The 144,179-nt window shown below is 35.6% G+C and overlaps 6 protein-coding genes and 1 long non-coding RNA gene across 7 annotated transcripts in view; 2 read left to right on the forward strand and 5 right to left on the reverse strand.

Moving 5' to 3' along the window:
* The first annotated feature begins 2,792 nt into the window (after window positions 1-2,792).
* lifra (LIF receptor subunit alpha a) lies at window positions 2,793-34,437 on the forward strand. The gene is made up of 18 exons (XM_073841021.1): window positions 2,793-2,928; window positions 14,580-14,715; window positions 15,324-15,466; window positions 17,797-17,950; window positions 18,460-18,732; window positions 19,956-20,086; window positions 20,618-20,747; window positions 20,865-21,010; window positions 22,062-22,215; window positions 22,498-22,562; window positions 22,663-22,882; window positions 23,274-23,456; window positions 25,713-25,814; window positions 27,325-27,474; window positions 27,607-27,744; window positions 27,919-28,015; window positions 29,386-29,452; window positions 29,531-34,437. Exons 2-18 carry the CDS (start codon window positions 14,649-14,651, stop codon window positions 30,116-30,118), a joined length of 2,808 nt encoding a protein of 935 aa, XP_073697122.1. The 5' UTR covers window positions 2,793-2,928; window positions 14,580-14,648; the 3' UTR covers window positions 30,119-34,437.
* Window positions 34,438-37,344: 2,907 nt separating this feature from the next.
* spef2 (sperm flagellar 2) lies at window positions 37,345-65,399 on the forward strand. Its single transcript, XM_073840683.1, has 36 exons — window positions 37,345-37,402; window positions 37,550-37,652; window positions 38,554-38,806; window positions 38,973-39,143; window positions 39,313-39,453; window positions 41,036-41,115; window positions 41,274-41,442; window positions 43,857-44,045; window positions 44,142-44,329; window positions 44,703-44,871; window positions 46,003-46,219; window positions 46,320-46,423; window positions 46,632-46,707; window positions 47,708-47,776; window positions 47,869-47,974; window positions 49,057-49,319; window positions 49,422-49,560; window positions 50,828-50,982; window positions 51,326-51,468; window positions 52,391-52,518; window positions 52,610-52,748; window positions 53,931-54,068; window positions 54,226-54,383; window positions 54,757-54,840; window positions 54,930-55,050; window positions 57,121-57,244; window positions 57,326-57,451; window positions 57,554-57,692; window positions 58,828-59,057; window positions 59,296-59,402; window positions 59,781-59,963; window positions 61,002-61,094; window positions 61,668-61,838; window positions 62,093-62,281; window positions 62,634-62,756; window positions 63,746-65,399. The coding sequence occupies exons 1-36, from the start codon at window positions 37,345-37,347 to the stop codon at window positions 63,803-63,805; spliced, it is 5,106 nt and encodes a 1,701-aa protein (XP_073696784.1). The 3' UTR covers window positions 63,806-65,399.
* A 115-nt stretch (window positions 65,400-65,514) lies between these two features.
* LOC141335277 (serine protease FAM111A-like) lies at window positions 65,515-70,109 on the reverse strand. The gene is made up of 3 exons (XM_073840684.1): window positions 69,991-70,109; window positions 69,004-69,060; window positions 65,515-67,732 (listed from the first exon to the last, which is right to left on the reverse strand). Exons 1-3 carry the CDS (start codon window positions 70,045-70,047, stop codon window positions 65,978-65,980), a joined length of 1,869 nt encoding a protein of 622 aa, XP_073696785.1. The 5' UTR covers window positions 70,048-70,109; the 3' UTR covers window positions 65,515-65,977.
* A 22,638-nt stretch (window positions 70,110-92,747) lies between these two features.
* LOC141335864 (uncharacterized) lies at window positions 92,748-95,047 on the reverse strand. Its single transcript, XR_012355633.1, has 3 exons — window positions 94,869-95,047; window positions 94,342-94,502; window positions 92,748-93,692 (listed from the first exon to the last, which is right to left on the reverse strand). It is a non-coding gene; the product is annotated as an uncharacterized lncRNA (long non-coding RNA).
* Window positions 95,048-116,475: 21,428 nt separating this feature from the next.
* LOC141335562 (serine protease FAM111A-like) lies at window positions 116,476-123,433 on the reverse strand. Its single transcript, XM_073841066.1, is given in 7 exon segments — window positions 116,476-117,633; window positions 117,635-118,927; window positions 120,603-120,668; window positions 120,872-120,940; window positions 121,610-121,672; window positions 122,832-122,897; window positions 123,375-123,433. Coding segments are annotated over 6 exon segments (2,022 nt in total). The 5' UTR covers window positions 122,862-122,897; window positions 123,375-123,433; the 3' UTR covers window positions 116,476-117,132.
* A 1,112-nt stretch (window positions 123,434-124,545) lies between these two features.
* LOC141335722 (serine protease FAM111A-like) lies at window positions 124,546-128,473 on the reverse strand. Its single transcript, XM_073841267.1, has 5 exons — window positions 128,394-128,473; window positions 128,198-128,254; window positions 127,489-127,551; window positions 127,199-127,258; window positions 124,546-127,038 (listed from the first exon to the last, which is right to left on the reverse strand). Exons 1-5 carry the CDS (start codon window positions 128,451-128,453, stop codon window positions 125,248-125,250), a joined length of 2,031 nt encoding a protein of 676 aa, XP_073697368.1. The 5' UTR covers window positions 128,454-128,473; the 3' UTR covers window positions 124,546-125,247.
* A 3,608-nt stretch (window positions 128,474-132,081) lies between these two features.
* The window catches only part of lmbrd2a (LMBR1 domain containing 2a), an 18,459-nt gene continuing 6,361 nt past the window's right edge, over window positions 132,082-144,179 (reverse strand). Inside the window, exons 5-18 of the mRNA XM_073840454.1 lie at window positions 142,831-142,998; window positions 142,518-142,728; window positions 142,360-142,434; window positions 142,156-142,269; window positions 141,416-141,599; window positions 139,326-139,507; window positions 138,634-138,767; window positions 138,429-138,534; window positions 136,758-136,855; window positions 136,553-136,656; window positions 135,338-135,384; window positions 135,150-135,258; window positions 134,728-134,827; window positions 132,082-132,971 (exon numbers count right to left, since the gene is read on the reverse strand). Coding sequence (XP_073696555.1) covers window positions 132,908-132,971; window positions 134,728-134,827; window positions 135,150-135,258; window positions 135,338-135,384; window positions 136,553-136,656; window positions 136,758-136,855; window positions 138,429-138,534; window positions 138,634-138,767; window positions 139,326-139,507; window positions 141,416-141,599; window positions 142,156-142,269; window positions 142,360-142,434; window positions 142,518-142,728; window positions 142,831-142,998 — 1,696 coding nt within the window. The 3' untranslated portion in view covers window positions 132,082-132,907. The remainder of the gene's footprint in view (window positions 132,972-134,727; window positions 134,828-135,149; window positions 135,259-135,337; window positions 135,385-136,552; window positions 136,657-136,757; window positions 136,856-138,428; window positions 138,535-138,633; window positions 138,768-139,325; window positions 139,508-141,415; window positions 141,600-142,155; window positions 142,270-142,359; window positions 142,435-142,517; window positions 142,729-142,830; window positions 142,999-144,179) is intronic.

Here is a 144,179-nt window from a genome sequence, read left to right on the forward strand (position 1 = left end):
TGTTTCTTTTTTTTTTTTTAAGAAATTAACTTTTATTCAGCAAGGCTGTATTAAGTTAATAATTAAAAGTTTATTAAAAGTTAATAATAAATAATTTACATTATTATAAAAAAAAATTATATTTTGAATCAACACTTGTTATTCATGAAAGAATTATGAAAAAAAAAGCACAGGTTCCAAAAAATATTTGGCAGCACCACTGTTGATATTATCCAACATTGATCATCCTAATAATAAATCAGCATATTAGAATGATTTCTGAAGGATCGTGTGACACTTAAGACTGGAGTAACAGCTGATAAAAAAATCAGCTTTTCATCACAGGAATAAACTCTATTTTAAAGTATGTTAAAATAAAAAAACATTATTTTATATTGTTAAAAACATTTTGCAATATTACTGTTTTTTTTCTCTATTTTTAATCAAATAAATGCAGCCTTGATGAGCATAAGAGACTTCTTTAAAGACTATTACAAGTCTTACTGACCCCAAACTTTTGAACTGTAGTGTATATATATATTATATTTTCTTTGTAAATGTGTCTAGGTGTCCGCTGGCTAAGACTGATTTTAACTACACCCCTACATTTATGATCAGGAAATATTTATGTGTCACTCTCTCTCATAGCTGCATGGTGTGAGTAGATAGGCTCCATCATTTTGAGTCTGAATCTGTGTGTAACTTGAAAGAATGTCCCTACCTAACACCTTTTTTTTCTTGCAATTAAGCACACTTTTTTTTTTTTTTTTGTTATTTCATAACATTTATTATTGATTTTTTGGGTGTTATTCCATAAATTTGTTACTACCGAAACAGTCACCACTGAAACATGTAATCATTGTTTCAGTAGTGACAAATTTATGGAAAAATCCTCATATTTGGGGGAAATAAACAAAATTTTAGCACAGTTATGCAATTTTATTATGTTTAGTAGTGTTTTAGTATGCAAGTTAAAATTCTGTAATGTGATGTGGTCACTACTGAAGCATTACTGTCACTACTGAAAATGTGCAGTCACTACCGAAACAATGATTTGTCAAAAATAAAGTAGTTTGAAATCAGTATAATCAACGTTCAAAGTAAGTTTGAATCAGCTTTTGCCTTTTACATAGAAAAAATTGATTCAAAATACAACAAATCTCATAAATTATTTTTATATTGTTAAAAATTTAATTGTTGTTGATTTCCCTTTTAAAAGTAAAACAGCAAAAAATATATATATTTACAATGTAGATGTGTGAAAAATATTAATAGGTCAATATATAACCCCTCTAATTAATTTGTATATTACAGTGTTTTGGTAGTGGCAAATTTGGGGAGAGGACAAATATTCCAAAACTTTATGAAAATACAATATGAGAATTAACTGCACAATTACTAGAAATGTGCACATTGGGTATTATTATTGTATGTATTTGCATTTAAACAATAATTATATTGTTTTATTTTTTTATAGACGTTTATGGCCCAAATAAGCACAGAGTTCCATCTACAGGCCATTGATAGAAATGCTTCTAAAAGCAAACTTTTTTTGTTCACACTTTTTTTCTTTTAACTTTCTCTGATACCGTAAAATAATCGTATTAGTCAATATAATCTAATCTAATCAAAGCCAATACATAATCAATGAACACACATTTCAGTAAAAACAACTCTTTAGATCGAAATAAATCTTTTCTCAGAATGATTATCTCAAGATTTTGTTACACACACACACACACACACACACACACACACACACACACACACACACACACACACACACACACACACACACACATTTAAACATTAATATTTAAATTAAATGTAATGTTTACATATTTAATCTTTTAATTCAATTATTATTTATTCTTTTCGTTTAGTGTTCATGCAGTTATTTTTAATACTTTTCAAATGATCTAATTACGACTTTATTGTATTTTTTTTTTTAATTGCTTTTTTTTATTGACACTGATACTTCAACTCAGGGGCGTCGGACAGGACAGGGGGTAATAATAGTGGACGCTAATAAATATTTCTGTGCGTTAAGTACAAGCTGTGCTAACGCCATGCCCAAAATAGTTTTGTTGACTGATTCTGAATGCCCTTGGTTAAAATCACGCGCATTAATTTAGATGTTTGCTGTTCACTGGTTCTTCACCCACGTCATGAAGCCGCCCACGCTCTGTCCCATGGCCCGTCCCATCCAACTCCCCTCCGTCCGGCAGCCTTGTTGAATAAATCCATAGAAACAGAAACAGGTACAACTGCATCACCACCGCTTTCGAGAAATTCGGGTCGCGTGGGCGTGGCTTATCCATCAAAAAGCTGCTTCTGATTGGTCAGGCATTAAGCAGGCTTAATAAAAATTCTCCAGTTTTAATTCTTCACTTTTATTTTCAACTTAATGTCTATTAAAGTTCATCAGTAGCATTATTTATGTGTAAATTATTGTCCACACTGCTGCTAAAGAATAACGCGGATAACCGTGTCACATGCTACCTGTTACTTTTCTCAACGCTGGTCGAGGTGAACTAATCACAGCTGAGTGTGATTAGCGAGAACAGCGTTGTGTCTAATAATTTTAGAAAGATCACTCGATCTACGTGTCAGGTATTAAATCAGTTAAATTAATTGTTTAAACGATTATATTCACTAGCATACAAACGTCTTTAATAAGACAAAAACATGCTGAGATATGAATGCGCAGGATGCCATCTTGAGCCGACAGTCGCCCTCTGGAGGAAGGCTAGTTTTTGTCGCATAATAAACGAGTATTAGAACACTACGATCCAATTCAGGAGAGATTCTGGGAATCCGGTTCGGTTCCCCCAGTTTAGGCACTCGTCTGGAAGGCCATGTGCTGCTATTAATCCAAACACACCGTATCGCTCATTTAATGGATATAACCGGGTGATTTCGAAGGCGTGAGACTACTAAAACATCAAGGTAAGAGTTTGGGAACATGTTTGTTTATTAACGTCAGAAATTCTCCGTGTTTATCTGTATCGACTTGTGACGTTTGTGTTTTTGTTTTGTGAATATATCGAGTTATATTAGGGATTCATTTGACGTATCGACATGTTTCGCGGTGAAATTCATAACGTAACGTTATTTATAAGATTAGTTAAAGCAATTATCGTGGAAATACTGGACAAGGCCATTCCGTTTGATTGTGAGACATTTGAATTTTGCTGTTTTCTTACTTTTTTTAACCAAATGAGGTGAATTAAAGCAAATGTATCGTTTAAATTGAATATTTTTAATTTTCAGCGCGTGTATTCAAAATATTTATAGCTGTACGTATTTTTATAACGTTACATTCAGCGTTTCTCTGCTGCTTTGGTAAATAATTTATTGTAAACTAATATTTGACGTGTTGCTTAGTTTATATTTGATCCAGAATACTTTGCATTTTCCAAGTTACATAGTGAATGTGTAATAAATCAATAACTATTGTATTTTTAAGCATTATCACTACACCACCATTCCTAAAAGAAATACTGTGGTGTACCATAGTACACTGATGTCAGATGGTAGCACCATGGTACTGAATGATTGCTATACTCACATACTGTTGTACTAGTTTTTAGTTTAATTTTTAGTGATTTAGTTTTATGCTTTATTTTTTAAATATTATTTAAATTTATTTTATTACTTATTTATTATTTATCCAGTTAGTAATTTCAGTTGGTCTTAAACTAATTTCTGTTAATTGCCATTGGCAATTTTCGTTTTTTTTCTTCTGATATTTAGTTTTTATTTAATTGTAGCTTTAAATGTGTTGGAGTTTAGTTAATTTCTGTGCACATCTTGAAATTCAATCAGCTCTGGGCTGAAAAAAATAACTTTTTTACTGAGTTGTTTAGCTGTATGGTTGAACTACCGACACTACCAATCAAACGTTTTTGAACAGTAAGATTTTTAATGTTTCTTTAAGCCTGTATTAATTTGATCCAAAGTACAGCAAAAACAGTCAAATCTTGGGAAAAAAACACTATTTAAAATGCCTGTTTTCTACTTGAATATATTTTAAAATTGTATATATTCCTGTGATCAAAGCTAATTTTTCAGCAGCATCATTACTTTAGTCGTCAGTGTCACATGATCCTTCAGAAATCATTCTTATGCTGATTTGCTATTCAAGAAACATTATTATTATTTTATTATTATTATTATTATTATTATTTAAAACAGTTAAAAAAATTTAAAAAATGTCAAAGATTCAAAGATCAGCACTTATCTGAAATGAAAAGCTTTTGAAACGTTATACACATCATTAAAAGCTTGACAATAAAGACATTTATAATGTTACAAAAGATTTATATTTCAGATAAATGCTGACTGTTCTTCTGGACTTTCTGTTAAAGAAACCTGAAAAATTAGAATGATTTCTGAAGGATCATCATGTGACTGGAGTAATGATGCTAAAAATTCAGCTTTGAAATCACAGGAATAAATTACATTTAAAAAAATATTCAAACAGAAAATGACTTGAATTAAAGGAAATTTATCCATTTTAATTGGCTATTTTTAATTCTCAGCAGGTGTATCTGTCTATCTAATATATTTATAGCTGTACATATTTTTAAAACGTTATTCTGCGTTTTTTACATTTCTCTGCTATTTTGGTAAAGCATTTATTGCAAACTAATATCTGACATCTTGCTTTGTCAGTTTATATTATAACCCAGAATACTTTGCATTTTCCAAGTTACCCAGTAAATGCGTAATAAAAACAATAGCAATTGTAGTTTTCACCATTCCTAAAAGAACGACTGTGGTGTACCATAGTACTAAAAGCAAACCGAACGATTGCTGTTACTCACATCTGTGGTACTCCAGCATCATGGTGTATAACAGTGCCATTGTACTTTTAACTGGTTCCTGTAAAGTGAGACTCACTTTTTAAATGCTATATAGATGATTTGATAGCATTGTTGCAAATTTGACTATACAATAGAAGGAATTATTCTGTCAGCAATTACAGGACAATTTCCTCTAATGATACACCTATTAGCCTTGCTTATGTTGACCGTATGAATCAGTGAGTAAGTAACTTATTACACAACACTTTTGTACATGTGAGGTCCTTTTGAACTGTAAGTAAACAGAACCACAAGGCCATAATTAGCAGAAGTGCAGTCTTGATCTTGTGGCCTTGGCCTCGAGACCTAAATATTCTGTCATCATTTACTCAGGAAAATTAAGGCAGGTTGTTATCGACTGACAGACTCAGTCAACATTTACTTGAATTTCTTTAAAGTGAGACGTGAATGATGAGTGAAACTGTCATTATGCCAAACATCTCTGAGTCCTACATTTTTGGAACGACATGAGGATTCAGAAATGATGACAGGATTTCATTTTCTGGTGGACCGATAATATGACATCTGAGAGTGTCTCTGTGTTTTTTTTTTTCCATCTAATATTTATATTTTGCATTATTACTGAAAACAACAAACTATTGTTAATCAAAATTATAAATAACACTGGTCTCCCTTATTTACATTTTGTCTCCAGTGTGTCTGGTGTATCTCTTTATCTAGCGGTTTAGGCGTCTTATGAATCAGTGAGAGTCATTCAGTTGTGTAGTTTTGTGCGATATAGGAGGAAGGAAGCCATTACAGCGCGCTGTTCTGGACAGACTGCCATTGTTCTCAGCATGTGTAAATGTGTTGGGTGGGAAAGAAAGGCATCTGAGTCTGTTCATAGCTCTGAAAAAAAACATGTATATGATGATACCACATAAGAATTCTGTCAGAGCCTTCATGGATTCCAAAGAAATGTTTGGAGCTCAGGCTCTGCAGTTTTAGTTATATACTATGATAACTTTAATATTTTTTTATGAGCTTTTTATCATTTCATTTTTAATTTTTAGTAATTTAGTTTTGCTTTATTTTTATTTTATTTGATTCTTTAGATATGAAGTTTAATTTATTTGTTTTAGTTTTATTTATTTCCAGTTACTTTAGTTGGCCTTAAACTAATTTCTGTTAGTTGCCGTATGTGCTTTATCTAATATTTAGGTTTTATTTAATTTCAGCTATAATTGTGTTAACAAAAATGAAATTTGAAATACTTTTTTCTATTTAAATATATATTAAAATATAATTTATTCCTGTGGTCAAACATTTTCAGCATCATTACTTCAGTCTTTAGTGTCACATGATCCTTCAGAAATCATTCTAATATGCTGATTTGCTGCTCAAGAAACATTTATTATTAATATCAATATTTACAACAGTTAAGTACATTTTTAGGATTCTTTGAATAAAAAAGATCCAATGATCAGCATTTATCTGAAATATTTAGCAAGGATGCTTTAAATTGATTAAAAGTGATGATAAAGTCATTTTTATTGTTTCAAAAGATTTCGATTTCAAATAAATGCTGTTCTTTTGAACTTACTTGTCATCAAAGAAACCTGAGAAAATTCTGCTCGGCTGTTTTCATAATAGTAATGTTTTTTGGAGCAGCAAATCGGAATATTAAAATGTCTTCTGACAGATCAGAATTTCAGCTTTGGAATCACAGGAACAAATTACATTTTGAAATATATCCTAATAGAAAGTTATTTAAATCATTAATAACCACTTTTTCTAATGGTAGCTTGAATGTATTTAAACAAAAAAAATGTGAGAATTATATAACTTGAATGTTTAACCGACTGTCCAAACATTCAATACAACATTCCCATTGTACACTGAAGTTTCACACTTCACGGAAGACCCACGGTTGCTGCCAATGCAAACGCTGAATTCCAGAGCTCTGCTGAGGTTTGGGCATGCGTGGGCTGTTATATTTGGATGATTAGAGCACTATGATGAGAAATGTGGTAACCTTTCAGAGACTGTAAACATGTTTTATCTCAGATTCCTTCCAATCATGACTTTAGGTTGGTGATGCAAGGAAATTAGCTGGCAGTGAGCCTGGGGTTTCTAGGTGAAGCGGTATTGTTTTCCAGCTTTTTTTCGTAAAAAAAAAAAAATTCAATATCTGTTTTCCTGTTCTTTGCCCCCTGGCAGTTCCAGCCAGTGGAGTATTAAAGAGATCTGTCAGCAAGACCATTGTGAGCTCTCAAACAAAACCGCAAACAAGGTCTGCAAACACATGGGATGGGTTGTTTTACCGTTAGGCGCATGGTGCCCTGACCTGATTTAAAGTCAATATTGAGAATCCTGTTCAAAAAGGATATTTAAATGGAAAACCACTTTTTGATTCCCTGGAATTGACTAGTTGATGGGTTGTCTTAAAGCGATAGTTCACATAAAAATGAAAACTTGTAAAAATCTTGTTCATCTTCGGAAACACAAATTAAGATATTTTAGGTTAAATCTGAGAACTTACATGTTCAAGGCCTAGAAAGGTAGTAAAGACATTGTTAAAATAGCCCATGTGACATCAGTGGTTCAATTGTAATGTTATGACAAAAATAATGACTTTATTCAACAATTTTCATTATTGGGTAAACTATCCCTTTAATGCCTGTTCCAAAGTTTTACAGTGCAAACTGTTCATTTTAAGGTGAGTTATTATGCCCCTTTTTATAAGATGTAAAATAAATCTCTGATGTCTCCAGAGTGTGTACATGAAGTTGAAGCTCAAAATACAAAATAAAAAAAACATATTTTATAGCTGTTAAAATTGCCACTTTTAGAGTATGAGCCAAGCCAAAACACACTATTTTTTTGGTCCCTTTAAACCCTAAAGACCTAGAACATTGTTGAGGCACCTGATGCACCTGTACTTTTCTTTGTTTTTGTTTTCAGACCTATTCTAGCAGTCGGCATCAACTGCAATTTATCATTACAAACAGAAAAACTGGAAGTTTATGCTAATTTAAAGTCACAATTTTACTTTAGTTTTCTCAAAAAAATTAGTAAATTTCCAGAATTTTAGGAAAAAATGAGCAACAATTGTGTTGTTTTGAAGTATGTATTTAGGTGTTTTACACTTCCAAATAAAATTGTGTCTACTTATAACATTCCCCAAGCAAGTTATTGCCATTTATTACAATTTTCTTATCGGTGCCTTTCAGTGAAAAACAGGCCTATTTAGTTTGACAATATAGATGTGTCCAAAAATGTTTCAGGAGTAAAATCACAGTAGAAACAATGTTAAATAAAAACAAAACACAGTTAAAAAAAAAAAAGAAAAGTGACTTTTCAGAGAAATATTCTTAATCTGAGTATGAACAATAAACACTGTAGTAATTACACACAAAATGAGAATATGCCAAGTGCAACAGAAAAAAATAGTGCAAATGATCATTACAAACTATGAGTATTAGTTGTATAATATAACAACCGCTGGCTGTATTCTGCTTTGGAATCAATTTTGCCAGAACATTTGTCTAGCGACGCGAAAACCTAAATTCCAGTGCTTTATTCAATATGTACTGCTGTTTTATCCTTGTTTTTGGTTTGCGTTATGTCAAAGGGCTCTGTCGTGTGTTTTTCTGTGCTTTTTCAAAGAGTGCTGTCATGCAAATGTGTTATATTGTGTTTGTTTTCGCTTTTTGATGCGCTTTAATTTTACTTTAACTTTTAAAATTTCCAAAGAAACATGCTAATTGGTGGTTCAAAAGACCAAAATGTTTATTGGTTGAATGGATGATAGTTTGAACCAATCTGGGCACATGTGGGACTAAGCTTCAACAGTTGTCCCTGGTATGACATGCATTGGTTTCATCTGACGAATCAGTGCTGAGGAAATGTGATGTTGTAATCACGTTGGCTACGGAGCCTCTGAATCGCTGATATCACTGAAAAGAGGAGAATGTGCGCATTATGCATTCATATTGGATTAGCGGATAAAAGTTATTCAACATTTAAGAACCGTAGGTATTTTTAGCTGCATAACTATTTTAACACAGCGAGAGAAAAATGGCAACATATGGTGTCGTTGGTATTGATCCCTCTTTCAGAATCAACCTTTGCGAAAATCAAGTATTGAACTGACTTTTTTTTTTTTTTATTTGTTAGCCAGTTCAGCATAAAATGATTAGCACAAACTTATAGGACATTTCTTTCAAAAATGAATGCATGTCCTCAGTGGTTTAGATAGGAGTCTATGGAGACTTCTATGTTTGTTGGTGCATCCCAAAACACTACACTTGTGATGCCTCTTTAGCACTGACATTGTATATCTCCAGCAGCTACAGCAAAAAGCATTAATGGTGGACTGCTGCTGCTCACTCAGAAGAATTAAAAATATGTAAGTTAAAATATAGTCAACCTTACTCATCAATTAGTCAGTTTTTCCCCCTAAACAAGATTTTTATATTTTCTGAAGAAAATGTGAGTGCAAACCTCACATGCACAGTGATAGTGTTCTGGGTGGTCGCTTTCTCTATAATCCTTTGGTCTGTGCATTGGGTCTGTTGTTAAGAACATTGCTGGACTTGCTGAAGGTAAACATTTTTGCTTACATTTTTGCTCAGAGTTTTCTAAATCAGATATCACCACTAAATGTTTATTGGTTATTCTGTTTTTATAGTTTTTCTCTTTTTTTTGCATAGCCAAAATTTGCTGTTCTTCTAAATGTATTTATTTTCTTCTTCTTTCTTGGCTTCTGAATGGTTTCTTTTTCTGCATACAATATTTTTTTTCAGACTTCAGTTTACTGGAAAAGTGAAATGGCTTCAGTTTCAGTATGAGGTGGTGTTTGGGGATTCGCTTACGGGAGGGACCGTGTTTGGAGACTTGTTTAAACTTGCATTTGGCATCGTAACCCAAGACCAGATCTGACATAAGAGCTGCAACTTTGCCTGTTTATGATCCATTTAGCTTATTTTTCTTCTAAAAAATAACTTGACTGGTTTGGACTGTGGAATCTGTTAGATTGGTAGTCAGAGGTTCTTTCTAACACCTGTTAAGTATTAAACTTTGGTGGGTAACTTGTCACACAACATTAGTGCAAAAGACATGCTGTATTGAAAGCAGTAAGTAACTTCCTAGAAACCGCACAGAAATATGCCAAAAGCCAGGAGACCTTAGACCTTGATTGCACAAAGTCCTGCCAACCACAATGTCCAGCATTCTTGTAAAAATGTCAGAAAAATCTAGTTTTTCATTTGTTTTAACGGCCTTGCTTCAGTAGGAGCTGCAGCTTTGTACTAATTTAATCTTTCATAGGAATGTGATTCTGTATTTGCACCCTTGTGTGTTCACTTTGGAATGTCCTGCGCTGATAAGATGCTCATGATGCGAACCAACATCGTGCCACAGTTTCTCTGCCTCAGTACTCTGTGTTGTTTTGGCTGATAAGATATCTTATCAAGTGAACTATCATGCTAAAAACAACTAAAAACATATCTTGACAAGAAAAGGCATTGTTTGATCTGATATGCATTTCGATATTCATATCTAGTGCTTTTCACAATACATATTCAAAGCAGCTTAACAGAAAATAAATGTTGCGACATACATAATAGTATTTTGGCATGCTGGGTTGCCAGTTGGTGAAAAACACAGTATATTTCATGGAAGCCAGCAAATGAACTGGCTCGGAGATCACAGATTCTACCCAACCTAGACCTGAGGTGGTATATTAAAATTTGGATTAGGGCTGTGCAATATATCAAAATACCGCAAATGTACATATCGCAATATGCATATCACTACAGCTTGCAATATTTGGTGCCATGAACCAAAAGACACAGATAAAATCACTCACTGCCCTTGCCTAAATAACTTTTAGTGCAATATAAATTCATAGAGTGAAGACTAAGCAGTGTTTTATTTTTCTGTTTTATTATTTAAAATAATTGCACCTAATGTGCAATGCATTTTTATGTAATGCTAGAGTAAAACACTACTGTTCACTGTCAGAAGTTAATGTCGGGGTGCTTACTTTTCACAAAAAGTGAAACATGTAAGCTAGTAGTTATATTAGAATGAGTGTTTTTTTTTTTTTTTTTTTTTTTTTTCACCAAATGTGTTCAAACACAAGGAATTTGTTGTGGTTTTACAGGAGCTCTTGATACATGCATGTATACATATAAATAACCATTTATATATGACACAAGATAGTTACAGAAGTTGACAGATCTGACTCGGTAACAGCTGAGTAAAACAGTTTCATCTGAGCATGTGGCACTGTAAGCATCATCGTATCACATATCAAATATTGCATTATTTAACAAGTTATCGCATATTGGATTTTTCTTCAACTTAAAGCAACTCATCAACTTCCAGTGTAAGACTCATAGCCTTTTATTGTCAGTTGTGCTTGTTATTCTGTTTCCTCAATCTGGCAACTTGCATACTGTAGCTTTTGTTCATATTCAAGTTTTTTTAATTTGAATTTATTTGTGTAGCGCTTTTCACAATACAAATCTTTGAAAAGCAGCTGTACAGAAAATGTAGGTTTCTACAGTATATTTAGTAGCTTACTAGTGGTGAATACTGTATGTCAAGTTGATGTACAATATGGCATAGATGTATGTTAAAATCAGTAGTAATGATGTAATCAAACAGACGATGAACACTATTCAAACTTGTAGCAAAATTTCGTAGTGCTGTATGTTGTTTCAAGGCTGGCATCATCAGAGGTCCTCTGAGGGGTTGGCATCATCTCTTCTCGAGTATTCTAAATCCAGACTGAAGTGTAATTCCTAGTTACCACAGGATGTCAATCCCTTGACAGAAACAGAGAAACAAATAGAGAAATAATTAGCGCAGCTGCTGTTCAAACCAAGCAAAAATTATGTGTTTGGCCCGAGCTGAAGAATGTTGATGTGCATTTGATCAGATGTAAGTGAAGTACAAGGAGATCATTTAAAAAAGCTGATATAACTGTAGCACAAGGTTATGAAGGTATATAAATGCTTGGCTAACTTAAAAGAGATGCATCTTTAATCTGGATTTAAAATGGGAGAGTGTGTCTAAGCCCTGAAGATTATTAGAACGGTAGTGCTAGAGTTTAGGAACCACATGCATGCAAAAATGCTCTAGAGTCCAGAGTTTTGTGCCCTTAAAAAGTGTGATTGTAGCGTGATAAAACGGTGGTAAATACACTGGAACTAATCTATTTTTGGGGCGTACAAGTAATACTGTACTGTAATGTGGAACGTAGTCAATGTAGAGGTGATATGACCGTATTTTCTTGACCTAGGCTAACTGTAGCTTGTTTGAGGATGCAAGACTGCCATCTAATAGTGCATTGCATTAATCCATAGAAGTCATGAATGCATGAACTAGCTTTTCTGCAGCAGAATCGGATAACATTTTCCATAGCTTGGCAGTGTTTTTTTAAGTTGGAAGAAGGCTATTTTTGTAACATGTAAATTAATGATTCACATGTGGTTGTATAATAAAACACTGCAGAGAAAAAAGTAGCAGTGCATGGGCTACTTCTAGTTGCAAATTGTATTCTAACGGCTTCTATGTACAGGTTTTTGGTCCAGTAAGTGATATCTCTAATTGAAAATTTAATAGAAATCAACTGTCATTCAATTAATTATGTCCTTAACGCAAACTTGAATAATTTCTTCTGATCTTGATGAAATGACTAAATATCTTCTGCATAAAAGTGCTAACTTATCCCGTTTTCTAATAATATTTTCAAGGGGTTGCATGTGTATTGGAAATAGCAGATGGCCAAAGACAGATCCTTGCGGCACTTCATACTTTACTGCTATTAACTTAGATAATTCTCTGTTCAAATAAACAAAATGATGACGGTTAGGATCTAGATCATCTTAATGCCAGTCCCGGAATACCAGTATAATTTTGCAGTCAATCATAAGAGCATGTCATTATATAAATCTCAGTTAGTTGTTTTGTTTTTGATTTAAGGTTGAAAAAACAGGACTGGAAATTCTGGTTTTTCAGTGAATAGGATCCCAGAGGTAGCGGTAAGCTAAGGTGCCCTAAGCGTTTTGTGAGAAGCTCTGTTGATAATTGTGTGATAATAACTGTTTATACATCAATACCTAAAAAGGCAATTTTGTAGGGGTGGTTACGCTTATGACAGGGAGGAGGAGAGTGTGAACAAGCGGGAGAATTGTAAAAAGGCTGTTGACAAAGAGACATTACTAAAGAGGAAACGGTCAGTGGAATATAACTGGTTTACGATCAGAAATCAACCAAATTTGTTAAAAAAAACATTCTGAAGAAAGAAAAACAGTCATGAAATCGAATGGATGAATATTTGAGTAATCTAGAATTTTGTAGAGGGGGTTCAAAATGATAAAAAAAAAAAAAAGATGATGACTTCAGATCATTATTTTTATACAAAGATTGGTAGATATTTAGTCAAATCTTTGTTGCATTATATGTCAATGGTGACAGTCCAAAAGTGGGGAAAAGCGCTGGCATGACTCTTATTTAAAGTTAACTTGATAACCTTTTGGATTTTGGTTTTTAACAAAGGTTTTTGGTATCCTTATTTTTATAAATCTTGAGTAAAAATATCTAAAACTAATAAAATGAATGTTCAGATGGGAAAATGTTAATGGTCCTAAAACAAAATGGTTCAAAAATTAGGCTTTGTTATCTTTCTGCAGTAATTTCGGATTTCTATTTCTTTGGGTTTTAGAGTAAAATTTGACCCCAGAATGTTTTTGTAAGATTTGCGTTAAACGTTTGTGCCATTCCAAATGTTTAGTGATAAAGAGAAATTAAGATTTTTTTAAAGAAGTCTCTTCTGCACACCAAGCCTGCATTTATTTAATCCAAAGTACAGCAAAACAGTAAGATTTTGAAATATTTTTACTCTTTAAAATAACTATTTTCTATTTAAACATATATTTTAAAATGTATTTTATTCCTTCAGAATTTATTCTAATATGCTGACTTGCTGTTCAAGAGACATTTATTATTATTATTATTATTATTATTATTATTATTATTATTTATTTTATTATTATTATTATCATCAATATTTTAAACAGCCGAGTACACTTTTTCAGGAATCTTTGATGAATAGGAAGATCCAAAAATCAGAATCTATCTGAAATAAAAAAAGCTTTTGTTTGTTTATTTATTTATTTGTATCATTTTTAAAGAAATTATAGAAAGTATTACTTTTATTTAGCAAGGATTTGACAGGTTTTAAATTGATCAAAAGTGATAATAAAAAAATGTATAAAGATTCTATTTCAGATAAATGCTGTTCTTCTGAACTTTCTATTCATTAAAGAAATTATGCTCAACAAATTAATTTTTTTTTTTTTTTTAGAAGCAAATAAGAATATTAGAATGATTTCTGAAGGATCATGTGACTGGAGTAGTAATGGTAAAAAATCAGATTTGATCACAGGAATAAATTACATTTTAAAATGCATTCAAATAGAAAACAATTATTTTAAATAGTAAATATATTTCAAAATGTTACTGTTTTTGCTGTACTTTAGACCAAATAAATGCAGGCTTGGTGAGCAGAAGAGACTTAAAAAAAAAACATTAAATTTTTACTGTTTAAAAACTTTTGACTGGTAGGGTTTCATCACAATTGCAAGCTGTTATTGTTTTTTTATTTATTTATTTTCAGATTATATTTAACGCTCCTGATGAGAGATTTTTTTACAAATATAAGAATTTACTCCATTCAGAATTATATCTTTAATCTCTTGTTTTTGTGTTTTGTTATAGGTGCGAGTTCTGTTCTCCAGGCCTCAAGTGTATTCTGATTTTTGTGTAAGTGGTTCTGGTTTGGTCAGTATGCAGGGCTGGGTGACTCTGGCTCTATTGCTGAGCCTCGGGGTCAAACGCTCCCTCGGACAGAACGGTGAGTGTCATCAAGATTCATCAAGACGTTTTCAAGAATTCTTTAGTCACTTTAGGTTTAACTTGGATTATATGACGTTAATGAAACATGTTGTAACTCTGATTTAATTTAAGTTTTGGTGTGGTTTTAACACCCACAATTAAATGTTTTTTTTTTTTTTTTTTTTTTTTCATTCAAACAGTTAAATCTGCTAATTTTCTATTTGAATGCATTTTAAAAAATAATTTATTTCTATGATGCAAAGCTGAATTTTCAGCATCATTACTCCAGTTATCAATGTCGCATGATCCTTCAGAAATCAATCCAATTTGCTGTTTAAGATGCATCTTTTTTTTTTATCAATGTTAAAAATAGTTTTTTTTAGGGTCCTTTGAGTTCATTTAAAAGTAGAAATCTTTTGTAAGATTGTACATGTCTTTACAGTCACTTTTAATCAATTTAATGCATCCCTGCTGAATAAAAGTATTAATTTCTTTAAAGAAAATCTTACTAACCCCAGACTTTTGAACAGTAGAACATGTACCGAAACCTTGCATCATCTGACCACCAAGCTTTATAATTGAATACCCTTTAGTCATGTCTTTGTCCCTCTCTTTGTAATTTTACAGGTCTGGGCGAACTTCCTGTGCCTCGTGGTTTATCCCTAAATCCAGATTTACCTGCACAGACTCTCTCTTTGACCTGGCAGAGTGACTCATCGCTTTTTGACCTGGAGATTTTCCACACCGAGCTGATGAATGTGGTGCTGAATGTAAGCGCTGTTACACCCCTGCTTATGTCATTTCAACTGTTAATCTGTGTTGTAGTTAGCTGGTGTTGAAATATGCATTTGAATGTGTGCCATAAAGCACTGAACGACGGGAATCATTTCAGGAACATCCTATTGCCAAATGGTTCCACCCTCAGTTCAATAACAAGAGATTAAATGTAAATACTCTGAAACCAGTTTTCCCACTCACTGTTTTCCTGTCTCGCATGAGTCAACGACTGTGATTAAAGAACTCAGACATGCATGTTATGATAGCAGTAACAGTCATTTTTTTGGTCTATGTTAGTTTTTCCATATTGCAAAATCTCCTTTTCTTATTGGGATGATTTATCATTGTGTCTCGACCCTAAAAGGAATTGTGAGGGTTAAATGCAACTCTGTTGACAGCGTGTTGATTACCACAGAAAATAATGGCTGCTGGCCTTTTATTGTAATTGCATTACAGTTCCCTTTTAACCGAGGAACGAGTCGAAATGACTTCCTGTGGTAATCGACAGCATGCCACAGACTGTCGATAGATCCAAGATGTATTTGATGCAGAATATTCATAAGTCATCATGAAATCAATATGGATTTCCTTGTTTACAATTCATCAGTGCATGTTATTTCAAATCTTTCATTAAAAAGTAATAACTTGCTCTGCTTATGAAAAGACTTTTTAATCTACGCTGGTGGGAAAATGTGAACCGAGAGCCCAAATAAAGCTGTTTCAAGCTCTTGTTGATATTTCTCCAATATTTAACAAAGAAACTTCGTTTTTTAGAGGTGCAAAACGATTAGTCGTGATTAATCAATTCAAATTAAAAGTTTATGTTTGCATGCTATATTTGACCCTGGACCACATATCTGAATACATAATCTGAAAGCTGAATAAATAATGCAACTATTTGAAAATCTGGAATCTAAGGGTGCAAAAAATCTAAATATTGAGAAAATCGCCTATAAATGAAGTTCTTAGCAATGCATATCAATAAAAAATTAAGTACACGTGTACTGTGTATATTTATTGTGTGTATATACAAATACACACGTGTATATATATATATATAAAGGAAGAATATGTTAGACTTATATGTAAAATATTTATATTCACATAATATAAATTATACACAATTAACACATTTTTTTAATATATACGTGTGTGTGTGTGCATGCGTGTGTATTTTTATATAATTAATAAAAAATAAATAAATATATATATATATATATATATATATATATATATATATATATATATATATATATATACATACATACATATACACATACATATACACAGTAAACACACATATAGTATGCAAACAAACTTTTACTTTAAATCGATTAATCGTGACTAATCGTTTTGCAGCTCTAATGTGATTTAATGCAATTGAGTTTTCTGCGATTAAAAGCTAATAACAGTTTTTTTTTTGTTTTTTTTTTTAAAGCATTTTTGGATATTATGAGATGTTCTGGAGAGCAAATTTGACTTTCAGTCTCTACATCCTTGCAAACTCGCATTCAACTCCAAAGATTGCAAAAATACCTATCTGCTTTTCAGTGACTCTTATTCTGGAAGTATTTTTTTATTTATTTATTTATTTTTTGGTTAGTTTTTCCCATAGGGATTTTAAAAATTCTTTGTTTAAAAGTTATAAGCCAAAATAACCAACAATGAGGGGAGTCACAACATTTGTGATCATGAACATTTATTGCAAACTTTGCTTTGACAAGATACATAATATGCATATATTATCTGTTTATTTGCAGAATCATGACTAATGTTGGTTTTTACCAGGAATTCTCTTATGGGTGGAAAAAGGGATTTTTACTATTTTAACTCTATTCTGACTCCACTTTTACCATCCAGTCCAATGCAGATGGTTTTAATCAAGTCCTGACTTAAACTTGTCACTAAATATTGGTACAGATGTATATTGGGTTGCAAATGCTGACTTTAAAGGGATTGTTCACCCAAATGACTTTGCAAACCCGTAAGACTTTCCTTCGTCTTCGGAACACAAATTAAGATATTATGATGAAAACCCAAGCACTTTCTGACTCTGCATAGACAGAGTCCTACCATGTTTAAGGTCTAGAAAGGTAGCAAGAACATTGACAAAATAGTCCATGTGACATCAGTGGTTCAACTTTAATTGAACCACTGAATTAATGACAGAATTTTCGTTTTTGGGTGAACTATCCCTTTAAGACATGAAGGATCTATATAGTTGTTTGGTTTTCATAATGTAGAGCATGTAAATGTAAATGCAGTCACTAAAGATACAATCTTTGGCCAAATGCATGAATGTAAATTTTCTCTTAATTTGTAGGAGACGTTGGCAGTTAAAGCAGATCCTATAACAGGACTGCATAGTTGGATCTGGCACTCACCATTTCCCTTGGAGTGCACTTCTCATTCTGTTCGCATCAGAGCACGAAACCAGCAGACGCTCAGCCAGTGGAGCCCACTTCAGACCATACCAGGTACTAAAAACTTCCAAAATGGTGCTGGTTTTGAAACCTTTTTTTCCAAAACCAGCCCACAAACAAACATGGCATTTAGTGGCCCTTGTTTTGAGAACTTATTTTAGCATCCCAAGCAATGCAATCCTGTCTTTATCCTGTTATGCCTCTGTTGTGACAGTCAGAAGTAATTTAAATTTATACCATGAATTTTATTTGTTAATCAGTTCATAAATATGGGATATAAAACCCTTTAATTCAGACAGACAGGGAAATAACATCACTGGAGTAGCTGTGCAGTGTGACAAAAATAGCAACTGGCTTTTAAATGTAGACACATCCTTTGATTATAATGCCAGTGATCTAATTTCGTACCATGTAGTTTTCTTTTTACGTGTGGAGTTCTTGTTTTGAAAACTATGCTTGGTAAGAACATAATCTAGATGCACTAGAAAACATTTCCTCTTTGAAAGATACATTTGAGTCGTTATTTAAACCAAACTTCTGAAATCTCATCCTTTTGTCTCTAGGGTCGGATATTCCTGAGAAGTCTGAGTCTTACATGTTTCCCCAAGATAAGATGGTTACTGTGGGCAGTAACATGAGCTTCTGCTGTATTGTTAAGGAGAAGCAGGATTTCAAAGAAATCATGTACCGGGGTCAAGAGATGAGCGCCACACGATTGAGCAGAAGAACATATGCCATCACCGTAATCAACCTGCCAGCGTCTGCCAACACGGGCACCAATGTGGTCTGCTGTTCCCGATTGCTGACCCTCACAGGAGCAGTGGTGTTTGTCGGCTGTAAGTTTAATAATAATATATAGTAATGTTATAGATTTAATAAAGGTACATATACTACCTTTGAAAAGTATGCGGTCGGCAAGATTTTAAAAATTTTTATATACACTACCAGTCAAAAGTTTTTGAACAGTAAAATTCCTTTTTTTTTTTTTTTTTAAGAAGTCTGCTGTGCTCATCAAGCCTACTTGTATTTGATCCAAAGTACGGCCAAAAAAGGTTACAATTTTGAAATATTTTTACAATTTAAATGAACTGTTTTCTATTTAAATATATTTGAAAATGTAATTTATTCCTGTGATCAAAGCTACATTTTCAGCATCATTACTCCCGTCACATGATCCTTCTGAAATTATTCTAATATACTGATTTGCTTTTTAAGAAATTTTTTAGTAGTAGTAGTAGTAGTATCATCAATATTTAAAACCATTGAGTAAATCTTTTTCGGGATTAAAAAATCAGCGTTAACTGAAATAAAAAGCTTTTGTATCGTTATACAATTATACATCATTATAAATATGTTCTTTTATTTATTAAGGATGCTTTAAATTGAACAAAAGTTATGATAAAGACATTCATATTGTTGGAAAAGATTTCTGTTTTAGATAAATGCTGTTCTTTGGAACTTCTTTATTCATCAAATAAACCTGAAAAAGATCTACTCAGCTGTTTTTAACAATAAGTGTTTTTGAGCAGCAAATTAGAATATTAAAATGATTTCTGAAGGATCATGTGACTGGAGTAACATTGCAAAAAATTCAGCTTTGATATCACAGGAATAAATTACATTTCAAAATATATTTAAATAAAAAGCAGTCATTTTAAATAGTAAAAATATTTCAATGTTACTGTTTTTGCTGCACTTCAGATCAAATAAATGCAGTTGCACAAACATACAGAATTCATTAATAATTATGTAATTTTTTAAAAATTAATTCTTTTTTTATGTTGTTTAATATTCTGAATCAAACTTTTGGGTCTTCTTGTTCACATTAATGATGGACTATATGAATGAAAGTGGCTGTAGTTTTTCTTTAAAGCAGTTTGCTAAAGTATTATGATATGTGAGCTATAAACTTCAATCCAGCATTGTGAAATGCTCATACAACTTCAGAAAGCATGAAAATTTGAGTGTTCATTTTTAGCATAATGTCTGGCACTGGATGATTGCTGTGCAGTGTTAAAGAGCGACTTGCATGTGGCTTTGTTGTATGTAATTGTTGTAGATCCGCCGGGCGATGAGGGCTTGGTTTGCGAGACGCGGGACCTGGCATCCGCAGAATGTTCTTGGAAGAAAGGACGAGACACTCACTTGAGAATAAAGCGCAGCCGCACTAAATACACCCTTAATGGAAGGCAAGAAACACACTACACAAGAACCACTGACCGCACACGCTAGCCCATTTGGCTCTTGGTACCGTAATGTCCTCGGTACATAAAAAGATCCCCAAACAGCAAACCACATTAAATGAGATGGAAAAGAATACATGTGTAATGTAATGTATATTTTTACTGCTAATCCAAGAATTCAATTACTGTTCTAATTTAATTATTTATACCATTTCTTGTGGTAAGATTATATCAATAGAAATACTGTTCATTTATCTGTTCAAAAATGCAGTGAACTAATTAATGAAGAACTGAATATAATTTGAAATGTAATTTATTCCTGTGATGCAAAGATGAATTTTCAGCATCATTACTCCTTCATTACTTCAATATCACATGATCCTTCAGAAACGATTCTAACATGCTGATTTGCTGTTTAGGAAACATTTTTAATGATTGTCAATGTTAAAAACATTGTGCATGTTTCCTGCTAATCCAAGAATCCCATTAATGTTCTAATGGAATTATCATAAAATTGGATTATATAAGCCATATTTTTATTTGCAGGGAGTGTTTGGAAGGAAAGACCTGGTGTAACTCGAAGGTCTGGGAGGACAACTGGACTTTGGTGGCTCGAAATCCTCTTGGAACAGTCCAGCTAACTGACTCGGCCCGACTCGCTGACCGCGGTACCATATTTTCAATAATCTTCCACTTCATTAAATCAGTATATCTACTTTATGAACAGTCAGAGTGAGTGTGCCTTAATATTCTCATGAGATTTTATTTTTTGGTCTCTCTTCCAGTACATCTGTTGGCTCCAGCGAATGTAACAGCGGTTGAAGTCAAGGCGTGGAGCGCCACACTGCAGTGGAGCTGGTCTGTGGCGGCGTATAAAAAGTTGGAGATGGTCTGCCAGCTGCAGCTCTTCGCCCATGAACTTTCCAGCACAGTAAGTTCAGTGCTCAACTTTCAGCTCCCAGAACACTGTTTGTTTTTGGTGTGGTCTTGGAGTTAAATCGATAGTTCAACCTCTAACATCATTTACTGACATTCACTTTTGAAACAGCTTTTATGTCAAGATCTTGAGCAATTTAAGTAATCGTGACAAATCAAGAAAAAAGAATGCATGATTTTTGGCCTCAGAAAACTCTAGAAGTGCAATAAAAGCACCACTGAAAATATTTCACTCAAAATTATGCACATGCAGTTTATCTGTTTGTTCTTTAAATAAACCTATTTTATGGCTTCAGAAAAAAGAAAAATTAAAACCGAAAACACAGAATTTGGTAAACACTGAACATAATATGAGAAAAACATAATGTATTTAAATTCATTTTAATTAAACTTGTAAATTGTTGCTAAATTTGCATACATTTTATGATTTCTGTTAATTAAAATTAGCTCAAATTTCTTTTGACTATTACAATGGAGTCTAGAAAGATTTTAATGGAAAAACTGAATCCAGAAAAAATTTTACCTAGGAAAAGAACTCTGAATTTGGGGGAAAAAATTTAATGTTTGTTCTTTTTCAGTATGTATTTTAAAATTGATTTGATTGATTGATTTTTTTTCATGGGAAAGTATTTATTTTAATCAAATCGAAAGAAATGTTTACTGCTAATCCAAGGATCCCATTAATGTTCTAATGACGCATCTAGAAAATTAAAACTAAAATTTGTTAAAAATTAAAAAGAATATGAGAAAAATAAAATGTATTTTAAAATGTATTTTAACAATTACCATGGAGTCATTTTTTTCCTTTTACTGCATTATTGTTTTCCCCATTTCGTTTTTGTATTTTGATTCACATTTCAAACTGTTCTTCAAGCCATCTTGGTCATAATATTTTGTAACTCTTTCCATTCAACAAAAATAAGTCTAACCCATCAAAGTTGTCATATAACCTTTTGCATGTAGGAAAACTATTATGCAATATAATAAAAGGGCTACTGAATTCTTAGCCAATCAGCTGATATTTCTGTCTCTGTCTGTGTCTGTAGCGTAACTACAGTGGTCCAGGTTTATCTTCTGTGGTGCTGGAGGGTTTGTGGCCAGATGTGGACTACACCGTGACTTTACGCTGCGGCGCGAAACATGGTTTCTGGAAGTGGGGGGATGAGAGCGCTCTCTACAGGATCCACACCAAAATGGACCGTAAGTGGTTAAAACAACTTGCTGAAAATTAAACAAATCTAAACTGCTCATGTGACATATGACAGCTCAGATATTTTCAGTTTAATCAAAACTGTGGTCTGGTGGTCAGTGCAAATACTCCAATGAGCTTATGTCATTTCATAGCTTTCATTGCTCTTATTTTTATGCTTATTAATATACAGTAATATACTGTTAATATACAGTATAATATGTATATATATATATATATATATATATATATATATACAGTATATATAGATTTCTAACAAAGTATAATTTCAGGTCCTGATGCTCCTGATGTCTGGATCTGGATGGACAGCAGTAACACAGGACATGTTTTTTGGAAAGTAAGAACAGCTTTACATTTGCCGTCATCTAGGATATTAAAAGTGACTGATGCCTTAAAACTGAATAACATGTTTTTCTTATATCTGTCCTTTCATTCAGCCTCTGTCTGTGAGGAAAAGTCACGGTGCATTAGACCGCTATGAGGTCTCTCAGAGCTCAGCAGAGGAAGACTGGGGGACACCGGTTTTTCTTCCTCCTGGGAACTTCAGCTATCCCATCATCCTTAACAGCAGCAGTGACATCACCGTTGCCGTGGCAGCACGAAACCCAGCTGGTCTCTCTCAGCCTTCCACTGTGACCACACCAGCATACAGAGCAGGTACCGGGAGTCCGGAACATTTCCTCCCTCAGCTGCAAGACTATTGAAATGTTGTTTTGGGCATCGTATTTGGTATTTAAATACCACACACCATAAAAATCACACACATTATAAATTAATGTATTTAAATGTATGTATTTATTTATTATAAGTAGTTTTAATGATATATGTCATTTTAATATATGTAAGAATAATAATTAGGGCTGCTACCGTGAGATTAGGCTTGGTCTATGTGGGAACATGGTACATCAAGCAGTACATCCAAATGCTCACCTATCATTTATCAACCTCAAATAAGTCTTTTCATCTGAAAGATGTACATGGCAGTTCAATCTAATGTTAACCTAATGTTAACAAATGCTCATCAGGCTAGTCTTTGTGTTTCCAATAGATTCCCAGCTGTCTGTGTCTGAGCTGCTCAGCACAAATGGATCATTTGACCTCTCCTGGGAGCCGAATGCCAATGCGAGCAAAGGATACGTAGTGGAGTGGGTCCCGACCTGCTGCACTAGACTGTGTTCTGTTGACTGGAAGAAAGTTCCAGAATCAGACAGCAGCTTCACAGTGAAGTCAGGTGAGTCATTTAAAATAAGCTGCAAGTGATTTATCTATTTCACAAAAATATATTATTTACCTGTTCTTTTAGTGAATACAGTGACACTTAAAAGTATTTGGACACTTAAAAATGCCTGAATGCCATTTCATAGATAATAAAATACTGAAACATCGGTACTTAAATGCTGCAGGATTTTTTTTCTACACTAACATTGCTTCTTCATCATCTTTACTCACTGTCTTTGAATCAATGGGTGTTTTTAATGAATCTGTGAAGTCTGTTCTTGTGCTTTCTTTAACATATAGTGCTGCTTGAAAGTTTGTGAACCCTTTAGAGTTTACTATATTTCTGCATAAATGTCTCAAAACAACATCAGATTTTCATATAAGCCTTGAAAGTAGACAAAGACAACCTAATCAAACAAGTGAGTGAAAAATATCTTTCACTTCATATTCGTCATTTATTTACTGAGAAATAATACATTTGTCTTCAGTATCTGGTGTGACCCCCTTTTGCTGCAGTAACTGAAGGTAAAGTTTCTTGTAAATGCTGATTAGTCCTGCACAATAACATGTAGGAGTTTTAGCCCATTCCTTAGTGCAGAACCACTTCAACTCTGTGATGTTGGTTTTCTCCTATGAACTGCTTGCTTAGGTCCTTCCACAACATTTTAATTGGATTAAGGTCTGGACTTTGACTCAACCATTCCAAAACATTAACTTTGCTCTTTGGTAGAATGACTTGTGTGCTTGGGGTTGTTGTCTTGCTGCATGACCCACATTCTCTTGAGCCTTTGTTCTTAAACAGATTTCCTTGCGCTTTCCTTTGGAAGTTGCTGGTATAATTCAGAATTCATTCTTCCATCAATGATGGCAGGCTGTCCTGGAATGCAGTATGTTCTTTTCTCTGAACATAATAGCTTCTCATTTGAACCAATAAGTTCTGTTTTGGTTTCATCTATCCATTAAACCCTTCTCCAGTAGTCCTCTGGCTTGTCCACATGATCTTTAGCAAGCAATTTTCTTTTTGGAGAACCGTGGCTTTCTTCTTGCAACTCTGCCATGCAAACCATTGGTTGCTTAGTGTTCTCCTGATGGTGGACTCATGAACATTAACATTATCCAATGTGAGAAAGTTCTTTAGTTGCTTAGAATTTACCCTGGGAACTTTTGCAACTTTGCTATTACTCGTTCTGCTTTGGAGTGATCTTTGTTGGTCGATCACTTCTCAGGAAAGTAACAGTGGTCTTGAATTTCCTCCATTTGTACACAATCTATCTGACCATGGATTTGTGGAGTCCATACTCTTTAGAGATGGTTTTGTAACCTTTTCTAGCCTGATGAGCAACATCAAAACTCTAATTTCACCTTTAAATGAACTACTAATCCAAGAGATTCACATACTTTTGCAATGCACAGATATGTAACACTGGATTATTTTTCTCAATAAATGAATGACAAAGAAAATATTTCTCTTTCACTTGTTTGATTGGGTTCTCTTTGTCTACCTTCAAGACTTATATGAAAATCTGATGATGTTTTGGGTCATATTTATGCAGAAATATAAAAAATTCTGAAGGGTTCTCAAACTTTCAATCAACACTGTAAATGCCAACTGTTTTAATACTTAAAGGTTGTATCAGCGATTTCTAGCCTAAAACATAAAGTGTCAAATTCAGCTGACCTTTCATCACGATCCGCTCGCTGCCTGCCCCATAAATTGTCTGTGAAAAAACCGCGTCTCTCTGGTCAGCCTAGGGTCCGAGATATGCCAAAAAAACAATCGGCGCTATCAACAATAACCACAGATAAACAAACCGTGTTCCAACCAATCAGCGTCAGGGGGTTCGTGTTGTGGACTTTCCTACTGGTGCAGGAATGTGAGGGAGGCGGAGCGAAAGTCCACAACACCAAACCCCTGACGCTGATTGGTTGGAACAATGTTTGTTTTTGCTGTGGAAAGGTTGGTAGTGCCGATTGTTTTTTTGGCATATCTCGGACCCTAGGCTGACCAGAGAGACGCGTTTTTTTTCACAGACAATTTATGGGGCAGGCAGCGAGCGGATCGTGATGAAAGATAAGCTGAATTTTACACTTTATGTTTCAGGCTAGAAATCGCTGATACAACCTTTAAGTGTCCAAATACTTTCAGGATCACGTTACTCCACGAATAGTTGAAACTTACTGGAATTTGCATTTCTTTGTACTCTGTTTACACCATGAGTGCATGTTTTCTCTGTGCACTGTACTGATTATCAGTCTCTGTTGATTTCAGAGTCTCTGGTGGCAGGAGAAAGGTACACCGTATCTGTGTACGCTCTCTCAACCGGCGCTCCTACGCTGCTGCAGAGATGGCAGGGATACTCGCAGGAAATGAGTAAGAGGACTGTCTTTTGCTGTTCAGCGCTCATGAGTCACTTTCACACATACAGTAGGGCCTTTATCGTAAACATTTATGCACAACATTCTCTGCTTATAGGTCACTTGTCAACAGGACTCGCTGATAAAATATTAGCAAACCATTAAACTCTTTGCAGTCTCAAATAAATAGTAGCTTTATATAGTCAAACAAATTTATTCAGACACCTTCAACCTTTCTCACATTATCAGTTTATTGCTATAGTTTAGAAAATGGTAATAAAATATGACAAGAACTGTTAAACTATGTCAGTTTATTTTATTTTGCTCTCCTCACTCACATAGATGAACTATAGTGCACCCACTAGTAAGGAAAATATCAAATATTATATCTGGTGTCTGAGTAGTTTTGGGTTTGACAAACGCAAACAGTGTTATGTAAATGTATTCATGCATTTACTGGAAAGGTTAATCCACCAATTTAATCTAATTATGATTTTTCTGATAAACAATTACAATTATGATTTAAATAGAATTTAAAAAAATCCAGTTTATTTAAATCAATAATAATGATGATTTATTCTTATTTCTACTACTACTAATAATAAATAAAATATCAAAAGACATTTTTCTAATGTAATATTTCACTGTAACATAGTTTACAGTACAGCCTGGCAAAACCAAACATGACATGGATGAACAAAAGCAATGAGGACACAATGAATAAAACATGATGGTTTCGCTCAACTGACAACAGCATTATTATTATAAATATTAATACTACTACTATTAAATATTCAATGAAACAAGAAAATATTAATATTTAGATACTAGGGCTGGGTAAAAAATATCGATTGTCCGATTTTAATCGATCTTCAGTTTAACGCAACGATATCAATTTCGGGAAATCCCCGAATCGATTCTTAATGCACGTGCTACACGTAAGAGGATATGAATATTCACCTCTCGTCCTGAAGGTGTCACCATCTTTCGAATTGCTCCACTAAAAAAGTTGTTTAAAATAAACAACCATTAATGTAGATGTGTATTTCAGTAATAAACTTAAGTAGGAGAGTTTCAGTTACCAGCATTTATATCAAAATATGGATCCCATGTCTGCAAAACTAACATTTTAAATGAAATATTGATAGCTAATCGATATCGAATCGAATCGAAATCGAATCGAAACCATAAAAATAAGAATCGAATCGAATCGCCGAATTGGTCGCAATACTCAGCCCTATTAGATACGTATAGCTTAGGAGCAGTGGACATTTAATTTTAGAGCATTTTAGTATCCATATGTTTATACAGTATCTGCAATGTTTATTTATAGGAGTACACTCATATATCCATGGCCTCAAAGATGACAGACATGGACTTTGATTTCATGGTGTCATATGATTTAAACCACTTCTATTAATAGCACTCGTTGATTTTTGCATAGTCTCACAGTCTGATGTTTGTTTTTGATGGTTTGTATATGAATGTCTTCTGAGTGTCTCTCTCTTTTGCTGGATCTTCTGTAGTTCCTTCACAGCCGGTTAGTGAACTGTCAGCCAATCAGACTGGCTCTGTTGTGCTGTTGTCTTGGAAAGCTACCGAGATGAAACACCAGAGAGGCTTCATACGCGGATACACCGTCTACCTGGCAAATGCTGCACATCTGGAGCTCATTGGTAGGCACTCTCACACATAACAGAACTATATATTAAAACATTCATAAAACATTTTTTGAAAAAAAAATGTATCTATGTAAATTTGTATTGTTAAAATATTAAAAAAATTGTCTTGTTTGGTTGTGTTTCTAGCTAATATCTCTGATCCTGAAGTGCGGTCGTACAGGGTGAAGGGTTTGTCTCTGAGCTTGTATAAGTTTGTAGTGAAAGCCTACACTTCAGCTGGGGAGGACGCAGGGTCGACAGTGGCCATTAAAATGGAGATGGACAGTAAGACATTATAAAATTCCTTAATATTGTGCCATTGAGTGTCGCCTTTTTTGATGTGTAGATTTTTTGTTTTACAAAAAAATGGAACAACTTATTGATTTTGTCATTTACAGATTGCCTTGATATTGCAGATAACAAACTGGGTTATATACTTGTGTTTCTCTGTTCATCCAGCAGCCGACATGTTGTTTATTGGCATTCTTGTACCATTGGGAATCATGTTCTGCTGTCTCATCCTCATCAGCATCTGCTGCTACAAGAAGAGAGAGTGGTAGGACTTTATTAATGTGCTTTAATAGCATTTCCATCAAGTTAAATAATGTCAAAAACCCACTAAATCAATACAGTTCAACCTAAATGGCTCACAATATAAGCTGCAACAACATACTGTTTACCACTGATCAACACAGTATCATTAATGTACTAATATATAGATTTTTAAAGTTTGAATTTAATTAGGTCAATTTTAAATGGGTCAATTTAGTTTTTATCCATATTAGTTTTAGTAATTGTAGTACTCCAACATTAAAAAGAAAGTTTCCATTTTTCTATTTTGCTGCTACAAGAAGAGAGAGTGGTAGGACTTTATTTTGATCAAGTTAAATATTTTTTTTTAAATCCATTAAAACAACTCAACCTAAATGTCTCACAGTATAAACTACAACAACATACTATTCTTACCGATCAACCACAATATTAATATACTTATTGATTATTAAAATTAAAATTTTAATATTTAATACTTTTTTTTTTTTTCATTTTTAATATTTATTTGTTTTTTTTATATTTTTATTTACTATATTATTTATTTATCTGTTTTTGTTTTGGTAATTGTAGTACTCCAACATTAAAAAGAAAAATGTTTTCTTGGCAGCTAATTAAAAAAAATACTTTTTTTTGCTGCTAAAAGAATATAGAGTGGTAGGACTTATAAATATTGATTATTAAAATTTGAATTGTAATATTTGACTAAGGTTTTTTTATATTATTTTAACATTTAATTATTTTAAATGGGTCAGTTTAGTTTTTATATGTAATATATTGATAACTTGATTTGTAATATCTATATAATTTATATTTATTTTAAATTGGTCTTTTGTTTTAGTAATTTTAATACTACAACAGTTAAAATGAAACATGTTTCCTTAGCGGATAATTTAAAAAAGCTTACGTTTTTCTATATTGCTACCACAAGAGTTTTAGGACTTTTATTAATATGCTTTAATAGCATTTCCATCAAGTAAAGTATTTTTTATTTTTTATTTTTTTTATCCACTAAATCAAGTCAATTCCACCTAAATGGCTTATAGTATGTGTACAACTGACTGGTCCACATAAATCAGTGTTATATCTGTGTTATTTTATTTTAATTAAGCTAATTTTAATTATAATTTTTACTATATTTATTTTAGTTTTCATTAATTTTTATTTCAGTTTTAGTAATTTGAAAACTTTAAAATGAAAGAATTTAAAATTGAGTTTCTAATATTTTATTTTATTTACTGTTTATTTTATTTCAATAACATATTTAAAAATTATTTTTAAGTTTTAGTTAGCATACAACATATACAGTGTAATAATGCTAATATATATCAATTATTAATGTGTTGCCTTGGTTTTGTATTATTCATCTAATTCCAGGGTAAAGAAAGCTTTCTATCCTGAAATCCCTGGACCTAAAGTACCAGGAGACTGGTCCTCCCCACAGGTAAAACCTTTCTTGAGTAGTGTTTACTCAGACATTTACTCAAACTATTACAATTGCTAACAAATTGTTTGTGTTTAGGGTCCGCTGGATGTGAAGCCGCCGCCTCACAGTCTGGTCCACATTGTGGAGAGTCCAGAGTGGGATTTCACTAAGGAAGGCCTGTTCCCGGTTCCAGAGGAAGAGGAGGAGGCTGAAGACGACAACAACGAGGTCGACACTGACTCGGATGAACCGGCTCTCCTGAGATACTACAACCAGGTGGTTGGTGACGGCTCACACAGTAACCAAGTCTTAGACTCCTCCGGTTCCTCAACCGCATCGGTGGGCTCCACGCAGACTGAAATCACCTACGCAGGCATCCAGAGCCCCACCTCCTCGCAGGGGGCGTGCGGTGGCGGAGGGTACAGGCCTCAAATGCAGTCCGGCGCGGGGCCAGCCGAGCCCCAAAACGAATTTGAGGCCGACTTCCAAGACGATGGCTTGAATACAGGCTACAAACCCCAGTGTTCCTGGCAGCTGGATTCTCCAGAGGCGGAAAACTTTAGTGGTTCTCTTGGCAGCCCTACATCGGTCACATCATCCCAGTTCCTCATCCCAGAATCCTCAGAGGATAAACCACAGCCTTCAAACACCTGGTTCCACAATTTTCTCTCTGGAAAATCCTGAGAACGCACTACTTAAGCTTTCATTTTTCACATTTGTTTGTGCTGTTCACCTTTACGAGGATGTTTTTCGGTTCGTTGTAGGGTTACTGGAAGTCGCTCACATTTACGTAATCAACGTCACTACCGTTTCTCAAGGACTTGTGATACTGACCAGACAGGTGAAGTACTACTGAAGCGCTGAAGGTCACTCGGAGCAGTTTTGATGTTTTGTCTTAGAAACGTTGCTTCTATTCATATGACAGTGTTTGTGCCTCTTTCTTGCGGTGTTATTGGAGTGATCGTAGTAAGTACATCCGTACAGCATTATATTATGCGCAACATTTCACTTCTCTTATTTTCAGTCCTAATTTTACTGTTTGTAGCAGTCAAACATAAGAGGTCCTAAAGCTGATTGGCTCCAGCAGGTTTACTCACATTTCTCTGCCCGTAAAACGTCGATTTGCATTTCAAAACCAATACATTCAAGGCTGGTTCTCAAAGCTGCACTGCTTTCAGGCGTTTCAAAAAGTGTATGTACGACTTGAGTGTTGATGTCTGTGTAAGCAGACACGCACACGTTAAATAAGCTGACCGAACAAAAGGAAAATGGGAGAAACATGCATCTGTTTTTTGTCAAACCGTTTTCCTGATTAAGGAAAACAGCTGTTGAAGTGTTTTCATCATCTTACATTGTCAGCTTAATCTGTGTAAGATGCATGTAAACACACTTTTACTGTTTATCATGGGATGCAGCTAGATAGTTGTATGTATTTTTGATTAATTATTGTTGCTCAGTCAGCGTAACTTGTAAAAAAAAAAAAAAAGTACCTTCTCTGCTAGGGCTGCACGATTTTGGGAATGTTTTTTTTTAATATAATTCTTTTTTTTTTTCTTCCTCCTCCCTTTCTTTTCTCCTTCTAAAAAAATGGGATTGCTATTATATCTTTTTTTATCTCCCGGTTTCCTATGCTTATTTGACAGGCCGCACAATTTAGCCAAAAATGTGTAATTATATAGTATGACTAATAATATTTATATTTAATAATAATAATAATAATAGTAGTAATTGTTAGTACTGCTACTACCACTAGTGCTACTAAAAGTATTGAACGAAATAACATTTCTGTTGTAATATTTCACTGTAAAACAAATTAAGAAAATAGAATAGTTTACAGTACAGCTGTTACAATACTAATACTAGTCTATGTTTCTTCTTTTTCAAATAGTTTTTTAACGTTAAACCATCAAGATTTTATTTTAGTGGAAAACCCTTAAAGTTTCTCTTTTGCTGACAAGCAGCCTTTTCAATTTGATAATTAAGGCCCAAGCCTATTAGTATTATCCATTGCCCTTCTTATTATTATGCTTCTTCCGCTCTGGAAGTCTATGGCAGCCTATAGAACTTTTCGCGGGAAAGATATGAAATTTGGCAGACTGATAGAGGACAGTCTCAACATTAACCACTGCAAGTTTGGAGTCTCTAACTCAAATTCTCTAGCGCCACCACTTGTATCCATTGGCATTCTTATTTTTCTTCTTCCACTTAAGGCTATGGTAGCCCATAGAACTGTTTTCGGGAAAGATATGAAATTTGGCAGACTGATAGAGGACAGCCTCCACATTAACCACCGCAAGATTGGAGTCTGTAACTCAAATTCTCTAGTGCCACCACTTGTATCCGTTGGCGTACTTATTTTTATTCTTCTTCCGCTCTGGAAGTCTATGGCAGCCTATAGAACTGTTTGCGGGAAAGATATAAAATTTGGCATAATGATGGAGAACAGTCTCAACATTAACCATGGTAATTTTGGAGTCTCTAACTCAAATTCTCTAGCGCTACCACTTGTATGGCGTTCTTATTAAAAAAATAGATGCGAGTCTATATCTCTGCAACGGTTCGGCGCAGCGCCACCTACTAGTTGTACTACTACTACTATGAAAAATGGATGTTTCTGCTTCTAACTTCTGAATGGTTCGACCAAAAAAATCACAAAAGCATGCCAAGTTGAACCATACCCAGATTTTGTCAGCCATTCTCAAATTTTTCATAAAATGCTGTATTTTAAGAATGCATTAACTTATCTTTATGAAACTTGGTGTGTGTCTTTAGCATAGTTCGTCCGATTTTCACCTAAATCTATTCAGGTCATCTTCAGGGTGTGCTGACAAAATGTTACGGATTTTGTGTTGATAGACAAAACTGCTTTTGTGTAGCACCGCAACAAGTTTGAGGCATGATGCCAGATTATGTCTGAGGCTGTATCTCTGCAAAGCTTTGACGTATTGACACCAAACTTTGTGTGTGCTATTGTCCCCTCAAACAGAACACACCGCATCAGTTTGATAACAGCGCCACCTTTTGGTCAAAAGTGATAACCCATTAAATAATATTACTACAGGTTTTATATAGGATTTTTCAGTGATTTTGGCTAAAATCATCCTTAAATGTCTTTAATTACTTGCTTGGCTCCTCATTTTGTTGTGCTTAGCCCCTTAATTGCTGCTTGCAGCTATATTTTCTGTTTGTTTTTTATTTGATTAATCGTGCAGCCCTGTTCTCTACAACATTTTTCCAAAGAAAAATCTCTGCTATTGGTCTAATAATGCAGGTTATAGGATGTCAGACAAATTTTTCTAGTTTTTTTTTTGTTTTTGTTTTTTGCTTTCAAAAGGTCAGTAGTCATACATGTGAAGCACCTTTTAGTTTTATAATTGTGTCTTTCCTATTTCACACCTCAAATTGGACTCTCACATTATAATACCTCCCAGTATAAACTCAACTATCTAATCGTAGATGCTTCATTTCAGGATAATGATATGTCTTGTTCTGAGATTGTCATCATTTTAAAATGACCACAGTGCCTCACAAGCCTAGTTATTTTATTCTTCTTTTTTTCTATAGAACAGCACCTTCTTTCAGAGTAGTTTCCTTGTCATTATGGGCCCACATGGACCACAGGGTAAATTACTTTAATTATCTAGCATTACCGACATCAGAGGAACATGCTATTCCTTTAGATTCATTTAGACTTTATCAATCTAACATACAGATATATGAGAGCTATATATCTAATATTACTGTGAAGGCCTTTATTCTGAGCACTGTGCGTGTTGCTAGTCCTCCAAAACCTTGTGCAGCAGTCAGAAAAACAGATGCGTCACATCAGGATGACATGACGCTTGTCACTACAATGAGAATGAATGATGAGTCGACATGAAATCAAAAGCGACCCTATTTACTTTTTAAAGGCATGTTTCTGGCGCCGTTGTGACTTTTTGTTCTTAACAAGAAACTAAAAACTACATTGCAACTGGTTTTGCCAAATGAAATGCCCACTTTTTGCCATCCAATGAATGTCTGATGGATAAAATCAAACCCCTCCCTAAATTTTAATTCCTGTTCAATGTGTTGTTTCACTCTATAATGTCAGAGTGTGGAAGTAAAATGGGTCGCAGTGCGTTTCATGTTGACTTTGAAGAGCATCAGATAGCAGTCATTAAACTCCTAATGTGGTGTTTGATTGGAAGGGCATTAAGAGTAAAGAGATATGAGAGAGGTCAGCATCTACTGTTGCTTAAGCTTTAAACACTACTGTGAAAGATTTTATTTTCTTGGAATTATTTAGTTACTAATATGACATTTTTTGGGTGATTATGTAGATATCTTTTAAAGAAGCATACTAATGTTTATTTTTTTATTTGCTTGTATGAATGTAAAATACACAGATGTCAATGTGTATGCAATGTTTTTGTTTTTTAACTGTTGATAAATGCTTCGAAAGCCTTAGCTGTGGATTTTATAGGCAAGATGAGCATTATTAGGAGTAAAAATGGACAATGTAAGAATCTGATTTGATATAAGAATATGCATTATTATATGATATAGGTATTATTACTGTATTGTTACTATATGTCTGAGCAGGGCATTTTTCTAAATCAGATTTGAGAAGCTTCCGTATGCAATTAAGATGAGGTCAGTAGGATGTCACACTACATTTAAGATGCGTTAATGTAAATATCTTGTTGACACTGATGTAAATAAGCTTTTCTCTTGAGCATGAAGATCATCAGAGGGGAATATTGCACCCAAGTTATTCTTACAATAATATTATTGCATTTGTATGCATGACAGATTCCACATTCAGCGTTTGGAGGAGATGAGACTTATGAATGAGGAATGTGAAATATTTCCATATAGCACTATATGAGTGTGTGTAAACATGTGTAAGAAAAAAATCAAGATGTATCCAGGCATCTGAGCTCTATTACTCTATTGCTAATACACTAACAGAATATCAACCAGTCTGTATTATTATAGACAATAAATCCAGATAAAATAAACCCAGTGTGTTTTTCTGATTTAATTCTGCCTTGGGATATTGCATTGTGTACTTTTGCTTTTATAACAGCATTGTGAAATCTGTATCTGTATGTAAAATATAAAAATGCGGGAATATTTGCTTTGTCAGTAATTCCCTTGGTAGTGTTTTTCTGAACCTCTAAACTCCATTTTACCCTAATTCCAGGCAGAAATGGCCATGACCGTTATGTGCAGAGAAAGCTTTTGTTTTCTCCAGACAGGATGGCAGCAGTGCTCATAAAGGAACATCTAATGTAGGTCACTTGTCCTCATTTTTACCCCTATAAACCCACCACAACTTTTGTCTTCTCTTGTTATACTGGGTCTCTGTCCTAATGCTTTTGCAACATGTTCTCTCAATTCCCTCCTTACGCAATTTTCACATGTACATGTTTTTTGCTTCAAAAAATGTCTTGCTAGTTTTTGGTGGGTGATTCATATGAAGGGCTTTCACCTTTACTAATAAAACACATGCACAGTTTAATATTTTCTCAGGTGAAGGTAGTTTTAATTAAAGCTAAATTGATGCATTTTCGAACCACCAGCAATGATAGATAGATAGATAGATAGATAGATAGATAGATAGATAGATAGATAGATAGACAGATAGACAGATAGATGGCTTATTAAAATACAATTTTAATTAATATACATTAATAAGTCCTGTTTGGGTTCATAATTTAGATCGAAACCTCAAGGATTTAAGTAAGTATGAATAATTTTAAGAATAACTGACCTTTTTTTTTACCTTTTTGTGCAGTTCTGAAGAAAAAAAAAATTATATAAATTGTTTTTATACCAAAATATATGTATTTATCGATTTATCAAGCTTTTTCCTACCAGTGCAGCCAGTTATAGGTCTGGCTTCCGTTCTCATCTATGTCCAGCTATTTTTAACTGTACCAAACAGCTAGTTTTGCTGCTTGATATCGCAAATGAGTATGTTTTAATGTTCTATCTTAATTATTAGCACACTGGCTTGTAGTGCAAACAGTTTTACTGTTTACTGCACGTTGTTGTTCTTCTTATTTCCCTAGAGCGGCTATAATGAACCGGAAGCAGGGTTGCCAGGTTTTTACAACCAAACATGCCCAATTACTACTCCAAACTAGAATTTTGGTGGTGTTCTCCTGGTAAAATTTGCATTTCAGGACCTAAATATCACATTATTGGGGTCATTTCAGCCTGCTGCAACACTATTAAAGTAGCCCCATTCTGCGGGAAAAGCATGGATTTGGCAACACTGCAGGTAAATAGGGTAAAAAAAAAGTTATCACCTTACTTACCCAGTTGATTGATTACTTTGATAATTGCAAACATTTTTTGTATTACAAGTTTTCTAAAATGTTAGGTTTAAATATGCAAATGAGGCATTATTTAGTGATGTTTGCATACATTTCTAGTACAAAAATCTAAACATGGGATGAAGTCAGTTTCAAAATTGTTTAATATTTTTGACGTATTAGAGTCTAATGTTTTTACAGATGGAATTTTGGGTATCTCATTTCGTCACAACATAATTCAGAAAAAAACATAGACAGGAAACACTATAACCATTTTTGGTGAATAATTGTTGTATAAAATCAAGCAAATTATATATAAACAAATTCCTCTTTAAAAACCTTCAGGATATGGACAGAAATACAAATGTGTGTAAGTGCTACTGAAGTGGAGATTTATGGCTTAGTGTAGAAATTTTGAGAAAACAGCCTTTAAAAATATGCATTGTAATTGAAAACTATTGACACAAGTACATTGCTATAAAAGAAACACTTAAAGTCCCCCTGAAATCAAAATTAAAGTTTTTTGGCTTTTAATATGAATTAATTAGCCTTAAGATTATCTATAAGCTAGTGTGCTTCAAAACAATGACAAAATTCGCGTTTACAAGATATGAGCATTCAAAACTTACAGTCTCGTCACTTCCGCCAATATGAATCAACGATTTTGATGATATCACCGTGCACTTCAGTTTCTCATCAAACGTTCTGTCCAATCAAATGCTCTCTAGAGTCCGTAGTGTCCCGCCCCCTACACAGAGACGCAATACACGGAGCAGATCATATGTGCGATCGGCATGTATTAAACTACACAGCCTCAGCATGATTATGATCACTATTTTGTTTTAGCAAGAGTTTCATATTGAATCTGTGGGGTAATTTATTAGTCTGTGGCTGTCATAAGCTTACAAATGCAGCTTTACCGAGCTTAACGGCTCTGGCCCGAGCAGATATAAATGGAATGCTATTGGCTATTCAAAATAAGTGGGCGGGGCTGGGCGATATGTTTTTGTTTCAGTTAAAAGTACGTCACCACATAGAATAACGCTGCATGTTTCAAGGCACTTCAGTGGACCTTTAACTGTTTTTTGTATATTTTCTTTCAACTAGTCAGAAAAAAACCCTTTATTAAAACCAAAAAGTCCAATATCTCAGACTTGATAGGTGCATGGAAAAAACAGCGTTTTTGCCTGCAGTGTCTCCCCTTAAAAAAAAGTCAGAATCGCAAGCTTTGTTGATTTACATATGATTAAATTTTTTATAAAGCCTTATTTCACAATTTGACTGTTTAAAATTAATTTGGGGCACACGTTTATTATCGTCTTTGTTTATTTTATTTTGTCAAATAACGACAAACAGGATATAGCGACAACGAAGATATTTAGCAAAGATGTTGGACATTTAATTCAAAAAGTGCATCAAGTCTTCCGTGAATTCCATTCAGGGAATATTGGTTGGACCTTGTTGCTTAGCGCCTGGTTGTCAGGTTACTGTGACAACACCACGCCAAAACGAGACACTCCCCAAAACAAAATGAACCAGTTCCTTAGATTATCCTTACATTTATATGGACATTATTGACTTGACGTAAGCGATTAAACGTTCAGAATGTCAGACATTATCTGTCAGTGGCTGAATATAGAGCTCCGGCTGTCAAAAGTCATTGGTAAGTTGTGTAAGTTACGAAATAGCGTTCAGCATACGGTTTAACGCGCGTTATCCATTCATAAATGTGTGTATTATCAGCTAAACTAAAACTACAGCTATTTGCTGCGGTTTTATTCATCTTGTGAATGATATGTTTCTACCATAGAGCCGTATTCGTTTTCGAGGGATTTTTCAAACGGTTATCTGATAGGAGAGATCCTGCACAGATATGAGCTGCAGGACGATTTCCACCTGTTCTCCAAACAAAGGTATAGATGGATGAACATACATTATAGTGTATATATTATTATATGTAGGCTATCTCCTACACTCTAAGCTCAAATTATTTTAATGGAATTTTCCATATTTATTTTTGTTTACAGGTGCTTTATTTACCTGTATTTTGAATTCTACTGTTTTATCATTTTGATTTCGTATTGTATCTATGTGATAGATAACATTTTGCTCAAAACATTTATTATTATTATTATTATTATTATTATTATGTTGCAAACAGCTGAGTAGAATCTTTTTCTTTGATGAATAGAAAGTTCAGAAGAACAGCATTTATCTGAAATAGATTTTTTGTAACATTATAAATGTCTTTATCATCACTTTTGATCAATTTAAAGCATCCTTGATAAATAAAAATATAAATTTCCATAATGTATTTCCACAAAAAATATGTTTCAAAAGCTTTTATGTCAAATAAATGCTGATCTTGGGATCTTTCTATTCATCAAAGATTCCTTTTTTTTTTTTTTTACTTAACTGTTTTAAATATTGATAATAATAAAAATAAATATATTTTTTCTCAAATATAATAATGACAAAAGCACATAACAAAACTACTAAATTTAGAACAAAATTTAAGTGAAAATATATAAAAGCAAATTCAAAATATTAAAAAATACAATAATATGATATAAGCTGAAAAATGTATTAATTTTTTAATAATAATGCATAATGTTTCTTGAAAAGCAAATCAGCATATTAGAATGATTTCTGAAGGATCATGTGACACTGAAGACTGAGTAATGATGCTGAAAATTTAGCTTTGATCACAGAAATAAATTACATTTTAAAATGTATTCAAACAGAAGGCAGTTATTCTTAGTGTTTAAGAACTTTTGACTGGTAGTGTATGTCCTCATTTGTATTATTTCACAGCACGGCGAATGCAAAGCTGAATAACTTCACCCGCATTGAGCCCACCCTGCAGCTGCTGGGTGTGCCCTTTGACCTTGCCATGGCCAAAGCAGTGATGCAGGGCAGACAGGGGGCGGCCACACATCTGCTCTACCAGCTCTACATACTGCTGCAGAAGAAGAAGAAATCAGGCCTCACTGCCACAGCCATGGAAGTCATGCAGCCTGCAGCCACGGCCCGACTGCACCGCTTAGAGAACAGCATCTATACTGAGGTGATGCATTAGTACAAGGTCAAATAAATCTCCCATGCCCTGGTGGATATGGTAGTGTATTACACCATTTAAACTCTTAACTTTGTTTTATCAAGCTAACCTCTTCATTATTAGATTCATAGGTAGATTAGTTAGTTCATGTTTTGATTAGCTCTTTGTCTCACAGCGCTTGAAGACGGTGGTAAAGCGTGAGACGGATCTGAAGATGCAGAAGATCGCTAAACGCTACCATAAAAGAGGACAGGACATGTACAACCGCTCTGTCATGGCTGAACTCCTGAGGGAGGAGGACCGGCTCAAACGCCAAGAGGAGAGGAGGCTGAGGGATATTGAGAAGGTGTGACTTTCTACAGATAAACCATAGCTAACATTTCCCACCTTATTTTTCCAGGGTGTTAAAACATTACTTCTGTTACGCGGTCTGTGCTTTACTAGGCTTTGACTGGTGAATCAGCATGTGATAGTGTTGGCTGAGATTGATATTTTGATTTATTTTTTTTTGTCAGCACCGACAGGCACGAAGAAAACAGCATGAAATTATGATTCAGATTCAGTCGGCTGTAGTCCAGATCCCAAAACCGCCACACACTCGCACGTCAAGAACTTCTGAAAAACAGCTTCAGTTTCGCAAAAAGCAAGAGGCTGAGGTAAACAACACTTTTGCACTTTTGACATAGTTTTTATGACAATTATGCATATTTACCCTACTACATTCTCATTTTTGTATTACAGTACAGCACTGTTGTTATTAACTAAAATTATAACTTAAATTAAAAAAAAAAAATTCTCATTTTTAATTAAGTTAATTTAAAAAGTTAATTACTAAAGCTGACAAAAATAAATAAATCTAAACTGAAAATATAAAAAATAAGAGCAATAAAAATCTGAATTAATACTATAATAGTATATAATCTGAAAAAATGTATTAAAGTTAAAGATAAATATTGAAGAAATAATGATAAAAATGACAAAAGCAAAGAACAAAATGACAAAGTTTTAATTAGAATTACTAAAACTGAAAAATGAATAAATATAATTAACAAATAAAATAAAAGAGAAATATTAAAGAAATGAAAAAAATGACTAAAAGCTTTAAGTAGAAGAATTACTAAAACTGAAAAATTCATAAATATAATTTTTTCATCAAATAAAATAAAAATAATAATAAAAGCACATAACAAAACTACTAAATTTAGACCAAATTTAAATTAAACTGAAAATATACAAATAAAAGCAAACACAAATATGCATAAATAATATAATGGTATATAAACTGAAAAAATTTATTAGAGAAATATTAAAGAAATAATGATAAAAATTACAAAAGCAAGTAACAAAATGACTAAAACTTTTAAGTTAAAGAATTACTAAAACTGAAAAATTAATAAATATTAATGCATTTTTTATCAAATAAAAAAAATATATATATGTAATAATAAAAGCACATGCTAAATTCAGACCAAAATTAAAGTAAAAATGGAAAAATATAAACTAAGAGCAAATTCAAAATATTAATAAATACTATAATAGTATATAAACTGAAAAATTAATAATTAAAGCTAAATATAATTATTAATTTTTTTTTTTTTTTTACTATTTTGAATTGCTTATATATAAATAATAGTATATAAATAATACTAAAATAACTTACTTTGATGTATCAGTACATTAACATATATGTGACCCTGGACCACAAAACCAGTCATAAGGGTAATTTATTTTATTTTTTTAATAAATTTGTACATAACCTGAATAAAAAAGCTTTAAGGTTTGTTAAGATAGGACAATATGCGGCTGAGAAATCTGGAATCTGACTGCTGCAAAAAAAAACAAAATACTGAGAAAATCGCCTTTGAAGTTGTCCAAACGAAGTTCTTAGCAATGCTTATTACTAATCAAAAAATACGTTTTGATAAACTTATGGTAGGAAATGTATAAAAAATCTTCATGGAACATGATCTTTACTTAATATCCTAATGATTTTTGGCATTAACAAAAAATCAATAATTATGAGCCATACAATGTATTGTTACGACTGGTTTTGTGGTCCAGGTCACATATTACCTTTTCTTTTTCATTACGGTAATACGAATTACCATAAGGTCTTTTCATGTTTCTTTTTGATTTTGGAAAAATTACTCATTATCGGCTGGATTGTACTAACAATAAAAATCTAAAGGATTTGATTGTGTTCCGTGATCACTCTTTAAGATGCAATATGATTTTCAGTATGTTCATCTTGAGATAGCTCAGTTTGAGAAGAGCCAGAAGAGGATTTCTCCTGCTGCTGGTGGAGCCTTTCTTTACAGGTGTGTTTGCATAACACTGAAAATCTACAAAAATGCGCAAAAGCGAGCAACTCGCAGTTCTTTCACTGACCATCTAAGTCTCATTTCACACAAAACTAGCAAAAACTTTCTTTGATTATTTGAGACCTCGGTATGACAAACTGTACCTGGATTTACAGTGGTCGTGTGACCCAGCCAATGAGCACAGCTGACAAAGAACAGTGGAACAAGGAGTACATCGAGAACATCCGTCAGCGTCTGGAGGAAGACTCTACTGCCCGGGAACAGAGAGAGATGAGGAGACGTCGTGCACTGATGGAGCAACTACAAGCCCATGAAGCTCAGCAGGTGACCACAGGCTGGGTTTATTTGAGCTCCATAAAAACTACTGTATCATATTTAATAAACAAACCTTTAAGGCCTCTGATTTAGGAGCATGGTTAAAACTTTGCTTGAAAATCCTGTTGTACACAATCTATTGCATGCACCTGTCATCTGACTGATAGTTAATACTTTATTAGCATGTAAAGGGCCTTTAGTATAATTGGCTCACTTCAGGTCGTAGTACGTGTCTTTTTGAAAATTAGCTGATTTTTACAAAGTAAGTGGAAGAATCAATTTCACATTGTTAGTAATATTTCAAGATGACAACTTTCTGAACTAAAGCAACTTAAAATGTGAGCATCAAATATGCCAGTACCAGTCAAAAGTTTTTGAACAGTAAGATTTTTTTTTTAGAACATAGTCTCTTCTGCCAACCAAGCCTGCATATATTTAATCCAAGGTATAGCAAAACAGTAAAATCTTGAAATATTTTACTATTTAAAATAACTGTTTTCTATTTAAACATATATTAAAATTTAATTTATTCCTGCGGTCAAAGCTGAATTTTCAGCATTATTACTCCAGTCTTCAGTGTCACACGATTCTTTAGAAATAATTTTGATATGGTGATTTTTTAAATTATTATTATTATCATCAATATTTAAAACAGTTGAGTTCCTTTTTTTCAAGATTCTTTGATGAATAGAAAGATCCAAAGATAAGCATTTATCTGAAATAAAATGCTTTTGTAGCATCATACACTAAACTATTTAATGTTAGTTAGAAAAAAAGTCAGTATAATTTTTTTTTATTATAGAAATCAATACTTTTATTTAGCAAGCATTTTATGATTTAAATTGATCAAAAGTGAGGAAAAAATATTTCTATTTCAAATATAGCAAGTCAGAATATCAGAATGATTTCTGAAGGATCGTGTGACTGGAGTAATGATGTTAAAAATTCAGCTTTGAAATCACAGGAATAAATTGCAGTTTAAAATATATTCACATAGAAAACAGCTTTTTTAAATAGTAAAAATGTTTAAAAATTGTACTGTTTTTGCTGTACTTTGGATCAAATAAATACAGGCTTGGTGAGCAGAAGAGACGACTTTTCAAAAAACATTAAGAATTTTACAGTTCAAAAACGTTTAACTTAGTGTATGATCATCAGGCTTTTAAGGAACGTTTATTTGCTCATCTCTTAATCATCATTGTATTGCATTGTTTGTTTCGAAACTACAGAGGTTTGATCACAAAACAGCATTTAAATATGATCTGAAGACATTATTGGAGGATATAGAGTGACAACTAATATGTGACCCTGGACCACAAAACCAGTCATAAGGTTAAATTTTACAAAACTGAGATGTATACATCACATGAAAGCTCAATAAATAAGCTTTCTATTGATATATGGTTTGTTAGGATAGGACAATATTTGGCCGAGATACATCTATTTGAAAATCTGGAATCTGAGGGTGCAAAAAAATCAAAATACTGAGAAAATCACCTTTAAAGTTGTCCAAATTAAGTTCTTAACAATGCATATTACTAATCAAAAATTACATTTTGAGATATTTATAGTAGGAATTTTACAAAAAATCTTCATGGAACATGATCTTTACTTAATTTCCTAATGATTTTTGGCATAAAAGAAAAATCAATAATTTTGCCCCATACCATGTTTTTTTGGCTATTGCTACAAATATACCCCAGCGACTTAAGACTGGTTTTGTGGTCCAGGGTCACATATTTATATGCATTTTATGTACGCAGCAATAAAGATCTCATTGAATTTAATTACAGATTATCTTTAGTTTTACTTTTTAGCCATGTAAATATCAACTTCTGCACTAAATTGCATATTTTTGGCCTCCAATTTTTTTTTATAATTATTATATCATACTATATGAGCCATAAAAGCCTAACACCATGTCTACACCGGACGCGAGCAGTGCGGCGCAACGCTACAAAATACATTAGAACCTATTATGCTGTCTGCACTGGATGCGGCACGGCGCGACACGGCAAATCTCCGACAGTAATCTGCTGCTGCGTTCTATTTATGATGTGCTCACACAAAATTTAAATGATTTGCAACGGTTGCTTTGTCACGTCCAGTGTAGACAGACTTTAGCTGTTGTGTAGACACGGTGTAATGAATCAAAATGATACTCAAACAAAAACATATTTTTTAGTTTCTTCTCTAACTCTTCAATTTTATAAAATAGACTTTTCAGACTTTATAGGGTTAAACATCAGCTGTGTTCAAAATACAAAACATGCATAGTGCAATGGTTAAAACTATCCAAAATGTGTTTAGACTCGTCAGTAACACTTTATGTACTGTATGAATGTAAAAAAAAAAGTCAAACTTTTGACTGGTAGTGTTTGTCTTGATCTGATCTGATTTATGGATTGATATTCTTTCTGCAGGAGGTGTTACGAGAGGAACAAATGGTCAGTCGATTGATGCGTCAAACGCAGCAGGAGAAGAGGATTGCTGTGCAGCTGATGCAAATTAAACAGCAGAAAGAGGTACTGCGACAGAACCGCATCTTCCAGGAGAGACAGTACCAGGAAAGACGCCTTCGAGACTTCCAAGAGGCCTTGGACAGAGAAGCTGTGAGAGATCATACACACACAAATAAAGCAACCTATAGAGTATCAGAAAATGTTTTTGAGTGGTCCTGATTATCTCCTATCATTGCCATTGTCCAGGTTCTTGCCCAGCAGGAACGTCTTGAGCGCAGTGAAGAGATCAAGATGGAGCATGAGCTACACAAACAACTAGTTGCTGAGCGCACTCAGGCTCGCCATCGCAAACACTCTGACCTCTGCAGAGAAATTCTGGGACAGATTGTGGATCTGGCAACCAAAGCTGGAGAATACCGGCTCCTCACAGCCAAGTATTTATTTCCCTGATCACTCTACTAAACAGCAATTACTGATTTTAAACTACCCTTTTAGTGCATTTAGTGCATTTGTTTTATGTAGACACTACTGTTCAAATGTTGATTCAGTTAAAGTTTATTTAAAAACTAGTAGAGTACAGTAAAAACTGCAATATTGTGAAATAATATTACAGTTTCAAATGACTGTTTTCTATTTGAATGTATTTCAAAATGTAATTTATCCTTGTGTTGCAAAGCTGAATTTTCAGTATCATTACTTTAGTGTCACGTGATCCTTCAGAAATGCCTCTAATATGCTGATTTGGAAATATGGTAGGTAAAAAATGGTAAAAATGACCATCTGTTCTTCATTTTCACTCTTTCTTAGTCTGATACCAGTGAAGATGATGCAGGAGTGGATGGAGCTGTTTTTCAGTGGTAAGCCGCTGTATGAAATGGCCAGTGTGGATCCCACCCCTACTGACCCTACACCAGAACAGATCATTGAGCTGGAAAAGCTCCAAATACTCAACAGTCAAGACTACAAGGAGTATGTGGTAAGGACATATTAAGTTAATGTGGCTTTAACTTACTGATGCAAAGTGTTAGTGATGTTACATTTACCTTTGAATCTTGGGTCAAATAAACATTACGCTTCACATTGAAGCATATCTATGAACATTCTTTCAACAGAAAACCAAAGGATTGTTTCAGTTTCTGGTTTAATATGAGTGAACTTCAGTGCTGACTTTAAGTTAATATCCCCTGATAATATTTTCTTTTAAAATGTTTTATTTTTTAATGCGTTTTAGGGACCTAATCAAATAATAATAGTAATAATAACATAATGATAATAACAACAAAAATTTGCATTATTATTTTTGTTGCTATTATTATTATTTTAACTACTATTATTTAACTATTGTTTTAATCATAAAAATGAAGACAGAAACATATTACTCCTGTGAAACAAAATTGTACTGTAGAATAAAAAAAATAATATTTCATAATTATAACTTTATTTTACAGTACCTGTTACAATACTTATATTTAGGTCTTAAATTTTTAACTTGTCATGTTTTTAACATTTTGCATCCTCATTTTTATTTTAGGTGGAATATTGGTGAAATGCTGTGTACGCTTATTTAACCTGTTTTTATTTTTTTAATTTTTTTTTACATGTGTGTGTATATATATATATATATATTTTTTACATTTTTTTAAAAATCATTAGAGTGGTAAAAGACCTTTGTTCCACTTTAATTTGGAACACACACACACAAAAAATTGGCTTGAATTAAAAATGTATGTAAGAAACATAAAAAACCTACACATTTTAAGAAAAAAAATTTAAATTTTGACCAATGTAAGCTTTCTGGACCCAAAAATATTTTCAGTCTTCTGGTCATTTTGACCCACGATGGAAAGATTTGTTACAAAACGTGAGGGAAGGTTGAATCACAGCCTTTGATATGATCATTATTATGTTATTTTTTACAACCTATATAATTAATTAGTTATTACATTTTCATTAACTCTTTAACCCAGTTCCCTTCCCTCGCAAAGCCCTGTTTGGGAAATAATTTATATATATATATATCATAATTAATGAAAAAAGTTGAGGGATGATTAATTTACCAGTCTGTGCAACTATAATACATGTGTGTCTTTCTGTCCGTTCGCTTCAGGCCATGATAGGCGAGTGGGTTTGCAATGAAGAGGGCGAGAGTCAAGCCCCTCCAGTGAATGAAATTCTGGATCATGTGTTGAACCGTCTACAGAGCATGATAGTACCACCCAGCGTCAGTACTCCTACTCCTCTGTTTCCCCGTTTCACCATCAGAGCGTGCATGCTGGGAAAATCTTACTCGGGCAAAACCACCTGCCTCGCCAGGATCAGCAACGGTAGGAATTGGTGCTTCACCATATTGAATGAATATGCTTCGCCACATCAGAATATTAACTAACTTTCCTCACTTGCTGTTTGTTCATCTTTGGGATTCAGTTCTTGGCATCCATGTGCTCTCAGCCAACTCATTGATCCAGGATGCTCTATCAGCCTTTCAGCAGGAAAAACAGGCTGCGAGTGAAAGCCTTGAAGAGTCACAGGTCAGGAATATTTAAGGCTCAAGTTTTTGTAGTCGAAAATCAACAGGTCTGATAATGGTTTTCAGCAAAAACATTTATTAGAATAGTTTGTTGTGTGTGTGTGACTGTACTGTTGTCTGTTCAAACATTTTATTTACTTCATTAGTTATACTGTTTACTGTTATTACTGTTTTCCTGTTTGAACTGACCTTGTATTTGTCATGCTCAGAAGAGCTTGGATGGAAATGGTTCTCTTACAGAGCAGCCTCACAGAGAAGAAGAAAAATCTTCCCCTCTTGAATCAGGTGTGTGGGCATATTAGACAACTTGTTAAAGCTCTGACATCATTTTCATTATCATTCAATTTTTTTAAATTAAATTTGTATTTTTATTCATCAAGGATCAATTCAAGTGCTCAAAAGCGACTGTTAAGACTTTTAGAATGTTACAAAAGGTTCTATTTCAAATAAATTCAGACTATTCATTAGAGAATTCTGAAAAAACATGTTAACAAAAATATTAACAAAGCACAACTTCTCTCAAAATGTTTAATAATATTAAATGTTTCCTGAGCAGCAAATCAGCAAATTTGATTGATTTCTGAAGAATCGAGTAATGATTCTTTAAAAATGTAAAATTTGCGTCAAAGGCTTACATTTTATTTTAAAATATATTCAAGTAGAAAACTGATATTTAAAATTGTAACAGTATTTCACAATATTACTCTTTTAACTACATTTCTGATTAAATAAATGCAGCGAAAGACACTTCTTTTAATAACATTTTGAAATATTTGAAAGGTAGTGTATTTGTTTGATTATTGTTACATATGTTAGGATTCATATTCTCTGTTTATTAATTTAATGTTATGTACCCTATGGAAGACCAAATATTAAAATGGAACCCAATCAGTTAATAAATAAAAGACTCAGTGGTGTATTACATTTTTTTATTTAATTGTATTAATTTCTGTAATAATTGATTACACTTATTCTTACATTTGTTTACATTTGTAAGATAAACAAGGCAAATACAAATTAAGTTAAATAAAAATCATCAAAAGAAACATTAAAAAACCTACTTGCATTTTAAGAAAAAAAAATTGACCAATGTAAGCTTTCTGGACCCCAAAAACTACCATTTGTTTCTAACTGTATAATGTAATTTTCCCAATTTTTCTTATTTAACTGCATATTAGTGCTTTTTTTAAATGCCCAAAAATCCAACAAAGAGTGACATTGTTTAACATGATATATATTCTGACTCTTCTAATAGTGATCGACTCTTCTATTTGTCTCACATCAGGAGCTCAGCCACATGAGACATCTGGACTTCTCGAAAAAGAAGACAAAGAAAAAGTAAGGGCAATTGCAAAGCCACTCTCCACATGAACTCAGTTTTCCTCTCTGTATTTAGCAGCAGAAAGCTCTTCGATATGGTCCATGATGTACTATGATCTGTTTTGCAGTGGTCGTTGCAAGCACAGCGTGGTGCAGTGGTAGAGCAGGCTCTTAGGACAGGCAAAGCTGTCCCTGATCAACTACTGGTTGACATCATAGTGGATGCTATCAGGTAAAGAGCTTTGTCTACACACACCATACTGTCATTTTGTTGTCATATTGTTTTATTTTAAACTAATAAATTTTCTGACTATTTTTACTTTTTATACAAAAATCCTGCTTTGAGTGCACATTAGTGTTATTTTAGTAGTTACATTAATAAACTGTTGTAGTTTTTGTTAATATTCTGATTTTCACTCATTTTAGTTAAAGTATTTGTAATTCTGTTTTTGTATGTTTTACTAATTTTATTTTATTTGTCTATTTTTATTTTTTGTTTTAGCCGATTTAATTTTAGTTTTTTTTTTATTACTTGAAGTTAAAGTAAACTTAAAGGTTTAGTTCACTTGCAGAACAATAATTTACAGATAATGTACTCACCTCCTTGTCATTCGAGATGTCCATGTCTTTCTTCAGTTGTAAAGAAATATTTTTTTGATTAAAACTTTTCAGGATATATCTCCATATAATGGATATGTATGGTGCCTTCAAGTTTGAACTTCAGTAACTTTAAATGCAGCTTCAAAGGGCTCTAAATGATCCCAGCTGATATCTAGCAAAACGATTGGTTATTTTCAAAACAAAGTGACAATTTTTATACTTTTTAACCTCAACTTCAAAATCGCCCTACATCGCTGCAGAAGTACCAACCCAGTGTTTACAATGTGAACATACAAAGAAGATCAAACCTCCTTTACAAAAAAATTTAAAACATCATTGTAGGACGATTTTAATGTTGAAGACGAAAATGAGATGGGAATTTATCTACCGGATTACGCAGACTATGCATGTGCATCACAGAGAGAAGACAAGACGCGCATTTGAGGTTAAAGAGTATATAAATTGTCAATTTGTTTAGAAAATAACCAATCGTTTCGCTAGATAAGACCATTCTTCCTTGGCTGGGATCGTTTAGCCCTTTTACACCCTGAAACGTTTTCCTCAAAAAACATAATTTCTTTACGACTTGAACATCTTGGATGACAAGTGGGGGAGTACATTATCTGTTGTTTTGCTCTGGAAGTGAACTAATCTTATAAATGAGAAATCATGCCTCTGCAACTAGCTGAAATAAAATAAAAAATGTTTCTTTAGGAAAATCCCTGCTGACAACGGCTGGATTCTTGACGGGTTCCCAGTGGACATCAGTCAGGCTCAGATGCTGGAGAAAGCTCTGAATGGGACTGAATCTGCTAAAACTGAGACAAAAGCACAAAGCAACTTAGCCACCGACAAAAACACTCCTAAAGATTCACCTCCTCCATCTCCCGCACTAGACCTAGTGGTGCTGTTAGACATCTCAGATGAGCAGGTTCTGGAGCGAGCTGCCCTTCAGGCTGGTGAGTTAACACAAATTGCACTGCTAGATGTTAATCTCAGAGTTACGCTTACCAAAATGGCAGGTTTTGTCATTTTTTAGTATGTAGTAATATTAAAGCTGTGTGATCTTCACTTACTAATAGATGGGGAGAGCATAGAGCAGGAGAAAGACGGCAGTGATGTTCCAGATGAAAACAGGAGTATGACAGATGTGGACACGCAAGATCCAGCATCCTTGCCTGACGAAAAAAACCTGGGGAGGAAACAAGTACAGCACAGGTATGTGAACACATTTTCATTATGTCCGATATATGCCATATACACAGTTGCAGTTGGAAAGATGCAATTTTGATTTTGTAGTCCCCAAATGCACAAATGCGAATACACTTGTTTAGTTTAGTTACAATGAATGCATTCAAACTGCATTTGAAATCTCAGTAAAATTTGCAAAACATAAACAATATGATTTATGCACTAAATCTAGCAGAAACTCATGACAGAGGACTTCACTTTAGGACTACTGCCCAGCATTTTTGCCTGTCATTTCAGCTTTTCTCAACTCTTGGATGCTCTCGATTACTCTCAATGCTTTCTCCACTGTCAAACCTGCAGTTCCCTGTGAGAGCGTGTAGTTTGGCTCCAATAGAAATGAATTGAAAACATCCACTCTGCAACCATATGAATGCAGTAATACATTTGCAATACTCATAGAAAAAGATAATTAAAGTAACATCAAAAATCTGCTTTTGGAGTATAAGAAACATTATTCTCATGTGAAACGTTATATAGAAGTGTATTATTTAATAAACTAAACCATTTTTAAAAAACAAATGATGGCAAACTTTGGCTTTATCTAGGGGTACATCATAAAACATTGTTTTTATTTTCCCTTTAGAAAAAAACTACAAATATTTCTCTAATAAAAAAGCAGTTTCTGAGCCCTTTAACGTCCATTTAAAATCAAAATGGACTGTATTTACAATACTTAAACTTTATCAAAAAATAATTGTTTTATTGGTAACACTTTAGAAATGAGGTTCTTTAGTTAACTACAGTAATGGACATGGACTAAGAATGAAAAATACTTCTACAGCATTTATTAATCTTAATGTTAACTTCATCATTTCCTAAAGCAATGTGAAAATCACAAGTTGCGTTAAACATTAGTTAATGCATTTTACATAAAGAAGGTCACTTACAAATTGTCCAACATGACCCTCAAATTAAAAAGAGCAACAAACTGACTGTATTTACTATTGTTAATGGATGTTTCTAGAGTGATTTTCCATGATTCATCTGTGCATGTTACTTCACTGGAAGGAAATGACTTTTCTTTTTGACTGATGTCATTTTATGGTGGAAAAAATAGTCTTAACATTACATGACCCGGTCATTCCCAGTGAATAAAATTACGTTCCATTCTACTTTTTTCCCCTCCTTTTTGTTGAATGCTTTTCATTCAAAAATGTCATATAATGGAGGAGAAATATGTTGTGACATTCAGATTTTTTGGTGAAGTTTTTGTTTGTCATGGTTTCTTTAACAGAATTGGTGGTTTCCATGACACATGGCCAAAACTGGAGAAATGGTTTGGTGACCAGCAGAAAATTCTTGTGAAAGTCACCGCAGATGTAGACGAGGACACTCTCCTCAGTAATGTGAAGATGATTCTGATGGACACAATGGACTCAGTTGAAAAAGGTAGATTGACCTAAACCTGTAAAGCATGACCGGAAATACGTCAATTTTTTTTTAATGAAAGTTGAACATTTAAACAAAATATAAGAACAAGAAATTAAGATAAGGCTTTGCTGAGTAGAAAAAAACACCTCAATTTTATTCAAACTGGAAAAAAAACCTCCAATCGGGTTCAGTTGCTGATATTTATTTCTTCTCCACAATTTTCTGCAAGTAATTAGGCTTGCTACAGACTCTCTCAAATGTTTTAAAATCTCCCATAATTCATTTGATGCTTTTCAAGCACTTACTCTATATTTCCTTTTGTAAATGCATGTCTAGTAAATGCTGTTTGTCTTCCCCATAGGAGCAGCTCTGGATAACTCCAAGAAAATGTCTACATCCTCCTCTGCTGAACACACACGTCCGGAAAGTGCCTGCTCTGCTAAATCTAAAACAGCTACACCAAAATCTGCTGGACGGCGTTATGTGGAGGAACCTTTACCCAAGGCACATACACACTCACATAACACATCATTTCTCAGAAGACTGGCAGATTTTAATTAAACATGGAAAAATGATATTCAAAAAGTCTGTTTGATTTGGAATATCAGTTGGAAAACCATTACACTTATCTAGCTTGTTTAATTTGACTCAGATTGAGATGTGATCAGGCTTTTATGACCATAAACCTGTTTACAGCACCTGGGATTTCCATGCAGTCTGCTAACTTAGCTCCATTTAAGGGATGATATTATGAGTAAAACAATATCCTGAAAGAGATTGATGTGCTATGAAAATGTTCGCTACTGTAATGGCAAGTTCACTGCACTAAAACCCAACATTGTAACTTTCAGAACTCAAAACTTCCTCCGCATTTGGAGGATTTGTAGCAATTAAGATGAAAAAATAACATTTTCTGATATCAAACAGATATACACTACTGTTTAAATGTTTTGGGCTGGTAAGATTGAGTTTAAAAAGTCTCTTTTGCTCACCAAGGCTGCCTCTATTTGATCAAAAATCCAGTAAAAAACTGTAATATTGTGAAAAATTATTACATTCCAGAAAAACTGTTTTCTATTTAAATATATACATTAAAATGTAATTTATTCCAGTGATGCAAAGCTGAATTTTCAGCATCATTACTCCATGTCTTCAGTGTCACATCATCCGTCAGATATTATTCTAATATGCTGATTTGCTGCTCAAGAAACATTTCTTATTAATGTTCAATAGGTTTTGTCAGGAGTCTTATATATAATATAAGACTCCTTATAATTATAAAGTTCTAATTGGAACAGCATTTATTTAAAATAGAAATGTAATATACAACATCTAATATAGAGATTATACTGTATAGAGGGTTGTAAACAACTAATTGAAACGTGTTTTTTTTTTTGCACAAATTATTTTGATCACTGTTTTGCAGGAGATCCCAGAGTACCTTGTGCCGTACTGGGAGAACGTCTGTAATTCATACACGATTAATGTAAAAACAGTCATGCAGAACCTGCGCAGTGAACGTGAGCTCATCATTCACCACCTTTACAATATCCGGTAAGACAACAGCGCTGCTGTACTGTGACGTGAGGCTTGTATATTTGTGTAACTGTATACCATATATACCATATGTGTTTGTGTGCTTCAGGGAGAACTTCAGGCAGTACTTACAGAAGCCGGATCTGAAGCAGGAGTTTGTAAGTGTGTGGCAGCGTGACTATAACAGTGTTCCTGACAACATCAGAGAGGACGAGGAGACCAAAGGAGAACTCCATCAAAGACTGGATGTGAGACAAACTCCTACACCAAATTTTTTTTTTCTTCTTCAGTATTTTTGTCTTGTTTTTATCAGTAGAAATATTTAAACATTATAAAATCATGATACATTTACCTGAGAAAGGAAAATGGCAAGATATAAAGTCTTGTTTTCTGATAAATGTATGAAAACTAAATTACTTAGTGTTTAACAAATCTACCAATGAGGTACGAAAAATAAACTTGCTTTCCTTTTGAAATGTAAATTTTTTTTGGTAACACTTTACAATAAGGTGTCATTTGTTAAAGGGGTCATTGGATGCCCATTTTCCACAAGTTGATATGATTCTTTAGGGTCTTAATGAGAAGTCTATAACATATTTTGTTTAAAAAATTTCAAAAGTTGTGTAAAAAACACCTATTATGCTATTATGTTGCATGTTCCTTTAAATGCTAATGAGCTCTGCTCGCCCCACCCCTCTCTGCCATGGGATGATGAGCCGTAATGTTTACTTTAGCCGCATTTAGCCTCTTTTAGCGGCGAAACTTGCTAACAAGCACATTATTAAGAAAGGCCATTTGCAAAGATGCATACAAACCCTTATACTCACTTCTGCTGTGGGTAAAGCTGCATCACAAATGATTTGCACAAGCATAGAACATATGTAGATTGGGATTGGCACTGTATTATTATTAATATAAATTTAAAAAAAAAAAATTCATTAGACCCTCAGTTAAATGTATCTTTTTTTAAGAATGTTTATGATATGTATTTGTTTTTTAATTCTATTTATTTTATTTTTTTTTGCGGTGTAGAAAAACACAATTTACATATTTCACTTAAAGCAAAACTCCGTAAAGTTTGAGAGAAAGCCTTAAAATATATTTGCAGTATATTTATTTGCAATAAAGCAAAGAAAATGCAATTTAATTCATTCATTTTTTTTGTTTGTTTAATATTTTTCAAGTTTTAAAATTGTGTATGTATTTTTGTATCAAGACTTGATTTTTATTTATTGTTAAAAAACAAAACAAAAAAAAAACAGTAAATGCTTAAAGTTTTAGTGCAAAGGTTTTCAGTTTTCAGTTAATATTTGTTTGCTGCAGGTTTATTACAGATTAGCTGCAAATGAAGCAATTTCACACAAAAAATACCTCATACCTTTATACTTGTTTTCATAATATAATTAACATGTGTTTGTGTTTTTGTGCAGGACTTGCGTGAGCGTCTTTGGGACATCTGTGATAAGCGCAAGGAAGAGGCGGAGCAGGAAAGAGCAGGTGTCATTGATGATGGCTGGTTAGACGATCACACTGCTGTACTGATCAACCATTATTCGGCATTAATGCAGGTAACATCTCTCTCAGTCTCTCTAAAACATCACAAAACTATTAGGAATTAGTTCTAAATCTTCTGGAATGAAGTCTAATGGTTCTGTTTGTGTGTGTGTGTGTGTGTGTGTGTGTGTGTGTGTGTGTGTGTGTGTGTGTGTGTGTGTGTGTGTGCAGATAGAAGTGGGCCGCTTTCAAGACTCATTATGTCTGTTGAGAGATTATTACACAGCAATGTGTAAAACTGCATTTCCTGAATCTGCACGTGGCTTCACGCGCATCCCATTGATCGACATCACTGCAGATGAGCATGCTGAACAAGAGGCACCAAATATGTAAAAAGAAACATTACATCTTGTATCATGTTTTATCATTAAGCCACAGACATTACAGGACTATAGATCTTTCGCCACATTGTGTTGTATAGCATATAATATTTTTGCAGTGCAAATTCAGTTCAAATCTTGTTCTTATCTAAGTGCAGCTAAATAACAATATTACTAAATATGATTTGCCTTTTAAACAATCTTAGCAATAATGTCTACTATTTTACATACTATTTTACATAAATAGTAAGCAATATGCAGTGAATACTGTAATCAGATTCGAATGCTAGTGTACTGTTTATTCAATAGATATTGTTTTTTACTGTAAAGATGTTTAGAAAGACTCTTTAATCTGTTAAAATACAATGCATTTATGTTTCAGTCCTGCTCCTGCACCCTCAGAGAGACCCACAAAGATTCCTGAGGAAAAAGATTCTGAACTAGAGGACAAGAAAAAAACTAAATTGTATGTGTGCTTTCATTTTTGGTCTTTGGGTGTGTGTATATAAATGATAAGCATGTTTGTTGAATAATCGCATGTGTTTGTGCTGTCAGGTTTCCATTGGTTTCCTGCAGATCTCCCACTTCTGAGCTCCTCAGACAGGTTCTGCACCATCCTGATGAGAAACTACTGCAGGAGTTCTTCCAGACAGCACTCAGCGCCATCAGGAGCATGGTGTGTGTTTATATCAGTGTGTTAAAAATAGTTTTGCTGTTGAGCTTAAAAGTATTGGGCTCCGTTTTGCCAGTAGATAATAATTTGAAACACTGTGATTAAATCAGTTATCAGCAACTTAAACAATATGAGGTTGTGACCTGTCTGTAGACATCTGAGCTTATTTCACTCTAAACTCTATTAAAGTTTGTTATTTTTAAGTATTACCCTTGAAATCACAAAATATAATTCAACAAATTATATTAGCTGTTACTGAAACTAATTCTCTGCACTTAAGCTCATCATGTTCCAGTAGGAGGATGCAATCCTACAATATTTTTTATTAGAAATTTAAAACCAGTTGATAAATATACATATTTAGAAAGTTGGTCAAAATGTAGGTTAATAGATAGTCTATACTAAAAAAGTGGTTTAATGCAGTGAAATTGTTTTTGCAAGCTGTATAGTAGATGACAAGTTTAAAAAATGATCAGATTATCAGGTCTTGTACCGTTTACATACACCTTGCATAATCTGCAAGAAGTTAATTATTTAACAAAGGTAAGATGGATCATAGAAAATCATTTTTTTTTTTAATACTGACCTAAATAAAATATTTCACATTAAAGAAGTTTACATATAGTCCACAAGAGAAAATAATAATCAAATTTATAAAAATGACCTTGTTCAAGTTGATCCTTAATTCTTTTTTTCTTTTTTTTTTGGTGATAGTTGTTCATGAGTACCTTGTTTTTTAATCCTTCACATCCCACAAATTCTTTGGTTTTTCAGTATTTTTGTGTACATGAATTTACCCTGATCTTCAAATTTAAAAAAGTTTTCACCCCCCTCAGCTCTTAATACATAGTTTTCCTTCTGAAGCATCAGTGGGGTTTTTTAACCTTCTGTAATAGTTGCAAGAGTTGTCCTCAGTGTGAAAAGATGGATCTCAGAATCATACAGTCATTGTTGGAAAGGGTTCAAATACACAAACATGCTGAAAAACCAAGGACAAACAAGGGACTCATGAACAATATCACTAAACTAAAAAACCACAGCTGTGTATCATTCAGGTAACAACACAGTATTTTCATTTTTGTCCAACTATTATTTTTATCTTGTGGACTATATGTAAACATTTTATTTGAAATATCTTATTCAGGTCAGAACTAAAAAAAAAACAAAAAAAAAAACATGCATTTTGTACACATTTTGCAGATTCTTACCTTTTGACTTCAACTGTATATTAACACATACTCTCAATGTTAGAATTTCTATTATATTGGTTACAAAGTTACTTTGTATTTATTAAATAAATTAAACTACTGGTCAAAGGTGTGTAATAATTCATTTTTGAAAGAATGCTCACCAAGTCTGCTTTTATTTGATACAGTAAAACAGTAATATTATTACAATTTAAAAGAACTGTTTTCTATTTGAGTATATGTGACCCTGGACCACAAAACCAGTCATAAGTGTAAATTTGTCGAAATTGAGATTCTTACGCCATCTGAAAGTCGAGTAAATAAGCTTTTCATTGATATATGGTTTGTTAAAATAGGACAATGTTTGTCTGAGATACAACTATTTGAAAACCTGGAATCTGAGTGTGCAAAAAAAATCTAAATATTGAGAAAATCGCCTTAAAAGTTGTCCAAATGAAGTTCTTAGCAATGCATATTACTAATCAAAAATCAAGTTTTTATATATTAATGGTAGAAAATTTACAAAATATCTTCATGGAACATGATCTTTACTTAATATGCTAATGATTTTTGACATAAAAGAAAAATCGATCATTTTGACCCATACAATGTATTTTTGGCTATTGCTACAAATATACCTGTGCTACTTAAGACTGGTTTTGTGGTCCAGGGTCACATATTTCAAATAATTTTGTAGTTTATTCTTGTGATGCTAATCTGAATTTTTACCATTATTACTTCAGTCTTAATTATTCTTTAAAAAATTTATTGATTTATTGCTACATTGTTGTTTACAAGTAGATCCTATTTAAAGCTTCATTTGTAAAATTGATATGCTCACCTGACTGTGCATCTGTCTTTGTGTTTGCACATAACTGTGTGTCAGGTGTTGGCAGAGACGCAGCAGCGAGAAGAAGAGGAGGTTGATGAAGAACAGAAGCAGATGGAGGCACAGAGAGTGCAGACTTCAAACTCTGCAACAGACAATAGGAAACCTGGGAAAAAGAAAAGTGATGAAGAGCCACTGCTGCATCATCATATGAGTTTGAGTTTCATCTGTGTTTTGTTAATATTAGTGTGTGTTGTTTTAGGTGCTCTAACCCCTCCACAGGAGCCCAGTCCTCAGCCTGTGGTGGAGAGGAGTCCTGAGGAGCTCAAGAGGAAAGCAGAGAGGAAAAGAATCAAACAGGAGTTCGCAGCTGCACTGAAACGTGAAGGTACACCATGAACTACTGGGTGACTTAGTGATGCCTCAGTTTCAAGATGCTGTGTGTAGATGTGATATATAAACAGTAAGAATGTTTTATGTTTGTGTGCAGAACATGCAGTGAAGCTGCGTCTGGAGCTGATAAAGGCTCATGCGCTTAAAACAGTGAGCAGTTTGCAGCAGAGAGCAGAGCAGGCCCACAGGAACATGGAGGAGTGGCTGGGAACTCGCTTCCTGTCTGAGATGAACAGGTGAGAGAATGAATGGATAGGAAATAGCAGGTCAGGAGAGGATGAGAACACTATACTGCAGGGATGCCCCTAATAGTCGACTAACCATTAGTCAACCAGAAGAGGCATAGTCGACCAAAATTTTATTAGTCGCTTAGTCGCAGAAAAAATAAAACGCGCTTACTGCATGACAGATGTAGGCGCCGGTGCAGTCACTTGCTCTTAAAATACTCCGTAATTTTTGGTCATACGGGAAAAAAAAGTAATACATCGTTTGAATCTGTAAAGACTCTACATTTATTTGTGTGCACATAGAATTACAATGAAACATTTTGCTTTTGTAAAATAATGAAAGCAAACAGGATGCGCTTTCTGCCATCTCGGTCTCTGTGAACTTGAGTGAAACTTAGAAAGTCTGTGTATACTTTCCTTTTCAGACATAAAAAAAATATCTACAGAGAGTGTGATATCTACTTTCAAATGAATCAATTGTTGCAGACTTCATCTCTTAAGACAAAAACAAAGAAAGCCCTAGTTTGTTAATCATTAATTAAAATGCCGGTGCGCTTTGGCAAGTTTTTTTGCGTGTACTTGAGCGTTTATTAGGATATGTAGGCAACTAAAGGCTAATTATTATGTTTTATATGGTTTTGAAATAAACAAGTGACTAATAGTTGACTACTGCTTAAAATGAAAGACTAGTCGAGTTTTTTGTAATTTTCACGCAGGACCAATTTAAATAATGTTCTTATAAAAACGGAATCCCAGAAATATCCAGGTCATATTTCACTCCAAAATCACAAAATAAAACACACATTATATTTTGTAAAAATAAGTCGACTATTCAGATATTATATATTTTTTACTAAATTAATTTGAAGATAATTGTAATTAAAATAATATATAACTTAAATACTCAACTTATGTATTTATTTTAAAATAATAAATAAGTATTTATATACATTTTAAAATATATTTTATTTTTATTAAAAGTTTAAATATTGCACATATAAGTGACTGAATTATTTATAGACGTAGAAAAAAATAAACTGGGATATTTTCTTAACAGGTTTGATGACATTTACACAAAAGTCTCATCATACTATACACATTCATAAATCTATATGTGCATAATATGTTTGCGCATGTTTACCAGTATCGACCAGCTGACAGAATTGGTGCGGCAGCACATTGAGAATGGAGTTCAGATTCATCATGAGCTGGTGCTACAGAGCGCTGTTTTCTGTGTGGATGGAGACACACTTGTCTTGGCCAGTCCATCACCTGCTCCACGCCAATCCATGCTAGAGCAGCCCAAAAACAGCACTCTCACTGTCCAACAACTGCACATCCTCTGCGCTCAGCTGCACAGGACTGCACCTACTGGTCAGAATAAGCATTACTCAAACTAACAAAATTCAAACTAACATGCCAGAGATGGTTTGTCTTTTAAAAATGTGACATTTTATATTAAACATTTTTAATTTAAACACATTTTGTGTGCAAAGCTGTATTAACAGAATGAGAGTTAAACAGAACCCAACAGAAGTAAACTAAGTGCAACATGTTTCAGTCGAAGCTTGTATCTGTATTTTGTTGTTTGTGTATTGTGTGATGTGTTCAGGTCTGATGTGCAGTAATGATCTAACTGATGTTCTGCATGAGTTAAGCTCTCCTCACATGGGTAGCGATGTCCTACCTGAACCCTGGATGCATATCACTCCCTCACAGGTACAGCTTTCCTCTAACCTAAATTATAAACTTCTTTATGGTTTGTTGTGCATCTTTGGTTGCATTTCTACCTAATTTCCTTTCCCAACCAACCATTGCTTAATGAATCTGGTGACATTTATTCATTTTAAAAGTGCCATCATTGCTTTGGCTTGAGTATATAAAGGTGCAAGATTTCCCCACAGAAATTTTCACAGCATTTTTAAGTTTGTCACTCGAATTCACTGCTTGGTATGAAAGTGACTTCTGTGTGTTTATTCACTGCTACATACAGTCAATAGACCTTTTTTCCCCACTGGAAAATGCACTAATGTGACTGCACCTTTACACACAAGCCTGTTTGTACTTGCATGATAACGTGTGCTATTGTGTGTGTAGGTTAATGAGCTGGTGTGTGTATTAGCTCCGGACTCTGAGATGTTGGACTGGCGTCTATTCCTGCTCAGTGCGGCTCTGCCTTGGCCATTTCCCTCTCAGACTCAGCTGTTAAAAACCCTCCAGCGCTACAGAGCCGTCGACAAGACAGGAACTGGACTCATCACACAGGACCAATATGCACAGGTCTATTATAAGCATAGAGCATCACTGAAACATTAAAGGTGCCATAGAATGCATTGAGAGAATATTTTAAATTGTTCTCTGATATCTACATAGAAGGTATATGGCATGGGAAGGGCAAAAAATCTCCAGAAATGGTTTTACTGGTCCATTTACAACCCTAGAATTTGTCCCTAGAATGAAACAGTCTGTTTTTGCCTTATTTGGAAGCTTCATGAATATTAATGAGCTCTGCTCTGATTGGCTGTTTCACAGAGCTGCTCGTCTCAATAGCTCACACATGGATACAAATATATAATTAGGAGCTCTCGGCGCTTTTAATATGCGGTTTGTTGAATCTGCCGTTTTGAATCGTGGATATATTAGTCTGATTACTGTGATGCATGTGCTCTGTGTAATGTTATAATGCAGAGACACAAGTACTTACCACACAAGTTGAGCTGCTCGTCAGAGATTCTCAAGATCTGAAAATCATTCGCCATTATCAGCAGTTATTTCTCCATCATTCACCATCATCAGCGCACTCATCTCTCTGTTTATGTGGGAAGTGAAATCCTATGTATTGCAATGTAACAGGCTAGCCCTAGCATTAAGCTAACCGTGTCCCTTCAGTGGCTTGCCTTGTTTAACTGATGTACTGACGTTAGTGATGATTGGGTGATGCAAATGTTGGAGGCGTAATTATTAACGATCCCAGGGAAGTTTCGTAACAGTCGGTGTTATGTTGGAATTGACCTATTTTTCGGTGGTCTTTTGCAAACACTAGATTTATATAAGAAGGAGGAAACGATGGTGTTTGAGACTCATGGTATGTCATGTCCATGTACTGAACTGTTATTATTTAACTATGCCAACGTAAATTCAGTTTTCCATTCTATGGCACCTTTAAATTACACACAGACAGTTTGTAGTACAATCAACTGCATGCTTTTTCTACAGTCAAACTTAATGAGCTCATCTAAATAATCTTGCTACATTTATATGTGCCTATAAGTTTAATTTAGCATCAGTTTTCAACCCTGATCTGTTTTCTATGATCAGGTTGAATTGTGGTTTACCAGTGAAAGAGACCTTCCTGTTCCTGATGACCCATCTGAACCTCTGCCCTATGACAGACTAGCCAATCTTAAGAAGGTAATGCAGCAGGATAAATGGTTTTTAACTTTAAATGGGGTCATATCATTTTATCACAGATGTCTCCTGTACATCTTCTGTCCTTCAGTAACAGTCTCTGTACTAAGATGTATTTCGAAGTTACATAATTCCTCATAATTTGATCCTTTAAAGCTGTAAAACAAAAGTTAAGAATAGAGTCTGTTTATAAGAAACAATTCCATCATTAAGCTGTTTTGTAAATGGCTTGTAAACAGTGATTGCTGTGTTCATATTTCTTTCCTAAATCTGATGAGATTACCTTTTCACTGGAGAGAGCAATATTATGTATAAAGGACTTGTGTTTTAGCCGGAAATAACAAATTGTAGGTAGAAATGTCTTAATGACAAATTTGTTTCTTACAATCACACGTAGCTTTGTGAACTGATGAATTGGAGTGGTGTGGATTATTGTGGTGTTTTTATCAGCTGTTTGGACTTCGAACCACAAAATCATATTTTATTTAAACTGTTTTGCAAATAATTTTTTTTTACAATAAATTAATCTGTATATGAACATGCATGTGTTTGTTTTCCTTGTTTTTTTGTGTTTAGTTTTTCTTCAGTCTGTTTGCAAACTCACAATCATCTCCGCTGATGCTGGACTATCTGAGCATGCTGCTGTATTTCTGCTGCCATCCTGAACCGGCTCAGGGTTTCACCAGAGCACTCAGCCTCGTGATCGGACACACACTGCACTACAAACACACCGGCCCCCTCACACAGGTACACACACAGTATGAAATAGACTCTTCAACAGACTCTTCTGAGCTGAAGAGCTTAAATAGAACTAGAAGAGTCATATTTCACCCCCCCCCCCCCCCCCCAAAAAAAAGTTTTGACATTATTTTTAATTTAACTAAGCACATTAATCTTGATTAATTTACTTATTCATATTACTGTAATGGACATAAAAATAGATAACACTTAAACTGTGAAATATTTTCAATGTGTTTTCATGAGTTTCAATCTTGCTGTAGTCTGTGCCGTATATAGAGGGCGCTGGAGTTGAGGAGTGTGAGGCTGATGAAGAGGCGGAGAGAGGGGTGGAGTCTGATGAAGTGGGCGTGTCTGATGTGCTCAGAGTTCTGAGTCATGGAGATGATCATGTCTCCTCACATCTGAACCGCTTCCAGCCAAACCACAAGAGCAGAGATGAATTCAGAGAGGTAGACTAAACCAAACAATCCCATCAGCCCAACTTCACCCTACCAAAGAGTATAGAAGTATTTCTATACTCTTTGACCCTACTTCATTTGAACTAATTTAGTTCAGAAAAAAGAAGCATAGGAAGTACTACTTTTGAAACTGGCAAGATGGCAAAACTATGTTTTCAATATGTGTGTGTGTGTGTGTGTGTGTGTGTGTGTTAGTTAGTCACACATAACTGTCTCCTAAATGTAGGTCTATTTTTTAAATCTTTGTGTCCAGTATTTCACTTTTGGAACAGAGTCAGGTGTTTCTGTAGATATTGCCTAAAGGCTCTGTATTGAGCTGTATTTAATGTGGTGTTGTGTTTAGGAGCTGCTGAAGGTGTTTAAGGAGCTGGGCTTTAAGGATGAGGAGAAGATTCCTTTTTTCACACTATCCCAGCATCCCTTTCTACAGGACCTGATGGAAGGATCCACACAGTACCTGCTTCCTGTGAGTATAACAAATGAATATGTAATCTCCTACACACATACTACAACAGAGCTCAGTAGTGAGAAGATTTGGGAAATAAAGTTTAAATTAATATATAAAATACATTATTTACACTACCAGTCAAAAGTTTTTGGACAGTAAGATTTTTTTAATGTTTTTTATAGAAGTCCCTATATTTTTACTATTTTAAATAGCTGCTTTCTATTTGAATATATTTTAAAATTAGATTTATTCCTGTGATCATTACTCCAGACTATAGTGTCACATGATCCTTCAGAAATCATTTAAATATGCTGATTTGCTGTTCAAGAAATATTTAGTATTATTATTATAATTGTTATTATTATTATTATTATCACTATAACAGTTAAGTACATTTTTACAGGATTCTTTGATAGAAAGATTCAAAGATCAGCATTTCTCTGAAATAAAAAAACTTTTGTAACATTTTACACTATACCATTTAAAAGCTTGGAATTAGCTGTTTTCAATAATAATAATAATAATAATAATAATAATGTTTTTTAAGCAGCAAATCAGAATAATAGAATGATTTCTAAGGAATCATGTGACGAAATCAGAGGAAAAAGTACATTTTAAAATATGTTGAAATTTGACAGTCATTTTAAATACTTAAAATTTTACTGTTTTTGTTGTACTTTGATCATATAAATGCAGAATTAGCGAGCAGAAGAGAAAATAAAAATCTTTGGTATATATATTAATATATTTTAAATGCATTATATTATATTATATTACATATATTATTTAAGGATTCCAATCACTAAAAAGATTCATTGAATCACATCCATTTGAAACATTTTAAACAAGTTTTGTGGCTTTGATTCCATGTTCCATGAAAACTTCCTGTCAACATGAGATATAAAAAATTCTTGTCAAGTCTTTTTAAGTCTTTATTTCAATTTAATGTGTGAAATACAAATGAACGTTGTCATTTTCTTAATTATGATTACATTTCTTCTGTACAGGACATTCACAAAATGTTCCAGTCCCAACAAACTGAAGCTCATAGAAGCTTCTCAACATGATAAACAATCAAAACAACACACACCAACACCAGTAGACAAGGTACATGCTAATGGAATGATAAATGTAAGTTGTAACATGTTTGTCAAACAAGCTGTGTTTGGTATAGTAATAGTTTTATTTAATGTAATTTACATCTAAATTTATCACGAACACATGGAGAACGTAAACTGTAAACTAAAAGATGTCATTCTTAATGTATTTATTTTAGTGAAGATACACATTTGTGTATGCTTGTCTTATATTACAGTGATTCTGTCAAATCAGTTAATTTGGTCTTTTTGTGTTTCAAAGATGATTTGATGTGGATGATTGAACATGATCCCTTACAGCAAAAGCAAAACATTAAGAACAGTTTAAAATCAGCATAAAACATACACAAACAATTAAAAGTAAAAATAAAAAACAATATGAGTGAATGATTTGTGTTAAATGAGTATGTATATGAATATCTATGAATACACAAGTATGAATGAAAATGTAAAGAAAATACAATAAAGAATGAACTATAACTGTACATTTGGTCTTTATAAAACTAATAATATGAAAAAAAAATTAAGGTTTTTTGTGGGAAATTCAAGCATGCCACTACGTCGAGGGGTATACAAAATCACTTTTATAGCATTTAAATGTCTTTATTGTCAAAGTTCAGCATTGTTTTGTATTGATGTATGAAGTAGCAAGTGTTTCCAACTCATCTTATATACTTGAATCACACTATTTTAAATTCAAAACGTCAATTTTACCGAGAAAGGTGGCTAGTTTGTATCATTGTTTACAGTCTTAATTTCTGTCAAATGTAAATCAAATACCTATTCACAAACGTGTTTTTTTTTTTTTTTTGAGCAATAGAGATACTTATAATGACCTGATATTAAAGATATTCACAGATTTTTCACACTGCTCTACATATATTGACAATTCATGGTTTGTCTTCTTAAAGTGTTTCCTGAAAATAACATTGTTGAATCGTCCATCAAGTTTAAGGCAAATATCATTTATCCTTTGGAATCATATACAGACACAATAATGTTGTCTGATCTAATATAGCAGCAGAAAACTTCTGCCCTGTTAAAATTTTAATAAATACTTTATAGCGAAAACAATATTTTAAAAAGCGAAATAAGTGGGTTTTTGAACAAGTCATGTTGTTATGTTTCCGCTCCTCTGTGATCAGATAATTTTAAACCGGTAAAATTCTAAAAAGTTTTTAGTTCAAGGATCCAGTAAGCGATATGAGTTAAAACAATTGGTTCAAAGCAGCACAAATACAGAGAATACACATTTGATTAAATCAGGGATAGTAGAGAAAATAGTGCCTCAAGTCCAGATTTCTGTAAATTATTAATTTCATTGTGTATGTGGCTTAAAGCATGGCCTCTGATATTGTTTCGAAGCAGCCCATGCCATTTCACCTTGTATTGTGTGAAATACAGACTGATTGGCCAAAGAAGCCAGTGTGCGAGGGTTCAGTGATTCTGAATGGATCCATATGCTGCTTAGTGGTCTTTTGGCGACTCACTGTGGTCCTGTGATAGACGGGTATATAGTATATTGTTGAAAGGTCTGATTCATTATAGTGAATCAGTATGTTTGGTGCTTCACATAAATGTAATAATGTAAATTAAGATGCTTTTGTTGTATTTAGTAAAAGATGGATGAATGAATGACATACAGTGTGTATGATGTATTATATAATATGACCAAGAAATTATGTAAAGTGATTTATTCTAGTGAATTTTTTATTCTAGATTTATTCTTTTGGAAGGTTCACGTAAAGGAAAAGATAAATAATTCACTTAATTCAAAATACTATATCAACCCAATTCATGTAAATTCGTAAATTTTTGATGTGTTAAGTAAATGGCTGAATGGATAGAAGGAAATATATGATAGATTGGACTCTCGCATATGTAGTGTTGGAAATTGTAAATTATTCTATTGAATTAGGTGGTTCACATAATGGAACATATTAAAAAATGATTCATACATTTGACTCCCCTTATGTCTAGAGTCATCCAATATCATCCAATAATTCTAATTGTTAAATATTCCTGCATATGGAACAATTTATATTTTTCCCAACAAGAGGAATGTAGCATCAGTCCACTGCACTGTCCACTCATTATTCATGTACAATCTTACTGATTGCAGATTTTGATTTATGTACTGACTTATGAATTTTCTTCCATGTCCACGTCATTATCTCCTAAATTCAAAGATTTATATTCAGAGAGTAAATTCAAGATGTCAGATCTCTCCATTTTCTTGGCCTGTGTAATGATACTTTCCAGAATGGGCTGCATGGAAAAGGCATATTCCATAATGCTCCTTTTGCTTTTTCCAATTGGGTACTCGTATCCGCCAGTGTGCACACCAATAAGACAACAGTCTTCATCAAAAACTGGAGAGCCAGAAGATCCATGAAAGAAGCAAGAGTCATAAGTGATCTGATTTTTATAAATATCCCATTGGTCCACGAAAGACTGATGTGTCATCACATGAATGAAGTCAGAATTTTCAGATTTGTGTTTATCTTCTGCTTTTTCTAGATTCTCTTTCCCAATGAGGAAGCAGGGGTCCATTCTCTTAATCCCACCCTCTGGATGTCCCACAATGCAGATCCCGCCACTGTTAGGAAGGGGGCCGGGCTTGTAAAACTGAAGCAAGTCAGGACGGCCTGTAATTTCATCATCTTCTTGAACATCATCCAGTTCAAGAAGAGCAAAGTCAAGACGGCATTTATTGCCATCTGTTATGAAACTGTAAGCTGCAATCTGTTTCTTGACCGGCACATGATTCACATTTGAGCACGGATGTTCAAAATCAAATGCAGCTTCTAAATGCGTTGTAAGAGAAAGCTTATCAGAAGACTCAAGATATTTTGTAATAACATGTGCGTTAGTTAGAACGAATCGCCCAAAGAGTAAAAAGCCGGTTCCTCTGGGGAATCGCTCCACTTGAATCTGACACACAGAGACAGAGAGTCCCATGAGCTGCTTTATTTTATACACCTCAGAGAAACTCTGAACGCTTTTATCATATTCAGCTCTGAGGAACTTTTGGACCTTAGAGTTGTCTTTCAGTTCCTCACGTTCCTTTAACTTGTTCACTAAACCCTTGTACTGATTACGCAGAATTTTCAGAATCTCTTCAGAGTCTGGAATTAATTCATAAGAATGAGTTGAAGTAGTTGTGGATTTCATTGTGTTTCTCTTTTGTGTTTCTTCTTGTTCAGTGTTGATGGGATGCTGGTTAGGATCTTCTTTCAAATCAGCAGCTGAAGCTTCATTCATTTCAGTGCACTCATCACTCAAATCCTCTTGGCTATCTGGTTCTTTTTTGTCACTGGTAACAATGATTTTAAAATGCTTTCCATTGTGATGCTCTACAGTGTGTGACATTCTATAGTTTGTCTTGCTCTGCAAGTTGTAGAGTTCACACTGTTTCTCGAATATGACACTGGAGAATCGTCCGTCACGCCGCAGAGCAGCCTTAAATTTCTCTTTTTTGAACGCATACACACAAACATCATCAACCTCCATTCTCAGCTTATTGTTTTTCATCAAGCATTTCACTTTCTCACCTCCTGTTGTTTTGATGTTAAAGGTTACTAAGTTTTCTGATTGACCAGAGAATGAATGCCTTCCAGTTGTTTTTTTCTTTGAAGAAACTTGTTTCCCATTTTTGATGAAGCTTATATCTAAGACCTCATCTTTTTCAATTAGACAGCAGGGGAAATCAATATTCACAGCAGCTCCTTTGGATCTCTGGATCACTATTTCTTTCTCCTTGTTTTCTTCTTCAATCTTTATGAAAGTCTTGTTTGTTTTAAGAGCATCAAGCACAGTCTTGGATGAATCACACTCCACGCCATGGTTTTTTGATTTGTAACAGAAACTAAAATAGTGGCTTTCCCCTTTAGCACTCTGTTAAACAGAAGAACAATAATTAACAAAAGCATTATTTATTGCATATTTGCATTAAAAAGATTTAATTACCAATAGAACAAAGCTAAATGTTATGCTACAACTAATGAATGCATTCAAAGATGTCACTATGTTCCTGCTAGTATATGACATATGGTATGATTTTTGCTAATAATCCCACATATAAAAAAAAAAATCATTTGCCAGGCCACTGGAATTTCTCTCAGTGCTCCCAATCTCGGTCATTTGCCTGTGCAATATATCCACCTTTTTCTTCCAGTAGGAGCGGGGACATTTTTTGGGTCTGGCTTCCAATCTCATCCATGCCCAGCTATTTTTAGCTGTACAAAACAGCTCATTTTGCTGCTTGATATTAAAAATTGGTGTGTTTTACCATATTATTTTAATGTACAATCTTAATTATGAACACAGTGTGTAGTGCAAACAGTTTTACTTCTTATTGTCTTCTCGTTATTTCCCTATAGTGGATAATGAACCATAAGTCTCATCCAATGCAGCTTAAGTCTGCATTGAAGAAAAAGGTGGATAGCCTACTCTCAAAATATAAAAACTTTAATCTTATAATTTCTGCAACTTAATTCTTGTAATTTTGACTTTGTTCTCAAAATATTTTGACTTTATTTTTGGAATTATGACTATTTTCAAAATTTTCTCAGAATTTTGACTGAATCTTAAAATATTTTGACTTTTTTCTCAAAATAGTTCGACTTTATTCTAGTCTAATGTGTAACTCATTGTGGATTTGCTCTTAACAGTACGCTGAAAAACAGGCAACTAAAGCACAGAGAATTTACAACATTCTGTTACAACCTGTTCCCATTATAATGTTTTGTATATGACAGACTGGCGTAGCACATCTTGCACTTAACTATATTTTATGAACAAAGTAATTCAAGGCATCACTGTGATTTTACTTAATTTCGCCTGGACAGCATGCTGTCTTAAGATAACAAATCAGACCTCAGATACCACCCAAAATCAGAAAAAAAGAGAAATTATTTATTTTAAAAATTCAGGGCGATGGTCATTTTCATGACTGATTGTCACTGTCAAGTCCAATTCATAGAGTACTTGTGCCCATTCCTAATCAAAACGGAGTGTTTCAAAGAGAGTGTCAAAAACATGATAGAAAATAGCCTATTCTATGTTGTTTTTGTTATTATAACATTAGAAGTACACATCAGAGAACATAAAATAAATTCATTCATGACCCCTTAGAATGGTTTATAATTCAATGTAAAGTAATTTACCTGCTGAGGATCATATTTTGATGAGGATGCTTTCTCCAATGAATCATCCATCTTTTCCTGTGGGAATGTCAGCAGTAATCTTATAAGTACAATTCTTTCATTGTTTACCTTTATGTTGTGTTTGTTGCAAGATTGTTAAGAGATTACTATAATGTCCTGACTATCTGTTGCCTGTTTGGTAAACTGTGGCTGTCAAGCTCCTTATACAAAAATATAAATAAATAAAAAAATTCAGGCTTCATGGCAAAGGTTTCAATGTGTGCCATCATGAATTAAACTATAGATCTACTGTAGAGAAGAGGGCAAAATGCTAAGGGACATCAGTCCCTTATCTAAGTCTATTGTATAATTTGAGAAGGCATAGAATATAGTAGTACACACACATCATATCAACTACTTTATTGTGCCTTTTTGTAATTTTTGAAGTTTGACAGCCTCAGTTCTTGTTCACTTTTAATTTATGGAAAAGAACAGCTCCATCATCTTTTGTGACAGAAAATGACAGAAAAGTGTAAATAATAAGGGAATTTTCAACAAGGAGAGAAAGGTCATTTGTGGGAAAAATTGCTTTCTATCTTTGTCCTCTTATTATAATAGAATTGTATTCCATTTAAAAATAAATTAATCTGTGTGGATAGCAAAAGTAATATTACACTGATTATAATTAATAATGTTTTATTTGTAAATGCAGACTTTTAAAGAAAATTGAAATGGAAATCACTTTTTAAGCTATAATTTATGTAATTAAAAAAATGCTAATATATGTACAGTTATTCCGCTTTTTCTCCTTTAATCATTGCTCAGTGTTATTAAAGATAGGCAAAATAGATTTGGGAGGTCATGCTGCAGCAATGTAATGGAAGGTCAGATGTGTTAAATGTTTGACATCAGACTAGGACATTCAGACAACAGACATTCAAGTGAATACCACTGAAGAAAAAAGGGTTGTCATTCAATTGTGATTAATTATTAATATATGTGATCTACCTGCTTCAGAACTATTGAGGGTCTCTCTTCATCTTCTTTTTTGCACCAATTATCCATTGTTTCCTGAAAGATTGTCAACAGTGTTGTTAATACAGTTTTTTTCTCTCTGGGATGCTTGTAAAGACAACACAAGAACCTTGCATATGGCAAAATGTAATAAATTAAACATGTGGGTACTTATTTTCAATTATTTGTATATTTTAAATGAATTGTAATGCAAGTTTGTTCTGAGGTTTTCTTTAAGCTCATTTGTACTTTTCAGTTGTGCTTTGGCACATCTTAAAGTCAATGTAATGCAAAACAAATGATAATTAAAAATAAAGCTAGCAGCAAATAAGGGGCCAAGCACAACAGAGGAATGAGAAGCAAGCACAGCAGGGTTACAAATGCAACAATGTCATCATGCCATCAAATTTATTAATGTGGTAAATGAAAACAGTTTCACCTATCGACACGAAATCCATACATTTTTGCTGACATGATCTAAACATGATTTGGGTCGAATTTGGTGAAAATTGGTCAATTATGAGGACTTTGAATATGTTGGTTTTCAAAGTAGATCAAAATGGCGGACAGGGATTTCAGCTGATTATGGCATATTTGGTATCGATGTTCTCTACATATTCAAAGGAATCTAAAAAGACCAGTCACATGATGAGGCAAAACTGTTTATAGGCCATTAACATTTTTTTTTTATCCATTATTAATGGTTAATAGCTACATATTATGGTTCATCACGCTGTTGTCAAATTGATGTGGTGTGGTCAGTGCGAGGTGTCAGTGGCACATGCAAAGTTTGGTGTTAATATGTCAAAGCTTTGCAGAGATACAGCCTCAGATGCAGTTTGGCATCATTACAGCAAATTTGTTGATGTGTTAAACAATAACCGTTTCATATATTGACACAAAATCCATAACTTTTTGCTGACATTGTCTGAAGATTATCTGAGTCAAATTTTGTGAAAATCGGACTAATAGTCTAGGAGGACTTCGAAAAAGTAGGTTTTCAACATTAATCAAATGGTGGACAGGAAGTTTGGCCAATTATGGCATAATTGCACTGCACAATTGCACTGTCATGCTTATCTTGTCAGAAAAGATGGTTCTGTAATCAGTAGTAAATCTCCATCATGTGCGTGCTTTCGGATGAAGCAGCATTTACTTTACAGTCATAGTTAACTGACAAGCTATGCAAACCCTTGTTCATAATCACAGATGACATAAGAGATATAATCGACAATATTATTAAGTAGTTCTGCAATAATGAACATTGTTTGTGTAGCTTCTCAGTGAACTAAAGCTCTGGGTAGAAAATGCTGCTCCTTCTAAAGTAACTTGCAAATGCCACATTTAATAACATGTTTTTACTCCAAACTCACTTCATAATGTCAGTCAAGTGTTTGAAATAAATCCTTCTGTGAGATGATGTGGCATCTTACACAGAATAAAGCACACAACATATTTAATAGTATAGCCGTTTTTCCTGAATGCGGAAGTAAGTCTGACTCTTAACTGAAAGAATGCTTTGCATTTCCGGTCTGCATTGTTTCCAGTCAAATTAGCGTATATTCCGAGCTAATAATCTAATGGTAAACCTATTCAAATGTTTTTAAATAGCACATGACTCCATAGCACCATCACTTTGCAATGTCGCAATGACCGTCATTTGTCAGTGCCTCACTTTAATGAGTGTGTAGATGACACGAAGCTGCGGATGTTAACTACATTAAAAACAGATGGATGCTTTTTGAATGGGTTCCTTTGGAGACCGGATAAGAAAAGCATTCAATCTGACGTTAGAATTCGTAATGGCGGCGCTCATCGTTTACTCAGGAAAAAGGTCTATTCTAAGCAGTGATAAAGCCTGTGTCGATTAGCATTGCATTATTACATACTACATACTTACATACTAATAATTATAATAAGAACTCTTCTGTTTATTTAGCTATATGGATTTTCTGTATTTCTTCTGTGGGGCATATTTGGAGCTGCTGCACGAGAGGGCCCTCTGGTCTTTAGATAGAGATTTACTACTGATCATAGAACAGTGCTTCACTGACAAGATGTGCATAACTAATCACAGCTTTTGCCCAATCACGATTTCGATGTTATTGCGATTTACCGTGCAGCCCTAATTGGTATTGATCTTTTCTATCAAGACTTTTTTTTTTGCTAACAGGAAAACTAATCAAAAGCTATTAGCATTTATTGAAATTTCATTATAATTTAAAACTTATATAAAAACTTTGAGTACCTATAGGGCATGGTGCTGAAGATGCATACAGAGTTTCGTAATAACTAGGGCTGTCCTCGACTAAAGATTTTTCTGGTCGACTAGTATTCTTTCATTTGAAGTGATTAGTAAACTAATTGCATGTTTATATTAAAAAAAACTTTATAATTCATAATAATAAACCTTTAATTGCCTATAGCCTATCAGTGCTCAAGTGCACACATGAAGTTTGCCACACATAATAATTCACTGATAAGTGTTATCTAATTTTCTAGTTAATTTTCGCCTGCAGTGATGAAGTCGATGACACTGACCTATCATCTCCACATACACGTTTCATATCGATTACATGATTACATTATCTGAAAATGTTTGTTTTTCATTTGAATTGGTTGATGTAAAAGTAGACATTTTCTATAGATATATTTCATGTGTGCGAGTATTTTACAAAAGCACTACATTTTGTTGCTGCAAGTGCACAAAAATAAAAGTAAACGTTGCACAGATTCAAAAGATGTAGTACACTGACAGAGTATTTTTAAGGTTGTATCAGCGATTTCTAGCCTGAAACATAAAGTCCTGGGCCCTCATTTATCAACAGTGCGTAGAAAAGGTTCTATATTTTGTCCAACGAATGAAATTTAGAATGTGCCTAAGTACAAGAAAATCCGCATTTATCAAACGTGCGCACGCAGTTCTTACGCACATGAGTAAGCAATCATTGTTGATAAATACCACATGTGCGTAAGTACCATGCTCGTTCACATTCATGGTCATTAGCATTCGGAAACGCCTCCAATTAACCATATATGGTTGACAACACTTCCCTTTAAGAAATACGTGATTGTGTTTTTTTCCTCACTGCAATAATACTTAGAAGCCACTCTGTGCTCTCGCCAAGCAGATCAGCGCGATCTTGGAAAACGCGCTCTCTGCGGAGCGCATTGTTTGCCAAGTCTTCCAATAACGCAAGATAAGCCATTGCACTGAGACAAATATATTTCACATCTGTCTTTTATAGGGTTTCACACCAATTAAGCATCGTGTTTAAAACTAGACAAATTATAAATTGAGTGTTTTAAAGGAAACACAGGACGTATGTGGATTGCTTAAAGCTTAATGTGATCTTAAACGCTTTTTATGTGTAGTGTCGCTATTCTACCACTAGATTATCTGCGTAAGCATGCTCAGAGGTGTGCTTATATTTACACACATTTCTACGCATAAGTACAACTTGGTGAATCCCACACTTTGCGTGAAATTGTTCTTACGCACTCACTACGCACAAATCTGTCCGTACGCACCATTGATAAATGAGGGCCCTGAAGAGCCACAGTCCTGCAGAGTTAAGCTGCAACCCTAAAAAACACTTGAACCAGCTAATCAAGGTCTAACACCATGTCCTAACTACATGGAACGCAATGGCATGACACGCGATAAAAGATATCTTTTCTATAATAATCTTAATTTGTCCTAACTAGCTGCGACAGCGACATACTAATTTTCTTTTTTCTAAAATTATATTAGAATTTTTTTATTTTTTTTTAGAAACGGTTTCTTTTTTAACGACATCAGGGCTGAAACAACAACATACATAAGGTAAGATTTTACAAAACTATGATGTATACATTCTATGAAAGCTTTCTATTGATGTATGGTTTGTTAGGATAACACAATATTTGGTCGAGATACATCTATTTGAAAATCAGGAATATGAGGGTGCAAAAATATAAAAAATATTTAGAAAATCACCTTTAAAGTTGTCCAAATTAAGTTCTTAACACTGCATATTGCTAATCAAAATTTACATTTTGATATATTTACAGAAGGAATTTTACAAAAAATCTTCATGGAACATGATCTTTACTTAATTTCCTAATGATTTTTGGCATAAAAAAAAAATAAAATAATTTTGACCCATACAGCGACTTGAGACTGGTTTTGTGCTCCAGGGTCACATAATAATATTAACTCAGTAAAACCATGTCAACAACTGAAATCACAGTAAAATGAATGGCTAAAATCAAAATTTATCTCAGAATTAGATTTGGCCTTGTTTTCACACACTGGGTCACAAATTGAAATTTGTAAAAATTCTGTAAATATATTGTACATGGATCACATTCCAATGTAATAATATGATTTGTTTGTTAAGGTTAAGTCAGACACATAAGCATTCATTTATTACTTGAAACATTATATTTAATAGGGGGTAAAAAATGGTGGTAATTTCGAGCCCTGAATTGCTTTGCGTGGTCTTTCGCAGTGATATTTGCAGGTAATTTGCGGTAAAGTCGCGGTGATTGGATGAAATTGCAAGGCCGCAAATAAATCGCGGGGATTGACTGAATTTGCGTGAATTGGCGCGATCGCAACATCGCGAATTTCTGGAGGGACTGATTGAGGAATAACTGGAGTTTCCAGTTGAAATGAACACTAGATGCAGTAAAACTTTAATTCTTTTCCACACAAAGTATGACTTACACAGAGTAATTTTTGCATTTGTTAACACTATTGGTTAGGTTTAGGGTTGGGTTTGATGTAGGGGATACAGTGCCGATCCTGGACTGGGCCCTACGCAAAACTGTCAGCGGGTGGCAGGGGCGTCGCTAGGAATTCTGGGCCCTGTGCACTGAAATATTTGAATTCTAAACCGCTTCAATACATACCTCAAGCAGCATAATACAAGAACAATAGTATGTGCCTGTACCATAAAAATGTGCCAAGGTTGCGTATTAAACGTATGTTTTAGCACCACTCTCTTGACATTTCACTTTGAAACTGCCAAGAAACGTGCAGTATGGTACGTAATTAAGGTGTTGCAGAAATGTATGTAGAGGCACGTATTTCCAATAAGCCTGGTTTACATGTTAAAGGTATTTAACTTTTGACCCTCTATAAAAAAGATTATTGCATGTATCTTGCAGAAGAACAATGTTTTGTTTGCTTTTCAACTCTCCTCTTCTGAATGAATAAATGTGCTATTGAAGCACCAGTTTTGTGATCGAGTGACACTGGTAGGGAGACTTTGAGCTCCTGTGAGCTCTAATAGAACAGACTGTGTTTATGACTACTACTATATAGCGATTTTCAATCTGAAGTTGTGTATAATGCATAACAGTGACTTGTAAAATATGTATTTGAAGTAGGCTACTGACATATTGTATTTGAGCTAGAGCTACTGGGAAAGTTTAGGACTATTTTTGTTTGGCCATCGGGCTAGTTTTGTTACACAGACCTGGCAACCTTGAGTGGACAAATAGATAATGAAAGAAAGGAACAGACAGATTTCCTAAGCATGACATCTAAGCCAATAAGTGCCATGTCTGTGGGTGTCACAAGTCTGGTCTGTGTGATCTCTGTCTGTGTTTGAGGACTTTTAGTTTGTAGTCTTTGTCTCTCATTGTTGTTTGCTGAAAGCAGTGGTGGGTCCTCCAAGCTGGATATTAGTCTCTGAGAAGCCATGGAAACACGAGGGTCAGATGCTGCAGCCATCCTGTTAACGACAAACTTGGGCATGGCGGCCATCTTGGTCGGAGACTCAGGGACGGCGGCCATCTTGGTCGGAGACTCAGGGACGGCGGCCATCTTGGTCGGAGACTCAGGGACAGAGGTCATCTTGGCCGGGAACTCAGGGACGGAGGCCATCTTGAGTGCAGACTCTGGCGTGGCGGCCATCTTTGCAGCAGGCTCTGGAAGGGCAGACATCTTGTGAGCGGACTCGACCTCACCCACAGTAAACAGAGATTTGCAGTGAAACATGACAAAGTCTATATACTGTGCGAGAGTCCAGCTGGGGTCTTCATCAGGTAGGTTGGAACTGATTACGGGGTCGAGTCCGCTCCAAAAGCACTCCTTGACCATGGTCTCATCACATGATGCCAGGTGGCTATATGTGATGAACTCATCCACATAATGCTCAATGGAGCGACCATTTTGGAAAATGGAGCACAGCAAACTTACTGCTAGATCCATAGTTGGTCGGTTGTTCTGTAACGTTGCTGGATCAAACAAGGAGAATGAGGATCTAGATGCAGTAGTTTATTAGAAGTTCGTGATGAAACAACAAAATCCAGAGGATCAGGAACTCAGACACGGGAAAGAGACAACCATTACACATTTAACAACCGACAAACTACAGAGGAAACACAAGGACTATTTATACACAGAGCAGGGGCAATTAACTAATTGGTAACCATAGAAACTAACAAGGAGTGGGTGTGGTCAAATGAGTGTCCATGGTGACAAACAAGGGAGCAGAGTGGCAGGGAAGCAAACAACAATGAGAGACAAAGACTACAAACTAAAAGTCCTCAAACACAGACAGAGATCACACAGACCAGACTCGTGACAGTGGGGTCTTAGATCTAACATTGAAGGAAAGTTTTTTTCAAGCTTTCAGTACAGCAACACTAATCTCTGTGGTTTTCAAATGTGGTTATGTATGGGTGTAAATAACAACAGAATTTTCAACAAGAAAAGGGAAAGGTAATGTGTGGAAAAATTGGGTAATTACACAATTTTTGTTTTCTATTATTATAAACAGAATTGAATAAAAGTACAATAAATATTACAAAAGTATAATCAATATAAATATTCTCTGATTACAAAAGTTTGTTGTTAGACCTGAAAATGGCACACTGTGTGATTTATCTCTGATGTGATATTTTTATTGTATCCAGTTTATCTTCATATTAGAATAATTGTTTAATGCAAACCCTACACCTGGATGTAAATAACGGGATATTGTTAAATTAATCAGTGACTGGAAAAGCTCACTGTCTGTTGTGCTTTTTTACATTATAAAGACTGTAATAAAAACAAAAGTATGATGGAACCTATGGTGGAAAATCTATAACCCATGCAATTCAGTTCAATTTAGACAATCTATTATTTACAAATGATGTATGCTGAAGAAAGTGTTGTAAATAAATAAATAAATGTGATCTACCTGCTTCACGTCGTTTGAGGGTACATCTTCAACTTCTTTTTTACCCAAATGATCAATTTTTTCCTGAAAGATTGTCAACAAGTTTATAAATAGTTTGTTTATTCATTTATTAATTTATTTTGCTAAGTAGGATTTTCTATTGCAAATAAAAGCAGTACAGTGCGTGCATAATTAGGCAAGTTGATATTCTAATCATATTTTAGTGTCAAGCACATTTTACCAATTCCAAACCACATCAATCTTAATTACTAATATTAATTTTGTATTTAATCATTTATAAGTGATATATAATTGTCCATAAAAGGCAGAAAGTGAAAAACTAATATTGTGTGCATAATTATTTGGCAGGTTTTTTTTTTACAGATGAGCCAAAAAAGAGATTTAACACAGACTGAAATGTCAAAAATTATTACATACCGAGAAATATTCAAAATTAATGCAATACAAAAATTTAAAGTTGAGGCATGACCATTGGACAGCCAAATGCTCATCTTAGAATAATAGTTTTAATGCAAATGGGATATTATTTATTTAATTGGTGATTGTAAAGATTCATAATCTGTTTTGCTTTTCACATTATTCTCAATGTTGCTCAGGGAACAGGATACAGGTTTAATTAATTTGAAATACTTCTACTTAATGTTACTCTGTCAGATATGCAAAATAAATCTCTCTTATCTCTTGCTCTAGCTACTGTGTTTAGACCACCAGGACTGTATGCAGATTTCCTAAAAGAATTTGCAGATTTCCTTTTAAACCTATTGGTAAATTTTGATAATTGTCAGAGATTTTAACATTCATGTTGATAATACAAATGATGCGTTAGGACTTGAGTTTACTGACCTAATAAACACTTTTGGAGTCAAGCAAAATGTCACTGGGCCCACTCATCATTTTAATCATACACTAGATTTAATTATATCGCATGAAATTGATCATGGAATTGACCTCAAAGCAATGATGTTACTGACCATTTCCTTGTATCGTGCATGCTGTATTACTGATATTAAGTATAGCTCTGTGTTATTGTCTGGGCAGAACAATTGTTCCAGCCACCAATGACAGATTCACAAATAGCCTGCCTGATTTATCTCAACTGCTCTGTGTACCCATAAATTCACACAAAGTGACTAGTAACATGGGCACTATCTTCTCTAATACATTAGAAGCTGTTGCTCCATCAAGTTGAAAAAGGTTAGAGAAAAACAAGAACTGCAGTTTTGGAGATGTGACCCAGTCAGTCATCTTAGTCTTGCGTAGCCAGACATTCAGACTGACGGCAGAAGGTCTGGGAACTTCTGGAAATTCTGTATGAACTTACCAATCCGATGACGACTTCGAAACTCCAAGTGTTTACAGCTAAGTGTGCCTTATGCATTCAATGTTTAGACAACGTTCTGTGGGTGTGACATCTGAGGCTGAGACTACAGTCATCTAGCCATCACAATTTGGCCCTTGTCAAACTCACTTAAATCAAAGGCCCATTTGTCCTGTTTCTAGCACATCAACTTTGAGGACAAAATGTTCACTTGCTGCCTGATATATTACAGGTGCCATGATGAAGAGATAATCATATTCACTTCATCTGTTATCTGTCATAATGTTATGCATGATTGGTATACATACATACTGTACTGTACATATCAATATCAGCATCAGAGATTTAACATTAAGCACAAGTTGCTAGGGCGATAAACACTGGTAGAAGCAAAGCCATGATTATTGTATATAGAAGCCAAGGTTGGCGCAAACAAATCTAAAACTTACTTGGCTAGCCAGTTAAACCGGTACAGCCCCCTGAACAAGCTAATCAACATCTTTAGGATTGCTAGAAAGTTATATAGTTACTTTTTGTATCTTTTTTTTATTCATTCAAACGTGATGTGTTCAAGAGCAAAACTATTAATACGATTCCAAAAAAAAAAGTATTAATATTTTTTTAATGTACAAAAATAATTACAAAAAAGCTCTTTGCATTGCAAATAATTCTCTTCCCTTCATGCAGTTCCTACCTACACTTTTCATTACTTGATTTGATTGATAGTAATTACTTTTTTGTAATTAAAAAAAATAAGAGTTTTATTTACAATTTGTTTTAATTACAATATAATTATTATTAATCATTCACATCTCAATTATTTAGGTATTATTTTTAAAATGTTAGCAAATTTTGTTCTTCATATTTTCTGTAAAACAATCATATTTTTTTAATATAAAAAAAGGAACCTTACCTGAACATTGACATTACTAGCCGACGACTCCTCGGGTTCACTGTCTGCGGCAGTCTGCTTTTTCGGAAATAGTATACCACAAACATTACTATTAGAAATAGGCTATGCCTATCTCCAGTGCAGTGGCTACACAGAGAGGAAGACAGAGATAGTCACTCACCTGATTTGCTTTAGACATGTTTTGGCTGTTGGTTTAGCGTTTCTGTATAGAGGACAAAGGATAACTCAACAGAGAAAGAAAGGTCTTACTGTGATAATGTCACTTTGTTATTTTAACAATGTTAATTTAAGCTAGAAATGGTTCAAATGTAACGTTACTATTGTTCTTCTCGTAGGCGAACACTTCATTCTATTCCCAAGCATTTCTGTCAGCTCATTCTAAATAATAATTCTAAACAATAAAAACATTATCACTTTATGAGGATCCAGTAATTGTTACCTATTAAGAGAATCTGGGTGTGCGATGTGCAGGAAAGTGTCTCAGGGCTTTTTAACTAATCAGCTTCTATTTATAGCCTCGTCTCATTCAGTCACACCCAGTTACAGTAGGCTTAGGCTAAATAATATTTCCGCACCTGCTTTTCAGTCCACTCCCAGTAAAACGAATCGAAAGTGCTATTGTTAAGGTTAACGTGCAGGACTGACGAGACAAGAGACGACGATACAATAAACACTAATATTTAATATAATCTTCAGATGGATAAGCAGGAACAGGCAGGAACACGGATAAACTTCCTCACACGAAACACATTTAACATAAGCAAAGACCGACAGTAAACTGAACTCAAAGACAGGTTTATAAAGCTAACTAATAATTAAACACAGGTGAAACAGATCACGGTGACGAGGACTAAACCAAATGATAACAAAATGACAGGGGGAGACAATGGGAGAAACCAATAGAACAGACATGAACTGACAGAACTGTGACAGCTATTGTGCTAGTATAATATCTTATTACTGAGCTTTCAATAACTAGTTGACTGTATCGGAAATACAGTGACAATAAAAGCCATTAATTTATTTATAACTGTTTTTATTTTAATATTTGGTTTCATTTATTTATTTAATTTTTTATTTTCTTAAATCATGCTTACACATATTTAATAACTAGAGCCAGACTGATATTATTTTTGGGGGGCCGATACTGATATTAGGGATTAAAAAATAGTCAGATACCGATATTTTTGCCTCTGCGTCTCACTATGTGATGTTTCATTAACAAATTTCAAGAGGAGCTCGCGCAGATAATTAACACGGCCAATTCATCATCAGCAATCACTCCCTATCCAATCACTCTCCCTATCCAATTACTACAGTCCCTTTAAATAACCAAGCAGTCCTACCTTCAGCTATCTCTGATTCCAGCATTGGCACTCCCAATCGCCGCAACATGTCCGAGATTCACTCGTCCTCCGAGGATTATTCCTCAGATACAGACAAGCCCGCAGCTCATCCAGCCTCCATACAGGTCGCCGCTCAGGCCACCAGCGCTCCGCAGGATCCACCAATCGAGCCCGCGGCTGCATCACGGGGCCGCAGGCCCTCACGCACCGCCGCTGCTCGCACTCCGAGCAGTGTTGTTTTCATCAACGATGACGAAATCATTTCGTTGACGCCACTTTTTCATGACGATAACGAGACGATGACGAGATAAAAATGGCTCGTTGATGACTAAAACATGACGAGACGTGCGTGAGTTTTCGTTGATGAGACGGGTGGTCCGTCAGATGTTTAAAATGCATGACATTTCTGCTTATTGTGCATGCCAATCAAAACCTTAAACGTTTTGATGCCGCTATGGCAAGCCGTTTTAGCATTCCATCCTTGTTTGTCCTTTATGTTTTAAAACATTCCTTATTGCAATTATTGGTGAAAATAGTCGATCCGGAAGCTCACATTGTGTTGAACTAGATCTGCTATTTTCAGAACTTACAAGTGACACTACCCAACAGCAAAATACTTACCGACCTACATTAATTTGTTAAAAGACTTTTTTCCCCTTTTTAGACTAAAACTAGACTAAAACCTTTTTGGCTTTTGTCGACTAAAATTGGACTAAAGCTAATAAGCATTTTAGTCCATAAGACTAAGACTAAATCTAAGATGGTTGTCAAAAAAAAACAAAAAAAAAAACACTGCTCCGAGACGCCAGCTTACGCCGTCTCCACCATCTTCCAGACGTCGGGCATCTTTCCCCAGCGTCTTCTTACGCTTCAGCCTTCTCCTGCGCCCCATCCAAGGGAAAATGGACCGTAGCCGAGCTCTGCAAGGGCCTCAGGCAGAGCGCGCTCGGGCCGCAGAGCCCCCTACTCCACGTCAGGACGCAGCAGAAGGCCGTCACCGAGCTTGGGCCACGCCCCGGACACCGCAGTCTCCAGCCACGCCCATCCCGCTCGATCCTCGAAGCGGGAGCTCACTGCTCATGCTGTCAGAGAGCCGGCCATCGCCTCCACAAGCCGCCGCAGCAGCACGAGCTCGCCCACTCCAGCAGCCGATTCCCGTCCGCAACCCTTGCCCCTCCTTTCTCTCCCCTTCTCATGGCCCGCAGCACCGCCTTCCGCTCATAGCACGAGCATTCCCCCGCTCATGCCACAAGCACCGGCGCTCCCCATTCCCCCTCTCCTCCCTTCTGTTTCCTCCGCCCCAGGAGCCGTCCCCAGCGCAAGCATGCCTCTATCCTCGCAGGCTCCGACGCACGCCATTCCCCCTCTCTTTCCCCCCTTCTTTTCCGTCCCAGGAGACGGCCGCAGCTCAGGTTTACCGCCACTACCGGTCCCGGTAGCCACTTTCCCTCCTCCTCAGGCCCGTCCTCCCTTCTCATTGGCCTCAGCCACACCCCTTCCAGCCCTGCCAAACGCTTTAGCGCAGGAACCTCCCCCAGTTTCCAACTCCATCAGGACCCGGATACTAGCAGGTCTCACACATGGATTCCACCCCGGCGTCCTGAGCCTCCCCTCCCAAAACCTCATCTGCCCAAATCTCCACTACGCTCTCACCGAACCCAAAATAGTGGACGGCCTAATCAAAAAAGAAATAGACTCAAATTTCATGATAGGCCCCTTTCTTGTCCCTCCTTTTAGCTTCTATCGAGTCAGCCCCATCGGCGTCGCCACCAGAGAATTCTCAAGCAAAAAACGCCTCATAATTGATCTTTCATCTCCGCATAATTCCCCATTCCCTAGCATTAACAGCCTCATTCCGCTCGAAGAGTTTTCTCTTCACTACCACGACATCGACCAAGCCACTACCTTGATTAAAAAGGCAGGTCGCGGTGCTTGGTTGGCCAAAGTCGACATTACTTCCGCTTTCAAAGTTATGCCCATCCACCCAGATTTCTGGCACTTATTTGGCATTCGCTGGAAAAACGAATTCTATTTCGCCGTACGCCTCACATTCGGTTGCAAAAGCAGTCCAAAAATCTTCGACACGCTGTCGGAGGCAATTTGCTGGATCCTCTCCAACATTTACAATTTACTCTATCTGATCCATCTTTTAGACGATTTCTTAATCATCTCACCCCCAGATTCCGTCCCAGCCGCACACCTCTTGACAACCCAAAAGCTTTTCTCAGAGCTCGGGATTCCCCTCGCTCAAGACAAAACCGAGGGTCCTAGCACTTCCATCGAATTTTTGGGCATCAATTTAGATTCCCAAAAATTCCTGGCTTCCCTGCCCAAAGAAAAGATTGACAGAACAATTCTAGTAGCTTCCACTCTGCTAACTAATTGTAGTTGTACAAAACGCGAGCTGCTATCCATTCTGGGTCATCTAAATTTCGCGATGCGCATCATCCCACAAGGCCGCCCCTTCATCTCCCATCTCCTCACCCTCTCCTCCTCCGCCCACGCCCTCGAGGATCACATTTCCATAACTGATTCTTGCCGCAACGAGCTCAGCTTATGGATTTCCTTCCTTAAACAGTGGAACGGCTTATCGTTCTTTTACAGCAATTTGGTTTCTTCTCCAATCGATATCGAATTATATACCGAATCTGCCCCTTCCGTCGGCTTTGGAGGTTTTCTCCGGGGCCACTGATTCGCTTCTACCTGGCCCCCCGAGTTGGCAGATTTGCCCCAGCAGCTATCATCCTCAGCGCTGTTTGAACTCTACCCGTTAGTGGCCGCAGCTTCCCTATGGGGCAAAGAATGGTCCGCCACCAACATCGTCGTCCACTGCGACAACGAAGCTACCGTGCACTGCATTAACAAAGGCCGTTCCCACTCCCCCGCACTCATGCCTTTGCTCAGACGTTTGATTTGGATTTCAGCTTGTGACCAATTTATCATAACTGCAAAACACATCCCCGGGTCAAAGAATCAAATCGCTGACTCTCTCTCGTTTTGTTTTTCAGAAAATCAGATCGCTGGCTCCAGAAGCGGACCCGCTCCCAACCCCAGTCCCTCCTTATTCAGAACTGCTATTCCCATAACCCTCCCCCTAAGGCCTCTTCTCGAAGCATCCATCGACTCCATTCTCCAAGCAGTCTCCCCCAGGACTCTCCAATCCTACCTTACAGCGTGGAAATGCTTTAAAACTTTCCACACCGCCTACTGCTTACCTTTCCCCGATTTTTCCCTGCTCACTGTCACCTCATTTATCTCCCACCTCAATTCCCATAAAAACCTCCAAGCTATCTCCATCAAAGCATACCTTAGCGGTATTCAGTTTTTTCACAAACTGTTTCACGGCTCGCCTTCCCCTCATATAGCTAATTCCCAGACCTCCCTTCTCATCAAAGGCATCCAAAAAACCCAGCCCAACCACCCAGACCCCAGACAACCTATCACTTTAAATATTTTGACCAAATGCATCTCCTCCCTCCGCAAAGGCTACCATTCCATCCACACTGCCCGCACACTGGACGCCATGTTCATCCTGGCTTTTTTCGGCTTCCTCAGATGCTCTAAGCTCGCCATTACATCCAGTTTTAACCCAGCCATTCACCCCACCATCTCCGACCTAACCGTGCTAGACGGCGATACCATCTCTTACTTTATTAAACAAAGCAAGACAGACCAAATAAAGAAGGGCCATTTCATTTATATTTTTAACCTCCAAACTCCCCTCCAACCATTCGAAACCCTCCTAGCCTTCCTTTGCCACAGGAAATCCCAATCCTCCCTCCCCTCTGACCCCCTCTTTACTGATGATGCCAACCGCCCTGCCACACGCTTCTGGTTCCAAAAGCACCTGAAGTCTGTCTTGCTTCTCTCTGGTACCCCAGCCGATAACTTCTCCAGCCATTCATTCGCATAGGCGCAGCAACTACAGCCGCCCAAAAAAGGTCTCTCCCAACAGCAAATCCAAGCGCTCGGCCGCTGGTCATCTGAAGCTTTCAAGAGCTACATTCGAGCTGATCGCTCTTTCATCAGGGAAACACACCAAACCCTAATCGGCCAACACGTTCTACCGCCAGCCCACCCCCGTCCACGCCATCTCTAGCCACTTCAACCACCCCCCTCTGCGTCCCTTTTCCTTGGGACATCCTGCCTTCGTTAAAACCCCAGCTTATTCCCCTACGCGCAGCAATGCGCGCCCCCGCTGGAGCCCCCCTTACGCACAGCAGTGCTCGCCCCGCTTTTCCCATCACGCTCAACATCGCATGGCTCCTGTTCAAGCCCCCGCTTATCCCCTATACACGCAGCAATGCGCGCCCCCGCTGGAGCCCCCCTTACGCACAGCAGTGCTCACCCCGCTTTTCCCGTCACGCTCAACATCGCATGGTTCCTGTTCAAGCCCCCGCTTATCCCCTATACACGCAGCAATGCGCGCCCCCGCTGGAGCCCCCCTTACGCACAGCAGTGCTCGCCCCGCTTTTCCCGTCACGCTCAACATCGCATGGCTCCTGTTCAAGCCCCCGCTTATCCCCTATACACGCAGCAATGCGCGCCCCCGCTGGAGCCCCCCTTACGCACAGCAGTGCTCGCCCCGCTTTTCCCATCACGCTCAACATCGCATGGCTCCTGTTCAAGCCCCCGCTTATCCCCTATACACGCAGCAATGCGCGCCCCCGCTGGAGCCCCCCTTACGCACAGCAGTGCTCACCCCGCTTTTCCCGTCACGCTCAACATCGCATGGTTCCTGTTCAAGCCCCCGCTTATCCCCTATACACGCAGCAATGCGCGCCCCCGCTGGAGCCCCCCTTACGCACAGCAGTGCTCGCCCCGCTTTTCCCGTCACGCTCAACATCGCATGGCTCCTGTTCAAGCCCCCGCTTATCCCCTATACACGCAGCAATGCGCGCCCCCGCTGGAGCCCCCCTTACGCACAGCAGTGCTCGCCCCGCTTTTCCCATCACGCTCAACATCGCATGGCTCCTGTTCAAGCCCCCGCTTATCCCCTATACACGCAGCAATGCGCGCCCCCGCTGGAGCCCCCCTTACGCACAGCAGTGCTCGCCCCGCTTTTCCCGTCACGCTCAACATCGCATGGCTCCTGTTCAAGCCCCCGCTTATCCCCTATACACGCAGCAATGCGCGCCCCCGCTGGAGCCCCCCCTTACGCACAGCAGTGCTCACCCCGCTTTTCCCATCACGCTCAACATCGCATGGCTCCTGTTCAAGCCCCCGCTTATTCCCCTTACAGAACAGCAACGCCCGCTCATGCTAAAGCCACCCCGCTCGCTCCCCCCATGCCGCAGCAACGCCTGCTCATTCTAGAACGCCCCGCTCATTCCCTTTACGCACCGCAATGCCCGCTCTCACCGCAGCCCCTGCTCGTTTCCCCACGCCGCTGCATTGCCCGCTCTCGCTAGAGCACCCCGCTTATTCCCCCACACCACAGCAGTGCCCGCTCACGCTCGAGCGCCCCGCTTATTTCCCCATGCCGCAGCAACGCCCGCTCACGCTCGAGCGCCCGGCTTATTCCCCCACGCCACAGCAGTGCCCGCTCACGCTCGAGCGCCCCGCTTATTTCCCCATGCCGCAGCGACGCCCGCTCACGCTCGAGCGCCCCGCTTATTCCTTTTACACACTGCAACCCCCGCTTAATCTCCCACGCTGCAACAATGCCCGCTCACGCTAGAGCGCCCCGCTTATTCCCCCACGCCGCAGCAATGCCCGCTCACGCTCGAGCGCCCCGCCTACGCACTGCAATGCCCGCTCTCGCTGCAGCCCCTGCTTATTCCCCCATGCCGCAGCAGTGCCCGCTCACGCTTGAGCGCCCCGCTTATTTCCCCATGCCGCAGCAATGCCCGCTCACGCTCGAGCGCCCCGCTTATTTCCCCATGCCACAGCAATGCCCACTCATGCTCGAGCGCCCCGCCTATTCCCTTTATGCACTGCAATGCCCGCTCTCGCTGCAGCCCCCGCTTATTTTCCCACGCCGCAGCAGTGCCCGCTCACTAGGGTTGGGTATCGTTTGAATTTTATCGATTTCGATTCCGATTCCACTTATTGATTCCGATTCTTTTCGATTCCCAGTTTCGATTCCAATTTAGTAAAAAAACAACAACAAACACAAAAGTCAAACATTAATATATCAAACATGTTTATTTTCAGTGCTAGCTTGCAACATATTATTTTATTACAGGGGTTCTCTAAACTCACAATTCCAACTTTTGTTCTCAGAATTACAAGTTTGTGTCTCGCAATTCTGACTTTTTCTCACAATTGCTGAATATAAACTCACAATTCTGACTTTTTTCTCGCAATTGCTGAATATAAACTCACAATTCTGACTTTTTTCTCGCAATTGCAGGATATAAATTCACAATTCTGACTTTTTTTATAACTCGCAACTGTGGAATATAAACTTGCCTTTCTGACTGTTTGCTCAGAATTGCAAGTTTGTATCTCGCAATTCTGACTTTTTCTCACAATTGCATTTCTGACTTTATTTCTTGCAATTGGGAGTTATAAAGTCATAATTGCTTTTTTTATAACAGGGCCCCCTTCTTCACGGGTCAATTTTGCAAGGCCCCCCTATGCCTGACATTTCCTCTAAAGGTGTTTATTTTTGAACCTTTTTTATTAACCTAAACATTTGTTTTGCCTTTTAATTTTTCTCCTTATAAAAAAATTCAAACAAACTTTAAATTAAAGCTATACTTTTGAATTTATAAGAAAACCCTCTGCTCCAACTTTTTAACATGAATATACATATACAGATTTAAAGCACCTGAATTATTTAATTCAGACATTCTTCACAACTTCAGAGTACTCTTTCTTAAGTGACTGAATATCTACTGTTTGTATTTATTTTAAAATGAACATATAAATGAAAAATACAGTAAATACATTGTAAATCTGTTGATTCTGGTGCTCATATGTGCATAAACACCACTGACCCTTACAAGAGCAACCTCTATGGGTAAGCATTCATTATAAAAAAACTAACAGGAGATTCATTTTGAAAACTATGCAAATATTTTGAAATTTCACGCAAAAGTACTATGGATCAGAGCCCCGAAATCATGAATAGTTTGTGAATCAACAGCGGACTTATGCGTGCCTAATGTACGCTACTATTACTCTGGTCATCTTTGCCTTTACATTAGCGGGAGGGTTTGTTTCATGCAGCCAAGAGATGAAGTAGATACCTGTCTTCCCGCGGGGGTATAAGTTATTTTATGTGGGCTTTTGCAGGACGAAATAACATATATTCCTTTTGGAGCGGGCGGGCGCAGGACTAAAATCCGTCCCTTGCAGATCTCTAAGATGAAGTTTGCGTGCAGCGGTAGCTTTGTCTTCGGTTTTTACAAAGCGTAGCCACACTTTTAAACGCTTACCGCGATCCATCTTATTGACTGATGTTTACTTTACCACGTAAGGTCCTGGCAGATCGCTAGATGAAAAAATGCACCCTGGAATCGAAACGAGGAATCGAAATGTAAATTTTATAACAAGTATCCGATTCTTTATCTTAAGTATCCGATTCCAGAATCGGAATCGATTTTCGATTCCCAACCCTACCGCTCACGCTCGAGCGCCCCGCTTACGCACTGCAATGCCCGCTCTCACTGCAGCCCCTGCTTATTTTCCCACGACGCAGCAATGCCCACTCTGACTAGAGCGCCCCGCTTATTCCCCTTTCACACAGCAATGCCTGCTCTGACTAGTGCGCCCCGCTTATTTTCCCATGCAGCAGCAATGCCTGCTCTAACTAGAGCGCCCCGCTTATTCCCCTTTCACGCAGCAATACCCGCTCACGCGGCAGCCCCCGCTCAGTCCCCTTTAGCACAGCAAAGCCCACTCATCCCAGAACACCTAGCATGTTTCCCCTACGCCGCAGCAGTACCCACCCCCAAGAGAACGCCATTCTTCATTCCCCCACATAAAGTTTTCTTTGCTTTTCCTTCCCTAGCAGGGCCCGCACCAGCTCCTCCCGCGCTTCCCCGCTGCTAATCGTCCAGCATCCCTCCAGCCCAAGTTAAGCTTTTTTTGGGGGTCACCTAGCATAAGGAGATGAGGCCTAAGTTACTTGAAAAACTCACAAGGAACTCTCAAGGAACTGGAAAAGGACTTTCTGAACTGAACACATACGGAACCAATGCACAACACCAGGAGCTTGCAAGTATCCGTTCTTTCTACAAACGTAGATAGCTGCGTTTAAGGCGTTTTATGAAAAACGATTTCAGGTTGTTCAGAACCGTTTCATTCCTGTACCATGCTCTCTCTCTCTCTCTCTTATACTCTCTCTCTCACGCATTCTCTGTCTATTTGTGTTTTATGTACGTTTGTCTATGTGCGATCGTTTGTAAGTAGATTTAGTTTAATAAACAACCATATATTCACATATAATGATTCTCTGTGCTGAATGCTTACATTACAATAGTCACTTAAACTGTGTCGATCTCATATTGCTACCTTAAGCCCTATTTTGTTCAAATTGTTTAAACTCCGTTCTGATTAGTAAAACACGTTGCTGTGACGACGAGCCAACGTCAGAGTAATGAGTATCACTGAAGAATTTGCTGGACAAAGAAACAAGTCGATATCATTATTACTGTTACTGATCAGAAACTGGAAATTGCGTATATTTAATGACGATTATTATACACAATTTCCTGTGAGTTAAACTACTTTCCCTGACTGAAATGTATGTTTTAAATAACTCATTTCATCCTATTCATTGGTCTAAAGGACCTGGTGGAGATTTGCAGAACACATGTGAAGTATGAAACATAGTCTCATACTTGTACACACATATTGATCAATTTGAAATTCTTTGAGCTAACAAAATTCTCTACATATAAGATCATTTGTACTCTTTAGTTTTGATTTGACAAGTCTGAAAGTCAATGTAATGCAAGATAGATAGATGAATAGAATAGAATAGAATAGAATAGAATAGAATAGAATAGAATAGAATAGAATGTATGAAATATTTCTACCTTGATTGTACAATTAATCTGGACGAAGCACAAAAGTGTGTGTATATGTAGTTTCTTCTTTTTCTCTCTTCTTTGGTTTCCTCTCTTTTGCTCTCAGTCTGTCCATGCCCTGTGAAAGGAACTGTAAATTACTGAAAGTGTTGTGACACTCACAGATTACCTGCCAAAAGTACCCGAGATGAACACAGATAAAAAAAATCCCATAATGATTTTCAAAAATCTTTATGCTTCTATGACTAAAAAAAACACTCCTCCATTGGAGTTAATGTGAACCATATGTACAGTTAATTTAAAATAAGACTTGAACATGCAACAGACTCCCCTACAGCGGTTACAGAGAAGAAAGCTAGACAAAGGCAATAGCAACTTGAGGGCTGTTTATACACAGAGACTAAACACCTGAGAATAATTAAACAAAGAACCAGTGAGAGAACATGACTCGTGACCAAAACAACCAATCACAACATGACACAAAAACTAGGGAAGCACACTGCAAGAAACAAAGGGCCTGCTATCCTATCATGAAAAGACTGTACACCGCACACTGCAACAAATCGGTTTCAAGAGCAATTACTGGAACCATGTCCTGTGGTCTGATGAGACTATAAGATAAACTTGTTTGGCTCAGATGGTGTCCAGCATGTGTGGTGATGCCCTGGTGAGGAGTAACAAGAAAGTTGTGTCATGCCTACAGTCAAGCATGGTGGTGGTAGCATCATGGTGTGGGGCTGCATGAGTGCGGCTGGTGCTGCGGAGCTGCAGTTCATTGAGGGAAACATGGATTCCATTATGTACTGTACATTCAGAATCAGAACATGATGCCTTTTCTCCAGAAACCAGGCCGAACGGCAGTTTTCCAACATAATAACAATCCCAAACACACCACCAAGATGACAGCTGCCTTACTGAGGAAACTGAAGGTGAAGGTGATGGGGTGGCCAAGTATGTTTCTGGACCTGAAACCTATTAAGCACCTATGGGGCATCCTCAACACGAGGCCACGAGTTTGTCATTTGGATTTATAGGTGCATCCGACTTGAAGCGGCGATGTGCAGAAAGATCTGTGTTTAAAATCAGAGCTATAGAGCGCATACAGCTCTGCAAGCTTTCAAATTATTTTTGCGGTCATACACCGATCAGTGTGCGCAGTGCAACTTCAAGCCGCATTCACCTTCTGTCCACATAACTGGGGTGACTCACCAGAGCTGTACGGCAGTGTGTCGAACGTATGAAAATATCAGTCTGTGCATTCAAATTTACCTCAATAGAACGTGTACATGGATTTTGCTTGGGTTCAAGTCTGTTTACAAACCTGTTGTCTAAAGTGAACATTTTAATGAAATGTTTTGCTCCAAATTTCTTTAATAACATCAGCTGAGTGCTTGAAATAACTTTCTTTTGTGATCTTACGTGGTTTCACATCACAGATTGAGGCAAAATCATTATTTTATATAGTAGCCTATTCTATAAAGTGATAAAGGCTGTTGATTAGCATTACGTTGCATCTATAGTTTATTCATAAAAAAATACCCAATATGGCTTTGTTACGCGCTTGTGCTGTTATGTGTTTTTCCGCTGTCTTTTCTCTTGTTTACTTTCACTTTCTCAGTTACCCTGTCATTGGTCCTGTCACCTGTCAATCTTAATTACCGCTGACGTCATCATCCTGCCGTTCCCAATCAGAAAAGACCTTTCCACATAAAAGAGCATGCCAGACAACCCACAAGCCCCCATGTTGTTGCTGTTTTGTGCTTGTTATATTGTTGCCATCCGTTTAAATATTGTATCCCCTTTTGTTTGTGTTACTTCCCCCTTTGTGTACATTTTGCCTTTGAGACATATTTTTGTTCCCTATCCCCTTGAGCACACGTTACAGGCCCGGCTCCAGAATCAAATCACTGAGGTTGTTTCTTAGGGCTGGGCGAATTGGCCTTGAATCAAAATCTCGGTTAATTGAACATTTTAACCCGATTACGATTAATGAACGATTATTTTATTCATTAATAAAATTATATTTAATTCAATTTAAATAATATTTATTTTCTTGCCCTCATAGTTCACTGACAAGTTTTGTACAGTAAATATGCGCACATATTACAAGTGAGAGATTTTTGAATGAAGGGTGCACACACTATCTACTATCTATGATTATTTATTGAACATCAGTGTTGAACAACTGAAATTAAAGCACACATTGCTTAAAATGAAAAGTCACATTTTTCTTAAATTAGTGAAAAATATAATGAATAGAAAAAATAGTGGAATAACGTAACGGAGCGGGGTCACTTGACTCCACACGCGGTAGTGTTTTTAAAAGGAAAGTAATTGAAATAATTGACCTGGAAAAATTTGATCAATTATAGGTTCTGAATGTCGATTTCGATTACTTTTCGATTAATCGGCCAGCCCTAGTGCTTCTTAAATGAATGAGGGTGCTCTATCCTTATACCTATATCAGGCTTTTATATTGAACAACTTGATTCCTCATGATTTGACCTCTTTAATATGCCATAAAACATACTCAATGAATGGATTAAGGAATAGTACATCCAGAAATTTAAATTTGCTGTGAAAATGTGCTTGCCCTCAGGCCATTCAAGATGTAGATGTTTGTTTCTTCATCAGAACAGATTTGCAGAAATTCGGCATGACATCACTTGTTCACCAGTGGATCCTCTGCAGTGAATGGGTGCCATCAGAATGAGAGTCCAAACAGCTGATAAAAACATCACAGTAATCCACACCACTCCAGTTTATCAGTCAATTGTGAATTGAGAGCTGTGTGATTGTAAGAAACAAATGCATCAAGGCATTTTTAACTTCAAGCCTTATAGCATTTTATACCCATTCACCACAGATGATCCATTAATGAGCAAATGATGTAATGCTAATTCATCAAAATCTCTTGATGTTCAAAATCAAAGATGTTCTCATCAAACACAATTTGCATGCTTAATAGATGCAGTCAAAATGTTCAAAACAAGTTTGGTTGAGTTATAGCTTTATTTTACTTAAAAAATAAAAAAAATAAAACGTTATATAAACCCCATAGAAAAATCTTGAAGGAAGCAGTGGCGAATCAGTCTTCTTTTGTATCTGCTTGTTTTTAACATTGCGTCATCTTCTGCTTCCTGCTCTTCTTCTGCCTCTGTCTGCCTCTTGCAATAAGAAATTAACAAGGTGTTATTATTTTAGATATTATATGAATCTAACATAGGAATATCATTCTGCATTTGTTTGCAAGTGTTAACACTGTAATCTTCATCCGTATGATGAATTAAATTGACTCTGTGCCAGATGTTTAAGTCTTAGTTGTCATTTTAGGTTTCCCTTACGGCCACTTCACAACAAGCACTTTTCAGTATGTTTTCCTTTGCTGAATGTATCTATAGTGGCTAATATGTTGCTATGACACTCCAAACAAAAAATTGTAGCCATAGTACAAACAATCACCATTTATCAGAACACTCTTGGGGTAAATATTCCAGTCTTCATTTTACATGAATAATGATTTGGTGGGCTTTAATTAATATTCTTGCTGCAGGTTGTTTTTGACGGCCCTTCTTCAACTTTTCCTGTCCTTTAATAATTATCTTGTGTGTGAATTCCCTATAAGCAGTAAAATAGTGCTATTTGCACAGTAAGGGAAAGAATATTTCTTGGCCCCGTTGTATTCAGAGTAATTGCAGAGATGAATGTGAATGATGAATGTACTTCTAAATCTGTACTTTCCCTGTTTAACTCATACACACATTGCAACGGCTTGCTAAGATAATAACTGGGGAAACCTGTGGAGCAGGATTCTGTTTTTTCACGTGCCTGTTTTTGTCTTTTGGTGTGTTTGAAAATGATTAGCGTGTTGAATAACCGGATTTGTATGTGCTGTCAGGTTTCTATTGGTTTCCATCAGATCTCCCACTTCTGAGCTGCTTAAACAGGTTCTGCACCATCCTGATGAGGAAACATCACAAACGTTAAAAAACAGTGTTACAGTGAACACAAGAGCTCTTTCAAAGAAAAACACAGGCAAAGAATTAGAGGAGGAAGTAAGAGACATGTCCCTACCAATATCCAAACTGTCCCTAGCAATAACTTTGATCTAACAATTAAATATATATTTTTTTTTAATTTCGGATGCATCTGAAACGTCATACCATTGATATTACCTGATAAATTAAAGTAAACAGACTATGTTAGAAAACTGCACGCTTTCAAGGACACACACCTAATACATGGGTGGAATGTAGTCACGGACCGAGCGAGAAGCAGCGTTGTGTTTAGAACAACTCACAGGTATTGCACTAGCCTCCTCACACAAGTACATGATAGAGTTAAAAGTCTCTTCTGAGATTAAGAGTTTAAAGAAAAGTTATCCAGGTTTTAACCCTAAAACAAACAAACAAAAAGTATATGTTTTTAGAAACAATATAGGAAACATTTTGCTTTAAAGTGGGAAAGTGGTTAAAAATAAACAAATAAATACAAAATATATTATATAATAAATTATAAAATAGCTAACAGCTGAATAAAAATGTGTTTTTGTTTCACAATTGTGCTAAATGTAGAACTTTACACTGTGTAACTGTAAACAACTGCATACCTTACACTACAATGAACTATATTGAAGTGCCTAGGAACTTGAAGACACGTCCAATGAAACAGTTCCTGTAGAACTCCTCGCAAACTCTCTTGCCGTGCCTCCGTCTCTCCAATGGCGATGAATCCAATGGCGTATCAATTCTTGCATACAAAAAAAACAACCTGCATAACAGGGCAACATTCAATTACTATATCAAAATAATTCCTTATCTCTTTACCAGGCTTGGAAACAATATTACTCAAAACCCATATTCATAATTGTACGGCCGTTTACAATTTGAACAAGTTACATGCTCTTAGTCACAGCATAAGTGAACTCATATTAGCTAATTACATCGTAACCAAGATTACACCTCAGGTTCATGTGACTCACGTTACTCTCCAGTTGTTTTTTTACGTGAAAATTACACATCAATATAATCAGATAGAGATCATAGTTTCACCAACAAAACAGTATCTTGCAAAAGCAATATTTCGAAAACCTGTATCATGATAGCAACACACAAAGCGAACACTCTGCAAACTCACCGGAGAAGCAAAACAATGTCCACCAATCCTCGTCAGTACTAAAATGCCTCTTCCTTTGTGATACTGTATAAAAGATGATTTCTAAGTGGAAAACTAGCAAAATGGATCTAAAACCTTTGTGTTTTAGATTTAACTGCGTGCTTCTTTTCTTATGTAAAGCTCGGCTCACTATCGTTCGTTTGTTCACTTCTTTCTCGTTAAGGAAACTAAATTTGCTTTTTCCTCTCTGCAGCGCCGCTACGGCCATCTGCTGGACATTAATGAAATGCAGCTCAAACATATAACTAGAAATATAACCTACATATTAGATGAAACAAAAAAAAAATGTTCTAACTCTTCATTAGGTTAATTTTAAGCTGGTTACATCCTCCCCCCCTTAATCTGCATGCATCCTTGCATGTTACTCCCTACACTGTCTCAGATGTTAAAGGCGCCAAATGACAAATGTAAGGTACTGTGTCCAGAGTAAGGGTTTGGGAGAAAGCTTTGTCTAACCCAGTTAGAATCGAGTGCATAACTGTAACTAGGGGGTTCCCTAAAGTTGGATATGTCAACTTTTTGGGAGCTACTCTATCTCTAGAAGACCTTCTTAATGGCACCTCATCATCTGAGATAGCTTCAGTCTCCTCAAACTCTGTGGGTTCTCTTGCAGTTAATACGTCCTCGATCTCATCCAATCCATAGTCTGTTCCATTTATAGGAGTACAATGTTCAGTCAGATCTGTGACAGGAACAGTAGGAATGCTTTCCTCAGCTCCTACTGTCTCAGGTACAGGTGATTGTTGAGCTCGTCTGACCTCACAGGTTCCATCACCTTCAACGTACTGAGGTTCAAATACTGGAGCTTCAGGGTTCAATATAGGCAAATCAAAGCTAGTTCCAGCTACCTGATCCTCAAGAACAGAATTTTTCACCATTTGAACATGCTGGTCATCTGATATTCTATCCTTAGATCTTTGCTTGGGTCTGGCTTCCTCTTGAACCATCCCACTGTCCTGCTCAAAATTTGGCTGAATACTTTCTAACTCAGGGTACGGCTGATCATAAGTAGAGGAGTACTCAACCTCATCCTCCACCTCAGACAATTCATCGTTATCCTCAGCCTGATTACACTCTGGCAATGGTGAGTTATCAGATTTCTGTCTGGACCTTGACTTCTGTGATGGTACATCTTTCACAGTGGATGGAAGAAATCCACATGGTAAAAGCAAGTCTCTGTGTAAAACTCTTTCAGGTCCATCTGTATGTTCAGGAACAACAACATAGACAGGGGAATCTTCAATCCGTTTGACAACAGTATATACTGTTTCACTCCATCTATCAGCAATTTTGTGTTTTCCCCGGATGCCAACATTTCGCACTAGGACTCGGTCTCCTGCTTCCAATGTGGACTCTCTTACTTTGCTGTCAAACCTCTGTTTGCTCTGCAAAGCATTCTTTAAACTGTGTGTAGTAGCCAACTGATAGCTTTCCGTGAGACTCTCTGTCAACTTCTTAACATACTCAGAGTGAGACACTTTAGTGTTTCCCTCTGGGTTCAGCCCAAAGGCTATATCGATGGGAAGCCTTGGTTGACGACCAAACATCAGCTGGTAAGGGGAAAAGCCGGTAGTATCATTTTTTGTGCAATTATATGCATGGACAAGAGGCTGCACAAAATCTTTCCATCTCACTTTGTCCTCTTCCTGGAGTGTTCCCAGCATTTCAAGAAGTGTCCTGTTGAATCGCTCAACAGGATTTCCACGAGGATGGTAAGGCGTGGTTCTTGTCTTTTTAATTCCAAGCAGCGCACACAGGTCTTTAATCAGGGCTGATTCAAAATCACGACCTTGGTCGCTATGCAACCTTTCGGGAAACCCATAATGGATGAAAAAGTTGTTCCATAGCGCCTTCGCCACTGTCCTCGCCTTCTGATCTGCTGTCGGCACCGCTACTGCATATTTGGTGAAATGGTCAGTTATGACCAAAATATTCTTTGTTCCTTTGCCGTCCGGCTCCAGTGAAAGATAGTCCATACAAATCAACTCTAGAGGACGCTGCGTTCTTATGTTCACAAGGGGAGCGCTTCGTTCAGCACGTGCCTTTCTCCGTATACATCTTTCACAGGTCCGAATCTTTTCGCTTACTTCCATGGCCATACGGGGCCAATAGAAACGGGCACGCACTAAGTCCAATGTTCTATCTATTCTAAGCTGATAGAAAGGCTCACCTTGGCTCATGCGCTTTCTGTACAGGACATCAGTTGAGATTACCAACTGCTCAATTACTCTCAACATCAACTGGACCTCTCTGTCTTCACGTCGCCTTGACCTAAATGAAAATCGCTTTCCTGTTTGGACAATATCTATTATTCTACTCATGGCAGGATCCTGTCTTTGCTCATGAGCCCAGTCTTCAAGCGACATTTGTGGTAATGTACATGATCCAAGCACATCAGGTTGAGTGAACCCTACAGGAATAGCAGAAGCCCCAATCGCCAAGCATTCGACTGGTACAGGCAGTGGGAAATCGGGTACTGTACTAGTCGCTAAAACACACTGATGCCTCTGACACACTGCTTTCACAGCCTCAGATGGAAAATTGGCTCTTCTGTCATCCCATAAGAACTGGGAGATGAACCGCTGGATACGGTCCTCCTCATCTTGGGAAGCTAGATCAGGTTGATGTTGATCATCAGGATGTGGACGCCTTGAGAGGCCATCTGCGTCTTGATTCTTCTTCCCAGCTCTGTACATGATGTTAAAGTCAAAACTGGAAAGAGCAGCCAACCAGCGGTGTCCTGCTGCATCTAGTTTGGCAGATGTAAGGATGTACATCAGTGGGTTGTTGTCTGTCACAATGGTGAATTTTGCTCCATAGAGATAGTCGAAAAACTTCTCAGTGACAGCCCACTTCAAAGAAAGAAATTCGAGCTTATGTGCAGGGTATCTTCTTTCACAACGGTTAAGTCCTCTGCTTGCATAGGCTATCACTCTCAATTTGCCTTCTTGCTCTTGGTATAGAGCCGCACCGAGACCATGAGTGCTTGCATCTGTGTGTACAACGTAGGGCTTTTTTGAGTCAGTGAACCCAAGAACTGGAGCCGTTGTAAGCTTCTGAATGAGAGTCTTAAAGGCATCTTCGAAACCAGACGTTCTAAAGAACTGACCTTTCTCAGGAGAAAGCTTTAAGCCAAATTCCTTCAACCTCTGGAGAACTCTAAGTAATCGGTCCTCATGTTCCTCAAGAGTAGCTGAGAAAACTATGACATCATCAAGAAAGACCAATACTTCTCTCAAATTCATTCCACCCACGCACTTCTCCATTACTCTCTGAAAAGTACTTGGAGCATTTGTAACCCCCTGGGGCATTCTGTTAAACTCCCAGAACCCAATGGGGGTCACAAAAGCTGTTTTACACTTGTCTTTGAGATCCATGATAGAAAACCACTTTGAGCCGGTTAAGACAGCAAAGGTTTCTTCAATGTTGGGTAAGGCGTATGCATCTTTGATGGTTTGGCTATTCAACTTTCGATAATCCACACATAGCCTGATGTCACCGTTCTTTTTCTTCACCACAACAATCGGAGAAGCAAAAGGGCTTTCTGACTCACGTATGATGTTAGCATCTTGAAGCTCTTTTAAATGCCGTCTGACCGCCTCATAGTCAGAAGGATGGATCGGTCTGGGCCTCTGTTTGAATGGAGTTGGATCTGACAAGCGTATTCTGTGTTTAGTTTTAGTGGTATGACCGAAATCAAGGTCACTGAGTGCAAAAACATCTGACATGGAATTTAATGGGGTTTAATTTTCATTTGATTAAAAATAATTTAATGCCTTATTATCATAAAAATTAAAACACAAGAATTTTTGAAAAAAAGAAAGAAAAAAAATTGTAGCTGATAAAGCCCCCCCCCCCCATGTAACCTTGGTTCCCTGAGAAAAGGGAACGAGACACTGCATCCTCTAGAGGTCGCTATGGGGAACGCCACAGCGTGACTCGTGTCTGAAGAATACATATAAAAACTACATGAAAAAACTACATAATGGCCGGCGACAGCGTATGACGTCACTGCAGCGCGACCGTCGCTGCTGCTGCGTCACTACCAGGTGACCATCACATAAAAGGGGCGCCATTGCAACACAACACATCTTAATGTCGGAAGCTATTTTTGTCCTGAGCATGGCGAAGAAGTCTAGAGGACGCAGTGTCTCGTTCCCTATTCTTAGGGAACCAAGGTTACATACGTACTCTCAATACGTCCTCTAGAGGTTGCTATGGGGAACAATATACCCACGCTGCCATGCTGAGGGGAGTACATACTAGGACCACGAGCACTAAGCAACAAGAAGAATTGCCCCTACTAGGACGTAGTGACGGCTGTCAAAACATTGTCCCCCATGGCCAGAGGACTGAACTGTTACCCACTTACCTGGACTGGGTTAGAACCCAGGGCACAGCTCTAAGGCTTGGAATTAGAGTAATTCCTTCTGGGGGAAACGGCTAAGTCTCAATGGACTTAGACTTGTCAGAACAAGGAGCTACCTCAGCATAGGGCCTTGTTCCCTCAGGAACTGGCTCCCATATGAGGGCACCAAACCTGTCCTGTTGTTCAACAAAGGGCCACTAGTCAGTGAGGTGCCCTAATAGCGGATGGTCGGTAGACATCAACAGTGATATCTTAAAGAGTTGAACCCAGGGGACCGGGGTTGTAAGCCAACTCCAATAATGGGAACGAGGTGAAGACGCGTGACCCATACCATAAAGGGTTTAAGGAAGAACCCATAGCTTGGTGGGAACTTACCACACACATGTGGATTTTATAAAAGTGCCCCAGATGTATGTGCACTTACCACTCTTGTGGATTTTATGAAAGATGCCCAGGCGTAGCGTGGGGCACTTACCGAAATGATCGGATTTAAGGAGAGAAACCCCCAAAGGGGGTTTCACTACCAGCTCCATGCTGTCTATGAGATAGAAGAAGGGTTTAATCCTAAAGTAGACTAAAGTACCCTACTCCGGACAGAAGCTCGCAAGCTATCTATCAACAAGGATAAGCATGGTTAGCTGAACCATCCTGTAATAGTGGACGATAGTAGAGGACAAATTCTTAACCCTGATCCACAGGGAGGATAGTCCTTCATAAGGGGGCACTGCTCTCAGGGACCCTAAATGAGAAGGGGCAATCCCATGAAGGTGGGTTGGCGCTCTTGGAGGACCCTTCCACAGAAGGGGAGCTGGCGTAACCCGACAGGAGCGAATGCTCTCACTGTTACCCTTCGTTGAGGGGAGCATACTTCCAGAATACAAGGCTGGAGAGTAAAAACCTGAGTATGACAGTCAAGCTCCTAACCTAAAGCACAGGGAGGAAACTCGGCCACCAAGGAGTGGTGCTCTTTTTAGTGGCCCTTGAGAAAGGGGGCAACCAATGTCCTTGTAGAAGGTTAGTTACTCTCAAGTCTAAGGTTTGGAACCCTAGACAATGGGAGCTCTGAGGCTGAAGGCTCTTTAGGAGTAGAGGTCTCGAGAAATAACCCTCTGATGAGGGGAGACCTGTTACCCTCACGCTTTTGAAAGAAGTGGAGCTTTCTGAGAACGGAAACTTCATAGAAGTACGCTCAATCAGTCCCAAACCCCTGCGCACAGGGAGGAACAAAAGTTCATACGCTCTAGGAACCCTTTCCTCGGAAAGGGGAGCGTTAGGTGCCTTATAGAATACTGATAGCTTCCCAGAATTACCATATGAGGCCAGCTTCCAAGCCCTGATTAGGGGGGAAAAGCCGTCCTACTGGTTTTGACACTTCATAAAACCTTTCCTCAGAAAGGGAAGTGAAATAACGCCTGAGGAGCGAGAATTTTTGGTGTTTTGTACATCCAAAAGGTGCTCAAATTCTTTCCTCAGAAAGGAGAGCATCCTTTAACCTGGGTGCAGACTATGCATCAAGCCTTACCCCAGCCCTCAGACTAGGATAAGATGGCTTGAGATGAGACACAAAGTGATGCTCATTTTTAGTAAAACACCCTTTCCTCAGAAAGGGAGCATTCACACAAGAGACGTAGAGTCCAAACCCAACGTTTAGGTATTTAAATCACCATGGTGTGCTCAAATAAACCTTTTTCCTCAGAAGAAGGGAGCATATTTTTCCTTAGTCATTCCGAGTCTGCAGTGAGCCCTCTGCCCGCCCTCAGGCGTTTTGTTAGAGAGGGTGTCCTGCTGCACTCCATTCACAGCGAACTCCTGTCTCAACAGGTTAGGGGGCTATGTTTCCGCAGAAAACAAAGGCCCGTAGTTCACCGGAAGAGGAAACAACAGGAAACTCGTCCTCCGGCTGAAAAGGGCGCTCATTAGGGACCCTTTCCTCAGAAAGGGAAGAGCCCAGCTCGTCACGAGGCCTGTAGAGGTGTGAATCAACCTAGACAAGAGGGAAAGACCTTCTCCCTATGGCAATACTTCTTCCGAAAAAGGGGAAGTATTGCTTACCAGCCCGGGTGTACTTATGTTCCTGCCTCAACAGGACATAAATTCCCTAAGCAGGAACTGGAGAAGGATTCTCGGAACAGGCCTGCAAAAGACAGCGTTAGACATGTTAAGGGCGATCCTAAGAAAGAAACTTAGGGAGCTTACCTTAAAAGAGGACAAAAAAGTCCCAAGTCTAACATATGCTGTAAGGGTGGTTAACCATCCGACCTGTGATGTGGAGAACACGAACACTGCCATAACCATAGTCCGTAGGATCAGAGGGGGAGTATCCGCCGTAGGTCTCGTTCATAATTTTTCTTCTCTGAGAAGTAAACACAACACACAGGCCTGAGACAGTATGAAGTTCCTTTTTCTTTTATTAAAAGAAAAATGGATCGTACTCACCCATAAGTGATCTGCATTGAACTCTAACTTAAACAGACCCTGTTTAAGCAGTTAAAATCCAGCAGGTAGCATGCAGGGAGATTATGTCCTGGGCCTTCATGGATGAAGGACTTAAATGCAGTGGTCTACCTAGACCATAGCCACATAAATCCAGAAAGGCCATTGAGCCTGGGAAAACTAACAGATCAGTAAAAGACCTCTGGTTAGTCCATTAAATGCAGCCCAAACCAACAGAGTGGGCTGTCTACTTAAACCCTAGCAGGGGAGACAGCACCATCTAGGCAAGAGCTACAAGAGAAATGCTTAAAAAACAATACACAGACATCCTCAGATATCTGTGTTATTAGGAAGGACCAACCGAGGTAAAAACTGACCGAAATCCTCCAGACCCTAAAGGGGGAAGAATTAACACACAGCTACCCTCAGACAGCTGCAGTTAATAAGACTGTTCTGCCATAATCATGGCTGAATTAGTCTTAGGAAATCCCCTTTTTATAGTGGTAAATTAACTCCACAATCGCGACGCGCAGCACATATCCGGCTCCTGCGGAAGCTAAATATACTCCGCCCAAGCGCCAAATTCCCTCAGGAAAAAAACAAGTAAGGAGCCGTTGGCGACACCGCGAATACGTTTGTAATGCCGCGAGAGGCAAACACACTCATGCAAAATGAGGAACAGAGAAGCTCACCTCACTCTTTTGCGAATGCGTTTTCGTGATGAGCACATAAGTTCCCTCGGGACCCAGACGTGCTGTAATTTACCACACCCACATAGCAGAGATTCGTGCAAGTAGGTATGAGAGCGTTCCTCTCGTTACAACCAAGCAATGAATGCACCGATTGCATTCTACTCTATCAAAAGCTGAACTGCTTGTGTTTTTCCCTCACAACTCACGGCAGTGTGAAAGTGCAGGTATTCCTCAGATTACCACACACGTCACATGTGCCTCCGGTGAGAGAGTATGCATTCCGAGACAAAGAGAGCTGAAGACGAAAAAGATGTGTTGTGTTGCAATGGCGCCCCTTTTATGTGATGGTCGCCCGGTAGTGACGCAGCGGCAGCGACGGTCGCACTGCGGTGACGTCACACGCTGTCGCCGGCCATTTCATGTTGTTTTTACATGTATTCTTCAGACACAAGTCACGCTGCGGCGTTCCCCATAGCGACCTCTAGAGGACGCAGTGAGAGTTCCCTTCGGAAGGGAATTTGGGTATATATGAACACATACACACACATATGTGTTGGTGTGTGAATATCACATATGTTACATTAGCCCGATTTATACGTGAATATCGCATATAAATCGGGCTAAAGTACACCGCGTACCAAATTATTATGCAAATTGTATGTAAGTGTCATAAACACACAGTTTTTTGTTTTTCAATTAAACTCATGGATGGTATTGTGTCTCATGGCTCTTTGGATCACTGAAATGAATCTCAGACACCTGTGATAAATAGTTTGCCAAATGAGCCCAATTAAAGGAAAAGTACTTAAGAAGGATGTTCCACATTATTAAGCAGGCCACAGGTTTCAAGCAATATGGGAAAGAAAAAGGTCTCTCTGCTGCCGAAAAGCGTCAAATAGTGCAATGCTTTGGACAAGGTATGAAAACATTAGATATTTCACGAAAACGTAAGCATGATCATTGTACTGTGAAGAGATTTGAGGCTGATTCAGAGCACAGACAGGTTCGTGCAGTAGTGATGCGCGGGTCATCTCTTAACCCGCGGGTCGGGTTGGGGCGGGTAAAGAAACTGTAACTTTATTTGCGGGGCGGGTTGGGGCGGGTCATTAAAAACAAAATAAAATTTAAAAAAATCAATGTATGTTGCGTGCAATTCCCTATAGCCTATATTACATATTTGGGAATATCTATTTTCATATTTTATTAAGTTCTTTAATAAGGTTATCAACACGTCAGCTCACGAAAGCGCCAAGCAGCTCCCGCTGCCAGCCACAAGCGCATCAAGCGAACGCACATTCAGCTCTGCAGGCCTGGTGCTATGCGTATTTAAATCTCCTCTGATGCGCATTATCCTGCATTAGCCAAAATCATGACAGTCAACCACATCCAGTCATATGTGAATGAATGTAAATATTCGCTAAAAACACACAATAAAGACAGCAATGATGTAGTCCGGACTGTGGCGCCGGCTTGCTTTGAAATGTATTTGGTGATTGCGCCCGCTGCGTCTCCTGCACCCTAGTCGAGTACATAATAACGAAAACAATATCTTGCAAATAAAAAGAAGCAGATTTTTATGATCAGAACTTCCTTCCTAAAACCAGTGAACCTGTAAACCTTTCAGTCCAAGGATCCAGTAAACGAATGCGTTCAAATAGAAAGTATAAAAACGATATTCATAAATGAAGCATATATATACCCACATTTCTTCCGGCACCACTAACGTTACACCACTGATTGATTATCTTGTTATAAATATGATTTGATTTATGGTTCATATTCATAATCGTACAGTAACGTGCCAGTTTAAAGGGCGAAAAGCACTTTCGGTTTTCATTTGCATTACAATGCATAATATGTCTATTTAATTGTCGCGGGTGCCGGGCGGGGCGGGTTGTAAAAATAGACACAGTACTGCGGGGCGGGCTGGGGCTGGCCAAATAATTTCATAATTGCGGGACCCGCGGGTTGAAAAAAAACTCGACCCGCGCATCACTATCGTGCAGGTAAAGGCAGAATGAGGAAGGTTTCTGCCAGACAAATTCATCAGATTAAAAGAGCAGCTACTAAAATGCCATTACAAAGTAGCAAACAGGTTTTTGAAGCTGCTGGTGCCTCTTGAGTCCCGCGAACATCAAGGTGTAGGATCCTCCAGAGGCTTGCAGTTGTGCATAACCCTACTATTCGGCCACTCCTAAGTAATGCTCACAAGCAGAAATGGTTGCAGTGGGCCCAGACATACATGAAGACTCATTTTCAAACAGTCTTGTTTACTGATGAGTGTTTTGCATCTTTGGATGGTCCAGATAGATGGAGTAGTGGATGGAACATGTCCCAACAAGGCTGCGACCACAACAAGGAGGTGGCGTTTTTGGCCGGAATCATAGGGAGAGAGCTGGTTGGCCCCTTTAGGATCCCTAAAGGTATTAAAATGACCTCGGCAAAGTATGTCGAGTTTTTGACTGACCACTTTCTTTCATGGTACAAAAAGAAGAACTGTGCCTTCCGTAGCAAAATCATCTTCATGCATGACAATGCACCATCTCATGCTGCAAATAATACCTCTGTGTCATTGGCTGCTATCTGCATAAAAGATGAGAAACTCATGGTGTGGCCACCATCCTCCCCTGACCTCAACCAGATTGAGAACCTTTGGATCATCCTCAAGCAAAAGATCTATGAGGGTGGGAGGCAGTTCACATCAAAACAGCAGCTCTGGGAGGCTATTCTGGCATCCTGCAAACAAATTCAATCAGAAACTCTCCAAAAACTCACAAATTCAATGGATGCAAGAATTGTGATAGCGATATCAAAGAAGGGGTCCTATGGTAAGATGTAATTTGCCCAGTTAGGATGTTTTTGATTGAAATAGATTTTGATTTCAGTAAATATGAACACCTAATGCTGCAAATTCAGCAAATGCCCATTTTCAGTTCTTTACAACCTATACAATATTTTAACTCTGTTGTGCATAATAATGTGGAAAAGTGCATTTTCAGTTTTTTATTTTTGAAATAAATACTCTTATCATTAGGAGGTTTGTTCAATAAAATTCTAATTATACCCTAATGGTTGATGACTTAAAAATTATACTGACTGTCATTTGCATTGACTAATTATGAAAACCAGAGAAAGATATCATTTGCATAATAATTTGGAACGCGGTGTAAGGAGATTTTGAACATTTGCTAGTTATGTTCTTGCTCAAAAATTTATTTCAGATTATTTTTAACCCAAAAAATGTATGGACTGGAGCTTTAAGTAGTGTTTTAGTATGAGAGTTACATTATGTATTGTGATGTGGTCGCTACCAAAACATTACTTTCACTACCGAAAATGTGCTGTCACATGGGAAGTTTTGTCAAAAATAAAGTACTACTGTTACTGTTGTTTCAGTACTGAAAATTTGGGAGAGGAAAAATATTCCAAAACTTTCTGAAAATACAAGAATTAACTGCACAGTTACCTTAGATATTGTAAAATTTGCATACATACAAAATCTGTGTATAATTTTATGGTAGTTTATGTACGTCTTAGTATTGTATATATTATACTTCTGTAAGATCATTTGTACTCTTTAGTTTTGATTTGACAAGTCTGAAAGTCAATGTAATGCAAGATAGATAGAATAAAATAGAATAGATTAGAATGTATGAAATATTTCTACCTTGATTGGACAATTAATCTAGATGAAGCACAAAAGTGTGTATACGTAGTTTCTTCTTTTTCTCTCTCTATTGGTTTCCTCTCTTATGCTCTCAGATGTCCATGCCCTGTGAAAGGAACTGTAAGTTACTGAAAGTGTTGTGACACTCACAGAATACCTGCCAAAAGTAGCCTACCCGAGATGAACACAGATAAAAAAAATCCCTTAATGATTTTCACAAATATTTATGCTTCTATGACTAATGAAAAAACACTCCTCCATTGGAGTTAATGTGAACCATATGTACAGTAAATTTAAAATTAAAGCTGCAAGCAGCGATGACCGGGCCCTCGCCGTCTGTGCAGTCGCCATCCCGATAGCATCAGGAAAACGGTGCCCAGTTGGCACATGCATTCACAGTAACCCTTTGGACTAACCCTAACTGTCTCTCCTTCTCTCTGACTCTTTCTCTTACCACCCATCCCCCCTCCTTACACTCAGCCACTTACCACACAAACACACACAAAGAGTGCAGAGCAGAGTGAGATCAGATATGTTTTTTTATTTTCTTTCATTCGTGGAGTTTTGTATAATTATGAAATGAACTGTGTTTGATCAGAATGAATAGTTATATGTATGAAAAAAGTTTCAAAGAGTTAGGATGCTGCACTTTAAATATATAATAAATCATTGAAAATTGAAAATGGAAAATGAAATTCTAAGCACGCTATATGCCTTAAATATCACAGGAAACAAATATTTGAATGTATTTTTTATTTTATTTATTTGCCATGGCAACAGCATTTGATGCATCAGGGCTTTTACATTATTCTGATGAAGTTTGAAGAAAATCGAGTACAAATATATTGTTCGTTGTTTGTTCGTGTTTGTTAGTTCATTAACCATTGTTAACAAAAGAGACCCTATTTTAAATAGTTACCATGTTTTATGGTCTACAAGCATTTTTAAATATTATTTTAATAATCTATAAGCATCTGTGAAATAATTATAAACAAATATATTAAAAATAAATACATATTAACTTAGTTGATTTTTTTGGGCCTTTTTGTATTTGTTTCTCATTCTAATTAAGTGAACTGAGCAGTATAGTGTCATACTTATAAGATTTTTGTTCTACCAGTGAGAGTGTATATATGTATTTAAATCATATAATTTTTCCTTAAAAGATAAAAAAAGATTTTAATGCTCTTTAAGCACCTATACAAAATAATTATGTAAAAGTACACTGACAGTACAGTACATATCAACTGATTCTATGGATTATTGTCATTCTTATACACTGACAATGAGCTAAATAGCATTAGAGGTCAAACGATTCCTTATTTTATGAGGACCTCTAGTGTTCATCCCTGGTATTAGAGCTTTAATCTGACAAATTTATATGACACTTTTAATGTTTTTGGGGCCTCTGAACATGATAACATTTTGAAACTACACGTATTTCCTAAGAATTTCTTGTTCTTTATATGTAAAAAGTTTTGATGAGTTAGAATAATGCAATTTAAAGATATATGAAAATAACTCTTCATCTTTTTTATTGTTACTTTCATAAATCACCATATCAACACCGTTTTAAGATATCCCAAAGCCGTTCACAATATAGGGAACATTTTCCCTATATTCTGATGATGATGATAAGAACAAGTAATTCATGATGATAATAAAATGTTATTATTGCTTGCTTTACGTACACCACTTCTGCTTAAATGTCATCGTTACCTATCTGTACAATTTGTGTGTGGATATTGCTTTGCAGGTGACTCCTGTTATAAGACATCACTTTTAAGCGCTACATAACTAAGAAAGAATCAATTTGGAAAACGGTGCCCAGTTGGCACATGCATTCACAGTAACCCTCAGCCAGTTTGGATTTAAAGTTTACTGAATTGAAAGGGTTAAACTTTAAAATCAACACACAGACACATACACACAATATATTAAATTGCCAACCAGTTTCATTTGTTAACATTAACTATATTAGTTAACATGAACAATAATTAAATAGTATTTATTAATGTTAATTAATATTAAGCTAAAAAAAAGTATTCATATATTGTTTAATGGTAAAATAGTATATTTTAACATTAGTTTATGTACTGTGAATTAACATGAACATGAACACAGTTAGATTAGACAGTAGACAGTAGATTACACTACACAGCAATGTGCATCTTCCTCAAAGATGGTCTTAAGCAAAACAGCATGTTCCACTGGTCTCTCTCCCTTTCACCCCTCCCCCCTTCAGTCACTCTTAGTGTCAACACAGACAGTCAGCCCAGTGACAGCAGGTTACTGATTACATTTTTTAATTTTCTTTAATTCAAAGAAGCTTGAATAATTATGATATTACCAGCACTTGCTCATAATGATTAGATCTCTGTGTGAAAAAAGTTTTAAAGAGTTTGGATGCTGCACTTTAAAGATATAAAAAATTAGGGTTATGTTTTTTACTACATCTTTAAAAAATCACCACGTCAACACCGTTCAAGATATCCCAAATCCGCTCGCAATTTAACATCTTCAGAATCTTCTCTTCATGTTAAAAAAGTTTGGTGTGAAAAGCTTGTTGTTCTTAGAAGGAGTCCTTTTGGGCTCTGGCCCTAATAAGTCTTGAACATGCAACAGACTACCCTACATCGGTCACAGAGAAGAAAGCTAGACAAAGACAATAGCAACTTGAGGGCTGTTTATACACAGAGACTAAACTAAGAACACCTCAGAATAATTAAACAAAGAACCAGTGAGAGAACATGACTTGTTACCAAAACAACCAATCACAACATGACACAAAAACTAGGGAAGAACATTGCAAGAAACAAAAGGCCTGCTATCCGATCGTGAAAAGACTGTACACCGCACACTGCAACAAATTGGTTTCAAGAGCAATTACTGGAACCATGTCCTGTGGTCTGATGAGACTATAACATAAACTTGTTTGGCTCAGATGGTGTCCAGCATGTGCGGTGATGCCCTGGTGAGGAGTAACAAGAAAGTTGTGTCTTGCCTACAGTCAAGCATGGTGGTGGTAGCATCATGGTCTGGGGCTGCATGAGTGCGGCTGGTGCTGGGGAGAACATGGATTCCATTATGTACTGTACATTCAAAATCAGAACATGATGCCTTCTCTCCAGAAACCAGGCCGAACGGCAGTTTTCCAACATAATAACAATCCCAAACACACCACCAAGATGACAGCTGCCTTACTGAGGAAGCTGAAGGTGAAGGTGATGGGGTGGCCAAGTATGTTTCTGGACCTGAAACCTATTAAGCACCTATGGGGCATCCTCAACACGAGGCCACGAGCAGGCACGTGCAGAGGGGGGGGGGGCGGAGGGTGCTTGAGCACCTGCCCTTTTGGCTCCTAGTGATCAAAGTGCCCTTTTGTTAAGATTTTTTTTTTTATGTAATAATATAAAAATAAAATATTTATAAAAATATCGAATTCGCGACAGCCTGCCCAATTGAACTTTTAGTAAAATTAATTAATTAGTGTTTTAGCTGTAATAGAATGACCCTCGTCACGTGACGACCCCACCCGGAAGTTCAGGACGATCCGATCATGTTTATATTATAACGCCAAGGATAGACACGTTCGTGGCTGCTGGTAAGTGGTGTTTTCACCAGATTTAACTTTACTTATTATCATAAGAATGACGTGAAGGAAAGAGATTATGCACGAGTATTTATACTTTTTTATAGTTTGTGCATGTCTGCTCTGAAATAGCTGCCGATAATGTTAATGTCGTCATGTAAAAAAAAATAGTAAATCTATTGTAAAGGAGAGGGCTCCTGCAGGTCCTTAAAAACTCCTCAATTAGGTTGTGTCAAATTTAAGGCCATAAAAAGTTTTATATATGTTAAATAGTATAAGAAAAGACTTAATTATAATTTAGGAGGTCTTACATTTGGGGACAGATGCATTTGGAAAGATGAGAATCGCGATAGGGCTGGATTAAACTTCAAAAGGCAATGATGTCATTGAATAAATATGCACGCTGCACGTTTCAAAGTCAAAACACGGCACTGATTTCTTTATATGAATGAATCTGAAGGGAACGGACTGTCCTCAGAAACGTGTCGTTTGCATTTTCATTTCAGGTCTGATAAAACTGCGTTAATGCTGCTGCTTGGTGTTCAGCCGTTCCCATGGAAACCGTAGTATTTCAGCGCTCCTAAAGCGCCCCCTTGTGACAGAGAATGAATTTTTATTTCCACATTTCTCCAAGTAGGGCTCGCTGCAGCCTGCGGTGGACATCCAACCCCGCCCACATCCAAATGTGACGTCAGACACCACGCCCACGTCAATGTGTCATCGTGTGACTCCCCTCCCCATCGGTAGCCTTAAAGCGGTGCATTTCAAAATACTTCACGAAATTTATCCATGTAAAGTAGCTCTTTCTAAATTCATTGACATTGATAATACCCGCAGTTTCTGTTACGCACATGAGGAAGACTTGTGTCATTTGTTTTATAATTGTGAATTGTCTCTTAGTTTTTGGTCTGATGTTAGCACCTTTCTTTTTCTGCAAAGAAATTTTAATTATATGCTTTCTTTTAAAGATGTTATCTGTACTTATTCTCATAAAAGTAAAATGATTGAGTACGTTGTTAACTTTTACATTTTGCAAGGCAAATATTATATTCATAAACAGAAATTTGCTAAATGCATACCAAAATGTAATTTATTTTTATCAGAAATAGAAGTTTTGAAAAAGTCTTTAAAACAAATGAATACATTTGTTGTTACATTTCATGGATAACTTTTTTTCTGGTTATGCTCCCACAATATAATTTTTGTATATGTAAGGGAAAAGGAAGAAAATTTTAACTATTGTTTAGTTGTTTCTAGGTTTTAATTTAGTTTTTGTTCATTTATTTACTCTTTATTTATACGTTTATTTATTTATTTTTTTCTCTATATGGTATTAGTTTATTTATTTATTTATTTATTTTTTTGTCCCCCCCCCTCTTATTACATATTGTATTACTGTATACAGATTAAGCTTGTATTTCGTGTATCTGGATTTCTATTTCAATATTTTTGTAATGTCCAATTATTCTTTAATAAAATAAAAAAATAAAAAGAATCCCGATGATGCATGTGCAAGAATGGCGGAAGTATGTTGTATCGGGGATGTAAACAAAACAGTTATTAAATAAAACAAATTAAACCTAAGTCACCGTTCATATGGAACTAATTACATTCGAATAGCCGGTAAAACGCTTGCTTTGGTTGATTACAGTTAGGAAAATGGTAATTGGTAATAAAACATTTAAACCTTACCCTATTTGTTTGTGTAATGACATAAATTCACGTTTATTATAATCGGTTTTGACATAGCTTAGACTAGATCAGATTTAGATGGACAATTAAGTTTTGTTATTATAAAATTAACACAGCATATTTTCATTTTCATCTAATTCTCTAAAGATATGTATACAAATGTGAACATTGCTAATCATATTATCACTATTTTAATATGTGTTAATACTATTTAATATGTTGGATGTGTGACGTGTTTGAACATGGGCATGGCGTCTGGCGTCACACTTGGATGTGGGCGGGGTTGGATGTCCACCGCAGGCTGCAGCAAGACGCTTCTCCATTTTTCAGCTCTTTATGGTCAAATTATTGCAATTATCGCCCTAGTTTTTATGCAGCAAACACATAGAGTTGTAAATGTGAAAGATGTTAATGTGCCTTCTAAAAATCTAAACAATTAAGACAGTACTATTTGTTTTAAATAAAATATAATAAATTATAAACTCCATTTATCCCTTTTAATGGTGTAAAGGCTGACATTCCATTGTACAATATATTTTGTTTTTGTGTGAACCTGTATCTGAATTATAAATCATGCCATTTTATGCCTTAATATTCTACCGTCTACAATCTTACAATACAATATACATCAGGGGCCACAGATATTTTCAATAGTGACCACACAGAGTTTAATATAACAGCTGTTCTTTATTATTGTGTTAAACAGAGAGAAGAAAATCTTTAGGTTTGAAAATTTAATATACAACAATTTTTAATCAAAATTAAAAGGTCCAAAGAAAATATTTTTCAATCTTTTAAACATCAAAATGGTCTTTTATGTTCCATTTCTTTCTCAGAACTGCTTCACAGCATTGGCTGCTAGAAGCCTCTGTAATGATATGTATATCAGCAAGGAATGTGTCACAATATACAGTATTGCTGTACTGATGTTTTGAGCACAGCCCTATTTAGAGAGCCCCTTTTATAGTGATAAAAATATTACTAATTCTGTTGTTTGAGTCCTGAACTAAACATAAATGCAATTAAAACTTTGAATAATGCATTATTTGACTTATTAATGATATTGTTACCAGTAAGTAACTGGATGCCTACAATGAGGTGATGGACCCGAGGGGCTCTTAAATGTCTTGTTCCAGGTGCCCTTTTTATACTTTGAGCACCTGCCCCTTTAAAGGTCTCTGCACGGCCCTGCAGGTGTGCTGGATCAGGTTTGGGACGGAGCTCAACTGGACTATCGTGCAGGATCAGTCTGTCACCTCTGAATTAAAGCACTGTATTTTGGAATATTCAAGGTAATAATTTTTAAAGGCCATTCTGTATTTTATTTGAGCTAAAGAAAGTACACATTTCTGTCCAACACTTAGGTTCAGTGAAGATACAGTTGTGTTATTCTCAGGCAGTGAAGGGTAGTAACTGATTACATGTGATTTTTATTATCATACCTGCAAACTTGTCGCTTTTCGGCGATAATCGCCGTTTTCATTGTCAATTGGGTCATTCACGTGAATCGTGTAGAACCGGAGAGTTTTTTTTAGGGAGGGAGGGAGGGGGGGGGGGGGGGGTTGGGCTTGACATCTGGGCCGATCGGAATCTCAATTGAGCTCGCGCCTGTCAAGAGAGGGAGGTGGGGGTGGGCTTGCGTGCCATCTAGGCCATTATTGGACAATTCTTATAAATGACATTTTTCCTGGACCAATCTCAGCGCTTGCTTCAGTATCTTGAAACACACTGCCATCTGTGTCCTGACCTAATGTGGAAACTCTGATGGAAATTGAAATGATCGTATGCACGGAGCGTTCTTTAGAACTTCTGCATAAAGATAAGCAGCTCGTAAACTTCCGCTAAAGCTCATTTTATATGTGCTATATATTAGGTGAACACTCTTGAGACTCATCTACTGCCTCGTTCTTATCAGAAACTGAGAAAAATTATAATTGCAACATTATAAACAATGTTAGCGGCGTGAACATTCAGTTTACTATTATTTAACAACATATCATTTAAATGCGGAGCCTGGTAATCCCGTACTCTCTGTATCTGCATAGTTGTACATTTAAATACTGACAGCTAAACACTGTCATAACGTGTTTAGGCTAACGTTAGCTAGCAAGCCATATTTCTCTTCAAGGACATCTTAATCGTATTCTTGATAATCACTAACTTGCCTTCAAAGTCATGAACACATTTTTAAAATCTTATCACAATATTTTAAAGCCTTTATTATTTTCCAACTCTACAGTTGTGAAATAAAATGTACTTCAAGGACTAATTTTTCATTTATAAAAAACTGCATCGGACAAAATGACTTTTCGCAGAAAACAACGTCTTTTTTTTAAATAATATGGAATTACCCATATAACCAATAGATGGCAGCAGAGGATTATGTATTATGCAGCTGCCTTTTAAACTCCCTATATTTTTCAAGACGGCTTTCTTTTTGATTTATTATACAATATCTAGTATAATAAATTGTAGTACTTTTACTGCCCTTAAGTGTGTGTGTGTGTGTGTGTGTGTGTGTGTGTGTGTGTGTGTGTGTGTATATATATATATATATATATATATATATATATATATATATATATATATTATAGCAAGTGCAGAAAGACATTAAGCTCACACACAAACAGCCTATAAGGGTGAATTATTTAAATACTTATATATATAGTTCACTACAAACTACGTTAAATATTGATGGTATAAAAAATAAATAATGCACTCAATGTGAATCGATAATTCCTATATATTGAAATATTTCGTATAATTTAATAACTACATCTTTTAAGTTTTATCTTGAACTGTAAAATATATTAAATAGTTTGTGAATGTTTTTCAGTTTCCCTCCATGGCGTTTGCGTGCGTGTGTGTGTGTTTTTGAAACCCTTGTCCAGGCTAAGAAGGAAAAAAATAATGTTTTTCAGTATAATATAATTTGTGTTTTGGTTCTTTTGTTGTTTTTAGTTGTTCTTACTCGAGTTCAAGTCAGACCCCCCCCCCCCCCCCGTTCCCCCCGTTCACCCCCTCCAGAGACTGTCACCTTTTTTTCTCTGATGAGTTTGCAGGTCTGTATTATATAATCAGAATCCAAACATTGAGTACTCGTAAATGGATTATTTTACAACTGCTCAGCAAGCCTTTTTTAAATGTATATTATGTGTTGTTTTACAATTTATTCAGTGTTTGAACAGCGAGATTACTTGTAAAAAAAAAATCAATATTTTCATATTTCTTCTTTATAGGCTTCTCTATAGACTGACTAAACAAACTGAAGATTCTAGAAGCTTTTCAACAAGATGGACAATCAAAACGACACATAAATCATACAAGGTACACGTAAATGGAATAATAAATGTAAGCAGAATTTCTTTATATAATAAATGGTTTTATTTGTTATAATTGACATCTACATTCATCAAGAAAGTATAAGAACAGTGATCTGGGGTTTGCTGTTTGAGTCTAATTTAAAGGTGCAGTGTGTATAATTTAGCGATATAGTGGTGGGGTTGCAAATTCACATAGATGAGCTACGGTGGCTGACACAGGACAAAGATGTCATTATCTAAGACAGCAGAGAGTAGCCAGTGGTAAATGAAGCAATTAAATCCTCCAGATCCCACAAACTCTTTGGTTTTTCAGCATTTTTTGTGTATTTAAATACTTTCCAACAATGACCATATGATTTTGAGATCCATCTTTTCACACTGAGGACAACTGAGGGACTGCAACTATTACAGAAGGTTCAAATGCATAACATATCTTGTCTTCTTATTTTTACTTTGCCTATATATATCATTATTATTTTATTATTTTTTTTTTTTTTTATTGCCCTTCAGATTCTACAGAAGATACTTACATGTTTCCCAGAAGACAAAATAAGTTAAAATTACCCTGATCTTCAAATTCAAAAGGTTTTCATCCCCCTAACCAAAAAAAAGAAAAAAAAGAAAACACAGTTGAATCATTCAGGTAACAACACAGTATTGAGAATCAAGCATATTTAAACTTTGTACAGGGTAATTTTTAGAAATTAAACTATTATTTTGTCTTATAACTATATGTAAATCTTCTTCAGGTCAGTACTAAATAAAAAAATAATGTGCATTTTGTATGACCGCTCCTATTTTGGTAAAATAGTTAACATTTTGCAGATTCTGCAAGGTGTATGTAAACTTTTGACCTCAACTGTAATTTATAATTAGGCTATAATAACCCTTGTGCGGACACTTCCTACCTAGACCAGTCCTTCAGAGGCTTCAAGGCAGAGAGTTGTGCTCACTAAATGCTAGAATGAGATGGTCCAGTAAGTATGCATGGCATTGGCTACATCATAAATGTTTCTGCCCCGTGATAAAATACTATTAAAACTATCATTTGAGGAATACTTTACATGAAATATCTTAACATATTTACTTTCTATTAATGCTGTACAGGTAAGGACAACTGTCTGTGGTCACCCCGTGCTTTACATTACGCATCTTTTAGCACTCAGTGATTTATTAACAAACCAAAAGGGAACATAATGCCTTCATATCCAAAATATATATTTTTTTCTTTTTCAGTCTTGCATTACATATTGGAATTGGAAAGTGCTCTTTATTTTTCAGCTATTTGTTTTTTTCTGAATTGGACTGTGTGAAGGATTGTAAAAGACTGAAGGAACCAAAGGATGTGGCAAGCTCTCCTCCTTAGGGTAAAAGGTCAGAGGTCAAAGCCGGGCACTCAGGTTAGAGTATGAAGTGCAGGACCCAGTGAGACCTTGTGCATCTTACAAACGTCTTTAAACTTCAAATTAGGCTTCTAAAGAGAATGTGACTCTTTTTCTTTCCCTTTTCAGCCACATGATAATGATCCTCTACTAACAGCATCTTCAGTAAACTATAGCTGCTTACATGGTATTTAAAGGGACAGCTAAGAACTGAGTTTCTTTCCTTTATTGTGTTGATCTATTATACATGAGCACTTAGATAAGCAGAAGGATGTATGCTTTTTATTGCATAAATCTTAAGAAAACCAACAATGTTTACAATAGTAAATCATATATTGTGTTTACAATCTTAAAGTTTGTCGTTCTATTAGAGTCAAGAATGAGGCAAAATAATTTTAAGCATGATGATTTAATATAGCAAAAACAAGGCACAAAATACAAAAAAGTTAGAAAAAAGGAAAATATAAAACAGAAGATTTATTAAAAGATATGAAGTGTTTACATGAAGATGTAGGCCTACTTCTAATGTAGCAGTAAGTGCAAATGTCTGCAGCATTAAACACTGCCGAATCAATCAAAAATATTTAAGAACAATGTTTATTGTTAACCCGTAATGGATCGTTCAACCAAAAATTATTTACTTATCCTTTGGTTCCAATCTTTTTTTTTTTCTCAATATATTTTGTGTTCTGCAGAAAAAAAGGAAGTTGTTCAGGTATAAACTGAGATTGAATAATTTGTAGCAGTATTTTTTATTTTGTGTCGATCTATCACTTTAAAACGTAGTATTGAGGATTTCTGGATATCATTTATCCTTTGGACAGAGAGAATAATGCTCTTCGATCTAACAGAGATCAGGATGTAGTGTTTTTTTGGTTGCTCCACACATGAAAAATAGAATGTACATTTTACACAAGGAATGAATTAACCGTTAAATGACAATAAAAACTCACAACCAATGAATAGTGAGACATTTGCAAGACATATGGAATTTATACATTATTGCTACGGAATGCTTTAAGAAAAAGATGGATGTGGCATCGAATCAGGGCTTAAAACTGTACTGTCCCATTATTCATATAAAATCATCCTGAAAAAATTCTTCCATGTCCACGTCATTGTCTTTCAAGTTAAGATTTAAATATTTATATTCAGAGAGTAATTTTAAGATGTCAGATCTCTCACTTTCCTTGGCCTGTGAGATGATACTTTCCAGGATGGGCTGCATGGAATAGGCATATTCCATAATGCTCCTAGTTTTACAGTTTTCTCCTTTGTACGCATAGCCACCGGTGTGCACGCCAATCAGATAGCAGTCTTTATCAAAAACTGGAGAGCCAGAAGATCCGTGAAAGAAACAAGAGTTATAAATGATCTGGTTGTCATGCATTTCCCATTTCTCTGCCAAAGACTGTTGTGTCATCACAAGAATGAAATTGACATTGTCAGAGATGTGTTTATCTGCAGCCTCTTGTAGATTCTCTTTCCCAATGATGAAGCAGGGGTCTATTTTTTTGACCCCTTCACCTGGATGTCCCACGATGCAGATCCCACCACGGTTAGGGGGGGGGTGTGGGGATGTATCGACTGAGCAATCCAGGACAGTCAGGGATTTCATCAGTGTCTTTCAGTTCAAGAAGAGCAAAGTCAAGATACGTGCCCATGTTGATCTTTCCATGATAGTACGCTGCAACATGTTCCTTAACCGGTACACACTTGGTCTCCTTTGCTTCCAAATCTTCATAGCCAAATACTGCAGTGAAGGTCTTTGAAAGCTTTCTGGTGAAAGGGTCAAATTCTCCAATAACATGAGCATTGGTGAGGATGAATCTGTCAAAGAGTAAAAAGCCGGTTCCTCTGGCGGATCCCTCCACTCGAATCTGACACACAGAGTCAGAAAGTCTCATGAGCTGCTTCACTTTCTTCACTTCCAAGAAACTCTGAACACATTTATCATATTCTGCTCTGAAGAACTTTTTGATCTCTGATTTGTTCTTCAGGTTCTCTCGCTCTTTTAATGTCTCCAGTAAATCTTTAAACTGAGAACGCAGAATTCCTAGAATCTCTTCGGAGTTTGGAATTATTTTAGGAGAAATAGTAGAAGTTTTTGTGGATTTCATTGTGTTTCTCTTTTGTGTTTCTTCTTGTTCAGTGTTGATGGGATGCTGGTTAGGATCAACATTTTCTTTCAAATCAGCAGCTGAAGCTTCATTCATTTCAGTGCTGACGCCACTCAACAAATCATCTTGGCTATCTGGCTGTTTTTTGTCACTCCTAACAATGATCTTAAACTGCTTTCCATCCAGATGCTCTACAGTCTTTGACATTTCATAGTCTGTCTCACTATCCAAGTTGTAGAGTATACACTCTTTCTCGAAAATAGCATTGATGAATCGTCCATCACACCGAAGAGCATCCTTCAGCTTGTCTTCTTTGAACGCGTACACACAAACATAATCAACCTCCTTTCTCAGCTCATTGTTTTTCATTAAGCGTTTCACTTTATCCCCTCCTATTGTTTTAATGTAAAAGATAACCAAGCTTTCTGATTGATTGGAGAAAGAATGCCTTTGAGTTGTTGTTGTTGTTTCATCCGTAGCAACATTTCCATTATTTTTGATGAAGGCTATATCTAAGAACTCATCTCTTTTAATTAGACAGCAGGGAAAATCCGTATTCAGAGCCGCTTTAGAAGCTTCTCTAATGGATCTTGTGATGACTATGTCTTTCTCCTTGTTGTCTTTTTTAATCTCTCTGAATATCTTGTTTGTGTTAAGAGCATCAAGCACAGTCTTGGATGTATCACATGCCACGGTATGTTTCTTAAGTTTGTAGCGGAAGTTAAAAGTGTGGCTTTGCCCTTCAGCACTCTGTTGAATTAAGAAGCACAGCAATACACAAAATTTATTTCAACACTTATTAATAAAGGACACCAGTAAAATGATTAGCAATATTGAGTTATATTATTATGTATTCAAATAATAATTTTCCAGATTTCATTTGTTTCCACAAGCTCTTAATTTAGTTACATTTCAATTTAATATCAATTTAATGATCGGTGCATAATGTGCACTTTCATTTATAAAGTAACTCCTTGTTTAATTATTTTATATGTACTTACTATTATAATAATTACATGCAAGTAACTCTATGCCAAACCCTAAACCTAACCATAATAATTAATTATTATTACTCTGTACTTGATTGTATATTTACACTGTAACAGGGACACCTTAAAATAAATTATAACCAAAAACTCTTTAATGTAGGCAGTTTATTCATGAAGTGAACAGGACTGCATTACAGTCTTGAGATTTTAAGAAACTATTAGAATCTTAAAATGACAATCACTAATTATTGGGAAATCTGTATTTTTCATATTCAATTATGTGAATCCAGCCTAAAATATGATAATATATAATGCATTGCAGTTACAAAGCAGTGTTATTTTAGTATCAATGATATATATAATTTTTATCTTTTATTGTATGTTTTGGTAATAAAAAAAAAAAAAAAAGTTTTTTTTTTAAATGTCTGTTTAGTTTAAAGGGATTGTTCGGAGTAGATTTGACTTTATTGCTATACACTCCGAAGCCCATGTAAATACCTCATCCGAAGTTTTTTTTTAACTTAGTCGAACATTGAGGGAGATATCAGAGTTTTTCGAATGGCTTGCTACAGAAGTAAATGGTACATGTGATGTATCTTGTAAATTGCACCACTAAACGTGCAAGTAATCTTACCAAACTTGTACAGTAGTGTAAATAGGTTATGTACTCACAAAACGCTGCATCGGAACATTTGTAAGTCCACCATGAGTGTTATAAAAACACGTTTTACCCGGGAACAACTAGTCTAAAAAACTACAAGTCGACGTCACTTCCCTGGTTTGAAAAATCATGTAAAAGTCCTCCTACTACATCTGTGTGCATGTCAACTTGTAGGAGGACTTTTACGTGCTTTTCCCAAACCAGGGAAGTGACGTCGCCTTGTAGTTTTTGAGACTAGTTGTTCCCGGGTAAAACGTGTTTTTATAACACTCATGGTGGACTTACAAATGTTCTGATGCAGCGTTTTGTGAGTACATAACCTATTTACACTACTGTACAAGTTTGGTAAGATTAATTGCACGTTTAGTGGTGCAATTTACGAGATACATCACATGTACCATTAACTGCTGTAGCAAGCCATGCGAAAAACTCTGATATCTCCATAAATGTTCGACTAAGGTAAAAAAAACTTTGGATGGGGTATTTACATGGGCTTCGGAGTGCATAGCATTGAAGTCAAATCTACTCTGAACCATCCCTTTAAGTCTTAGTGTTTAGTTTTAGTTATTTTAGTACTTAAGAGCAATGTGAACTAAAGTAAGCTTTTGTTTTTTATATTTTATTTTATTTCAGTTAATATTTAATTTATTTCAAGTTATGAAAAAGTTTTAGTTTTTTGTGGATTTAGCTAACAATAACCCTGGTTACTAAAACGCCTTATAAGGGTACATTCATTCTCTGAGATGTCTCACCTCGATTATTAAAAGTCTCATACCTGTTTCAGATGACTTTTTGATTGTTCCTCTTTGACTTCCTCCTTACAAAAACTGTTTGTTCTTTCCTAAGGTGAATGAATATAAAATGTCGTCAAACTGATTAATGTTAATGGTAAATGGTTTTACCATCATTTTGTAAATCATGAATAATGAGCAAAAAAGGTTTTTCTAAAAAAAAAAAAAAAAAAATTGTAGAGAAATTTCACACACACTTCCTCATCAGCACCCATAAATAATTTATCCAGTGATATTTCAGTATGCAACAAACCTTTAGTGGATCACGGCCATTATTTCCAAACCCCATTTTTTGTTTCTTGCTTGTATGATTTATTCTTTCCTGGAACAATGGCAGTAGCAACATTAAAATAGCATATGTACTAATATTATCAAATAAATACACTGGGGTCAAATACAATTTATGATATTTACTAAATAGAATTTTATAATATTGCCATTCATAATTAAACAAAAGTGCACTGTATGCAATGTTTCTGTAACATGCACCATTTTACTCAAGATGTGTTCTGATGCTCAAATGAAAACAAAAAAACATGAATATAGGAGTGGGGGAAAAGCATAGGGGGGAAAAGGCAGGTCATACTTACTCTATTGCAAGTCTTCTAAAGCAATACTTTAGCTTTGAATATTTATTCAAAACCAAATGTGGAGGGAAAACATTTTTATCATTTGACAGTATTATTGTAATAATTATATTTTGGTCTGATTCTCACACAGGCTTCATAAGACTGGGAATATAGTGGATAAACCATACTTATCCAGCTATTTTAAGAGCTTGACATCTGAATGTCTAAACGCTTCCAATATATGGGCAAAAAAGACATTGTGAACATTCTAAAAAACTTTGTGTTCCATAGGTGAGTATCTTTATTTTTAAATTAGTGAAAAATACTTGTTTATTTGAGCTTGCTCATTTACATGGCCTTGATGTCATCTTTGGGTGTTTACCAAAAACAACTTCGTAATTATTTAAATATCATGACCTTACCTGAGCATTGTCAGCAGTCTGTGACACCATTCTGTCTCCAGTGTCACTGTCAGACTGCCTTTTCTGAAATAGACAATCTTCATTATAACCATTTTCACTAAGGCTAAACAATTCAATTCAGTGTTCAACATAAGAATGTACATATTTTTATAAATTAGATATATACAGTGCCTTGTGAAATTATTCAAACCTTTTCATTTTTTCACATTTTGTTATGTTGCTGCCTTATGTTAAACTACTTTAAATTACTTTTTTCCCCACATCAATTTACACTCCCTACTCCATAATGGCAAAGCAAAAAATAGGTTTTTAACATTTGCGCAAATTTATTAAAAATAAAAAACTGAAAAGATCCCGTTGCATAAGTTTTCATACCCTTTTTTGGGACACTCGAAATTTCGCTCAGGAGCATTCATATTGCTTCTAGACGTTACTACACTTAAGTTAAACTGTGGCAAATTCATTTGAATGAGTATGATTTAGAAAGGCACACACCTCTCAGAAAAGCTCTTAACAGCTGAAAATGCATATCAGAGCAAAAACCAAGTCCTGAGGTCAAGATAACCGCCTGTAGAGCTCAGTGACAGACTTGCGTTAAGGCAATGATCTAGGGAAGAGTTCAGAAAAAAATCTGCTGCATTGAAGGTTCACAGAAGCATGTAGCTTCCATTATCCATAATGGAAGACAATTGGAACAAATAGGACTCTAGAAAATGTCTGCCAGCCCCCATCCAAGCTGACAGAGCTTGAGAGGTGAAAAGGTGAGCCAAAGAATGGCAGATAATTGCCAAATGCAGATGTGCAAAGCTTGTCACATCATACCCAAAAAGGCTGTAAAGGTGCTTCAACTATGTACTGAGTTAAGGGTATTAATACTTATGCAATGTTCTTATTTCAGTGTTTTATTTTGTATAAATTTGTTACATTTGCAAATCTGGTTTTTGCTTTGTCATTATTATGGTGTATAGAGTGTAAATTTTACAAATGTATTAAAAATAAAACACTGACATAGGTACATTCCATAAGTATTTATAATAAATTTGCACAAATGTTAAACTATTTTTTGCCATTATGGAGTAGGGAGTGTAGATTGATGTGAGGAAAAAAGTAATTTAAAGTAGTTTAACATTTAAGGCAGCAACATAACAAAATGTGGAAAAAAATGTAGGGGTATGAATAATTTCGCAAGGCACTGTAAGCATGCTTCTTAATGTTTTGTCACCCCATAGTATTTCAGAATGGTATTCTTCATGGCGATGTTGATCAAGAGTGATGTAGGCAAGTGTTTCTGCGAAGAGGACAAATGCAAATGATTAGCCCAACGATTAATGAGTTACATCTGATAAAATTCTCTTATACTACTCTTACAGCACAGTATTCAGTAAGCGAGCATTCACAGCAGACACATAAATCCTATAACGTTAGTCATGCCTTTGAATGTGAGAAAAAGCCACCCACGCGCCTCACAATGGAGACGAACACGAAACGAAAGTGATTCGTCCCGATTCGCTCACGAACGAAACACCACTGATCCAAACAATTTAGTGTCGTTGCGTTTACCACCTTTAATGTTCATACACGACGATGTGAGTTTCTTTTTCCTTCTTTCACAAATAAATCACAAGCATTTTCTCTCATTTACAGCATTTGAAAACCGAAAGCTGCCACATTCAAGTATAAGTCTTTGCATTGTTTTTAAAAATATAATATTGAGGGGGGAAAATGTAGAAAATATTGTAAATGATATTTTGTGTTAAAATGTTACCTTCTTTGAGTTAAAATATAGTTTAAATGAAGCAGGAGAAAGTGCGTGTCGTCCGTTTCCCTGAGTTTTCCAGAGTGAGTCATGATCTCCTGCAGCCCGCGCAAATATTTCAAATTATTCTTCAGTGTTTGTTTTATTGGCGGGTTAAAGATCACAGTAAAAGTTGCATACCGCCACCTACTATATTGGAGTGTATAAAATTTGACAGCCTATTCTGATAAGACCAGTTTCATTGTGGCCATTTAAGGAAATCCCTGCCAGCGTCCAGTTGATTATTTGCTATTTTTTGATGGTAAAACAAAACGATTTAAAGTTTATTTTGTATCTGTGGCTGATTGTTTATTAAACTCTATAAAGTTTTTGTTTTGTTTTTTATGCAATGTATATTTTGTATTTTGTTGTTGTTGTTGCAAATCTAGTTTTGCCAGAGCTTTAATAGTTGCAATTTATGAATGCTTTAGAATACAAACCTAAGGTCTCTTTTAAAAGAAGACACTCAGAAGATTACTGCTGTAGTAAAAGCATATCGAAAGATGAAAGTGTAAAATAAAAATGTTATCTTCTATTTCTACCTATTAAATTTTTAGAAATGTTTCAGTATTGAAATATTAATTTATATCCCCATTTTGCCCTGCTCATAGATTCAGTGAAGATGCAGTTGTTATTAGGCAGTAAAGGGTAGTAACTGATTACATTTCAGAAATTGATAACTCGTAATTGGATTATATAAAATGTTACAATGTTCATAATCAGATTAGAGTTAAAGGGGTCCTATTATGCTCTTTTATAAAGTCTTTACTTTGTTTTGGGGGTGCACTAGAACAAGCTCTCATGCTTGGTGGTTTGAAAAACACATTATTTTCACATAATTTATATTACAATAGCTTTCTCTCCAGGATGGCACAAATGGCTGGATTAGTTCCTCTAGATCTATTCTGTTGGAATTGGATTTTTTTTTATCTCTCTCTCTCTCTTAAATGCTTGTACTTCTAAAAGTTGAACGAATTAACTTAAATACTTAATTCATTCAACAATTCATTCAGTGTTTGAACAGAAATATTATTTATTATTAAAAAAAATGTTTTTACAGGACATTCTTTAGAACATTTTTCAGAACCAACAAACTCAGGATCCTAGAAGCTTCTCAACATGAGCAATCAAATCAACACATGAATCACACAAGGTAATAGAATAGATGCAAGTCAAATAAACATTAAAGCTAGATTTGTTATAAATGGTTTTATTTGTTGTAATTGACATCACCCTTCATCAAGAAAATATGAAGAACAGCAATCTGGAATTTGCTGTATGAGTCTTGGAATTAACCCTTGAAGATGTCATTCTAAAAATATTTTAGTAGAGATACACATTTGATTCATTGTGTATTGAAGTCTCTTATCACAACGATTTTGTCAAATCGGTTAATTTGGTGTATTTGTTTGATTCTAAGATTATTTGATGTGGAAGCTTGAACATGATCCCTTACAGAAAAAGCAAAACATTAAGATCAACAGAAAACATCAACAGATATAAAGTAAAAACAACATAAACATGGATATACACATGTGAATTAATAATTTGTTGTATGAGTGAAATGATTGTGCATAGAATACACATGTATGAATAACAGTATAAAGCTATACAGTAAAGAATGAATTATAAATGTATTTTTGTCTCAACCAAATGAATAACATTCATTTCTCTCGGCTTGAGTCTATCACCAACAAGATACATGACTTTACATTTATCAACAATAGTCCAACTTCAGCTTTTGAACACTTTATCTCTAAAAATTATACAAAAAGTAAAAACCCATAATGCTTTCAGAATTGAAACCTTTGCAAAGAAATGGCAGCATTGACGTGTGGACGCTTCAATCAGCATCTTCCATCTCACAGTCGGTCTGATCATCTTGCTCTGCAGTCCCAGACTCATTGCTTTTATTACTGTAGGCTTCTAAGCTATTGACAACCTCATGCAAACCTTTTATCTTAGCCTGTGCTCTGATCATATCCAGGATGGGCTGAATAGAGTAGGCATATTCCACAACGCTTCTAAGTTTATCTTTTTCTCCTCTGTACACATATCCACCGGTGTGCACACCAATCAGATAGCAGTCTTCATCAAAAACTGGAGAGCCAGAAGATCCGTGAAAGAAACAAGAGCTATAACTAATCTGGTTTTCATAAATGTCCCATTTATCTTCTAAACTCCTCTGTGTGATCATCTGAATAAAATTGACATTCATATTCTCAGAGATGTGTTTAACTGCAGCCTCTTGTACATTCTCAGCGATTAGGCAGGGGTCCGCTTTCTTAATCCCACCATCTGGATGTCCCACAATGCAGATCCCACCACGGTTAGGAGGGGGGCCATGAATGTATCGACTGAGCAATCCAGGACGGTCTGTGACTTCATCAACATCATCCAGTTCAAGAAGAGCAAAGTCAAGACGGCATTTATTGGCATCGGTTAATAAACCGTAGGCAGGAAGCTGTTTCTTGACCGGCACCAGCTTCACCTTTGAGTCCAGACGTTCAAAATCAAATGCCGCTTCTACATACTTTATAGAAGAAAGCTTGTCTGGAGACTCAAGAATGTCCTTAACAACATGTGCATTAGTTAGAACAAATCTCCCAAAGAGTAAGAAGCCGGTTCCTCTGGCGGATCCCTCCACTCGAATCTGACACACAGAGCCAGAGAGTCTCATGAGCTGCTTTATTTTATACACCTCAGAGAAACTCTGAACGCTTTTATCATATTCTGCTCTGAAGAACTTTTGGAACAGAGGGCTCTTCTTTAGCTTTTCTCGCCGCATTAACAACTTCAAAATATCGTCTAACTGACAATTTAACATTTCCCGAATTTCTTCTGAGTCATTTATTTCATAGTATTTAGCTGAAGTCTTTGTGGATTTCACCCTTTCTCTCTTTTGGGTTTCTTCTTGCTCAGTGATGGCATGTTGCTTATAAGGATCGACGTTTTCTTTCAAATCAGCAGCTGAAGCTTCATTCATTTCAGCACTGATATCACTCAAGAAATCATCTAGGCTATCTGGCTGGTTGTTGTCGCTGATAACGATGATCTCAAAATGCTTTCCATCAAGATGCTCAACATAGTTTGACATTTCATGGATTGTCTCGTTCCCAAACTCAGAAAGTGCACAGTGTTTCTTGAATATGACATTTTTAAACCGCCCATCACGTTTTAGAGCGGCCTTCAGTTTGTCTACTTTGAAAGCGTACACGCAAACATCATCGACTTTCAAACTCAGTGCATTGTTTTTCATTAAGCGTTTCACATTCTTCCCTCCTTTTGTTTTGACGTTAAAGGTTACTATGTTTTCTGATGCATTGGAGAATGAACGCCTCCCAGTTGTTTTTTTATCCGTAGCAACATTTCCATTATTTTTGATGAAGGCTATATCTAAGATCTCATCATTTTTAATTAGACAGCAGGGGAAATCGATCTTCACAGCCGCTCTAGGAACTGCTCCTTTGGATCTCTGGATCACGATTTCTTTCTCTTTGTTGTCTTCTTTAATCTTTCTGAAAGTCTTGTTTGTGTTAAGAGCATCAAGTACAGTCTTTGATGTATCACACGCCACGGCGAGTTTATCATTTTTGTAGCGGAAGCTAAAAGTGTGGCTTTGCCCTTCAGCACTCTGTGAAAGAACAACAATGCACAAAAGCATTTACTTAAACCTTTTTATAACTTCAATATAATGATTAGCAATATTGAGTAATATTATAATGTATACAGATCATAATAACAAGAACAAAATTCAACACTTTTACTTTGTAGTCTTTAATGCAGTCTCATACCTGTTTCAGGTGACTTTTTGATTGTCCCTCTTCCTTCTTACACATAGTGCTTGTTCTTTCCTTAGTAAATGAAAGTAAAATGTTGTCAAATTTCTTATGAGATCACTAATGTACATTGTTTTACAATATTAAAAAAAATCATATTGTAAATTATAATGAGCAAAAAAGCTATATGAAATTTTAAAGCAGCTAACAAGTCTTTCCAGAATGTTTTGTAGAGAAATTCCACACACTTTTTCATCAGCACCCATAAATAATTTATCCAGTGATATGTCAGTATGCAAACAAACCTTTAGTGGATCACGTCCATTAGTTCCAAGCCTCTTTTCTTTTTTCTTGCTTGTATTTATTTTCTAGAACAACGCAGTAAAAACATTAAAATAGCATTGAATCACACTGGGGAAAAGGTAGAATATACTTACTATATTGCAAGTTTAATAAAGCCATAAATTAGCTTTGCGTAAGGGACTGACTGAAATTCGTTATTTATATACACTACCAGTCAGAAGTTTTTGAACAGTAAGATTTTCAATGTGTTTTTTTTTTTACGTTTTCTGCACACCAAGCCTGCATTTATTTGATATAAAAGTACAGAAAAACAGTAACTTTTAAAAATATTTTTACTATTAAAAATAACCTTTTCTATTTGAATACGTTTTAAAGTGTAATTTATTCCTGTGATTTCAAAGCTGAATTTTTACAGCATCATTGCTCCAGTCACATGATCCTTCAGAAATCATTGTAATATTCTGATTTGCAGCTTAAAAACATTTATTAATGTTAAAATTGTTAAAAAATTTTGAAAGAATTTTTATAGAAAGTTCAGAACAACTGCATTTATCTGAAATAGAAAACTTTTGTAACATTATAAATGTCTTTATCATCACTTTTGATACATTTAAAGCATCCTTGCTAAATGAAAATATTAATTCAGATACATTAGCAATTACCTAAATCAACTTCTTAGAATTATTAATTTTTCAAAAATCATGACCTTACCTGAGCATTGTCAGCAGTTTGTGAGGCCATTCTGGCTCCACTGTCGCTGTCAATCGGCTTTTTTTAAAATGGACATTCAACAACCTTTACTATAATCATTTACACTAAGGCAAAACAATTTAGTACATTTGTTCAACATAAAAAATTTCAATAGCCAAGATAAGAAAATTGATGAATAAATTTTGTATTTTGTCACCTTGTAGTAGTTCAAAATGCTATAATTCATCGTATTATTGTTATTTGTCTTCATGGCCATGATGATCAAGAGTGATGCTGGCAATTCAGTGTTTCTGTAAAGAGGACAAATACAAACGATGAGCAACATCTGATAAAATTCTGTCTTATACTACTCTTACACCACAGTATTCAGTAATTTAGTGAGCATTTCATTGCAGGCACATTGATTAATTGTCGTCCAGCAGATCTTCGTTCATGGAAGACCCTCAGCTCTGAATCGTTCATTGAACACGTATTTATTAAAGGCCAACCAATAATATTTTCCTCCTCAGCAAGCCACCAATGAACCTCGTGTTAGGAGTTTGCAGTGATTTGTTTACCCATATATTTAAAATATATCATCGGTAAAAATAATGTGCATAATACAAATGTCATATATTATATACTGTATATATTTTATGTTAAAATGTTACCTTATGTGAGTTAAAGTAGTTTAAATGAAACAGGAGAAAATGTCGTCTGCTTCCCGCAGTTTTTTCAAACGGCGTGTGATCATGTGATCGTCGTCTTCTTCTTCTTCTTCTGTTGTTTTATTGGCGGTTGACAAACCAGCTTAATAGTGCATTACCGCCACCGACTGGACTGGAGTGTATTTATAAATATGATGGGGAGAGAAGGGAAAGGCCATAGAGACGAGACAAAACAAACAAAAAAAATAATATATCTTTAAAAAAATAAAAATAAACTTTCCAAAAACATTTGTAGGGGAAAAGTGGGGGGCAATATATATATATATATATATATATATATATATATATATATGCATATACATATAATGATAATGATAATAATAATACCAATAAACAATTATTCAGTTAAAAAATACCCTCATTCTTCTTCGTTTTGGTTTTACGGCATTACAGTCCATTTATATTAGTCTCTTGTCCAGTCCGGTTTCTTTTCGAAAAGAATTCCACCGAATTGATGCTATTTCTGTATACATAATAAAATACATTTTATTATTAAGCAATATGTCCTGCACATTAATCTAACTGCAAATTTAAAAATATATGATTAAAAAAATAATTAAAATATTAATAATTAATAAAAAACACCCCCATATCCTATCTGTGCTTCAAATATATTTAGAATCTATAATATTTCAGATAAAATACATACTTTAGTCGTGTTCACTCAGGTTTTCACTCAGTTCTGTTTGCCCCTTCTAAAAAACTTCCACAGGACACATGATGTATAGTGTCATCTGGTATATTGATTTATTAATGTAAATATTAGGCTACATCCATATTTATAGATTTGGTCTTATATCTACACTGAGATGTTCATGCATTGTTGAGTATGACAGAAAATGTACTTGCAATTGCTGTCCTGTGGCAATTACGTATTATACCCATACATGAAATGCCGTTTGAGTCTGACCTGCTCTGTAATAAAAAATAAAAAAAATATCCACAGAAAAACTGAAAAGTCATTATTTTGTTTATGAGCCTTTCCTTGAGTTATTAAAAATACAGGTAAAAGACCAGCTGTAAAAAAAACAATACAGAAAACGTCTTCATATTAACACTGTACACTGGGCCCTATTGTACTTTTTTGTTATTGTTTAATAGTAATTTAATAGAAATTATATTCTAATAAATGAGTACCCAGAAGTGAGCTTAACCTGATAAAATCATCCAAAAGGAGATTTGGGGGGATTTTATCAGGTTTTGCTCACTTCTGGGTAAAAATTTGTTCCCAAAAATTCATGCCTTAAAAAAGAAATTATGAGATTTAAAAAAAAAAGTAGAAATTATGATGTAAATCAAAATTATGAGATAAAGTCGAAATTATGACTTTAAAGGTTGAAACGATGACTTACTTAATTCATAATTACGAGATAGAAAGTCAAAATTATGAGATAAAAAGCTAAAATGACTTGTCATAACTATGAGATAAAATATCGAAATTATGAGATAAAAAGTCGAAAGTATGACTTAAGTCATAATCATAAGAAAGTTTAAAGTTGGATTTATATGAGATTAAAAAATTTAAATTATGACTTTACAGGTCAAAATAATGACTTAATACACAATTACGAGATAACGTCAGATTATGAGATGAGGCAAAATTACGTCATAATTATGAAATAAAAAGTTAAAATTAGGACTAATCAAAATTTTGAGGTAAAGTTGAAATTTTGATTCATAAAGTCAAAATTATGAGATAAAAAAATTAAATTATGACTTAAAGATCAAAATTATGACTAAATCATAATTACTAGACAGAAAGTTGAAACTATAAGATACAAAAGCCAAATGACTTGTCATAACTATGAGAAAAGTCTTTAAGGGTGGAAATTATGACTTGAGTCATAATTATGAGATAGAAAGTCGAAATTATGAGATAAAAAGCCAAATGACTTGTCATAATTATGAGGCAATAAGTCGTAATTACAAGATAAAAAGACGAAATTGACTTTAAAGGTCGAAATGATGACTTATTACATAATTAAGAGATAACGTCAGATTATGAGATGAGGCAAAATTACGTCATAATTATGAAATAAAAATTTTAAATTAGGACTAGTCAAAATTACGAGATGAAGTCAAAATTATGAGATAAAAAGTTGAAATTATGACTTAAGTCATAATTACAAGATAGAAGATTGAAATTGACTTATAAAGTCAAAATTATGAGATAAAAAGTTGAAATTATGACTTAAGTCATAATTACAAGATAGAAGATTGAAATTGACTTATAAAGTCAAAATTATGAGATAAAAAGTTGAAATTATGACTTAAGTCATAATTACAAGATAGAAGATTGAAATTGACTTATAAAGTCAAAATTATGAGATAAAAAAATTATGACTTAAGTCATGATTATGACATAAATTGAAGTTATGAGATAAATTGATGAGATAAAAAAAGAAATTATGATTTTAAAAGTCATAATTATGACTTTAAGGGTTGAAATTATGACTTAAATCATAATTACAAGACAGAAAGTCGAAATTGACTCAAAGACAAAATTATGAGACAAAATGTCGAAATTATGACTTGAGTCATGATTATGAGATAAATAGAAATTATGAGATAAACAGACGAAATAAAAAGTCTAAATTATGATTTATAAAGTAAAAATTACAAGATAAAAAGTTTAAATTATGACTTAAGTCGTAATTACGAGATAAAAAGTATAAATTATGTTTTTAAAAAGTTATGGAAGCCCATTTCTGCCACTTAAGAAAAATAAATCCTTAAAAAGTAGTAATTACGACATGCTTAAGACAAGAGTTTTGGTAACAGTACTGAGAAAAAAACATCCATTTTTCTAATTTAAAATCACGTAAGAAAAAAGTTACCTGAGACCAGTACATATTATGAATAGTTAAAGTGTATTACTAGATTTTTTTTTTTTTATGAATGGCCCATAGATGTTTACTGCCTTGCCCTCTTTCTGCACATTCTAAAATACTTTAAAAACTGTTCTGTTAATTAGTAATATTCCTTAATTGAGTAATTTCTTGTCTTTAAGTAAGAACATGTTAAACATTTTTATATTCCTGATACCTGTATGGTTTTTCTTTAGTTCAAACCCTGTTATGGTTGGTGTGAACAGCCAAATCTGTCACAGAGTAGCATTAAAATATCAAGACATTTCTTTAGTCTTAGTCAGTTGTACACAAGTTTACAAAAATAAAATTAAGATCTCAGAAAGTTTTATTTGAGGTATTGAGGAAATGACAACAAACAAGACAACAAAACAGAAAAGAAATAAAACAACTGCTTATACAGACTTGTGTGTCATCCCCAAAAAAGCACAAATCATCCTTCAACATGTCAGTAGCACTGAGCAGTTATTTAATATTAATTCAGGGACATTCATAATAAATAGAACATAAATGAAAAGTAAAACAGTATTAATGTTATATTCACTCTGACATCTTTAACTGTTTGATGGAAGAGATTTGAAGTTTACAGTACAAAACATGAGCTGAAGAGAATCATCTCACCTGTAACTTCATTAAATAATAAATGGTTAAACAATATTGTCAAACAAAATATTTTCTGTTGGGTCATTTACTGGTCAAACACATTCCAATCCTGAAGGTGAAGGTCAGAGGTCAAAGCAGGGCACACAAATCAGGACCCAGTGAGACCTCATGCATCTGGGTGACCAAAAAATCCCTTGTTCATGTATTCAGCAAATACAAATCTATAAATTAGGCTTCTAATGAAAACATGACCCCTTTTCTTTCCCTTTTCAGCCACATGATAATCATCCTCTACTACATGAAAGCCAACCATCGCTGCTCTGAAGATATAGCACCTTCAGTGAACTTCAGCTGTGTGTGTGTTGTGTTTGCTGTTTTGACTTCATCTGGAAGTAAAGGGCCAATGGAAGGTAAGGACATAAAACACTACAGAAAGACAGAAGCGTTAAAGCTGCAGTCCCTCACTGGACACTTCAGGAAGAGTGTGAAGATTAAAAAGTGCAAACAGTTTCCCTTCATTGTTCTCCTTGTTCTCAAACATCATCAAAGATGCGTGAACGAGATGCAGAAGTCGAGAGGTAATGTCCTCCAGCATACCTGCAAAGAGACAATGATGCCCATTAAGTTCAATTTAAATTTAGAAAAAGCCAGGTGTTTCTTAAAAAATCTTAAGTTGCCCTTCCACAAATTTAGGCCTTAAAGAGTCTTAAATTAGAGCAGAAAGTCTTCAATTGTTAATGTCATTAAATGTTGCATTCATTGCAATAAATCAAAATAGACTACCAGTAAAAAGTTTTTGAACAGTAAGATTTTTTATGTTTTTTAAAGAAGTCTCTGCTCTCCAAGCCTGCATTTATTTGATCCAAAGTACAGCAAAAAAAATGTTTAATAATTGTACTATTTAAAATAAATACTATTTGAAAATACTATTTTAAAATTAATTTATTCCTGGGATTTCAAGCTGAATTTTTAAGCATCATTACTCCTGATCCTTCAGAAATCATTCTAATATTCTGATTTGCTGCTCAAAAACATGTATTGTTATTATCATTATTGTTAAAAACAGCTGAGTCGTTTTTTTTGATGAATAGAAAATTTAGAAGAACAGCATTTTTCTGAAATAGAAATCTTTTGTAACATTATAAATGTCTTTATAATCACTTTTAATCAATTTAAAGCATCACTGCTTAATAAAAGTATTATACTGACCTCATACAGATATAATTATACAGACCAAGCTTTTGAACGGCACAGTGTGTTACAAAAGCTTTTTATTTCAGATAAAAGCTGATCTTTGGATATGTCTATTCGTCAAAGAATCCTAAAAAACATGTACTCAACTGTTTTAAATATTGATGATGATAATAATAATGATATTAACAAAAATGTTTCTTGAACAGCATATTAGAATAATTTCTGAAGGATCACGTGACACTGAAGACTAGAGTAATGATGCTGAAAATGTAGCGTTGATCACAGGAATAAATTACATTTCAAAACATTCAAATAGAAAGCATTTATTTTAAATAGTAAAAATATCACAATTTTACTGTTTTTTTCTGCATTTTGGATCAAATAAATGCAGGTCAGGTGAGCTGAAGAGACTTCCTTTAAAAAAATAAACATTTAAAAATCTTACTGTTCAAAAACTTTTGACTGATGGTGTAACTTATTTATCACAAAAATATTTAGCTGTTCGAATTAATTATTTAGTAAATATTAAACATGATCACACATGATATTATTTTGACAAATATTTGTGGCAAAAATAGAACTGTTGTCACTATACTGTACGTCTTTCTCTTTTACTTGAGTAAGAAGTCTTGTATATATTAAAGAACAAAATAATATTTGAATAAAAATAACACTTAACTACAATTATATAATATCATAAACCATGCATCATCTAAGCAACAGTGACAGTATAAAAAATGCATAAGAAAAAACATTGAGTTCAGTTTGGCTCTCATAGTCAAAATTATGACTTTAAATTATGAGATAAAAGTGGAAGTTATGACTTATGTCATAATTATGAGAGAAAGTGGAAATTTTTAAGATAAAAAGTCAAAATTATGACTTATAAAGTCAAAATTATGAGATAAAATGTTAAAGCTATGACTAATTGAAATTATGACTTAAAGTTGAAATTGAGATGAAAAATTTTAAATGACTTAAGTAATAATTATACGCTAAAAAGTCATAATTATGACTTATAAAGTCAAAACTATGAAATAAAAAGTCAAAATTATGACATAGTGACAGCATAAAAATGCATAAGAAAAACAGTACTTTTGAGTTCGCTTCAGCTCTCATGCTAAAACTAATGCATTTCTTTTAGAAATATAATACAGACCTCCTGTTATCTGTTTCCAGCGGTTCTTCTCCAGTGAAGTCTAACGGTTCAACGTCCTGTAGTAACTCAGCTTTGTCACTTCGGTCTCTACGGGACTGAGCTGCACACACAAGTCACATTTTATATACCAGTCTCAATATTGTAAAACTCATTAATTATGAAACAAATAGCAGCTCTGTTGTTTCAATTCAGTTCAACAGCTGTGCCAATGTTTCAATTTAGCTACAAGTAGCTCTACTAAAGACAATCGTGCCATCATTTTTGCTCAAGTCAGTTTATTGTTCATTCAATTCACTGCAGTTAAATCAATAATGTTACTGAATTTAAATTGTCTTTCAACTCAATCCTCTTCTGACCAAGACCTCTAATATTGCTCACAGCATTTTGCATGAAGCTTTTGTAACCATGTGAATCTTCCTAACCTCTGCCAGTGTCTGTGCCAGGGCCATCCGCCTCCTTTAGCTCAGAGTATGTGCTTCTGTTCCTCCCACCGTGTCTTTCCCTGTGTTCACTATAGCGTTCCCTCCATTCCTGACAGACAGAGACGTGATGAACAGGGTTCAGACAGGCATCAGAGATTATATACAGTTTAGCCAGAAAACAAACTCACCCTTCGCCTGCCCTCGCCATCCTCTGTTCTCTGGCGTTTTCTTCTTTCTGAAAAACAAAAGCAACTTTTAGAGCAATTGTAAGATGAACATGTAATGTGTGTATATGGACAGTTGTGGCCAAAATGCAGAACACTAGTGCAGAAATTAGAACACTAGCATTTCCACTAGCTAAAAAATGGTTATAAGTCATCTTTTGGTGTAGTGTGTCAGTAGGAAATATCCGTTTACATTTCCAAACATTAATTTTGCCATTAATTGTAATAATCCAGTCAGATTTTTTTTGCACAAGGAGTATGATAACAGCCAGTGCTCCACACAGAGATCTGATCTCAACATCACCCAGTCTGTCTGGAATGACATGAAGAAACAGAACAAACTGAGGCAGACTAAATCCAGAAGAACTGTGGCAATGTCTCCAAGATGCACGAACCTACCTACAAAGCTACTGAAAAACTATGCCCAAGTGCACCTAGGGCAAAAGCTGCTTTAAACACAAAGGATGGTCACACCGAATGTTGATTTAATTTAGTTAATATAAGTTAACTGATAAAGAAAATCTATTTATGACATTTTTTTGACGGCATCCTCATTTTACAGCACTTTTACACAAGTGCCTAAAACCTTTAACAGTACTGTAGCTTTGCAGGTAGGTTTTATATATATTTTTTTTATCTTGGAGATATTGCCACAGTTCTTCTGGATTTAGTCAGTTATTTAAGTCAGAAATAAATGACTTAAAACCATTTTTAGCTAAAAAAATACTAGTGTTCTAATAATTTTAGCCACCACTATAATTAATTACCAATATTTTTCAGTCCTACACTCTTAAAAATTAAGGTGCTTTAAAAGGTTTTTCAAGCAATGCCATAGAAGAACAATTTTTTGGTTCCACAAAGAACCATTTAGTCAAAGGTTCTTTAAAGAACCATCTCTTTCTTACCTTTTTATAATCTGAAGAATCTTCTTTCGAACATTTTGTGAAACAGAAGGGTTCTTCAGATGTTAAAGGTTCTTTATGAAACCATTTAAACAGAAAAGGTTCTTCTATGGCATCGTGAAGCACCTTTATTTTTAAGAGTGTAGTAATCATTTACAAGTATTTATCTATGATGAGGAATGCATTAACATAGACGAACAAGTCCAATTTTAAATGCAGTGGGTTTTTAAATAGGAAACTAATGAGAGTTGGAATAAAAGGCCAGTGTTTGTAGTACCTCTCCGGATGAGTTCCCTTCCTTCATCCACCAGGTCAGAGGTCAGATCATTCTCACCCATGAACTGCTGAAAGCCCAGCAGATTCAGACAGCGTGTGCCCAGACTAAAAATAACAAGAGGAAAAACAAAGAGCTAACAGTCTCTATCATAGGTGATCTCATGTGTGCCAAATATGTGAGAATCTCCTTTGGAGTGAAATCTTACCTGAAGTAAGTTGCAATGCAGAGCAAAACGATGAGCATTGGATAATAAATATAAAATCCATTTGCGATGAATGACAGCACTTGCATGGATCCCATTATCTAACAGAGAGAAAGAGAAATTATGAAGTTAAGTAGCCATAAGTATCAGTACAACTGGGTTATTCACCTTATTTTTTTTAATGCAAAAGTAAGCTGTTTTCTGTGAATGTGTGAGACTTCTGGTTTATTAGCCGTTGTAGGGAAATAACAAGAAGAATAAAAACGTGCAGTAGATGGTAAAACTCTTTGCACTAAAAACCAGCATGCTCCTAATTAATACACTAAAAAAAACATGGAAAGACACACCAATTTGCCATATCAAGCAGCATAGCGAGCTGTTCTGTACAGCTAAAAATAGCTGGAAGTAAATGACAGTGGAAGGCAGACACATTAAATTGACAAATTTCCCACTCTTACAGGAAAAATAAGGTGGATATACATTTATGAATACATTTTTTATATCATAATTAATTGATGAATTTACAGTTATTGAACTGAACTGAATCAACACTGGACTGACTTGAACTGAATAAGGACATTACTGTCTTTTTAGAGATTTTTATGATGTAAAATTAAGAAACATCACAAATGAATACTCATATTTTAACTTTAAAACATTCTTGCTGAATAAAGAATGTAAGAGTATCCCAAAAAACAACTGAAAAACCACACGCATTCAGACTTTTATTTGCATTATCAATAAATAAAGTGTTCATAGAAGTTGCCATTCTACATTTTTAGTAAATAAAGTAAAATAAAGTAAATGTTGTTTTTTAACCAAGTAATATTACATTGATACATTTACATAAGTTTAAAAATATATAATCATAAATTAAAAATGATTTTTTTTAATTAAGACACATTCACATGTAATTTATATTTATTTCTAATTATCTATCTATCTATCTATCTATCTATCTATCTATCTATCTATCTATCTATCTATCTATCTATCTCAATATCTCTCAATATCTATCTATCTATCTCAATATCTATCTATCTATCTATCTCAATATCTATCTATCTCAATATCTCTCAATATCTATCTATCTATCTCAATATCTATCTATCTATCTATCTCAATATCTATCTATCTATCTCAATATCTATCTATCTATCTATCTATCTCAATATCTATCTATCTATCTATCTATCTATCTATCTATCTATCTATCTATCTATCTATCTATCTATCTATCTATCTATCTATCTATCTATCTATCTATCTATCTATCTGCCTGATGATCAGGAGTGTTAGGGTGGGTTTCACCAATAAGCATCAAGTTTAAATCTTAAATCTAGATTTATCTAATTATTCTGTTGCAACAAACTTACAAAGCACTTACATTTAAATCATCATTTTGATTCTGATTTTAATTTAAATTTAAGTTAGAATAACCTACTGTTAATACAGTTTTTCAATTACTTTAAACTTTGTTTTAAATCTCAGTTAGGGATTAACTTTAAATGTACAGGTGATGAGGTTAATAAAATGATCTGCAGGTGAAGGCGTTAATCACAGGTTAGAATTCTAATCTTGGTTCATCTGTGTGTGTTTAAAATGTAAAATTTACTGATGCTAATTTTATAGATTCGTGATTATATTGATCTGTGAGAGTGGTGTGTGGCTCACTGAGTTGTACGCTGTCTTCTCTCTCTTTTGATGGGAGATGGTGGAATCCATGTGAATCACACCCAGAAAGTTCAGACACAGCGGAGGAGTCAAACGGCAAAACAACCTGCACAGCAATCAGAATTATATGTACAGAATACTGATACAGCAACTAATCAAAACAACCTGCAGATGATTTCTGTAACAGTCACAAGGTGTTTCGTACATGCCGCTGAACTGCAGACTGTAGGCGTCCGTCTGGTGGTGAGGGGCCAGGTAATAGTAGTTAAAGACTCGGATCCGGAACACAGTGGAGTACACGCAGTAACACAAGAAAAATATGGTGACAAAACACGCCATCTATTGGACAAAGAGAAAAGAACAATGTACAGGTTTCAGTTTTGCATTGTACAGCTTTCAGGTTTCAGTAACCATTTTTACTATTAATTCCCAATAGTCATGATTATTGAATTCTGTTTCTGATTCACTTAGTAAAATGGTTTGCAAACAACATTTCATATACATGTTATAATAAATAAGTTAGAATAATCAAAAAAAAAATCACATATTTCATAAATTTAATATTATATATATATATATATATATATATATATAATTTTTTTTTTTTTTTACACAGGTCAACACATTATATTCTGATTGAAAAGATGGATCTCAAAATCATACAGTTATTGTTGGAAAGGGTTCGAATACACAAAAATGATAAAAATGAAGAACTTTTGAACTATTATTTTCTCTTGTGGATGTCTTATAAAATATCTTATTCAAGTCAGTACTAAATAAAAAAATAACATGCATTTTGTATGATCCCCCTTATTTTGGTAAAATAACCATTTTGCAGACTCTGCAAGGTGTATGTAAACGTTCTGTATGTGTGTAATTGTGCTTGTTTCTCCTCACCTCTATGTAAACATAGTTGTAGTCTCTCTCTGCGAGCTGAATGAAGACAGCAAAGAGAGACAGAACGGGCTGTGTGCTGAAGAAGGTGCATTCAGACCAGACTACGGCTGCAGAAAACATGCACAAAACCACAGCCAGCACGCGATAACACCACCGGCGGAAAACACACTCCCAGTACCACTCTACGGGACAGAGAGAGATGCAAGAGGTTAAAACCTATTCAAACTGTTCATTTACAACATGTCTACCTCAGGTTAGTGATTTGAACAAACCCTTAATGCTGAATATACTGTAAACTGTGATACATTTATGCTTCAGACATGAATGACATCTCAAATTGTCTGACTTGTTGAGACATTGGATGACAAAACAGGCAAAAATCTCAGATATCCATCCAGAGATAGCAAAGCCCGCAGCTCTAACATTGGAAAAAGCATAGCGGCCAACTTTGGCCTTGATGTCATTGAATTCTACCAGAGTTGTGTGACAGTTAATCAAACTAAATCCTACCTGTGGCAAAAATGTCACTAAAAACTCTAAAAAAAATCACTTTAAAATTAATGTTTCATTGCAAACGTGTTGAACATTATATAGCCTGTTATTTCATTGAAGGAGAAGTTCACTTCCAGAACAAAAATTTACAGATAATTTACTCACCCACTTGTCATCCAAGATGTTCATGTCTTTCTTTCGTCTGTCATAAAGAAATTATGTTTTTTGAGGAAAACATTTTAGAATTTCTCTCCATATAGTGGACTTCTACAGTGCCCCTGAGTTTGAGCTTTTAAAAATGCAGTTTAAATGCAGCTTCAAAGGGCTCTAAATGATCCCAGAGGAAAAAGGGTCTTATCTAGCGAAACGATCGGTTATTTTCTTTAAAAAATTGCCAATTTATATACTTTTTTAACCTCATGCTCATCTTGTCTAGCTCTGTCAACTTTGTGTATTCCGGATCATGACAGTTATCCCATTTACTTTTCTTCTCCAACTTCAAAAACGTCCTACATCGCTGTTTGATCTTTTTTGCACATTAACTTTGTAGACACTGGGTTGGTAGTTCTGCAGCGATGTAGGATGATTTTGAAGTAGGAGGAGAAAATGAGATGGGAGTTTTCGACTTACCCTAACTGTCTTGAACCGGAAAGCACAGATTTGATGCACACTTAGACAAAATGAGCATTTGAGATTAGAAAGTATATAAATTGTCAATTGTTTTTAGAAAATATCCAATCGTTTTGCTAGATAAGATCATTTAGAGCCCTTTGAAGCAGCATTTAAACTGTATTTTGGAAGTTCAAACTCATGGGCACCATAGAAGTCCATTATATGGAGAGAAATCCTTAAATGTTTTTTGAGGAAAACATTTTTTCTTTCGACTGAAGAAAGAATGAAAATCTTGGATGACAAGGGGGTCTGTCAATTTTTGTTCTGAAAGTGAACTTCTCCTTTAAATGAGAAGCTGTTTTCCCACAAAAGCTGTTTATTCAGCATATGAAAGCCTCTCCTCCATTGCCATCCATTCTTAAAAAATGGCCTCGGCCAGACAACCAACTTCTTCTTTTTGTACTGTAAGGTCACGGGTCGGTGCTAATACTTGTGTGTGTGCTGAAATGTAGCAACCATTCCAAAGTCTTTTCAAAGCGGCATGGCATTTGATGATAAAACTACTGATATTTTTGTCAGTATTCAGCAAGAGACTGTTCCACAAACATTCCAATCTTGCTAGACTTGTGTGTTTTTGTGCAACAGTTTGCTTTTATAAAATCTTTGTGAAAGAAAGCTGCTGGTACTACCCAAGTAAAGCATGCATTAAATCATTTGATGGAACAGGCCTTAAAGGCGGGTTCCTGTTATTCCTGCTGCACAGATATACAACAATGACAATGCTTTCCTATAGACCTTTTCATGCTGAAATACTTTTTCTATTATGCATAAAAAATAACCTTAAATACAAAAAAGGGTGTGAATGGGTGAACAGGAATGCATTGTTTTGAAGTCTCCTTTGTTGGCATGATCATTGTAAATGGGCCCTCATGCTTTAAAGCAATTTTGCCTATAAAAGGAGTGAATGTATCCAGAGGTTTTCTCACCCACGGTGGGCGTGTACAGGTACTTGCTGATCCATCCGGGTGGTTCTGCAGAGGGGAAGCTGTGAACGAACTGGTGGGTGGCGCTTGTCTCATTTTTGGCCACGTCCTCTAAGTGAAGAGCCTCGTCCAATAGAATCTGCCACTGAACTTGCGTACGGTTATGCCTCTGAACGGCATAGATCACCTGACAGGAGATATTAATAGGATGCAATTACAATACATACCATTATGTATATTTTATTATAAATAATTGTTTTTTAAAAAAGTATATTTAATATAAATCAATTACTTATTATAATTATATTTATATTAAAATTATAATAATTTACTAAATAATTTTTTATATTTAATAAAATATATAAAATTTTGGTCCAAAGTCAGAGTTAGAAACGTCTTGGGGAAAACAAAAAGCCTTTTTCCAAAAAAAATTATGCATGCAAATTGTATATAAAATCCAAGGTACACATTCAAATAATCAAAAAGATACTTTTAAAAACAACAATGGAACAAAAGTTCAAACATTACTTCAATATCATTTAAATAAACTGAAATTATAGAGGTTAGGGTTCAGGACAGCTACCTCCCAATTGAAAGTACCCAAGAAATTAAGTTTATATATATAAATAATAACACCTAAGATGTAAATACTTAAATGCTTTTAAATGTGTTTATTGGTTGTGGGACAGCAGTTTTGACCAATTCTGTACTTCCATGCTGAAGAATAAGATGGATTTTATTACCTGTTTATGTAATTTGACTAAGCTCTTTTTACTAGGATAAGGGTTTCCTTTGTCATCGAAGTCCTCATAATCATCCATGTTCCTGCCCATCTTTTCTTGGTATTCTACAGGACACTGAGAAAGACGTGATTAGACATGAAAGAGTGTTAATGTCCCATTTTTACACATGCACAGTCACCAGGATGTAGATTAAGTTAAACGTACCTTTTTCAGAATGGTATCAATGCATTTGCGTAGTGGATGATTGTATTTGATCGTCTCATTGACTGTTTTGACATCCTGTAAAAGTGTGGACACTTAAGTATGCACTTATTTTTGATAAGACAATGCATGAACTTTGACCAAAGAGTTGATGATCTCACCTCCATGACGTCTTCCAGGTTTTCCTCTGCATCTGCTTTCTCCGTCATCAGTTTTGCTGCTTTAAAGTACGTCTTTGCCAGCAGCTGCCCGTGGCACGATGCCCTCCAATAAGAGCGTGGGATTTCCACCAGACCGTATCCTAACAACAACACCAGGAGGAACAACCCCCAGGTATTGGCGGCGGTAATGCCGATCGTCCTCAAGTCAGACCTTAAAACACATTTGAGTAACAAATGTTAGATGTGCATTGGTCTACAAATGAAAGGAGTGCTGTGATTGGTTGAAGGCAAAAGATGAGGGTGGGATACTGACCAGGAGAGACGCCATTTTGGAGTGACTGCGACGTAGATGAGCAGAGAGCAGAAGATAAGCAGGTATGTGCCATAATAAATGGCATTTTCTATAAGAGCCGTTTTTATCTTTCCGGAGATGGAGAAACCCCCTGAACGTGCATATGACTGCATGAAAGGAATCAAGAGCCTGCGCACATAAAAACAAGACAATTTTTAAATAATTTTTCCGCCTTATTTTTCCCGTAAGAGCGGGCATGGCCATTTGTAAATTGTATGGGTCTCGCTTCCAGTCTTATCTGCGTCCAGGTATTTTTAGCTGTACAAAACAGCTGGGTTCACTGCTTGATATTGCAAATTGATGCTTCTTACTATATTATTTCAATGTATTATCTTAATTATGAAAAGGTTTGTTGTGCAAACAGTTTTACTGTTTACCACATGTTGTTTATCCCTTGTTATTTCCCTATTTGTGGCGAATGAACTGGTAGTCTCGCCTATAGGCTTTCTTCCGCATTTAAGAAAGAAATGGATACTTCAGTAAAAGCAAAAACTCTCAATAAATTGGTAATCACCAAAAAGTGCCATAAAACAAATGTTTTTCAGAAATGTTGATTCTAGAAGGTGTTTTCACATTCACTTTCTTTTATTGCAGTAAAAAAATTCTAATTTTAATAGTACTAAAATTTTTCACAATTTTTTTATGAGAGGATTAACTACTCATTTCACGAAGCACTGCAAATAAACAATATTGAATTAATACTAATTGACTGTAGTTATTTTATTTCTTTTTATTTTAACAATTAAAATTTTACAATTTTATACAATTAATTTACTAAAAAAAAATTAAGTTAATACAGATGATTTACTAAATAATCAACCAAAAATCTATATTATTTAGTCAATACTAAATTAATGACTGTAGTCATTAAAAAATGAAAATAAAGTATTGTTTTGCAATATATTTGCTGCAAAGTATTTAAACGTATACAAATATTGTATACACTGCCGTTCAAAGGTTTGGGATCAGTAAGATTTTGAATGTTTTTAAAATAACTTTCTCATCACGGCTGTATTAATTTGATCAAAAATACAGAAAAATTAAAAAATAAAATATTATTAGCATATTACCAAAATAACTGTTTTCTATTTTTTTAATATACATTAAAATATAATTTATTTCTGAGATGCAAAGCTGAATTTTCAGCATCATTACTTAGTTTTTAGTATCACATGATCCTTTAGAAATAATCCTAATGTGCCGATTTATTAAAAAACATTGGAAACAGTTGTGCTGACTAATATTGTTTTAGAACCTGATACATTTTTCAGGATTCTTTGATGAATAAAAAGTAAAAAAAAAAAAGGCAT

The sequence above is a fragment of the Garra rufa genome, chromosome 5 (genome assembly GCF_049309525.1).
Source record: "Garra rufa chromosome 5, GarRuf1.0, whole genome shotgun sequence".
NCBI lineage: Eukaryota > Metazoa > Chordata > Actinopteri > Cypriniformes > Cyprinidae > Garra > Garra rufa.

Bases quoted from the DNA above. Each gene is read 5' to 3' on its own strand.
- LOC141335722 (XM_073841267.1), bottom strand. From the start codon at position 128,453: ATGGCCATGAAGACAAATAACAATAATACGATGAATTATAGCATTTTG. The intron at 128,255-128,393 runs GTGACAAAATAC...TTTTAAAAAAAG, and splicing joins GCATTTTGAACTACTACAAG to CCGATTGACAGCGACAGTGG. The intron at 127,552-128,197 runs GTAAGGTCATGA...GCGTTGTTCTAG, and splicing joins AAACTGCTGACAATGCTCAG to AAAATAAATACAAGCAAGAA.
- lifra (XM_073841021.1), top strand. From the start codon at position 14,649: ATGCAGGGCTGGGTGACTCTGGCTCTATTGCTGAGCCTCGGGGTCAAA. The intron at 21,011-22,061 runs GTAAGTTCAGTG...CTGTGTCTGTAG, and splicing joins CCCATGAACTTTCCAGCACA to CGTAACTACAGTGGTCCAGG. The intron at 27,475-27,606 runs GTAGGCACTCTC...TTGTGTTTCTAG, and splicing joins TGCACATCTGGAGCTCATTG to CTAATATCTCTGATCCTGAA.
- LOC141335277 (XM_073840684.1), bottom strand. From the start codon at position 70,047: ATGGATAATTGGTGCAAAAAAGAAGATGAAGAGAGACCCTCAATAGTT. The intron at 69,061-69,990 runs GTAGATCACATA...ACATTCCCACAG, and splicing joins CCTCAATAGTTCTGAAGCAG to GAAAAGATGGATGATTCATT. The intron at 67,733-69,003 runs GTAAATTACTTT...TCTGTTTAACAG, and splicing joins CAAAATATGATCCTCAGCAG to AGTGCTAAAGGGGAAAGCCA.
- spef2 (XM_073840683.1), top strand. From the start codon at position 37,345: ATGTCAGACATTATCTGTCAGTGGCTGAATATAGAGCTCCGGCTGTCA. The intron at 46,424-46,631 runs GTCAGGAATATT...TGTCATGCTCAG, and splicing joins AAAGCCTTGAAGAGTCACAG to AAGAGCTTGGATGGAAATGG. The intron at 55,051-57,120 runs GTGTGTGTTTAT...ACTGTGTGTCAG, and splicing joins TCAGCGCCATCAGGAGCATG to GTGTTGGCAGAGACGCAGCA.